The sequence below is a fragment of the Citrus clementina genome, unplaced genomic scaffold, assembly GCF_000493195.1.
Source record: "Citrus clementina cultivar Clemenules unplaced genomic scaffold, Citrus_clementina_v1.0 scaffold_5, whole genome shotgun sequence".
NCBI lineage: Eukaryota > Viridiplantae > Streptophyta > Magnoliopsida > Sapindales > Rutaceae > Citrus > Citrus x clementina.
The window spans coordinates 42,390,824-42,529,848 of NW_006262201.1; the positions used below are offsets into that span (position 1 = coordinate 42,390,824).

The 139,025-nt window shown below is 35.0% G+C and overlaps 19 protein-coding genes and 1 pseudogene across 35 annotated transcripts in view; 6 read left to right on the forward strand and 14 right to left on the reverse strand.

Moving 5' to 3' along the window:
• Positions 1 to 3,377, forward strand: part of LOC18042626 (probable alpha-amylase 2) — a gene marked incomplete at its 5' end in the record, with an annotated part of 4,531 nt that extends 1,154 nt beyond the window's left edge. Inside the window, 8 exons of the mRNA XM_006435218.2 lie at positions 1 to 100; positions 720 to 865; positions 956 to 1,068; positions 1,511 to 1,599; positions 1,771 to 1,893; positions 2,386 to 2,421; positions 2,727 to 2,825; positions 2,954 to 3,377. The exon at positions 1 to 100 is cut by the window's left edge and continues 127 nt beyond it. Coding sequence (XP_006435281.2) covers positions 1 to 100; positions 720 to 865; positions 956 to 1,068; positions 1,511 to 1,599; positions 1,771 to 1,893; positions 2,386 to 2,421; positions 2,727 to 2,825; positions 2,954 to 3,145 — 898 coding nt within the window. The remainder of the gene's footprint in view (positions 101 to 719; positions 866 to 955; positions 1,069 to 1,510; positions 1,600 to 1,770; positions 1,894 to 2,385; positions 2,422 to 2,726; positions 2,826 to 2,953) is intronic.
• A 14,094-nt stretch (positions 3,378 to 17,471) lies between these two features.
• LOC18041354 (rop guanine nucleotide exchange factor 1) lies at positions 17,472 to 20,665 on the reverse strand. The gene is made up of 6 exons (XM_006435220.2): positions 20,605 to 20,665; positions 20,128 to 20,459; positions 19,561 to 19,677; positions 18,926 to 19,467; positions 18,318 to 18,671; positions 17,472 to 17,922 (listed from the first exon to the last, which is right to left on the reverse strand). Exons 2-6 carry the CDS (start codon positions 20,417 to 20,419, stop codon positions 17,572 to 17,574), a joined length of 1,656 nt encoding a protein of 551 aa, XP_006435283.1. The 5' UTR covers positions 20,420 to 20,459; positions 20,605 to 20,665; the 3' UTR covers positions 17,472 to 17,571.
• A 6,114-nt stretch (positions 20,666 to 26,779) lies between these two features.
• Positions 26,780 to 32,463, forward strand: LOC18041355 (prolyl endopeptidase). Its single transcript, XM_024183876.1, has 12 exons — positions 26,780 to 26,784; positions 26,956 to 27,174; positions 27,267 to 27,687; positions 27,859 to 27,929; positions 28,174 to 28,336; positions 29,290 to 29,883; positions 30,053 to 30,436; positions 31,194 to 31,269; positions 31,352 to 31,415; positions 31,840 to 31,975; positions 32,115 to 32,228; positions 32,315 to 32,463. Exons 1-12 carry the CDS (start codon positions 26,780 to 26,782, stop codon positions 32,378 to 32,380), a joined length of 2,313 nt encoding a protein of 770 aa, XP_024039644.1. The 3' UTR covers positions 32,381 to 32,463.
• A 2,782-nt stretch (positions 32,464 to 35,245) lies between these two features.
• On the reverse strand, positions 35,246 to 40,048 carry LOC18041356 (putative tRNA pseudouridine synthase Pus10). Of its 3 annotated transcripts, XM_006435224.2 has the most exons (14): positions 39,744 to 40,048; positions 39,110 to 39,562; positions 38,773 to 38,890; positions 38,480 to 38,640; positions 38,037 to 38,108; positions 37,705 to 37,773; positions 37,551 to 37,631; positions 37,350 to 37,469; positions 37,191 to 37,265; positions 37,003 to 37,083; positions 36,367 to 36,440; positions 36,190 to 36,250; positions 35,767 to 35,822; positions 35,246 to 35,503 (listed from the first exon to the last, which is right to left on the reverse strand). In XM_006435224.2, exons 1-14 carry the CDS (start codon positions 39,909 to 39,911, stop codon positions 35,419 to 35,421), a joined length of 1,674 nt encoding a protein of 557 aa, XP_006435287.1. In that variant the 5' UTR covers positions 39,912 to 40,048; the 3' UTR covers positions 35,246 to 35,418. The 3 variants fall into 3 exon arrangements, 2 of the variants coding, with proteins under 2 accessions (XP_006435287.1, XP_024040259.1); XR_002905481.1 differs by lacking the exons at positions 35,246 to 35,503; positions 35,767 to 35,822; positions 36,190 to 36,250 and having other exon boundaries at positions 36,380 to 36,440; positions 36,577 to 37,083; XM_024184491.1 differs by lacking the exons at positions 35,246 to 35,503; positions 35,767 to 35,822; positions 36,190 to 36,250 and having other exon boundaries at positions 36,393 to 36,440; positions 36,919 to 37,083.
• Positions 40,049 to 40,641: 593 nt separating this feature from the next.
• On the reverse strand, positions 40,642 to 44,044 carry LOC18040657 (enoyl-CoA hydratase 2, peroxisomal). Its single transcript, XM_006435226.2, has 11 exons — positions 43,637 to 44,044; positions 43,420 to 43,442; positions 43,169 to 43,274; positions 42,673 to 42,746; positions 42,402 to 42,474; positions 42,253 to 42,292; positions 41,801 to 41,873; positions 41,534 to 41,684; positions 41,263 to 41,333; positions 40,993 to 41,166; positions 40,642 to 40,886 (listed from the first exon to the last, which is right to left on the reverse strand). The coding sequence occupies exons 1-11, from the start codon at positions 43,691 to 43,693 to the stop codon at positions 40,799 to 40,801; spliced, it is 930 nt and encodes a 309-aa protein (XP_006435289.1). The 5' UTR covers positions 43,694 to 44,044; the 3' UTR covers positions 40,642 to 40,798.
• Positions 44,045 to 45,542: 1,498 nt separating this feature from the next.
• LOC18042004 (T-complex protein 1 subunit beta) lies at positions 45,543 to 50,718 on the reverse strand. Of its 2 annotated transcripts, none has more exons than XM_006435227.2 (12): positions 50,427 to 50,718; positions 50,047 to 50,103; positions 49,894 to 49,950; positions 49,570 to 49,635; positions 49,350 to 49,461; positions 48,973 to 49,101; positions 48,318 to 48,389; positions 47,934 to 48,049; positions 47,509 to 47,585; positions 46,760 to 47,245; positions 46,289 to 46,604; positions 45,543 to 46,057 (listed from the first exon to the last, which is right to left on the reverse strand). In XM_006435227.2, the coding sequence occupies exons 2-12, from the start codon at positions 50,050 to 50,052 to the stop codon at positions 45,911 to 45,913; spliced, it is 1,584 nt and encodes a 527-aa protein (XP_006435290.1). In that variant the 5' UTR covers positions 50,053 to 50,103; positions 50,427 to 50,718; the 3' UTR covers positions 45,543 to 45,910. The 2 variants fall into 2 exon arrangements, with proteins under 2 accessions (XP_006435290.1, XP_024040199.1); XM_024184431.1 differs by lacking the exon at positions 50,427 to 50,718 and adding an exon at positions 50,222 to 50,244.
• Positions 50,719 to 52,962: 2,244 nt separating this feature from the next.
• On the reverse strand, positions 52,963 to 57,637 carry LOC18042005 (L-ascorbate oxidase homolog). Its single transcript, XM_006435230.2, has 8 exons — positions 57,364 to 57,637; positions 57,116 to 57,225; positions 55,741 to 56,011; positions 54,708 to 54,807; positions 54,256 to 54,601; positions 53,799 to 54,164; positions 53,617 to 53,695; positions 52,963 to 53,513 (listed from the first exon to the last, which is right to left on the reverse strand). The coding sequence occupies exons 1-8, from the start codon at positions 57,505 to 57,507 to the stop codon at positions 53,301 to 53,303; spliced, it is 1,629 nt and encodes a 542-aa protein (XP_006435293.1). The 5' UTR covers positions 57,508 to 57,637; the 3' UTR covers positions 52,963 to 53,300.
• A 2,811-nt stretch (positions 57,638 to 60,448) lies between these two features.
• On the reverse strand, positions 60,449 to 63,000 carry LOC18040660. 2 transcript variants are annotated; one of them, XM_006435231.2, is made up of 2 exons: positions 62,552 to 63,000; positions 60,449 to 60,816 (listed from the first exon to the last, which is right to left on the reverse strand). In XM_006435231.2, the coding sequence occupies exon 1, from the start codon at positions 62,992 to 62,994 to the stop codon at positions 62,575 to 62,577; it is 420 nt and encodes a 139-aa protein (XP_006435294.2). In that variant the 5' UTR covers positions 62,995 to 63,000; the 3' UTR covers positions 60,449 to 60,816; positions 62,552 to 62,574. The 2 variants fall into 2 exon arrangements, with proteins under 2 accessions (XP_006435294.2, XP_024038691.1); XM_024182923.1 differs by lacking the exon at positions 60,449 to 60,816 and adding an exon at positions 62,243 to 62,255.
• A 751-nt stretch (positions 63,001 to 63,751) lies between these two features.
• LOC18042541 (cytoplasmic tRNA 2-thiolation protein 1) lies at positions 63,752 to 76,672 on the reverse strand. 9 transcript variants are annotated; one of them, XM_006435244.2, is made up of 20 exons: positions 76,429 to 76,672; positions 75,333 to 75,477; positions 74,972 to 75,089; positions 74,665 to 74,772; positions 74,433 to 74,551; positions 74,188 to 74,274; positions 73,485 to 73,670; positions 73,335 to 73,404; positions 73,105 to 73,259; positions 72,252 to 72,416; positions 72,080 to 72,151; positions 71,344 to 71,464; positions 71,034 to 71,276; positions 70,723 to 70,874; positions 70,419 to 70,640; positions 69,403 to 70,020; positions 68,848 to 69,003; positions 68,556 to 68,719; positions 68,159 to 68,271; positions 66,752 to 67,298 (listed from the first exon to the last, which is right to left on the reverse strand). In XM_006435244.2, exons 2-18 carry the CDS (start codon positions 75,459 to 75,461, stop codon positions 68,651 to 68,653), a joined length of 2,790 nt encoding a protein of 929 aa, XP_006435307.1. In that variant the 5' UTR covers positions 75,462 to 75,477; positions 76,429 to 76,672; the 3' UTR covers positions 66,752 to 67,298; positions 68,159 to 68,271; positions 68,556 to 68,650. The 9 variants fall into 9 exon arrangements, with proteins under 9 accessions (XP_024039713.1, XP_006435307.1, XP_024039711.1 ...); XM_024183943.1 differs by having other exon boundaries at positions 70,419 to 70,643; XM_006435246.2 differs by having other exon boundaries at positions 70,947 to 71,276.
• Positions 76,673 to 82,414: 5,742 nt separating this feature from the next.
• Positions 82,415 to 86,042, forward strand: LOC18040240 (alcohol dehydrogenase-like 7). 2 transcript variants are annotated; one of them, XM_024183947.1, is made up of 10 exons: positions 82,415 to 82,583; positions 82,715 to 82,851; positions 82,963 to 83,009; positions 83,279 to 83,604; positions 83,717 to 83,799; positions 83,903 to 83,978; positions 84,186 to 84,250; positions 85,068 to 85,163; positions 85,248 to 85,412; positions 85,706 to 85,846. In XM_024183947.1, the coding sequence occupies exons 1-10, from the start codon at positions 82,529 to 82,531 to the stop codon at positions 85,742 to 85,744; spliced, it is 1,089 nt and encodes a 362-aa protein (XP_024039715.1). In that variant the 5' UTR covers positions 82,415 to 82,528; the 3' UTR covers positions 85,745 to 85,846. The 2 variants fall into 2 exon arrangements, with proteins under 2 accessions (XP_024039715.1, XP_006435310.1); XM_006435247.2 differs by having other exon boundaries at positions 82,416 to 82,583; positions 85,728 to 86,042.
• A 1,025-nt stretch (positions 86,043 to 87,067) lies between these two features.
• On the forward strand, positions 87,068 to 89,582 carry LOC112098224 (annotated as a pseudogene).
• Positions 89,583 to 92,487: 2,905 nt separating this feature from the next.
• Positions 92,488 to 95,817, reverse strand: LOC18043072 (neutral ceramidase 2). The gene is made up of 9 exons (XM_024183877.1): positions 95,495 to 95,817; positions 95,192 to 95,400; positions 94,805 to 95,089; positions 94,279 to 94,567; positions 93,933 to 94,197; positions 93,694 to 93,819; positions 93,492 to 93,555; positions 93,149 to 93,318; positions 92,488 to 93,039 (listed from the first exon to the last, which is right to left on the reverse strand). The coding sequence occupies exons 1-9, from the start codon at positions 95,815 to 95,817 to the stop codon at positions 92,488 to 92,490; spliced, it is 2,283 nt and encodes a 760-aa protein (XP_024039645.1).
• A 1,620-nt stretch (positions 95,818 to 97,437) lies between these two features.
• On the reverse strand, positions 97,438 to 99,231 carry LOC18042192 (phosphoprotein ECPP44). Its single transcript, XM_006435250.2, has 2 exons — positions 98,300 to 99,231; positions 97,438 to 98,170 (listed from the first exon to the last, which is right to left on the reverse strand). Exons 1-2 carry the CDS (start codon positions 98,585 to 98,587, stop codon positions 97,754 to 97,756), a joined length of 705 nt encoding a protein of 234 aa, XP_006435313.1. The 5' UTR covers positions 98,588 to 99,231; the 3' UTR covers positions 97,438 to 97,753.
• Positions 99,232 to 100,005: 774 nt separating this feature from the next.
• Positions 100,006 to 102,914, reverse strand: LOC18042447 (lysine-specific histone demethylase 1 homolog 1). Its single transcript, XM_006435251.2, has one exon. The coding sequence runs from the start codon at positions 102,722 to 102,724 to the stop codon at positions 100,331 to 100,333; it is 2,394 nt and encodes a 797-aa protein (XP_006435314.1). The 5' UTR covers positions 102,725 to 102,914; the 3' UTR covers positions 100,006 to 100,330.
• Positions 102,915 to 102,982: 68 nt separating this feature from the next.
• Positions 102,983 to 104,926, forward strand: LOC18042448. Its single transcript, XM_006435252.2, has 2 exons — positions 102,983 to 103,300; positions 104,378 to 104,926. The coding sequence occupies exons 1-2, from the start codon at positions 103,188 to 103,190 to the stop codon at positions 104,583 to 104,585; spliced, it is 321 nt and encodes a 106-aa protein (XP_006435315.1). The 5' UTR covers positions 102,983 to 103,187; the 3' UTR covers positions 104,586 to 104,926.
• Positions 104,927 to 106,186: 1,260 nt separating this feature from the next.
• LOC18042449 (lysine histidine transporter-like 8) lies at positions 106,187 to 108,762 on the reverse strand. Its single transcript, XM_006435253.1, has 5 exons — positions 108,440 to 108,762; positions 108,163 to 108,296; positions 107,006 to 107,439; positions 106,767 to 106,898; positions 106,187 to 106,675 (listed from the first exon to the last, which is right to left on the reverse strand). The coding sequence occupies exons 1-5, from the start codon at positions 108,760 to 108,762 to the stop codon at positions 106,187 to 106,189; spliced, it is 1,512 nt and encodes a 503-aa protein (XP_006435316.1).
• A 684-nt stretch (positions 108,763 to 109,446) lies between these two features.
• Positions 109,447 to 110,169, reverse strand: LOC112098225. Its single transcript, XM_024183878.1, has one exon. The coding sequence runs from the start codon at positions 110,167 to 110,169 to the stop codon at positions 109,447 to 109,449; it is 723 nt and encodes a 240-aa protein (XP_024039646.1).
• Positions 110,170 to 119,434: 9,265 nt separating this feature from the next.
• On the reverse strand, positions 119,435 to 119,806 carry LOC18043080 (auxin-responsive protein SAUR64). The gene has a single exon (XM_006435254.2). The coding sequence runs from the start codon at positions 119,804 to 119,806 to the stop codon at positions 119,435 to 119,437; it is 372 nt and encodes a 123-aa protein (XP_006435317.2).
• Positions 119,807 to 123,744: 3,938 nt separating this feature from the next.
• LOC18043081 (4-coumarate--CoA ligase-like 5) lies at positions 123,745 to 127,360 on the reverse strand. Of its 2 annotated transcripts, XM_006435255.2 has the most exons (5): positions 126,007 to 127,359; positions 124,837 to 124,982; positions 124,570 to 124,637; positions 124,239 to 124,341; positions 123,745 to 124,149 (listed from the first exon to the last, which is right to left on the reverse strand). In XM_006435255.2, exons 1-5 carry the CDS (start codon positions 127,220 to 127,222, stop codon positions 124,036 to 124,038), a joined length of 1,647 nt encoding a protein of 548 aa, XP_006435318.1. In that variant the 5' UTR covers positions 127,223 to 127,359; the 3' UTR covers positions 123,745 to 124,035. The 2 variants fall into 2 exon arrangements, with proteins under 2 accessions (XP_006435318.1, XP_024039997.1); XM_024184229.1 differs by lacking the exon at positions 124,239 to 124,341 and having other exon boundaries at positions 126,007 to 127,360.
• Positions 127,361 to 138,580: 11,220 nt separating this feature from the next.
• LOC18043082 (cytokinin riboside 5'-monophosphate phosphoribohydrolase LOG5) overlaps positions 138,581 to 139,025 on the forward strand; it is a 1,573-nt gene continuing 1,128 nt past the window's right edge. For 2 of the 3 annotated variants that reach the window (XM_006435257.2, XM_024184408.1), the window contains exons 1-2: positions 138,581 to 138,763; positions 138,865 to 138,962. In XM_006435257.2, the coding sequence (XP_006435320.1) occupies positions 138,638 to 138,763; positions 138,865 to 138,962 (224 nt within the window). In that variant the 5' untranslated portion in view covers positions 138,581 to 138,637. The remainder of the gene's footprint in view (positions 138,764 to 138,864; positions 138,963 to 139,025) is intronic. The other variant, XM_024184409.1, reaches the window with a different exon arrangement.

The following is a 139,025-nucleotide window of genomic DNA, read 5'->3' on the forward strand; positions in this document are numbered from 1 at the left end:
TGTTGGTACTACCCAAGGGCATGGTGGAAAGTATAATCGTTATGATGGGATACCATTATCATGGGATGAACATGCAGTTACATCTTGTACCGGTGGTTTGGTGAGGATGCTATTAATTAAATAGTCAATTTATTATAGTAATCCTTTGATGCCACATATACTATGTTTGTAAGAGATAATTTGCCTGCTTATTGTTCTATAATTTAGAGAATATGCTAATTCACTTTCAGTAAATAACTTGAATAAATTTGCTGGAAGGTGCATTGTGATTGTCTTCCTTTTTATTTTAAATTTTAGTTCTTTCATTTTCAAAATGGAATTCTTTGTTGATGAGTGATATGATGCTGGTGCAGTAATAGCATTTTTGCTGAAATAGTGTCTTGTGTGGCCTTATAGATCTCCGTTGGGTCATTGTTGTTGATTAATATGATGGTAGGATTGTTTTAGCATGTTTCCTGAGATAATATCTTGTATGAGCTTAATAGTATTTATGTTGGGACTTCATCTTCTTCGGGGAGAGACATTGACTAAATTGTCTTTCTTGTCATTCTTTCTCTCTCTCAACCCTCTCCACCCTCCCTCCTCCTTTGCTTTAAGTCTGTGTGTTACAAGATTGAAGCTGAAATGCTCTTCTTGGTTGCATGTGAGGTTTATTGTGTACTTCATTTGATGAGTTGGCCTTAAACTTAATGGTTCTTTACCTCTGAATTAAATTCCAGGGTAATGGAAGCACTGGGGACAACTTTCATGGTGTTCCAAATATTGACCATACCCAACACTTTGTACGGAAAGACATTATAGCATGGCTGCGGTGGTTACGCAACACTGTGGGCTTTCAAGATTTTCGTTTTGATTTTGCAAGAGGGTAAGTTATTCTACACCTGTAAACTACAAAGGGTCTCTAATTGGTTCTATTTGTATCTTATTCTTTATGTTTTTGTCATGCTCTTACTAGTTACTCAGCAAAATATGTGAAAGAATACATTGAAGGAGCAAGGCCAATATTTTCTGTTGGGGAGTACTGGGACTCTTGCAACTACAACAGTCATGGCCTGGATTACAACCAAGGTATTCACCATCTATATTTGTCACGCACCAAATAAAGGAGGGTGCACTTCTTAAAACAAAGTAGGCTGAATTTTGAACTAAAAATCTAACATGCAACATGGATATTCAAAATGTTTATCAGTAAGAAATTGCTTTTACAGATTTTTGCGCAATGTAAAGTTGCACACCGGATTGGGGACTTGGAACTAACACTACTTCATGTGGTTTTCTCTGGGATAGAGAAGCAAAATCACTGAATAATTGTAAATTTGCTTAAATTATCTGAATTATTCAACTAGCTGCTCTCCTTTTTTTCAGTTTTGAAGGGCTAGCTGTGTTTCTCATACTATTATCTGAGTGATGTGATCCTGATGTCGAGCAATTGATGTTTCAATCTCATCTGCTTACTATGCTTTATTGGCATGCTTACGTCATTTCCATTTGGTCACAAACCAATTTGCAGATAGCCATAGACAAAGGATTATCAATTGGATCGATGGCACCGGACAGCTTTCAGCTGCATTTGACTTCACAACAAAAGGAATCCTCCAGGTATTTTCCAAGGACAGTATATGTTGAAACATGTAGCAAGCATTCCTGTGGTATTCCTACTTTTGTTCTAAGATCATATCTTGCCATGTTCACTGCTCCATGGTATTATGTTTTTTTCACAGAGATCTCAGTTTCTGTTAATATATATATTCATGATTTTATTAAATTTAGGAAGCTGTTAAGGGACAATTCTGGCGTCTGCGTGATGCTCAAGGGAAGCCTCCAGGTGTAATGGGATGGTGGCCTTCAAGGGCTGTCACATTCCTTGACAACCATGACACAGGCTCAACACAGGTACCACATGACTACAGACTCAAATGGTAACAGGATACTTTTCAGAGGCTGTGATTGTGTCTATGTGCGTAAACTGGATAGGTTATTGGATCATGTTTATTCGTGGAGTGTATTTCAGGGCAATTTGACCCATTATTTTTGTGGTCCCATGTTTTCCAGTTCATAAACATGGGACCGGCCGGCATGAATTTCCATCCTTAGTAAGTGAGGTGATGATTTTGGTGTGTTTAGTAGTTTCCTTTGGAGAAAGCGTACTGTTTCTTTGAACACTTTCTCTGAAGTCCAGATTGGATATTTACTGGTGCTGTTTGGTTGGACAGTTCTGGGCCCATTCCTGATTTGATTCCTTACAATCCTAACTTATGCTTAATATTATCTTTTAGCGTCTATGTATGTGTATGTTGTGGATCACGAATAATTGTGGATATCAATATTTTATCATATAATGGAAATACATTACCTACTTACTCAGTTGTTGCTTTATTTTGACAGGCCCATTGGCCATTCCCCTCAAATCATATTATGGAGGTATGTCATATTGAATTTTTCATGTCTTTTCTTATCCTAAGTTTAAATGATTTGCACACTAGGATTTGTCTTAAACTGTGGTCTGTATCCCATTTAAGATGACCATGATCCTATGATCATTCCATTGAGAGGATCATTTCTATTTTTCCATATCTTGTTGTGATCTTTATTCATTGCTGAAAATTATTTGTAACATAAATTCCTGCATGTACCAATTGCATATTTGAAATATTTTCTTCAGTGACCAGGGTCGCTCTTTTGTTTAGTTATTATCTCTGACTTCAGGACTCCGTGTTGTCCTGCAGGGTTACGCATACATACTCATGCATCCAGGCATACCATCAGTATTCTATGATCACTTCTATGATTGGGGTGACTCTATTCATAACCAAATTGTTAAACTGGTATGATGATCAATGGCTGAATTTGTGTTAGTTCAACTATACAATTGGTCTTTTGAGAAAAACTTCTTTTTACTAAAGGATCTTTTTTTTTTGAGAAGTTTTACTAAAGGATCTTAAATATGCTGCAGATGGATGTTCGAAGGCAGCAAGACATTCATAGCCGATCATCTATCAAAATTCTGGAGGCCCAATCAAATCTCTACTCTGCAATAATTGGGGACAAAGTCTGCATGAAAATTGGGGATGGTTCATGGTGCCCGGCTGGCAAAGAATGGACACTAGCAACCTCAGGTCATAAGTATGCAGTATGGCATAAATGATAATACTCGCTGGGCTACGTTATCTTCTCTTTACCCCGCTCGAGGTGCCAGGTCGGGGGGTGAATCTCCGTAGGTATTTATGATGCATAAATAAAGTCCCCGAGCTCCAATTTTTCTTCTGAGAATTGTTGTTACTTATTTCTACCGCATAGCCTAATATATACTTGATCTAGTATCAGCTGGCCTATTGCTTTGATTAAGTTTTGCAATTAAACTATGCCTTTGTTTGATATTTTGGTGCTCTAGCTTGGAACCCACAAACTTAGGTTATATTTGGTACGAAGGCATTGAAGTCATAAAAATGTTGATAAGATCAAGTTTACCAAACATTTTGTTACTGTAAATTATTTTAAAATGATGAAACTTGTGGTAAAACATGTTAATTAATTTGGGAAAAATTAATACTAAGGGAAAGAAATGTCTCTAATGGGTGAGTAACATGCTCCCTCTCCTATTTTTGGATAAAGGCTGATTTTAACATTGTAAAAAAAAGGAAAAATAATATATAGGAATAATATATAGGAAACATTTAGGAAAATGAAGTTCTAACTTTCAAAGGATTTTATAAAGTGCAGATCATATTTTTGACATGGGCAACGAACTCTTTTTTTTTTAACTAACTATAACAATTCGACTATAACTTATATTACATGAAGTTATTATTGATATTTACAATTAAATTATAATTCATATTTACATGAGAGATTATTGCGCATATTTTTTATCTTCACTAATATTCAAAAAATATTTACTGCACTTATATTAATAAAAAAAAATATTATTTTTACTCAATTATATATTATAATTGAAGAATAACTTAAAATTTACCGCAATATTTTTATGGGTACTTAGACTGCTGGCCCACCCAACAACTCGGCCACTAGCCGAGTTGTCGTGAAAATCTCTACTTAAATTAGAAAATGTATGCTAGAGAGTAGAGATAATTTGGGAAATTTACAAAAATGGCCATAAAAATTTTGCGTTTTTTAACTTTAACCCCCCAAAGTTTTTTCTATCATAACTAGCCAAATACCCTATATTTGGACTACATTACCCTCGTCACTTTCATCAAATTTACAAAGGCATGCCACTTGTTCAATTCCAGCAAAAGTAAATACAGATTTTCCTCAACAACTTAACAAACCTTCATCACTCTCAACAAACTTCATTATTCTCGATAAATCAATTGCATAATCGAATATATAATTATCAATGTGAGAGCTTCTTAAAATTAGTTTATGCTCTTATACAATGTAAACCTTTAATCTATTAATTTTATCAACTAAATTCGAAATCAAAGTGAGTTTTGTTGTAAATATTGTTATTTTTCATTTATAAAACAATGTGATTTGTTAAAGTACTTAGTTTGAGTTGAAAAATGAAGAAAAACCATTGAAAACACAGAAAAATCGGGCAAAAAACGAAGTTCAGAACAAGTGAGACATGCAAGTGGGACAGGTGCATGTCTCACATAAACGCACTGCATTTATGTGCGACAGGCACCTGTCCCACTGCCTGCCGCACATAAACTCACGGATTTTATGGAGTACATGATTTTGAATTTGATAAATCAAATCCAAAATCATGTACTCTATAAAATCCGTGGGTTTATATGCGGCAGGCAGTGGGACAGGTGCCTGTCGCACATAAACGCAGCACCTATCCCACTTGCCTGTCTCACCAAATTTCATTTATGTTTCGAAAGCCATAACTTGAGCTATATATGTCCGTTTTAGGCGTATAATATACCGTTTCGAAGCTTACGACGAGACAAATCAAATTCAAAATCATGTACTCCATAAAATCCGTGAGTTTATGTGCGGCAAGCAGTGGGACAGGTGCCTGTCGCACATAAATGCAGTGCGTTTATGTGAGACATGCACCTGTCCCACTTGCATGTCTCACTTGTTCTGAACTTCATTTTTTGCCCGATTTTTCTGTGTTTTCAATGGTTTTTCTTCATTTTTCAACTCAAACTAAGTACTTTAACAAATCACATTATTTTATAAATGAAAAATAACAATATTTACAACAAAACCCACTTTAATTTCGAATTTAGTTGATAAAATTAATAGATTAAAGGTTTACATTGTATAAGAGCATAAACTAATTTTAAGAAGCTCTCACATTGATAATTATATATTTGATTATGAAATTGATTTATCGAGAATGATGAAGTTTGTTGAGAGTGATGAAAGTTTGTTAAGTTGTTGAGGAAAATCCGTATTTACTTTTGCCGGAATTGAAAAAGTGGCATGGCTTTGTAAATTTAATGAAAGTGACGAGGGTAATGTAGTCCAAATATAGAGTATTTGGCTAATTATGATAGAAAAAACTTTGGAGGGTTAAAGTTGAAAAATGTAAAATTTTTATGGTCATTTTTGTAAATTTCCTAGATAATTTTCGGCAGAGCTGATTGGTGGGTTTAGTGGAAAAAGGGACCCAACCATTTTGGGAAGCCTTGAGATTGGCAATGAAGTTAATGATGGATTAACAGTTTAACACTAGCGTTTATTCTAAAAGGATTTAATTTGATCAGCCTATTCTATTATCTTTAATTTGATGGTGAGTAGGCAGGCTCGTAATAATGGTAATAATAATAATACACAGTTTGAACTTAGACGAGAGAGAGAGAGAGAGAGAGAGAGAGGAAGAGGTACAATCCACATGACAGTAGAGCTGGAAAGAGACTCTCCCATCACCATCATAAACAATCGTCGTCGCCCCCATCATTTGTGTTTTTGAAACTCAAAAGAAAGAAGTTGAAAAACTTTATCTTCAGTCTTCGTCCCTTCACTAAAACTATCACTGACATTTTCTTTTATATTATAATATATATATAGACACATACACACACACACACATATGTGCATCAAGATCTTGTCTCACTCACGTGACTCTCACTGTGTGAAAAAATTTGTCGTGTAATAAATTGAAAAATGAGATGACACCCATTTTCTTTTCTTTTCTTTTTTTTTCTTTTCGAACTCAATCATCATTCTTTTCTACCAATGGGTTTTTGGTCTAGTGGGAGAGCCCTTACACTTAGAATAATGAGTGCAAGAATTCGAGCCTCCATAAAAGTATTTATGGGGCTTATTTACAATCCTTCCTCAATTATCACATAATTGAGTGGAGTCAGTTTATTCCTCACGAAATGTGAGTAGAGTGGACAGCCCTCAAATATTTGAGAGGGTTTGAAGAATTTAGGCAGCGTTTCAGAGGAGTACTTGACACGACGAAGGTCTCAATTATAAAATCTATGTGTAAATATTAATTATAATACCTATATTCCTATATAAACAGTATTCAAAAAAAAAAAATCATCATTCTTTTCTTATACCAACTTCAATCATCACTGTTAACATTATCCGATCCTTCGATCTTTTTCTTTTGCTTTATTCCCAAAGTCCCATTCCCTTCTTGCCAGTTTCCATCCAACACTCTTTTTCTATATTAATTATAAGTGTCCCTGTCTGTAGCTAATCACTAATAGCTTGTTTGTTTTTTTTATGGTCAAAGCTTCCTCGGTTCTAATTTACTGATAGCTTGTGACTTTAACGCGCACCTCATATCTACGTTATTCAAGAAGCTTGACAACACACATACGCAGTAACTTAATTACTATAATACACAACAAGCATGTTTCTGTTTGTGATGGTTGCGTTTTTAATTGATGTTCAAAACACCACAACCACTGTATTAAGTAAATTAACAATTACTTTTCCTCAGGTAATTAATGTTTGTTATATATTTTTTCCACTTTATTTTAGATTAGCCAAAAATTCTAACTGGGTAAGAGAGTATTGAGGGAAACAATGTACACCACTTAATTTAATAGTTCAATGCATCCCCTCGACACAAAAAATGATCGCTAAATGAAATGGAGCACAAGAGGAACTCTGGTTGGTGCTCCTTTTTCTCTTTTATTTTATTTATTTATTTTGTGAAACATATTATTGCCGTTGAAATTCTAGAATTAATAAAGAGTAATGTTAGAACATACATCGTTGTAAAAGAAGTTTCCTTTTGGGGTTTGAATGCTCTTTTTATCTTTACCTTTGACAATATCAAAAATTTTAAATGAAAGCACGAAACCAATACAAAAATATTAATGATGAGGTGCATGAGATATAATCCGCATGCACAAAAAGTTAGGGTAGTAGTGTTGGCTAATGGCTATAGAGCCACAATCATGGATGCATGGCAGCATAAGTATGCGACTATTTATATATTTATATACATTCATTATAAATTATTAATTCTGGATTGGACTTTCTTAACATTTAAAATAATTATTAATTCTATTATATTATCATCGCATATGATGTAATAATTTCCTTAAACTTATTTTAAATCTAAATTTTGGGGTACTTTAATAAATTAAATTATTCTCTTATTATATATAGAGAGCGAGAGAGAGATGATTACACTTTTTTAATTTCTTTTGTCGTTGACGAGATTAAAGGATCACAATTGCAGAACTCACCAACGGTTCCCTTTGATCACAAATGGTAAATATCACTTTTTGTCACCGCCTGTCTGCCACTCTCGTCCAGAATTCATTTTGCTCTCAACAGAGACATCAATACAGTTCTAGTTATCAATAAAGTCAATGGGTGAACTTTCTCAATTCTCAAATTATACAAATATATACAAATATATAATTTTGAGTTGAGTAATTTTGCTTGTTACATAGTGTGCTATTTGCATTTTTTTTTTTTAGAAGGAAATAAATGATTTCATTAAAGCAAAGATGATAACACAGATTCGACTTCCACTGGTATTGGTTCCAGCCATACAACAGTTTCATTGTTCCTTAGAGCAAACTTAGCTAAAAAATGGGCATGAGTATTACATGATCTAGGAGTGTGATAGCAGCTGATATTCTGGAAATCCTTGCTAAGACTTTGAATTTCTGAAATTACCCACATAACCTCTGTCCTAGTGCCCTCTTTGTTGTTAATTAACTTCACCACTTCTTGACAATCTGACTCCACCGTTATGCATTGAAAAGCTGAACTTTTTGCCACCACTAACCCCCATTCAACAGCTTCAGCTTCTGCAGTCTTCACATCCCCGGTGAATAGAGTGGATTTCACAGCAGCCACTTTAACTTTGTGCTATTTGCATTTTCTTACGTCATGTGAATAATACTAAAAGTTCATAATAAAGCCGCTTTATGGGATACAATGAGAAAAGTTTATTATGAATTTTCAGAAATTTGTTGTTTAAAGTAATTAAAAGTGAACACTTTTCTTACTGGATTGCAAACGGATAGGATAGGTTTCACACTTTTTTTTTTGGTGAAAAATATTAAAAATTATCATTTTTTGATTGAATTATAAAAGATTTTTCTTATTAGGCTATAAACATCTTTTTTTTTTCACATTTCTATTTATGTCTGTTTTGTATCTTGGTATTTCACACCAAAACAAAAAAAAAATCCAATAAATCATCTCTAAAGAGGAATAATGATATATATATAACTTACAAAAAATAGCATAAAATGGGCACCCGTATCAGTATATATCACTATTCCTAACAGAGTTTACCTTGCAAAGTTAAAAGACCTTTTTTTTTTTTTTTTTTGGGGGTGGGGGAGGGGGGGTGGGTGCCGCTGGCAGTAATGTCTTGTTTGCTTGCTGCAAGCGCAAGAGAATATTGAAAATGGAGGTTTACTAAAACATTTTAGACCAGTTTCTCTGAATACGTAGAGACAGGCAAAGAACATAGATATTATGATTAAATTCGATACGACTGTAATTAATGGTCGAAAAGTCCCAACAACGGAAGTGATTGTGATTCTGTCTGATCAGATCAGGCTCAGAGCATGATCACCAGCAAGCATGCATCATGCCATATCTTTTGTATAAAGCAGAAATATTGCAATAAATTAATTTGGTTGCAGCAGTAAGTTAACTTTGAAACCATTACGACTTACGTGTGAGCAGATCCACTATAACGCCAATAGCTAGCACTAGCAATCATGAATACGTGGATTTCCATGCATCGAGCTGTACAATTAACAAAAAAGTCTCACCCACCTCACCTCTACGACATTTACCCGTTCAGGCCCATTCTTCATTAATCCTCATCCTTTGATTTTAAAGTTTCAACGACCAACCCACCACATCAAATTTCATTAATTAATGTTCTGCCTTATTTTACAATTTACTTATATTTATAATTAAAAAATCTTTCAATTTTTTTTTCTAGATAACTTTGTTACATCACCATTACAGCATATTAAATAATTTAATTTATAATGAAATTCATTTTTTTTTTCATTTTACATACACCGAGTTTCTCATGTCCGGACACTAGATTAAGAATTTTGTGCCAACATAATTAAAAGATAAAATAACACAGATTGTTAGGTAATAAAAGACAAATAATAAAGCATTCAAATCTGCATATTGTTTGTCTTTTAACTCTATCCACACGAAATTCATATTTTAGTGTTTATATATGAAAAGCCATGTATATGTATGTATATGAAAGAGTTTCTAATTAGATATCTCCAATCATATGAATGAATATAAACTCTAATGTAATATATTTTATTTTTAATATATTAAAATATGTGTTTTTTTAACTTTTTATGATTTTAATATACATACATATTAAAGTCAGTGATCATTAATTGCAAAGTTATATGTATGCACACTTTTTTTCTTTTAAATGCAGAAGGATAGACAAAATCTAAATTAAATTTTTTTAATTCCTACATGTATCAGGATTTGAACTCAAAAGATCGGTAAAATAAACCTACTCAAAAATTATTTGGTGGATCGAGCCCCTCTAATAGGGATTTATTTGGCTCCCCACTTTGAAGGTAGAATCGATTTTCCTCAAGTATTAAATGAGGGTCATTGTTCAAGCTGTGGCACATTAGAATTTGAAGAAGAGTCTCATTATTTATTAAATTGTAAATTTCAATAGAGTTTTTATTATAATATATCAATATTTAAAAAAAAAAATTTCAATCATAAAAAATATTAATAGTTTATCACCTTCCTAATATATAAGTAGTCCGAATTGTGTGCCTTCGTTGAGCGTATACTTCATACAAAATTGGAATGTAATGATCTTAAAATGAAAATGAAATATAAATGTTGGATAAATATTGGTAGTTGTTTTCGTGTCATTTATTCTCAATTAGCAGTGGAAAAACACTGACCCCACCAGTGCACTCACAAAAGCATTTTTCCAAAAGGCGGCAAAGTGTAGACCGTAGAAGGAGAACAAAAGTTGACACTTGGAAGGTGCACAGAGGACGGGGGAACAAAGCGCATGAACTTTTTCAGAAAGCTAAGACTTAGGCATTAACAAAAAGAATTGCAAAAGCTACTTATGCTTCTTATGTCAAATTTTAGATATGACATTACCTTACAGTTGCATATTTTCTAATTTCTAAATGGGTATTTTGGTAGCAGTTCAACACATAACCCTAGATATCCTGAAATCTCCTTTTTGGCCGACCAGCCTAGCTTCATGCAAAATCTATCTTATGACAGAATCAAATATCAAACTGCAAAAGCAATAATACTGTATTTTAATTGTATAGATTGAAGCCATTAATAGTTTCAATCTTCCCCTCTGAAAATTGCATATTTACTGGCCGGTTACCACTTTTAATTTTTACTGTCCCAATGATTCAATCATGGCTGGATCTGACAGTACTCAGCATGACAACTGGTATGAACCTCAAAGGACAAATAAATTAGAGACAGAGTTTAATGAGAGATGGAGGAATAAGTCAACATCAGACTGTGAATTCTCTTCATTGTGGGATCTTGATTGATCTCATCTCCCACTCTGTGTTGTTTGCAAAACTTAATTTAGAACTGTAACATTAATTGTGCTTGGTTGGCGGTAGCTTTCAAGCAATAAATAGTGAGCGTATTATGACTTCCGAGTTGGTTTCATAAATACCCACCAGTAGCTGGTGAATGATTCAACATTACAACAAAAATTATTAAAAAAAAAATTTGACAAAAAAGAGGCACACACACACACATGAAAGAGAGTCTCAGGGTTGTGGGAGTTATGAGTGCGACGCATCAGTGGACAAAAGGGAAGTTTTGAATTCATCTTTCTCTCTTATACTTGAATTAGAATTGAGAATTTATTTTGTATTGGGATAAGAGTTTTTCAAATGGGAGTCTATTGATCAAAAGTGTATTATGTGAAGTCTAATAATTGAAGAATATTGACCTATGTTTTACCTTTCTAATCTCACTCTCAACATGCCAATTAGGTCAAAAGGAACATGCTTTGAAAATGTTGAAGCATCTTAAACTATACAGGAGCGGAGGTTACCTAGGATTCCACACTTAGTGGCGAAATCGTAGGACCCATTAATGGGAAGTTGGCTCCTCTCATTTCTCCGCACTAAAAACTTTAATTTACAAGTCACAAATTGGCTCATATGGGCAAAATCAGTTTGAAGTCACAATCTCCTCCATCTTCATCTGCTGCTCGTCTTATTTACTCAATTCTGTTTCTATCGGATTATTTGCTACCCGATAATTGTACCATAGTTTCAGAATAGTACTAAACTGGTGATAAAAACGAACAATAACAAACTGATCATACTACGATTGTTTTGAGGGAAGTTTCCCGTCACTTCAATATTTATTATTTACTGCTCCGTGCTCAATTATTTCTTTTTCAAAAGTGTCAGTTGTTATCTAAATAAACAACGGGATAGGTAAAAAAAAAAAAAAGTAAAGGGAATGAATGAAACTTATACTACCGAAAATTGCTAAAAGGCTAGCTCGTTTCAATAATATACAGTGAGATAAATTAATAAAACATTTTTATATTTTTGTTATTGCCGATTTCAACTCTCATGAGTGCTCATGCAAAACACAACTTAATTAACACGGACCAGAAGGAGGAAAAGGACCAAAATCAAATTTGATCAATTGATAATGGTCATTTGTCACGTCACCAAGAAGAATTATCTTCTTATTAATGGATAATCGTTACCGCCCCATTGATTATATCGTGGTTGAAAAATAGGGTTGGACTGTGTTGAAAGCAAATACTAATTTCACGGTCATTAAAAACCCGCTAAACAATCGATCCAATTCCATTTAATTCCCTGGCTCAATCTAACGGGTAACACAACTCATCAGCAAGACAGCAACCTAACTCAACGATCGAGATGGATGCATGTTGACTGCTCGGCCCCCCAGTCATCCATTTGTCTCACACAATTCACAAATGACATAAAATAAATTACGAAGCAGTAGCAGCATTAAAAAAAAAAATAGAAAACTGAAAATTAAGATCCAAAAGCAAAACTTGCTTTGATTCACCGAGAGAGAGAGAGAGAGGGCGTGTGACTTTTGTGGGGGTGTGGGTGGTATAATTTCGTGAGAAACGAGGGAGTGAGAACTGAAAAGGAATTGGTTTTTATTGTGATGATGAAACACAAGAAAAGACTGAAGAGAGGAGGAGGTGGTGGGTTTGCATCAGAAACGAGGACGAGGGGGGGCAAGACGAAACGAAAAGAAAGAATAAGCACACTGCGTCTGCGCCTGTATCTGTGATGAATCATGATCTCCCCCCTCCTCCCCTCTTTTTGATGAGTTTCCTTCCTGCCTTGTAAATAATAATAATAATAATAATAATAATAATACGTAATATATTTATTTATATGTGCATAATATATAACCTCTAAAACCTTCCCTTAATTACATCTATGCTCCCACCACTCACCACCCCCCCTCTCTCTTTCTCTTTCTTATTTACTGACTGTTCCCTTCTTCTTCTTCTTCTTCTTCTTCGATCGATCTTCACTTCTTAAAAATATATACAAGCGTTGCACATGTGCCTTCTCTACAATGGTTAATTTGTACATATATACAAGGCCAGGCTTTTCATGTTCATGTGGGTTTAACAAAGTGCTTCTTACAGAGTTTATTGGCATTCTGTCCACCTCCGTTCCCCATCGATTGAATCTGAAAGCCTTTTTCTTTTCTTGTTTTTGTGCTTCTCTCTTTCATGCTCATGGAGGTGGGCATACTGCCAACTGAGCTCTGTTGGCTTCTCTTTGTAAAACCCTCGTGATTTATCCATCCAGGCTCAAGCTTTGCTTTGCGACAAACGTCAAGGTAAAAGATCACGCATATCCCATGATTAATTCTTCTTCTTTTTTCTTTATACTTTTCTCTCTCTTATTTTCTTTGTGATGCATCATCATGCATATCCACTGTCAGTTTCTCTTCTATTATCGTGTCTTCTTATTTATATATCTACTTGATAACCCCCAACTTTACCATTTGTTTTTTCAGGAGAAATAGGGTTTATTAAGAGCAAACAAAACTCTTTTTTTTAAAAAAAAATCACTACTTTCATCTTTCATCTTTTTATTTGCAGGATTATAAAGTAATCGGCAGCAAGAAGCACGCCTTTTATTATTTTCATTTGGTAACTTGTGGATTATATGTGATTATGCTAGCTAATTGGGAACCCTAGCCTCTTATTACTTAATCAATTTTATGATTGTTATACTTTTAATTAGATTTTTTTTTGGAAATTTCTGATCTAGGGTTTCATCATTTACTTCTCTTTTCTAGGGTTGTTAATCGTAAAGATCGGTGGGGTTTGAGATGTTAATGGAGTTATTAGATTAGATTCGTAGCGCTTTCTGCAGAGGGAAAAAGGAATTTGTTAAAGAGGGTAGATTAATGTGAAAAAACATTTTACCGGAGCTCATGAGACCTAAATGATATCTCCAACCTGCTGAGTGGTAATCAAGATAATCATCAGTTCACAATTAAAAGGCGAAGATTTTTGTGTTCATGGCTTCATGCATGACTGCCACCATTTTTTAACTGTCAGTCATTTATGATTTAATTAATTTAATTGTTATTTTAGGGCAGCCGTAGCTCCACTTCCAGCCTTAATACTGAATGTATGAATAAAACGTTTCGTTTCTATTCTTCTAATACACCCCAAAAGCTCCAACACTAGTCGTCATCATCATCCACGTAGGCTCATCATTGAACCCTGACACTGCTATTTTATTAATGAGGAAACGATTTCCTCTCCACTCGCCTTCATATCGCATGCCCCCCCTAATCTCCAGTCAAATTTCTAGGCTAGTGTATTTGACTTGCTCGTGGTGGCAAACTGACAATGGACAATTTTTTTTTTTTTTTTTTCGCGTGGGTTAAGTTAGGTTTCTTCATTAGGGCGGCCAAAATGGGTCTCAACTTTCAAGCCTTCGTCCGTTTGGAATCTCTTATTCGCTTTGAGTAATCAATCAAATACTGACTTTGCTGTGTGAAATTGAAAATGGCAATAATAGTGTACGCATGTATATTGGGGGTCCTTTTCATTTTAGTTCTGTTTTCTTTTTGAGTAAATAATTTTGTCTCTTGTTCAAAGAGTCAATGGGATGCAGTTTATAGGTCAACATCTCAAAATTAAATTGACTCTTAACTATGACCATGAGGTTGTGTGGATCATGTTATCTTGGCTTTTAGCATATTCTTTTCGTGAATTGTGAAAGAAATTGTTAGTCATATGTTGTATTTTGTTGATTTTTTTGCTGTTGTTAATTCCATTTCCCTCTCTTAACGAGGACTTATATAAGGAGAGAAAAACAAATTGCAATATTAAATGCCTTAACGTATCATCGGAAGATGTGAATTTATATGTGAGTGTCAATTTGATTAACTGAACAAAAACAAATTGAGTTGGAGTAGGTTTTTTTTTTTGGTTTGCAAATTTTTTATATTTTTACTGGGAGTTATTTGTTTGTTATTTGGCCATTCCACTTGCTCATCATCCTATTTATATTTTGTTTGACAGCCATTACCGGTGAAGGCTTTTTCTCAATTGATTTCTACTGTAGTGCATGTTGTGAGTCATGTTATATGATTATCTCCTTGAAATTTCTGGAGAAGTGAAAGGAAGAACGTAAGTGTGTATTAATTGAATTATTTGTAACATATATATTGTGTATAAATTGAACAATATATATGTGAAGTGCACACTTTGTAAAAACCTAAGAAAAAATTATATGCACTCACCAATTAACTCCACAACGGGCAAAGTTTGGGGATAAACTTGTCATTAATGTAAAATTTAAGAGTAATTTTGTTAGTTGTTCTGACTTTTATGGGGTTGGAGAGGATCCACTTCCATTTTTCAGAATCTAAACTTGGGAGGACGAAGGCCTAAGAAGATGGAGAGAATACTTGTGCAGTGAATACATTGTTTATTAAGTTGAGAGAACACACAAAATACTTTCCTGGGTGCAAGAGAATCAAGGAGATCTCGCAGAGTTCGGAGCAATTCAGGTTGGATATGATCTCTCTAAAGTTAATATGAGCTCTAGAAAGGTTTTTATGGAGGATGATGACTTTGTCCCTATCCCACGAAGTTTTCTTGAAACATTTTAGGTGGCTGGTGAAGTCTGAAGAGATATTATTTTATCCAAAATTATTTTGGGAAAGGCCCAAAGGCTCAAAACATTTGGGTTTGAGAGCGGAGATTTTATCGCGTCGGAACCCAAAATATTCTTATAGAGTCGGACCGACGATCGTACGGCCTTTTTTTTTACCAATTCGTTATCGGTGATTGCACAGTCGCTCGCCGCCGACTGCACAGCCAACTTCACGGCTCGCCGTTTGCTTTGTTGGTATTCTTGCTTTTGTGCTAATAAAGAGAGGTTTATGTTGGGTGGGTCAGAAAATGATGGAAATGAATTAGCTTTTTTAACCAAAAAAAAAAAAAAAATTGTAAGAAATTGTGCAAGATTTGATTAAATAGAAGGAAATTTTATTCAGATTTTTCTCTTTCTAGTGATTTGATGTTTCATGTGATTTCTTACATCCATTACAAAGTTCACATGTTGCTCCAACCACTAGGTTTCACTCCACGCTTTCTCAATTATTTGGACACCCTTCCAGTGACGGGATATAATGTTGATTCTGTGAAACTAGTGCTTGCACGTTGAATGAAACATTGAAACTGGTGCAGATTTGGACAGCAACAAGAAAATTATATTAAGAAATATTTCTTGCATTTTTTTTTTAATTTGATTTGCAAAGAATCGTGATGTTCATTTTGATAATTTGACCATGTAGCAAGTGAGATGCCAGATTTGAGCTTTAAGCTGGCGGTTGTCTCTCAGGTAAGCAAAGCTGTTACCTTTACATATGTTAATGACAGACATCTTTTATCACCATCTAAATCACGATAATTAATGCCATGTTTGCATATACGCACTTACAATTGTAAATTCCGTACTATATGCAGACCAAGATATCTTGATCAATTGGTGAAACAATTTCTGAATCCAAGTCCATCATCGTTACAGTTAGATCATTCTTGGTGTTCATTTGACTGGTGTAACCATTTCTTCTTGGCGGGAATCCAGCGGTAACAAATTCTATTGTTAGCTCAAGAAGTTAACAGTGCTCGTGGGCATTATAGGAACTAAATTCTTGAACAGGAATTATCTTGTTTGATTTGCAATGACTAATGAATGGCTTGAGTGAGGAGAGGATTCCTGGGCCGGCCTGCATTCGAATATGACCCCTAACCAAGAAAAAGTGTCCTGCTCATCCTGAACAATAATAATTATATAGTTATTTGAAAAAAAAAATTAAAAGTAAATTAGCACTCCTCGCTTAATGGCATTCGTCGCTTTCCCATAAAATGATAAACAAGTGTGTAAAGAGTGAGGTCATGGTGCTAAATCTCCTTTCGGCTAAAGTACCAATTTGTTGTCAATGGGCTCGTAGCCATTGTCACAACCAGTGCATGAATTCGAATCACAACAATAATTAGAATAATTTCCTTCCATATGAAATTAGATAGGAGAAAAATTATCTTATATGTAGTAGAATAAATATCCTTCAAAAAAAGTATCGATTTGCCTAAGAAAGAAGAAAAACAAGCCCGGTTGCTTTATGAACTTGGAACTGATGAATCACTCATTCATCCTGGTTGTTTGACCAAAATAATAATAATAATAATAAATCATTCGTCCTGGTGTTGTTGTTTCTAAAGACCCTATCGCCTATGGAGTCTCATGAATCAGCAACACGGATGTATGACCAACTCGTGTTTAATAAATAAATAAATAAAAGTTATGACCAACTTTCAAATAAATAGCACAATTGAAGAAAGAAAATGCCAGAAAGCAAACTGAACCTCAGAAGAGCTTCCATTACGCCTCACCTGAAGGTTCTGGAAATAACAGAAATAACTCTATAATTAAGCAAGTCAGTAAATAAAAATTTTGACTATCTCAATAATTATGAAGGAATATAAACAAGATTCTTTCTACTGCTCTTCTATGTCAAAATCAATTTCCAAATGCATTTTCGTACCAGAAGGAACAAGTAATATCAGTCTAATTCAGAAGTGCTACTATGTTTGCTCTTCCAATATAATTAGAAAGTCAGTTTTTCTAATGCCCCATCAATCCGAGCTCGTAGATCACTCTGATCGAGCAAAGAATGTGCCCTGCCCCTGGGGCTTCTAACCAAAGAGTAAAATGATGGAATTCTAAAAGGAGAGGTAGACGAGCTCCGTTGAAGAGAGAAGGGGCTAGGTAATATTCGTTTTTGTTTGGGAATAGTTCCATTGAACCTTGTTTGGTCATATAGAGATGCAGTCTCGGCTGCTGCACGTTGTTTAGTGGCATCATCCACATATAGGAGATCATCAATCCTAGCCATTATGTTGAAGGCCAAGCTTTCCATCACCCTAGAGTAGCTCTCAAGGATTGACTGCCCCACATCCTGCAAAGCGAAGGGATTTAAAATTTTCTTTTCTCATTTATGAATGCAATAACAAGCAAAAACATAGTTTCCTCCCATCTCACTTGCACATGTATAAGCTCTTTCTCAATGATATTTGTATTTATTATTTTTTGGTTGGTAAAGTAACCTTACTCTAAATGCCAAGTCTTGCACCAGTCCAAGGCATCAAAGGGCGTAGATTCATACTTCAATTACTTCACAAATATAAATAGTTCCATTCAGAATTCCCTAAAAGATTAAATAGACACATAGTTCCCCCACTTCTTAATACATATCAAATGAAATGGAGTTTTAGTAGTGTAGAATGTGATGATCCTTATTGACAGAAAGAGGAGTGCAAAAGCTAAATTGCACAAGTTGGTCATGTGACATACCTTGTTATATTGAATCTTGTTCATGTCCAAAGCAGTCTGTGGGAGGCTTGGGAATCTTAACTTCAAGTTCTGTAAGATGGTATCAGCCCGGTGTGCTAGAAGCTTACTTCTTTCTATGTCACTAACAAAGCCTTTGACCTTACCACCCCATGATGACCTCCCCGACTTTGTGCGAATTATACGCTTATTCTGGTACTTCTGCCTCCAAATGTGCACAGCTGCCTCAATCCTGTTTGCTATTTCCAGAGTGGTGTATTCTGATGACAAGTCTAAGTAAGCAAGAAGAGACTCTGGAGAGAACTGATCAGCAGTTATGTAATTATACATTATCTCACCCAAACATTCTTTTCCGCTCTGAAAGATTGGTGGAAACAACGAAAACATATATTAGATGGAATATTAAATGAACATACAGTTACACATCATTTTAGATGGTGAAATAGGGGGTAAAAAAATCCTGCTACTCTAGTGGGAAATCACATGTTTTGTTAGATTTGAATAAAATTGTTTGGATTGAGCAATCACAAAATTAAAGACCAGTGCAAGCCAAAATACTGAAGGATATTTGCCTTCCCATGTAACAGAAGTACAAAACAAAATTCTCATACCTTGGGCAAGCTCTCCAAGTAAGCATTTGGGATTTCCATCTCGGCCAACACATTACTATTGATTGCCATGGCAGCCTTAAGGATCTGACTCGTACACTCCCTAGCCTGTTGCAATCTCTCCCTCATATTCTCAGACAAACCATTTGGGGGAACCATAGGGAATGGGAGCCACCACTTCTCTTCTGGACCAGCAAAAGGCCTACTAGAGGACGAACATGAAGGAAACGTTTTAGTATCATCACCACCACCACCAACTATCAGCCCACGATCAACATAACAAAACTCAGCTTCGCGAAACCCTTCAAGAATGTTAACCAGCATAGTATCAAGCTTCTTGAGTGCTGGAAGGTTTACATAAAGGTCAGACCGCGGCCTAGTCACCATGACTTCAAATGTCCCACCACCTGGAAATTCTTGCAATGATGGAATAAGTTCCACTATAGAATCACTTACACATAAAAGCCACTCCATCTCTCGCTGCCACATCATCTTCTTCCGTAATGCTAGTGGCTCTAACTTCCATAGTTCCCCAAATACAGAAGCTGCAAAAATTTCCCAATATAAATAATTGGCCTATGCAACGCAGAGCATGAAAGCAACAAGATCAAACAATATGAATATACAATACAACTAACCAGAAAGATTTGTAATGGCATTGGAGATTGCAAGAGCGGTGCAGACTCCCTTCCCTCCTCCTGACATATCTTCTCCAAGAAGAAGCTTAGCAAAACGCTCCTTCATTAATTCGATTTCTGAAACGATACGAATACAAATCAAAGTACAGTCAAGTAACACCGCCAAAAGAATAAAAAGGAAAATTAGAGGACTTTCACTCTGAGATCAATTGATAAATAGAACAGAAAATCTGTATCTAGTGTCCTGTTTGGCAGGTGCAGAAATGGAGGCGAAGAACGGACTGATTCTTTTTCTTTTTGGTTTTTTTTTTTTTAACGAACAGACTCAACTTTAATACCAGAATACCAGAAAATCTGAGCCATTACAATAATATTCAGCAACCAAAGAGAGAGCAGGAGGTCATAACGGCAATGAATAACAGATCCAAATTTTCAAAAGAACAAATTTCTAAAATGTACCAAAACACGGAACGCATAAGCCATTGCCGTTAAATTAAATATTCACCGAACTTGTTGACGTCAAGTTAATTAACAGAAAAACAACGTGACAATGAACAGAACACTAACCGGATAAGTCAGAATCTGGTATTTTCTCCGTATCGTTAACCGAAACGACGACGTGTCTACCCCCAACCACCGGCAACATAATAGGAACTTCCTCTGAGGAGCCTGAACTGTCATCAAAGTCAGGTTCCACGAGCGATGAAGAGGTCAAGAAAGTGGAAGCGCTGTCAAAATGCCGATTCGAAAAGCTGCCGCTACTGGAACTTTCCGACTCACTGACGTCAGCGCTCAAGCTGTAACTCTCGAATCGCTCGCTCATTTCTTCCAACCCGTCCTCCGATGAAACGCTTGCCATTGTTAAAGATCAAATTATAGCTGCTACAGCCAGCTTGCTTCTAACAAAAATATCATTACATATAATGAGATTTGAGTAAAGAGAGGTAAAAAATTAAAGTGAATAAAAGCTCTTTACGACTGATGAGTGCATGAGTCTCTGTGCTCTCTCTTTCATATTCATATTGATTCCAAAATTGCCGTTACCTTTGTGTAACAGCAGTCCCTACCAAAAGAGACAAAGCAGTTTTTTTACTCTTTTTTTTTTTCTCTCTCTCTCTCTATCAATTGCGCGCGTTATTTGCCGCATCGGCAAAATGAGAGCGTGAAGAAAACGTTCTGATCGTTTGTGTAACAGCCTTTTTTTTCATAAAATAAAGAAGAAAAAAGAAGAAACACAGGTCCCCCTAAGCCTCTGTGCTATGCAGCTGCTCGCTCGCTCTGAGCTACTTTATAGACGCAATTTAAGCTGCAGATCAGCTTAGGTGAGAGTCTTAATCATCAGTAAGCATATTCATATTTGAAATGTCCGTAATGGGTATTATTGCGCAGCTACTAACTGGCATTGGATGATTCCATTATTGCGAGAACATAAATGGTTATCTCTACTGCAACTTTTAGAAGGTGAAGTATTGAATTGTTTGATGTCAGACTTAATTTTTTTTTGTTATTGAAAGTCTTAAACACAGACTTCCTGGCTATAAGGAATGGGGTATAATAATATATCTTTTTCTTCTTTTATAGAATTGTTGTTGGAGTTTAAATTGAAAATATAAAAAATGAGCATTTTATAAGAGTTATTCACGGATGTTGGAAGTTACTATCTATATACGATGCTTGAATATAAAATTATACACAACAAACAGAATGAGGACACTTGTACATAAAATAAAATAATGAAGTGAATGGAGTCACGTATGATTTTATATGTAATTTTACATGCCAATAGATTATTCTTCATTGCATACTGTAATAACAATTTATTGGGCTTGGGTTTCGGATTGAAATTGACAGCAGCCTAGAGTTGAGGGACCAAATAACGCATGATTGGCTGACACACTGGGTATTAGTGTGTGTGTGTGTTGTATCACTTGTATATGCGTGTGTGTGTGTGTGTGTGTGTGTGTATGAGCAGCCACTGGTGGCCTTTGGGCTTTAAATCCAAAGGCCGACGGCCTCTCTCCCAGAGATTGTTACAATCCGGGATTGGAACACATACAAACGTACATACATATACCTACACACACACATATTCAATGAAGGATCTTAAATTTTTCGATTTAGAAAAACTATTAAACCACGTAGTTTAAAGTATAATGACATTATACCATTAAATCGTATGGTTTAATAGTTTTTTCAAACTTTAATAAAGTTCAAGATTTCAATTTTTATGAGTTTCGATTTGGGTTGCAATCTGTTCAATTTTAAGAATTCAACCCAAACGGGTTCAAAAGTTAGTTTGATTTGGTTTAGTTTAAGTTCAAATTCAATTTGGTTTAATTTAGTTCAGATTCAAAATCAATTTGGTTTCAAATTATAATTTCGAGATAAAATTTGGTTTGGGTAAGCTTTAAGGGAAATTGAGACTTTTTTTTAATATTTAAATGTAACTCAATCGAGTTAGACATTCTGTTCACTTTTATTTTTGAACAGAGTCCAAATTCAGTTGGTTTTCAATTCTCAATCCAATTGATTTTTAGGGTCAAACCAAACATTGAAATAAATTTTGAATTATGTTTAGTTCGATTTGATCTGAATCGAATCCCCATCCCTTTGTTATGAAGTCTATTGAAAGCAAGGTGAATTTGAGCTTTTTTTTTTTGGGAAATATTACTCATAAAATAAGTATTATAAGTAGTGATCTAATTCACTCAGTTTTCAATAATCTATTAATAAATATTTGAGACAAAGAATGTACCATCAATTTATAGTCTTAGTTCTCAAATTTAATACTTAAAAATATCAAAATGATATTTGTTCATTTTATTATTTTATTTTATTTTTTTGCTATTTTCTCACACAACTTCCTACAAAATATTTGTTGTCAATTTTTTCTATAATTATTGTACTTTTGATTATTTTTTAGGAAACAATTATAATATATACAGTAAAATATCTCTATAGTCATAATATTGGGACCAAACTAATTTTATTATTATGAAGAGATTATAACTTAGTAGAGATGTACCTGGAAAAATTATTATTTTGACTTAGTTTTCCTTAGTGCAAGTGATATAGAGGCAAAGTATGCAATACATTGATAATCAATTAATAGAGCATGTCAAATATAATGTACAAATGATGATAAAAGAGATAGATAGAGTTTCAAAAAATTAGTATATATATTTATTATGAAGTGTTGGGGTCATACAAAGTTATCTTGAAAGTCTAAAGAATAAATTATTATCTCAAACAATGTTATAAAAACCTTTAATGTGAATAGTATACATTCGTTGCAAATGTAATGATAATTGTCACTATATAGAGGCAAGTTTCTTAAGACGAGATATAGCAAAATTATAACTCATTACACTGTGTAGTTTATTATTATTTATAACTGACTCAAATTAGGATCAAATTTTTTTATAATTATATGGAAGTTATTTCTGTATAGAATATCACTATCAAGAGGTTTTACTATAGTGTAGGTAGCTATCGTGCTTAAATTCATAATACCAAATAGATTGTCTTTGTAAGCTTTATGTAGTCTTCATAAATAGGTTTAATGTACAATTATCAATTTTTTTTAAAGAAATCATAATTGTCTACTTGAAAAAAGTGGAGTTAACGATTAATATTAAGCGATAATAATTACATTAAAAGACACAACTGAAGGGTTGTTTGTTTTTTTTTTTGAAGTATGAATTTTAATTATTTTTAGACATTTAAATTTTTAATTTACTCTATAACTTATATATGATTATAAGATGTTTATGTTTGAATGAAAAAAGTTAAATATTCCAACTTTTATCTAAATGGAAAAATATTTTATTCAATTTTTATTATTCTTTTTAATTAATACCCATATTAAATACATTTATTTCATACTCTATAAAATATCCTTTTTATTATTTTTTATTTATCATTTTCTTTGTTTAGTGATATTAAACTATTATTTTTTATTATGAATGAAAATTTTAAATAAAACAGGATTTTAAATAAGTATTTTTATAATAGGCCCATCTCTTTGTATTTATAATCATTATTTTTTCATAGATTTAAATATTATTTGAAAATTAATTTTAATTCAAATGATTAAACAATTCTTGGTTGGCTTAAGCAAGTATCAAACAAAATACATATTATATATAAAAATAGCATTATAAATATCATATATTTATGCCAAAAATTACATGTGCTAAATGTGTGTGTGTGTGTTCATGCATTGTTAAGGTACATGTTATCAAAATTTTTAACTAATCAAATAATTTATTTATAACTTGTCATATTTTTAATAAATAAATATAAGTATTGTTAATATTTATAAGATTATATATGTCAAAATATCCTATTTAAGATGTTTTTTTATAAAAAAAATTAACACTTATATTCATATATTTAAAAAATATATATATATCATTCATATATATGCATTTGGATATATTTAGACTTCAGTTAAACTCAGACTCATTCAAATTTTAAATAAAAAATAAACACCATCTTAGTTTTTGATAAACTTATATTGCATTTTTTACTAGTTACATTGTAATAGTAACGTTTTTCTTTAGGTTGAGAAATTTTCTTGCATGACTGGAAGTTTAAATTTACACATTTTATAGCACAATCCAAAAATCTACCGAAGATAGCTAAAGAATCTACTCCATACAAAAAAAAAAAATATTTACTCCCATTAATATGATAATTTATTTAAATTTTCCATGTTATCTCGAGATTAAGTTCATGAATTTTTCATGGAAGAACGATTGAAAATGTTTGTCATTACAAAAGTTGATTGTTTAGCACATGTCTCTTAGGGTACTTTGGTCATTTTATATTATTAGGATAAACTAGTCAAATAAAACTTGTCTTAAAGCAACATTAATGGTTAAAGATACTTGAGAAAAAATAAAATTATTAGTGAATAAATAATAAATTTTAAATTGTAAAATATTAAATATTAGTTTAAATAACAAATATCAAAATATTTATACAAATAATATAAATATTAGTTAATATAAAATATTTAATATAATTTAGACTTAACTACAACCAAAAGTACACTATCCTACAAGGCTATAACTCACAAATCACACTCTAAATCACTCTCCCATAGTCTTGCTCATCGTTTTCGAATTATTCGCGCAATAGCAAGCACCCAACTCGTCTTCATCTCATCATAACCGTGTAGCACATTGCGTTGTCAGTAGCCTAGCTCATATCAACGTCAACTAGCAGCCACACATGCGGCTTTGTTGCGCCATAGTTAGTGATCAACATGTATCATTACTCATTGACAACAATCACGTTAATATTATATAAAAATCACATTATTTGAATTTTGTTTTGAAAATCATTATTTCAATATTATATATACCAAAAGTTTGAAGGAGTGGAATGAAATAAGGCCCATTGATGATTATTCTCATTTTATTTTATATATTTTTAGGTTAATATAATTAAATTAAGTTCGAAAACTAAAAAGATATCAGTTATTCGGGAATCGAGGACTCTCAGGAATCCCCTGTTATTATTCGGGGAGGAGATGTGGATCCCCTCAAGTGGTTATGATGGGGATGGGGACACATACATAATATCGGGACGGGTACGAGGCTATTGGTCCTCTCCCCTCCCCATTGCCATCCCCCCTGTCACCTGGGTTCCTACAAAAATTTTGATAAAACCTCTCTATAGTAATACTCTACATAAGAATAGTCTCCATATGGTTACAAAAAATTCTAATCTCAATTTGCAATAGTTATAAATAAGAATAAACTCCATATTGAAGTAAGTTATAATTTTTCTAGTTCCCGTCTTACGAAACTTGCTTCCACATAATAATAATTATCTATCTATTACAAAAAAAATGTGTTCTGTTACATTAAAAGAATTTGTCTCCGCTCAATATAGTAAGATAAATGAGAGAAACTTTAAAGAGAATGCAAAAGATTAGGGTCTTTTAAGATAAATTTACATATTTTAAACACTACATAAAAACGTATACTAGTTTTTTAAAACTATATATATATATATATATATATATATATATATATATATATATATATATACATATCTGTTGTGAATGTCTATACATTGGATTTGACATGCCAATAATTAAATACCATTACAAAACATATTGATTGTATATTTTAAATAGTGTAGGCTTACTATAATAATGTTCTGAAATTTAAGGTAGGTTTAGAAAATAATAGGGTGAAAATATCCCCTATGATTTTGAAATATTTCCAAACTTCAAAGGGTTTATTTCTTTTACTACTCAATCACCTAATTCAAACTAGCTTCCTGCCATGCAGCTCACCTGTTTTAATAAATAGTTGGTAACTGGAAGAGTGTGTGACAATCAAAATTATGCATCTAATGTATGTGATTATTGATGTGCTAGTAATTTATATATTTTCTTAATTTAATTTTATGTTAAATTATATTTTATTATATTAATTTATCTTAATTTTATATTTTATTATTTTAGGTATAATCTAAGATTAAAAAGGAATTAAATCAGAGCATTTAAAAAGAAATTTGTTTGAAGGAATAAAAAGGAAAAAAATAAAGAAATTTAATGGAAACAAATCAAAGAAGATTTAATTAAATTAATCATCATGCATGCAATCACGTGGAAAGAATTGGAGAATTAATTGACAAGTAAATATGGAGAGCATGTGCACAACTTTTGGAAGAGAATCTTAATTAAGTAATTCAAATTCCTTATGAGCTTGGAATTAAAAAAGCATTATAAAAAGGGTACGAGCGAAAGTCGAGAGGGAAAAAAAAAAGGAATTAGAGAAAAGCTAAAGTAGCTCCACAAGAAGAATCAAGGAGAAGTACACTTTTTTTTTTCTATTAATTCTTGAATCTGTTAAGCCGGATTAATATTTTACTTTTTATTATATTATTTGTGCTGACTAATATATTTATTAATTTATGCAATAAATATAAAGAATTTGAAACTCCTTTGACTTATTATTTAAGTTAAAGACAAAATTTGAAAATATCAAAATGAGGATTTTATGGTGTTAATAGCCGAAAGAAAAATTGATTTCTTAGTTTAAGAAATATATTACAACATTTTATGCCATAATGTGGATCATTTTTCAAGCAGCTTAATTTATATGACGAGAAAATACAAGGGATTTTGATACTTTTATCATAAATTTAGAAACCTCACCTTTGTTCACTCTGACAAATACACGAAGAGAGTCAATAAATGGCGTAGCGTAAAAGAGGGTCCAAAAATAACAATATCTTAAAAATGACGACATTTCTTCCACAAAAAATGAGGACACCTCAACACTGACAGTGAGAGAACGTCGTCTTTGTCCCCCACGCCTATTGTGGTAATTTCCTTATGCGCTCATCTCAAATACACGCCAGTTAATAAAGTCTCCTTTCGGTTTGCCTCTCAAACGAAGAAAGCCAAAGCAAAGGCAAACGCGTTACTTGTTTGAACCTCATTCATTCTCGCAGTTATCGTTCTCAAAGTTCTGCGAGCATGGCCTCACTTTCTGGCATAGACGAAAGCTTGCAATATCCGGTCGCTCGTAGAGACGAGTCCGTTGTTGATGATTATCACGGCGTTAAGATCGTCGATCCTTATAGATGGTAAATGAATATATTATTCAAAATCAGCTTTGACTTTTGACCGAAATTCATTTTTTTTCTTTTTTTCTTTTTTTTTTGGTTTTTGGGGGCAGGCTTGAGGATCCAGATGCGGAAGAGGTCAAAGATTTTGTGCAAAAGCAAGTGGAATTAACAGATTCGGTGCTGAAAAATTGTGACGTGAGGGACAAGCTTCGCGAGAAGATAACAAAGCTGTTTGATAGTCCACGATACGACGCGCCGTTTAAGCGGGGGAATAAGTATTTTTATTTTCATAATACGGGGCTGCAACCACAAAGCGTGCTTTATGTGCAGGATAGCTTGGATGCAAAAGCGAAGGTGTTGCTGGATCCGAATACCCTTAGTGACGATGGAACGGCGGCGTTAATTAAAGTTTCGGTCAGTGAGGATGCTAAGTACTTGGCGTACGCACTTAGTTACAGTGGAAGTGATTGGGCGACTATCAAATTAATGCGCATTGAGGATCAAATTGTTGAAGCTGATGCTTTGTCTTGGGTCTGTTTCTGTTTCTCCCATTCCTTTGGTTATTTTTTTCATTTGACAATATCATTGCTGAATGTACCTACGTACAAGCTTTTCTTATATTTGCGCGGCATATTCTTTTTCTTTTATTTATTTTCACTCGTCAAATCAACTATTTATTCCTTTTGGAGTGTTGTATCACAGTTTAAATTTTCAAGTATTGCTTGGACCCATGATAGCAAAGGATTTTTCTACAGCCGTTACCCAGCTCCCAAGTAAGTGAACTTCACCATTTGGGTTGGCTCAGTAGAATTTGAATTCTTGAATCTGTATTTTAGCTGTAAATTCAACAAACGTTATGGATAATTTATGAATTTTAAACTTTTTTGATTGTGAAATTAAATAAATAGATAAAATATACTTCGCCTGGGTTATTGTATTTGTTTTATGCGTTTATTAATTTTTTTTTTTTAATCCTTAAGTATGAAAATTGTTTTATTCTCTTGTATTATTCTTTAGAGAGGGCAAAGATATGGATGCTGGAACAGAGACTGACTCGAACCTATATCACGAATTTTACTATCATTTTCTGGGCACCAAACAATCGGAAGATATTTTATGCTGGAAAGACCCCGAACATCCCAAGTATATTTTTTCTGGCCATGTTACAGAAGACGGGCAGGTGATTACCTCTTCATAGGTTTAATCTCTTTGCCTATTTTGGATCAAAATGTTGTGTTTGAGTGGTGCCCGTGTTCTTTATTTCTTTTTCTTTTCATTTTTGTTTTCATGGTATGATTGTGCCCTTGTCTGTTCACCTGAAATAGTTAACGCAAAGCTTCATCAATGAAATACCCAAATTTTGGCAAACTAGATATCAAAGGGCACTAAATGGGATATAATGAAGAATAATATAACCTCTCTTCTATAAGATTTTTAAAAGTTAATACTCTTTAAAACGAGGTTCATTTGTAATTACTACAGGTCTGGTGGCAATTTAAATTTTAAATACCCATGTTATTCTGTTAAATAAATTATTTACTAGGGATGGCAATTGGTTGGGTTAGATTCAGGTTTGAACGATCATAAAAATAAAAAATCCTACTCTAAAAATTCCCGGTCATTTGAATTAGGCCCGACCAATTAGGGTTAGGGTCGAGTTGGGCTTTTGTCCAAGCCCGAACTTCATAATTTTTTAAATTTTTTTATATTTAAGTAATTTAATATTTTAAAAAATAGCATAACCTCCCATATATATATATATATTAAAATTTAATATAAATAATAAAATACATATAATTTAAAATCATGTTTTATAAAATTATACAAATAATTTTTTTTTTAAATTTAAAATTCCGATTAGGTAAAGTCAAGTCAGGTAGAGCCCGAACCCTAATCCGAATTTAATTGGACCTTAATTTTTAGACATAAACCCGACCCAAAACCTTTAAAGTCGGGTCAAAGCTCGAAAAATTTCAAGTTGTCAATTGAGCCAAAATTTAGGCCAGTTATTTTTGTCATTCCTAAAAGCAACTAATACTAAAGTTAATTATATGGGGAATTTATTATAATGCATGACAAGTTTTTGTGGAACTCTTGTTGTAATTTAACTTCACATTTAATTCTGTTCTGCAGTATCTTGTCATGTGTATAGAAGAGAACTGTGATCCAGTCAATAAAGTATACTATTGTGACTTGTCTGCACTGCCAGAAGGTTTGGAAGGTTTTAAGAAAAGAGATGGCTTGCTCCCATTTGTTAAGCTAATTGATGGATTCGATGCACAATATGAAGTCATTGCAAATGACGACACCGTATTTACCTTCCTCACCAATAAGGATGCCCCAAAGTATAAAATAATCCGCGTAGATCTCAAGGAGCCAAATGATTGGTTTGAAGTTATCCCAGAGGCTGAAAGAGATGTGCTTGAGTCAGCAACTGCTGTTAATCTTAATCAAATGATTGTGAGTTACTTGAGTGACGTGAAGTATGTTCTTCAGATAAGGGATTTGAAAAATGGTTCCCTGTTGCATCAATTACCAATTGAGATCGGCTCAGTTAATGCGATATCTGCACGTCGTGAAGACAGTGTGGTTTTTATTAGTTTTACTAGTTTCCTTATTCCTGGCATCGTATATCAATGCAATTTAAAAACTGAGACTCCGGAAATGAAGATATTCCGGGAGACTATTATACCTGGATTTGATCGCTCCGAGTTCCATGTTCATCAGGTAGGCGATTGTCGTTTGTTTGTTAACACTGGATGATGCTAGCTTTCTGATTTTATTGTTCAATCTGTCTCAAGTTGTCTTGTTATTTGCTTTATTTTCGTGGGCTTCATTCTTTTTTTTTGCCAAACTGCATTTTGTTCGGTGTTTGATTTGGGTTTCTCATTTCTAGGTTTTTGTGCCTAGCAAGGACGGTAGTACTAAGATACCAATGTTCATTGTATCCAAAAAGAATATTAAATTGGATGGATCGCACCCATGTTTATTGTATGGATATGGTGGATTTAACATCAGTGTGACACCTTCATTCAGTGTCAGTCGTACTATTCTCATGAGGCATCTTGGTGCGGTCTTCTGCATTGCCAACATCCGAGGTGGTGGAGAGTATGGAGAGGAGTGGCATAAAGGAGGTGCACTTGCAAAAAAGCAGAATTGCTTTGACGACTTTATTTCTGCATCCGAGTATCTAATATCTGCTGGTTATACCCAGTCCAGAAAGTTGTGTATTGAAGGGGGGAGCAATGGCGGGCTTCTTGTTGGGGCTTGCATAAATCAGGTGGACTATTTAAGTGGCTTTGTAATTTTCAGTTTTCTCTTATTATTATCGTATTGAATTCATAAAATTAGGAGTGGGCACGGGTCGGGTTGCTCAACCCAACCCAACCCACATATAGAACGGATTGAAATTTTTCAACCCAACCCGACCTAACCTGTAGTTTTGCGGGTTGGGTTGATTGGGTTAGATTTTTAAAAAAAATTATTTTTACGGTATAATTAAATAGTGAACAAAAATAAATAAATAAATTAAAAAAACTAAAAAATACAAATATTAAAATCTTTAGAACAAATCTAACATTTCAAAGTTTTTATATTTATATTTTTTAATTTTTATATGAAATATCAAAATTTATATAATAATTTTTATATACATACGGATTGACCGGTTGGATTAGGTTGATTGGATTGAGTTTTTGACAAAATTTATTGTTATAGTCTAATTAAATAATGAACAAAAATAAATAAATAAATTAGATAAACAAAAAAAATGTAAATATTAAAATCCTTAAAACAAATCTAACATTTCAAAATTTTTATATTTATATTTTTTTAATTTTTATATAAAATATCAAAATTCATATAATAATTTATATATATATATACACATGTTGACAAGTTGGGTTGGGTTAAAAATTTTTAACCCAACCCAACCCGCAAAAAATCACACGAGTTGGGTCGGGTTCACGGGTTGTGCGGGTTGATGCCCACCCCTACATAAAATAGCATTGGTAATTTTTGTTTCCCTTCTGTTGCAGAGACCTGATCTTTTTGGTTGTGCTCTGGCTCATGTTGGTGTAATGGACATGCTTCGGTACCACAAGTTTACCATAGGTTAGTTTAAATCTTTTTAGCTTAGCAATAGACAAGTTTAACTATTTTAACCATATGTACTCATGAAGGTTTTTCTTTGTAGGTCATGCATGGGTTTCCGATTTTGGTTGTTCAGAGGAAGAGGAAGAGTTCTATTGGCTAATCAAGTGAGTAAAACCTTGTTCTCTGTCTAAAAATGTTGTGTATTCGTGATAGGCTTTTATGTACTTCAGTCCAAAGTTATAAATCTATGACATATTAGACATTTTACACACACGATCTAGCAATTGAAAAACCTTTTTCCCTTGGAAAACTTAAAACTGTGTAGAAATGGTTAACTTTGGTCAATTTCTCAGAATGTTCAGCCATTTCCTCTTCTTCGTCTCTTATGGGGTCAAGAACTTTTGCTGCTTTGATTTTAGAATATTATTTTTGTCAGCCTTACATAACACCTTATGTCGTTTGATCACTTATCAACGTCAACATAAAATGTGCTCTCTTGTTTCTTGAAAACTGATTAGTGTCTGACTTACTTTCCGCTTCTCCTTTTTTGTAAGCTATTAGTTTATATGCTCATTTTATTTTCTGTAGGTACTCCCCACTACATAATGTGAGAAGACCATGGGAACAGAACCCTGATAAACCTTTTCAGTACCCATCTACCCTACTGTTGACAGCCGATCATGATGATCGTGTTGTGCCTTTGCACTCGTTGAAGTTATTGGCGGTGAGTCCTTACATATTGTTTTGTTGTCTTATATTTTTTGCATTTATTTCTTCCTCTGCAAAGCCTATGCCTACGCATGGTTAGCTTGTGATAATCATGTGAGACTATTTTATGTTTCATGCGTTCTATTTATTCTCAGACTATGCAATATGTTTTATGCACGAGCTTGGAGAATAGCCCTCAGACCAATCCAATAATTGGTCGCATTGAGCGCAAGGCTGGACATGGAGTTGGACTTCCAACACAGAAAATGGTAAATTTAATCTTCTTTTTACTCAGTTTTTGTGTAATTGATTCCTTATTTACTATTTTGCCTTGGCCTTCCATATATTACTGCAGATTGATGAAGCTGCTGATCGCTATGGCTTCATGGCAAAAATGTTAGGAGCTTCTTGGGTTGAGTAACTGACGTAGATCTCACAGAATGAAAATGTTGGTGGTAGGAAAAGTTTTGGAACCAGAGTTATTACTCTCGTTTCTTTTTTTTTTTTTTTTAACGAATATGATGGAACTTTTTTTTATAAATGAGTAATGGTAGACATATTTGATTTTGTTTCAAATTTTATTTTGAATGACGTAGCATGTAATTTGTTTGTCATCCATTAAGTTGTTGATAAATAAATTAATTGTATTATCTTACTAATCGATTAACAAATGCCATATCATTTGAAATAGATTTTTAGGACAAAAGTTTGGGATATATAAAATTACTTATAAATAAAAAGTCCTAAATCCAATATTTAGGACAACACTTAAGAATTAAGATTGAACCAATTAAAAAAAAATTACTGATGTCTCTACAGGTATAATAAAAAACAAATAAAACATAGAAGCATAACATTATTGGTAATGTGAACTCAAATGATTTCCAAATGAAAACACGAAACATAAACTAATTTTTGAGTGGCAAAGAGAGTAGTAGTATCAATATTATCCAATCATTTGCTTATTTCGGCAAAATATCTCAGAAACATTAGCACAAACTCTTATGAAATCGATTAACAAAAATTAACAGATATTCCACCAAGCTAAGGTAAAAGACACTCCAGGCGGCCAGTGATAAAATCAATGTACCGTCACAGGTAATGAACCAACTGCATGTAGTGATATATCTAACAAATACAACAATCCATCGATGACACAAGAGGATCAATAAATTGAGTGTGCTGTAACGTGCAAAGATTAAGGAGAAAAGTTTACCACAGGTTAGTCCAGGAGGATATAATTAAGAATTTTGTTCAGTTACTACACGTTTAAAATATATTATAATTTTAAACATTCACATAACAATAAATAGCATCCCAACTATAATATTTATTGATGATATTTATATTCTTCAACGAGTTTTCAAGTTTTTAAAATGATACATGATAGTTTTATCATCAATGGATGGTTTAGATAGCATACACTTAGTGTTGGCAATATAGCAACAAAAGTCATGGATGGGTGAGATTTGGTGACATATCTATAGTTTGCTTTTGTTACTTGTTGGTTTTTCTGTGATGATGAAATTATAATATCTAAGTTTAGGGTATGTTTATGTTAGTTGTTTATTTTAATCTCTATCAATAAAATAAAATTGAAAAGAAAAATGTCATTTCTAATTTTTTTTTTTTTTGTGAATTAGTACTTATTAGGGTGGGTAATACATTTTGTAAAATTAAAATAAGTAATTAAATTCTAAAGATATGGGCTTTTAGATATGGGGCAAGGTGAAACTTTTCAGAATCAGCTAGGAAATTTTCGTAGTTTCAATACCTAGAAAGAGCACTTTTCCAATGCCCTACCCCGGTCCTGTACTGAAAAATCTGGAATTATAACTATATATAGTTATGCATTTATTAGTGAGATTTACTTTGGAGGTCATAACTCATACGTGGGTTTTTTATTTTTGTTGTTCCATTCTCATCGGGAATGATTCTTCTCTTTTGTTCGATTTCATCAGGGGTCGACGAAGTTGAGATTAAGGAAGAATACCAGCTTCAACTTATGTTATGTTTACCCAGGACGGTGCAGCAGGGAGACAAGGGATGGTGTCCATGATAATTGCGGACCCAGTGGCAAAAGACAGAGGTGCAGGAAGAGTTTCCATTGGCCAATCAAGTAAGTAAACCTTGTTCTATGTCTAAAAGTGAAACAGGAAGCCAAGCTCAGTATTTTGTATGGTGGAGCTGGGTTATTGGCCTACTCGCTTTAGCATCAACTCTCCCTCTCACACTGTCAAGCAGAAAACGTTCTGCTTCTCCATCGGTATTATATTCTAAGCATAGATGCATGTACCTCACAGTTGATGATTATTTGGTATTGGGTTATTATGCTCATTTTACCACATTTATTTCCCTAGATACTCACCATTGCATATTGTGAAAGTCGGAAACAGCACCCTAATAAGCCTTGCCGTCAACCATCCACCACGCTGTCAACGGCTGATCCGACATGACCGAGGTGTGCCTTTGTGCTTGTTGAAGTTATTGTCGGCGAGTCGTTAATATGAATTATAGTTTCAATGACATTTCTTGTTTTCTTTGATTAATTTCAGAGCAAAGCATATGCCTATGTTGCGGTTAGCTTACTGTGAATCAATGAATGACTATTTTGTGCTCTTCACGATTTATTCTGATTCCTTTGCAGTGATTTTTGTTAACTTTTGTTGCATGTCAGTGAAATTGACCGCCGATCGCTCGCGGGTTCCATTTATTCTCAGACTATGCAATATGTTTCGTGGAGAATAGCCAGACCAACACAATAATTGGTCGCATCGATTGTAAGTCTGTACATGGATCAGGAAGCTCAACAAAGAAACTAGTAATGCTTAATTTTATCGTCACTCAGTTTTTTGTGTCGACTGTAGTAGATGCCTTACCGTCGACTGCAGATAGATGAATGGGCTGATCGCTATTGCTCATGGCAAAAGATGTTGGGTGCTTCCTGGATCGAGTAGATGATTTACAACTCAATATACAAATAAACAAAGGGTTATTTCCACCTAACCCCCAAATCTTTCAACATTTTCCACGGTGCACCCAAACTTTTCGACGTTTTCCACCGCACACCCAATTCCGTTAATTTGACCGTTATTTTAACGGAGCTATTTAAAAGTTAATGAAATATCTGAAATACCCCTTATCTTGAATTAAAAAAGAATAAAATGAGATAAAATATTAACCCAATAATTAATATTTACATTAAAAATTCTTAATTAAAAGTAATTAATAATAATACCATCAATTAACTTATCAAATAAATTTAATTTATCATTGTCAAATAATATTTAGGGCATGATCTTCCAAATTTGCCCTTTGACAGTTAGAATAAACGGTCAAATTAACACATAAGAAATGACCGTGTTTCAGATTGCCTTGTTCAAGTGAAACACATAAGAAATTACCATAGTTCAGATACCAAGGCAATCTGAAACTGATTCTGAAGAACTGCACACAACCTCATTCAGTTAGGAAACAGTTCATTTTTACATCTGTAACATCAAGTTGCAGGATCTCTGCTCTGCAGCCTAGAATTGATCCAATGCTGCAGAAGAACAGAAAAAAAAATTCAAAATAAATTAAAGAAAAATGATATTCGGCCATGACAGAAACGATGGCACTGTAGTATGAAAAATGCCGTAAGTTTCTGTGTACTGGTGCTGTAACATGAACAGTATCCTATTTTCTATCTTGGTGGTCTTGATTGTGTCCAAATATCAGTACTCTAAACAAAATGCCAGCGCACGATAACAAAAATGAACCGGAACAAGGATTTTTGTCATAACACTATTTAAACATGTTTTGTACCTTGGATTGGTGCGCCCAAGATCCCCATGAACAAATTCCTTGATATATGTTCCAGCCTGCAATTTCCATCCCATCATTACTATTTCGTGGTAAAATGTAGGCCAAGGGCTCAGAGGTAGAAAATTTCACTCAGGTAATCAAAGCAAGAAAATAACTTTTATTTTCCCCTTTTTCCCCCTGGGCGCTAGGGAGGCAAGCAAATTGGTAAAAATAATATCTGAAGAGTGTAAACCCTCATTTCCTTTTGATAAGATTCTAAAGGCCAAATGTGGCTCAGCTGCTACTCATTACTCACACCAACCATACAGCAGAATGCATATAGTCAAAAGGCTTTCTGGTCTACACTTCTACTCAAGCTCCATAGGATTGCACTGCAAATAACAATTTCATGTGTGATAAACAGTTCAGAGATGAAAATATTACCTGGGTACACATGTGCAAAAGGAAATACTGAGAGCTTCCAGCAATCTTTTCAATTTTCATCCTAAAGTTAGAAGAAAGAAATTGGAAATAAGCAGAGATAGGCTATGAAACATGTTAAATGATTGCGGAACTATACAAAGACTATGCTACATAATAGGTAATTGGAGAGACTCAAACCAATTTATAATCTTTTCACGTTCTAATGGACTTCGACGGTGAAGCACCCTGATTGGAGTTTTCTGCAAAATTTGCTGCATGAGACAGAGAACAAGAAAATGATTGAGAACTTTGTATCAATGGAATGATATGCTACTGGTTCAATTTCATTTACGCTTTGAAAAGTAAAATAAAATGGGAAATTCAAGGGTATTTCAATAAATTGCAAACTTCTTTGGGCTCTGGTCATGGCAGTAATCATGTTCTTTTTTGTTCATCCAAAATCTTGGTGTGGAACCTAACACAATGCACACATGAGGGACAGAAACATGTTTTGTGCTAACTTTCAGCAAAATCAGAGCAAGCAGTACATCAACTAGAATGTGAAATATCAGCAAATTTACAGTATGGACAATCGGCGCTACTTTGTAGTTTCGACCTGTGTGAACCTAACTGGACCAACCACTTAGATAAACTGGTGTAGCTTGGATTCTACTTCATTGCAGAAGAAGAGCAAGACGAGAACAGGAATTGCATAGCCAAAAAGACATAATGTAGAATATATTAGCATACGATTAGAAGATATCATGTTGCACTCCCTGCCCACTGTTTAGATAGCAAATGAAAGTAACAAATGAAACTTGCATAACATCTCACTGTTTCCTTGAGAGAAGATATGGTCTGAAAGTCTTCATCCTGAAGCGGGCGAGAGATCCACACTAATGCAGCATATTGCTTCTGCATAACAATAGGCCTAATCCAGGTCATCACTTCCAAATAAATTCACACTCCCAAGCAACAATAGCAGGATGAACTACTATGTTCGATTAATTAGCAAAAGTAACCTGCTTCTCTGCTTCTCCTTCACGCATCAAGGTCCAACCCTGACTGCCTACTATTTTAAGATTCTTTACTCTAACCTGCAGTGTTGAATGAAGTTAACCATAATCATCTACAAATCAGGAGAGAAAAATGCACCACATTAAATTTTACATCTGACTTACTAATTTATTTTCCAAGCTATTTATCTTAGATTCTATTTCTTTCACAAGCAACTCAGATGGTACTTCACGTGCATTTTGTATCTCAAACAGAAAAGGCCTACCTGAGCCTAACATCCGAACCTGGAAAAAGAAATTAATTTTTATGAGGAAATTATTTGCTGATCTCAAACAAATATTGAACATAAAGCATATCTTCATTACATCTATATCTTCTCTACCAGCAGCATGAAACTTGTAACTGTCACCCCGACACATAGGAAGAATGTTACCACCTATAATCTCCTGAGGAGTAAGCATATGAAAGTTAGTTCATGAACCTCATTTGCAATGTTAACGCCATCAGCAGAGGAAATACCTCAATAGATGCTTCTCCCATTCTTTCCTCATCAATAATCCAGCGTGTTTGACTCACATTTCTCGAGTACTGCAATATACATGAAAAAAGAAAGAAAAACATTAAGATAAAAGAAAAGGTTAAATTGCAAAGTGCAAAGTTACGTGTTAGAATCCTCTCTGATTTAAACTTGATCTAGAAAAGTTCCTTTGCCAGGTTAATATAGCTTCAACTTATTCTCAGTGTTGTAAACAAAGCAATTTCATGAAGAATATCCTTTATCCCCATATTCATGAACTACATACAAGCCCCTCCAAACTTGAGAAGATCTGGTTCCTCCAAACTTGACATACCTTCAGATATCTTCCACCAAAGTAGATAGGAGTCCGGAAGCAAAGACACTCCAAGCGGCAAGGTTCATTGACCTACGAAGAAATCCAAACCAGATAAAATGCACTACCACGTCAAAGATAATGAACAACGAAATGTCTGTTACAACAAACAAAAGCAATAATCAATCAAAAACATAAAACCAATCCATTTTTTCGAATTGTAAAGAAAGTCCTAGAAAATGTAAGTCATTTATCTATTAATTACAAAGTAGCTGCTGCCACATAAGTCAATCGAACTTTCTTTCCAAGTCAGCCGGAAAGAGCAACATTTTCCAATTTTCTCTTTAATCCAGTAGAACTAATTATGAGTTCACAACTGCAAATTCTAAAATGATTCAAAACATAGCAAACAGACCAAACATTTTCCAAGCGAAAACTATTGGTTGAAAAAAAGTAAAAACCACCTTTTTTAAGGGGAATTCATGGGTCTCAGAAGGTTCATTATCTTGCAAACCATTAGAGGACTTTTCATCAACTGGAATCACTTCTGTTGTAGAAACAACAGAATTTTCAACACCTGTAATAGCTGACTTATCTTTGACAGTGTCCAAGCAGTTCTTAGCATCTGTATCAATCAATGAAGATTTACAAATTTAGTGCCATATAAAATTTCATTTTTTTCTAATAAAATGTAAATGTAAAATGTTTATTTCCAATAGCAATGTCATTAGTCTCTGCATAAATAAATATGACTTGCCTACTTTCCTTCTTTTGCAGCCCTCAATTTTCTCTACAAAGTTCTGGATTCTTATTGACGCCTCAACACGACTGTATGTCAAACGAATGTGGAAAGTACTTATACCACATTTAACATCCTGCAAAACTTTCATACAATGAAGGATTAACAGGAAACAAGTATTTTAAATGTCTGCACTGTTCTAAACAACAGAAAATTCCAGTCTATGGCAAAAGAAATTCCTTGTTCCTTAGGAATACCATGGAAGAACTCATTACTTATTGTAAATAGATGTAAGGATTTTCACAGGTGACATTACCTAATGCAGAACCAATTGAAAGAAAACATATTTAATTACCAGCAATGTCTCAAGAGGATTTGTTAAAGCAAATTTTAAAGCATCCTTTGTAGAACTGCATTCAGAAATTGATCTATCTTTGAACCACGCTTCAGATCTATATTTTCTTTTCACATACAAACTAAGCTTATTTTCATTCTCGAGGATTGTTGGCGGCATAGAAACTTCAAGAGAAAAGCTATCAATCTGATGTCCTTCTTTCTTTACTAGTTCGGCAATTGCAACCGCAAAATCACAAGCACTCTCATTTTCCACCACCCTCTCTTTATCACCACAGTAAGTAAATTGTAAGATACCCAAGCAACTTCTGCAAATGTTTGGCTCAACACTGCTAATATTTTGGTGTAAGTCTGCTTGTTCTCCTAGAACATGACATAATAGTGATTTGACCGAGAGTGAGGAACAAATAGGAACTTGCATTCCAAATAGGCGAAAAATGCATCTCAGGCACACCTGCAATATAGAAAATTAGGTTAATCATAAAGAAACTAAACCCTAAGCAACTAATTTTCAATTTTCTAATCAAACTATTAATAGTGCTGTAAAATGACTGACTAACAAAACTAATGTGACAGGTTTATAAAAAAAATTCTTTAACAATTGAAAGATGATAAAGACGAAGATAAGCACGAACCTCTTTGGACAATAAGTCCTTTACGGCGTCAGTAGGCAAGAACTGAACGGCGTCGTTCAGAAGCTTCTCGTTTTTGTCTTCGTCGGTAGGGTTACGCTCCACGTCGGCGGAGGTAGCATGCGACTCCGAGGCGCTGTTAGTGGGCGCGTCTTCGGTTTCGTTCGCCATTTGAAACTGTTCGTCGATTAAAAATGGCGGCAGTCTCAGTTAACTCCTTAGTTTAGTTCAGTGAGTTGCAGCCTTCAGTAACAGGCAGTTTCCACCGTAGCCGGACCCAACTCAAATAATAGGAAATAATTAAAGAATACAATCACGACAAAACCATGGTTTAAAAAAAAAAAAAGATTATTTTAAGAGAAATCACAGATTTAACTTAAATAATTTTATTTTTCTCATAAAAAAATTCTCAAAATTTACTAAAAGAATTAAAAATTTTATCACGATTTTGTTTCATTTGTCCTAGACCAGTAACTGTAAGTTGCGGATAATATCTGTTAAGTTCTCCGTTAAAATAAAAAATATTTTTGAAATTTAACTTCGCTGCGAAGCTTATGTCATAAGCCTAATGATAAGAAATTTAATGAATATATACTTTTTCCTTAAAATAATTTTTATTTGAATATAATTATCTCGGAAATGAATTTTCCTTAAAACAATTTTGGAAATACACTAAGATAACAGCCGTCTTAGTTAACTTAATTTTAACACATTAATATCTTGTTGAATTGTTCACGCTATTTTTTTTTTTAAAATTAAGTTTTCTTCATGACAATAAAATCTCAATTTGAAAACAATTGGCTTGGAATTGGAAACGCACTCACACGTCTAAGGAGGAGATTGATTGATTAGCATCGAGCTAAATGGAAAAAGAAGAAAAATCATGTGTACTAGTAATATCTAAAAATTAAGGTATTTCCATTAATTTATTCATGTAAAATGCGACAGCTTTGAATGCCTTAACCAATATACTGTTCTCTTCCAACAATAACTAGCATCAATTATTTAGACCATATGAAAAGAGAGAGTAAAAACATGTAATACAACAACAAATGAAATTACAGCGATGAAGCTAAACGATGAACATCTACAAAGCCAGAGAGCACACTTCGATTTCGCTCTTTTACCTTTACCTGATAAATGACCCTGCAGGTTAAAACAAAAAAAAACTCAGAAGTGTACTCAGCACACACATAAAAAGTTAAATGTAAAGTTATTACTCTTGTTAATCCAAAGAGAAACGAAAATACACCTCAAGCCTTGAAGCCACATTTCCGTGACCAAAGTTTCACCAGGGTACACATGTAAAAGGAATCGGCTGAATATATTCTTGACCATGTTTGGATCCCCTCTACAAATAAATTTGATGATTGCCCTAACTGCAAACCCCATTGTACACAGCCCATGCAATATTGGCCGAGAGAAACTTCAACACAGAATGTAACACCATTAGAAATGCCAAGTCTAATAGTGAAAGTAGTAATTAACTAATTCAGTTTTGTAATTATGATTGAGTACTGACCCAGCAGCTTTTGCAACCATAGGATCTGAATGAAGAGGATTATAATCACCAGATAGCCTATACACCAATGCCTGCAGATGGTATAGCAAAGCTTCAACCAGAGAATCTCATATGGAAAGTTCATTAGTTTACTCATGCACCACCCAAGAGAAAGTTCTTATAACACATGAATATTAAGAATTAGATTATACATACTCTCATCAATTCAACACAAGAGTTCAAATATAAAAAACTTTGAATTCCAGCAATAATGAAATTTGATGCTACATGCCTGAGATGGTTGGGTATAATCCTCAAATACTGCAAAAGGTTGACTTTTAGGGATTTTCACAACTGAAACAGGGATAGTTTGATATTTTGAGTAGGAAAATGGTTGAGATGAATTTGAAAAGCCGCCAGCACCCCGCAGAAAGGCAGTCATCCTGCAGAATATTATCCTTCCCGAGTCAATAGAATGGCAGGACCTTTTTCTTCATTCTTTCAATAAAAAGCATATGACATGACAACATTAGAATGGGATGTTTCAGGAAGGACTCACCGATTCATGCATAACAGTTCACCAGATTCTGCATTGTAACTTTTGGTTTCAATCTCAAGGATAGCAGCTTTACCTGTAAATAAATCAACACAGGAAATAGAGAAACATCAAAATAATTGCACAAAATATATCACAACCATTCTCCCTCACCCAGCAGGATAAAAGATGATAGCCCCAAAAAATCAGTCATTTTTAAGCTTTACGCATACATACATTTCACAAGAAGATAAAAAAACATTTCAGATCAAATCCATATAGAAGATTTGAGATTTTGGGGTTGCAATGAATTTTTCTTCAAAAGAAAAGAGCAGTACAACCAACTCATCAGTACTGATTGTACATGTAGACGGACTCAAAGACCACTAAAACATTTACCACACGGTAACTGGGGCACCCCTAATTTAAGCTCCCTTTATTTAAGTAAAAAACTCTGTTAACACAAGTTGTTTTACCCTTATCATGCAATCCGGCAATACATGCTTCATTTCGTATCTGCATCAATAATATCATAAATTAGTTCATTTAGTGTACCTCAACACAACAAAACAGAGAAGTATGAGAATGGAAACAATTAAAAAGTGCTCCTGATGAAAGGGCATACAGAAGCGCTAGAAGGAAATGGCTTATACAGTTCCATGTATTGTTGTCCATGCAGCAAAAGTCGTGGATCATGTCTGTTATGTTGCAACAACATAAACCAGAAATGCAATTAGTTTTTCATTCAGTATGTAAGAATGAAATGAATATAACAAACCAATGAGTTTATTAAGAAAACAGTTTGATTTCTTTCTTTTGAAGTATTTGATAAAACTTATAAATGATACAGAAAATGGGATAAGTTAAAATAGCAACAAAAAATCAAGTAAGCTTACTGCAGTCCTGGAAGATCTATGGCACCACTTGGCTCCAATTCAAATGAAAACAAAGCAGAAAATGTGGGCAAGACCTACAAAGTGGAAAGCATGACAATGGATCAAAATCCCCACAATAAACTGTAATGTCTATTAGCTAGCATTCCAACAACGTAATGCTATTTAGTCATTCATATTCAGATAATTAGTTTATTACTGTAATCAAGATCAAGATCAAGATGCTTTCCTCCCACATTGGCCTGACCAGAAAAAACAAAACCAAGATGATACATGCATATAATGTTGTCAACAATAGGAAATCCATCATTTTACTTTATTTTCTTTAGCCTTTACTCAAACTCCTGAACAAAAACTAAATCCCTCCCAAGGTTGCTGTTAGTGGGACGGTAATCCAATACATTATTTGACTACAGGCAACTTTAGTACTTTATTAAACTAGTAGTACCCTCTAAATACAAAACTGACCAAATTAATCATAAGCTTGATAATTCAATACCTGGATGAACTGCTGCCCATTTTCATGATACACATATTTGAGCTCATCAGCATCCACAGCATCCCGTCCACACGCTCCAACACCCAAGGCATAGATCGCAGCATCTCTGTTCGCAAAACAAACTTATTTCTATCATGCATTACCCTCATATGCGTATGAGTATAATATGGCACCAGAGCCAATGAATGGTTAGTAACAGTGAATACATTCCATGGACCACAGGAAAAGGTCAACCGTGGAGGAATTCTTACCTTTCAGTGTAAGTGAATGTCTTCTGCTAGTGCAATCCATTGCGTCCAATGATGTATATATATTTGTGCAACAAAGGATAAGGAAAAAAGGGGGAAAAAGAATTAGTTAGAAACAGACGTTCTAAATTAATACGCAAGTGTAAAAAATGATTGGTTAAAAAAGAAAAATGCTATAAGTTGAAGAAGAAGAAGAATTAAAAATTGGAAGAAGAAATACCTCGGGGAGTTTTTGAGAGAGGAGGAGCTCTGGATTGATACCTGAACTTTTCGCCATGGAAGCCCCTCTTAAGATTGAAAGTGGCTTTTCAATTTCTGCTCAAAAGCGTTTTCAAAAGTGAATTCACTATGTGCTTTTGATTCTGAAATAAATAGCATTTAAAGGATTTTGATACTGCGATAAGTAGTTAAAAGAAATATTGGCCGGGATAAGATTGAAATGGAAATATTGACAAAGTTGAATTTTCTCGCAGGGATGCGATGGCGATGACGCTGACGCAACGGATCACTGTAAATGACAAAGTCTTGCTGAAGTGGGTCCGTTAGCCATACTTCCCATTCACGCACGGCACGTCTGTTAGCGGCCTAGTCTTGCGTGTGCATACCATGTACACGTTGTATTTAGAATGGAATTAACACGAGAGAGGCAGAGGCAGAGGCAGATGGTAAAATTATAAAAGTAAATAGAAGGTAGCAAATTACGTCATCCCTCTCAGGATTTTTCATTTGTGCGGTGAGAATGGGAGAGATTGAAACGGTTTGTTAAGGATAATCCACGTATTAAAATTTTTCAATAATAGTCGTAACGGGATTCTAATAACTATAAAAGTCGGTAGCCGGACTTAAATCTACGCCCCAAACTTTCAAGCCGCAGATTCTACCTTCGTATTTACAAAGGCGTATTGGAATTTGGAAGGCTAACATATCGATAAAATGTCTTGGTTAAGATAGAGATACTCAACGGCCTGTCCTGGGTTAACACTGAGCGGAGCGGACATACTTCAATGTTCGCATTTATCCGTTAAAACCTTGCAAAGTAGTGAATATAAATTAAAAGGTCACATGGCAAAATAGCAAATAAATGCAAAGACAACTTACATAAAACCTTTCATTAAAATAGTGTAGAATTCATCTTCATAGATTTTACGTCGATGTCTACTATAATATGAAAAGAAAATAACATGTTATTTTGCATCAAAATCCAGACTATGAGTCGTAAATAGTATACGCCGATGCATACTATTTACACTTGTCGTTTATATAAATAAAGTGGATGTCAAGTCGTCTCTGAATATGCTAAAAAAATGACGTTTAGTTTTGGAATTTATTGACAAACCACATATCATCTGGGACCTGTTTTGCCAAAGTTAATGGTAATTTTTTTTTCATTTTTTTTTTGTAAAGTGCAAGATTTTTGTAAGGAAAAAAAAAAGAAACATTTCCAGGTAAATTTACTACCTCTGATTTTATTTTGAATTAGCTAATAGCCTTTGAGTTTTCTAATTTTAGTTTTATAAACGGTCTCTCTAATTACCATTAACTTTAATTTTCTATTTTTCTTTCTTATAAAGATTATTGTTGTAAAATCTAGTTTAGATACAATAAGTCGTTTATTTTTCAACAACACACCAATATCTTAAATTTTTAATTTGCAAGCAGGCAACAGATGACAAGTCGGCTTTAGGAGAAAATCCAAACAACCTGCCCTCCTGTCATTATAGGGAAAGACGACGTGTCGTCCCTTTTATTAATGTAAATGACAGGCACAAATGGTAAGCGCAGAGCCAGTGCGCACCATTTCCCACTCATCACGGCTTTTTATAAAAAAACGACGTGTCATTTGCATCGATTTTCGTCAGACGTGTTGTCATCTTTGTGTTTCATTCATCAGCTACACTTCATCCACTAGGATGAATTCCACATGATTTTAAAATATAGTAAGAGGTCGTTTGTTTTTTTTTAAATTAAATAAATGCAAACACGACTTTACATAAAACCTTTCAAGTCCTATAAATAATTAAATACCATTTATCCGTTTTCTGTAGTTACCATCTGCATTTTATCCGTTGGTTTCCTAAAGACAGTAACCCAGATCTTGAAAATGGCAAACGAGGAATAAGCAAAGCTCCCCATCAAAAAGTTCCACTTAAGGAATAGATAATACAGTGGTTCCGGGACACTGCAATTTATGGTAACGTAGGGAACTAGGGATAACATCAATCGATCACTGACGAGAGTTCCCGAGCCAACACCAAAACTACAGATCCATTACATTAGTTGCGGACAGCTAAAACACTTTCACCAGCCACAAACACAGCCGCCTACATTGCTTTTTAAACAAAACTAAAAGCAAACCAACAAAATTTAATGTTTAGCAAAATAAACACATTGAAATCCAACATTAAGAATACAGTACTTGTTTGTAAGAAGATGCCCAAATAGTTTGTTACTACCAAAAATGTTTCCACCAACCAAACAATCTGACATGATATCTTTACATCCTATCTTCTCTTCTCCTTGGCGCACAAGTGATAATTTCATCAACTCTGAGAATCATCTCGGCAGCCTCAGTTGCTGAAAGCAGTACAGCCTGCTTAACTTTGAATGATTCAGAAATCCCCAACTCAGCCATATCTCCTACCTGCCATTATTTAAAACAGCAACAACCACGGTAAGGGTTATAGACTAGAAATGTTTTTCATGCACATCCTCTGTTAGAAAAATTACAGGGAGGTGATAAACTAAAAAAAGAAAAAAAAAACATTGCAGTGTCTATATTTCCGCCAAGGGAGTACTATGAGATTACTATGGCAGAAATAGCACTCGAAACCCAGAGCAAACAACATTCGAATTCCTCAATTTCAGAACTTACAGATCCAGAGATAACGTCAATGCCTGCAGGGCATCCTTCCTTCTGGTGCTCTGCACGGAGCTGAGCTATCAACTCAGCACTGTCTAGACCAGCATTGTCAGCAATGGTTGTTGGAATGGCAACAAGTGCCCGTGAGAAAGCCTCAATGGCATGGGACTTTTTCCCAGGAGTCTTACGTGCCAGCTCATCCACTTCCTTGGCCATAACCATCTCAGGCCATCCACCTCCAAACAAAACCCTGCTGTCATTGACTGTCTGAGACAGCACACACAAGGCATCATGCAGAGACCGCTCAGCCTCGTCAAGCACATGATGGCTGCCAAAAAAAATGAACATAATAAAATAAGACATTAAAGAAAAAGTCAGCACATAATACTCACAAGCAATTAGGCCCTAGATATATCCAAAAAAGCATATATGCCAAAAGCTAGATCAAACGAACACTATAAAAAAGAATGTAACATAAAGTACCTTGCACCTCTCAACACTATGGTACAAGCCTGACCCATTTCAACACCAGAAAAGTGGATCAACTTGTCCTCGCCAATCATAATTTCCTCAATAAGCTTGCAGTGCCCAAGCTTAACTGACTCTGGATTATCAAAGGTTGATGCAATTTCACCACCAGTTACTAAAGCCAGACGCTCTATACCATCAAAATCAGCATGCTCAATTGCAAGTATACCCGCATCTGCAAAGAGTTCCTCTGGAAAATTGTAAATCAACTGCCTATTAACGAAGCAGTTAATCCCATGAGCTATTATCTTTTGCACCTTTTCTCTCATTTTTTGCTTCTCTGCACCTTCTATCTCAGCGGCCTTTGACATTGAATCAACACGAACACGTGCCCCATAAATCTTCACTTTATCTGTATCCATTGCAGTATTTGCCACCAGTATTTTTGCATTCTCTATACGTTTTGGTTGTCCAATGCCAATTTTCTTGTCAAGAATGAATCTGAAAAAGTTCCATAAGTAAAATTCATAAAATCAACCAGATGTCAGACAGAGAGATATATCCAATGAACAAAATTACACAAAAGCATATACATCGTGTAAGTTATCTAAACTATTCCTTCCAACAGATTCTGCTTCAGTTGATATCTCAGATACTTTTAAGCACAATTATGCACATTTCTACATGGTGTGCAAACCTAATATAACAAATTGGATATTCGGCACAATCAATAACACTATAACAAGATAGTTTTTGTGCCCCACCCCTCATCTAGAAAGGAATCCTTCAGTGATCCTCCAGGCTTCTTGATAATTTGGATGGACTCTAAATTTGTGCTGCCCTGCAATTCGTAAGATCATGGTCAGAAGAAATCCAGAAAGAAAACATAAAAATCAAACATAACATGCAGAATAGTAAAGGGGCTGTCCAGAGAATGTAAGACAACATTTTAAAATCCTATCTGAAAATTATGACAGTGTTCCTATTCTCCAAAATGTAGAATAGTAAAGGGGCTGTCCAGAGAATGTAATACAACATTTTAAATACTGATCTGCATGAATCAAGTATCTCCAAGTGATAGTTTAATATGTTTGAGTGTTTCTCAGTGTAGCTTATCATGAAAAGTGTGTCAGACATGAGCATGTGTTTCAATTGATTCTTAAACTACTTGATATATAAAACGTATTACCTTAAGCCTCATAACAGCATCCACAGCCAGTTGACCAAAATGTTCTTTATCCTGTGAGAGAATTTTTGAACTCAAAGTAGTCATCGCAATCTTCATCAAGTCTGACTTGAATGTTTCTGCATTATTCAGTAATGTCATGAATTAATCACAAATAGTAGTTCAAAAAAATTAATAACGATAATAATAAAGAATTCAAGGTCATCATGGTAATTTGAGGTATTCATAGTATTTTGACCACAAATTACAACCAAAAAATCTCATTCATGTCCAATTATCATCTAAAGAAATGTGTATTGACAAGTTGTCGGGAAGAATGGAAACAGAGGAATTATGTCAAATAAAAAGCTTTAGACAATGCTTCACATGGGTAAACAAATCAATCACCTGCATTCTCTTTGTTATCCACAACCTTTTGCAACAAAGCATCGCGAGCGCATTCAGCTGCCATCCGGAAACCTAAACAACAAAAGAATCATCAGCAGAAATGCTATTATCATCTGCATTTCAGATGGCATAATAATAAAATTATAAGGAAAATACAAAAAAAGAAATCTTCAATACCCATGCACACTGCATTACTAATTTTGTGAGGGATAGATTTCTGATATACAAAACATAAAGGAAAATTGATCATACACAAATATATATCTTTTTGTTTACCATATTATAAGGGATGCTAGACAAGATTTTCTACTACCATTCACATCTGTCCTTAAAATTATACAAAACAACAATGCATAGAAACAGAATTGCTACTAAAAATATTGCCTGCTCCATGAAATGATCAAGAAATATCACTGTTAAACCACAATAAGCAAACTTAGAATGGTAGCACAAGGTATAATATTTCCATAAAGATGAGACTTGCAATACAGTAAAACAACCACAAAAGCAAATATTTGAAATATAATTTCAAATATTGGATCACAATACCACATGAAATAAAAAAAGCTCTCATAAGTAACTTCTATTACAAGACCAAAAAAATTAAAAAAAAAAAGAAGAAGTATCAATGCACTAGCAGAAGCCTAGAGGAAACCTGATATTATGGTCATTGGGTGAATCTTAGCAGCCACCAGCTTCTCTGCCTCCCTCAGAAGCTCCCCAGCCAAAACAACAACTGAAGTTGTCCCATCACCAACTTCATCATCCTGAACCTTAGAGATGTCTGACCCTTGATTAAGGATCATAAAGCAAAGGAAGAAGGAATAATCTTTTTTCTATGGGTTATGTGTAACTATTCTACTGGCGTGGCTAATTGCACCACTTAAAGAGTTATTCCTGAAAAAATGCTTACACAGTTTTTTCTTTTTCTTTTTTTCCAGGAAAACAAAATAAACATCAGCCCACCATTACAACAAATCAACAGTAATACATTAACCCACCATTGCAGCAAATCAACAGTAATAAGGATACCAACAAGGACTTTAGCAGCTGGATTATCAATGTGTAGGGACTTAAGTATAGTGGCCCCGTCATTCGTAACAGTGACTTCACGTCCTCTGCCGGTTGACTGTAGAATTTTATCCTACATGGATGATTTACAGCAACCAGATAGTTAATAGAAAGGTAGGATAAAGGCTACTACTGAAGTATTTTAATCTTGAGCAATATTCATGGTAGCAAGTGACCTTACCATTCCCTTTGGCCCTAAGGTTGTCTTAACCAAGTCAGCAATTGCCATTGCACCAACAAATGATGCCTACAAAAATAAATAAATAAACAAACATGATTATTCCACAAAAGCATAAGGAAAAACAATTTAGGAGTTAACGCATTCCAACAAATTAAAAAGGAAAAAAAGAATCCCCACAATGTCCTCTAAATGAAAAAAAAAATTTGTTTTCTAGACAATATTATCCAGGAATATGTTATCAAATGAATATTGTATGTACGCCTCCAGTCATGCTTAAGAAACACAAATATACATCATCCAATATCCCAGTAGCCAAGTACTCACCATTCTGGCACGCTCTCCTTTCTCTTCGTTAGCTTCATCTCTAAAAATTCTCTCTACCTGAGAAAACAATCACCAGCCACGTTTGAAAGAGAGCCAAAAAGGAAAAAAAGGTAAACATAAAACAATCACAAACTGCTATGCTGTGAAACATACCCCCATCGAAGAAAATGTAAATGAAGGCAACTAAAACCTGGATGCTAAAATGAAACCCTGAAAAAGGCAATCGAGAAGTTAACATATATTTGCCAATAAACACGTAATCGGATCTTAAATGCTCCATAAATAAACCCTAATATTTCGTAATAATTATTGAAACATATTCGCTCACATTTACTTGTAGTCAACTACAAAATGGGTAGAGAATGCTAACAAATAACAACATTATTCAACAGTTTTTTGCATTTCCCCATTTTCCCGGGAGACAAACAGAAGTACGAGTTCAACAAGTACTGATACCGTGCAATAAAAAAATGAAACTGAAACCCTAACTTAAACAAAACCCTAGAAAGTTAAAGATAGAGTAAGTAAGCTGCCTGATCTTAAACCGGTGATGTTCGACCCTGCTAGGTTTTGATACTCGGATCCCGCCGAAACTGAAGAGTGTTGTGTTTTAGGCTTCGCTTTTCTACCAGTTGTTTTTTGATTCAGTGTGGCAGTGTGTATTTTTATCCATAGAATCTACCTCTGTTACACGCGCAAAAGATTGACTTTGTCAGTCAAACGTCAATAACTAAAAGACCGGAGTAGCTGTCGTAGGATTAAGTGGCCACGGGAAGGAGAAGGGAGCAATAATAATGGATGGGCTAATGCGCATAGAATCTTGTGGATTATTTTATAATTCCCTTTAATTTGTTTGCCGAAGTTTCCCGAATTTATTGAAAAATTTTATGCAGGCTCTGAAGCGAATTTACTTACATACCACTACTTAGCAAATATTAGGGCTTGTTTCGATGAATTTTTTAAAAGCAGTTATTTTAATAAATTAAATTTTAATAATAATTAAGAAATTATTTTTTATAAACAGTCTATTAGATTAACCACCATGACTTTTTAAGTTTATATTATAACTTTAACATTTTAATAAAAGATAATTATGTTTTTTTTTCATAAATCCTGCTATATAAATAAATAAAATTTAAACTTATGTCTATTTTAATCTTTATATAATAAAGTAACACTTTTATAATAAAAAATATAAATACATATACTATTTTTTTAAACCCCCGTCAACTGCAATAACACGATTTATGAAATACTAAACTATTTTTTTAATTAACATTTTATTTCATTTACACAACAGAAACAACTTATTTTATCGACCTGCATATAAATCTCCATTTTCCTCATCATTTTTATCATATATTACAAATTAAAGAGTTTAAAGACTATTTTTAGATGGGAGAGTACATCTTGTTTTGACTGGATTTTGCGTTTTGATAAGATTTGGTCAAATACAATAAATTTATAAATTTGGGATTTGGTGCCCAGTATAGTCGAGGTGTGCTGCTTGCGTTGATCTTTGATGAAACTTAGAGGAATGAGGAGCAACGGTGAGTAGAGAGGTAATGTTTGGGAGTTTGACCACCTTGCAACAAAATGAGAAATAGTGGTTAGAAATAGAACTTGTGGTGGCTGGCGATTATACAGCAATGCTCATGTTAGTTTTTGGTTCATTTGGATGTTAAGAATTTGCCAACCCTCAACAATGAAGTCCGCTCGAGGTTGAAGACAAGCCTTGGCAACTTTTTTACATGCAAGCGTTACTTAGTTAGAGAGAGAAAACCTAAGGGTTTATACTTTATATATGGAGTGCGCCTAGAATATTATTGTCACCATCTTTGTTGACGTTACTTCACTGAGATTTTTTCCTCTTTAAGTAGGGATATTATAGCCCATTTAAGGGCAAAAGTTAAAAACTTTGGTTATAGGAGCCTGAGTGAATAATATATATATCGTTCAGAGATTTTTTTTAATTTTTATTATAATTTAGGAGATATCATATATATTTTTAAAAAAAATTAAAATTTTTACTGAGTATAACCCACTCTAGTCTCCATTAAAATCCGCCCTTAAGCCCATTTATACTATATAGCTACTTGAACCCTTGGAGCTTGCTTTGAGAATAAGTTTGCTCGTTATTCATGTAATTTGTTCACACGTACCTCTGAGAGAGTAGTCCTGAAGTTGTCGACATGGCACATACTTACTACTTACTTTTGGTTGTTTACGTACTCATTAGTTTTCCTTTTTAGCTAAATAAATAACATTCTCTTTAGGTGATAATAACCTCTCACGTGATTCTGACTAAATTAATTTTCCTGCCACTTTGCGCTTATAACCGAAGCAATATTACCCTCATTGCATTCCTTATTATACCTTTCACTCGTCTATAGCATCCTTGGGGTGGCTCAGCTCCCCTTCATATTTAACTGTTCATTACTTATACTGACACGTGTCATCCGCATATTGGTCATTTATTTTTCCGCAAACACATCTATCCAAAAAAAAACGTTGTCGTATGCCATACATATGTTCATTCAATAAAAACTAGACTAAACAAATTTATTTTCAAATAATCAGAAATAGCAGTAGTTAAAATTAAAATTAAAATTAAAAACATGTCATATCATAATTCGAGGGATGGTTCTATTAAAATTATACTGCGTAATACGTTTTCTTTGGATGAGTACTTTTCATGAAGTGGCCCAAACTAATGCTGACAGAAAGAAAGTTTTTTCATAGTTATTTTGATTAATCATAATCTTTTCATTTTATTTATTTATTTTTTTCAAAAGAAGTTTTCAATGTTCAATTAAAAACCCTCGTATCACTCCTTTCAAGAAGGGAAAAAAACAAAAAAAAAAAAACTATCATTTACTAGTGCATGCCTGATTAGAAACAGGCTGCAAAGCCTACTAGAGGTTCTGACCCAGGCCCAAACATTTACTTTGAGATGGCCCGCAGCCTTAATGAAGAGATTCACAGGTGAGTTTGATGAACAGTAAAAAACAGCTGACCACAAACGAAGGGAAGATATTACACCAACACTACCGAAAAAAAAAATAAAAAACCTGATAAACACAACATTCTTCGTAGTTTGATTTGCTTTACATTCCATTACTAAAAGGCTGAGCCAATTATCAAATTGATAAATGAGAATCAACATAATTTTAAATAATACTAACAGTAATGCTATAACAGCTACCGCTGTAACAACGGAAATACAACCTTCAATAGAAAAGAATGAGACCTCGAGCTGGGGTCAATTTCAAGTTCCACTTGTACACACTCCTCGCATAAATAAGCAAAGCAACATTAAACTAATCGAATATAAGATTAGAAATCAAAATTCTACTCGAATCCACAAATTGCGTACCCAACGGTGGATCATTTTATTAAATAATAATTTAGAGGGGCCTCGTGTGTCTGCCAGCTGCTTTGCCGCAAAGACGTGCATTCTTTGGGATGGGATATTCATCCCTGAGTGAAGTTGATGCTGTGTAAACTCGCAAGTAAAATTGTTGTCCAAGGTACTGTCGTGCCCAAGACTCAGACCTCAAGTTCCACATACCTACGTTATCCAGTGCTATATAAATCGCAGACCATGACTTGGGATACACCTGCACTCATCATAAAACAAAAGTTATCAATTACGTTCTTGATTCTAACTAGGTTAATGATTTTGATTTTGCAATCCACATTCTGAGCTAAATTAGTGTTAACCTGAACGGTTACACGGGCAACTGCATCACGGAGATTGTACTGGTTTCTACTAGCAGATGTCCATTGGCCTCCATCCATACTGCATTTCAAGATTTTATGATTAAGAGACAACTAGGACTGAGTTGGTCCTAACTCCTAAATGCAATTTTGGATGTGGAACCCTAAGATTATAATGTGCTTACCCGACAACCCAAAATTGGTAGCCATTAAGGTGATAGCTCTGGATAATGTCTTCATCATTTTGGAACACAATTTCAATAAAAGCTCTGTAGTCAGCCCCCATAACTGCTGTGTCTTGGTAAATCCCTCCACCGGTAGGATTATCAGAAATGCTTCCGATGCGGAAAACTCCTCCAATCTTGAAGTAGTCAGCAAGCTTTAGGGGAGTGTCAGCTGGAATAAAGGACACGCTGTTGATTGCATATCTCTGCTTGCCATTAACTTGCCCAGCAGAACTTGAAAGCCTGATAGTTTTGGTAGTGTTTATGAGACCATAGTGGTATGAACCCTGTGGGTTAGGCCTTGGTCCACTTGCTGTGAGATTAGACCTGAAATATATAATTATCACTAAATTAGTGCACATCATAAACATTTTAGTGGCACAATTTTGAATCACTGATAACAGGAAATAATAAATACCTGATAGAGCGTGCTTGGTTTAGTGACCAGTCAATTTGGACAGTTGGTCCACCTGGGATGGGGCCTGAAACTGGACCTGCAGAGTTACTGTAATGAAGAATGCCGGTGGTGGTGAGGACAGTGGAGGTGAAGCGAGAGGAAACAACAATGTAATAGTCCCGTGCAGGTTGATCAGCAGTAACCAAAACGGAGTATGATTGTCCGACATGAACATCAAGTGATGAGTAGGTAGTCTGGAGGGTATGTGTTCCCTCAACTTCTACCAACTTCATCTTATGGTTTTGAATGCGGAAATTGAGTGAGTTTTGCAATCCAACATTTGATATTCTGAGCCTGTAAGTTTTTCCTGTAATGGACATGGATAATGTAGGCGTAATGCATGAATGATGGTAGGAGTGTACAAAAATGATAACAATCGGCAAAGACTAGATTTAGATTGATTGAGAGCTAACCTTGTTCAACATTAAAAGCAGCACCGCTCCCCCGGCCATTGATAAGAATTCCATCGGGGAGAGGTAGCTTCTTGCCCTTATCAAGATGTGCCCTCAAGTCCTGCGAAAACATACATCAATTCATCATCCTTCAATCACAAAAAGTCGATTCAAACAGCAAAACAATTACTAAATAATTTTGAACTAGTTGGCATTTTTCACTCCAACCATCTCATTCTATGAACTTTCATGAAACAACACTTCGTGGACCCAAGTAACAAGTCAGATAAATGGGTCAAGGTTGACCATTCCACTTTTTCTTTTTTTTTTCCTGATGCATGTGGTTCAGGGGATTCGATGATGATGGAATATGGGCTGACACCTCGGCGAATAGTATAATACACATTTGGGCCAATAAATATGGCCATATCAACCCATGTGCAGACATTAAATCAAATCAGTAATACATTAAGCAATAAGCGTCCATACCAATTGAGCAATCTAATAAATGTAGATCTAATTGGCTCGTACCCAAAAGTCAAAAATTTAACCTGATACTTGCAGACTGCAGCATTATACAATACTCAATTTAAGATTTAATATCTAAACTGTTCACTGGAGTCACATTGCCAAAACTTACACTTGGCTCCATGATTAGAGAAAACAATTTTACTAAGGACAGACTGTTGATTTTGGATGTGGCTTCTTTTACTCGAGTCTCTCAACCTATCATCTATCTCAATAGTCACAAACAGACAAAAAAGAGGGGTCAAAGACCCAGCTCAAATGCAGAAAAGTTGCATGTCATAAATAGTCAAAAGCTCACCTTTGTCACCGACAACCAAAAAGCGGGAAAAAAAAAATCCCTTGCCAAATTGACCAACTTAAAATATTTTAAACCCCGCAAAATTTAAACACCATGCTCTAACATTAGTAAAGACCCTTTAATACAAGAAACCTAAAACATTAGAACAAATCAACATGTTGTTATTTAAAAAAAAAAAAAAGCAACATGTTAATCTTTGGTATAAATGTGGGAATGGTATATTATTACCGTGTGATTGGACTTGTACCAATCTCCGATAAGAACAGTGTAATCGCCGGCAGGATCTGGGAAGGGAACGGGAATGCGCGGTCGGCTAAGGATCCTTATTCCTCCAAACCCACCGGCTGCTTTGTGGAATGCAAGGGAAGGGAAATAGTAAAAGCTACCAATTTGATCCTTCACTTGAAGAATGTATGTAAAGTTCTTCCCAGGAGGAATAGGGCAAGTCGTTCCATATACACCATCTTCAAATGAATTCCTCCTGTTTTGAATTCCATTCCTATTCTTGCCGCAGAAAAAAAAATGAACAAATTACAATAATTTCTATTACATTTGAAAAAGCAATCAAATTTAATCTCTCAATGCGCCAATTCACAATTTCTGAAAATGTAAATTTTGTACTCTAGACGGACAAATGGAGTTCGTGACATTCGTTAATTAAATTTATGCACTGACAATGACCAACCCAGAATTTAGGACAATTTGGTAATGTTAGTAAAAAGAATTAAAATTTATTTTTAAAATACTGTAAGTTTAAAAAATAATTATATATATTTAATAAATAATAATGTTAAACTAATATAAGATGAAATAATTTTATCAAAATTAATATTTTAAAAAATTATTCAATATTAAAATTAATTTTTAATTTTTAAAAATTCTTTGGCACCTTCCAAAATAATTCCAAACCGATCGAATATGGATTTTGAATAACATTATTTTATGACTCAAAGGTCAAGTTTCCAGCTTTACTTAGCTGCTTCATAAAACTAGTAGAGTGGAAGACAGCTGCTAACCGAAAATGGACAAGCGGACAAGGCTAGTGGGTCTAAATTAGGTAAGCTTACAACACAAATTCAATGTTTCCAATCAATTAACCCCGTTAATTGCTCCTCTTTTGTAATGGGAAAGTCGTTTTTCTATTTTCAATAGAACCAACCTTTTTTTTTAAAAAAAAAAAAATTCAATAGAAACAATTTAGTTATGAATGATAACGAAATCTCAAAGTGTTGGGCGGTTAGTAACAGTAGGTAGGTAATACATGACAATATCAATAAGAAATTCTACCGCAAGATACTGTAAGAACGTGCAATTCTAAAAGACAACGATATAAATCAGATCCAATTAGCCAGATCTACGTTCACATGATCTTGTGGGCTGTCTGAGAAAATTACTAAAATATACCCACATGACATGGCGTTGAAATGAATGGAGAATGAGTACGGTGGACTTATCGTTTTGCGGAGGGCGGCGTTGTGCGTGGAATTTTTTTTTTTAAATTTTATTTTTAAAAGGTACAGTGATGCAGCGGAAGGAGAGTGAAGGATCACGGGAGAAAATTAAGACTTAAAAAGAGAAAAAGAGAATAATTAAGAGATGTTACCAGGAAAGAAGAAAAGGCTCGTCTAAGCTGTTGAACACATTGATAATAAGATTGTCATTTGTAACTGAGTGAATATCGGGGCCGGGGAATTGCCAGTTTATCAAAATGCCCTAAAAAAAAAAAAAAGGAAAAACAAAACACCATTTTGATTAATCATTAATTATATCAAACACAAACCAGATCGACATTTTAAAGAAATCGATATAAATGAGTCATATGCGTGCATGTATGTAAATGCAGGGACGAACCCGTTGGCGAACGCCGAGCGGATAGATGTCGCCGTAAGTGACATTCCAGTTGAAGAATCTGTAAGGATCCTCAGCACTGACAATGGCGAAAAGGGAACAAAACAAGGAGCAAATTGAAGCAGCGACAGCTAAGTTTAGCGGCATTTTGGGGGGAAGGCAGAAGGCTAAGTCAAGTCTTGTTTGCTTTTGTGACCTTTCAGATTAGTGCGATGAATTGGGGGGGGGGGGGGAGAGAGTTTTTTTTTTTTCCAAAAGAAAAATTGAAAAATAAAAGAGGAAAGAAAGAAGTTAAGAGGTGAGTAGTGAATGATGAATGATGAGGAATGGCACGTATTTAAGTGCGGCGCAGAGGATATGTGTGAGTGTAGAGGCAACTCAGCAAATGAGAAAAAAAAAAAAGCGAGGGAAAATTGGAAAGAGAGACTTGAGAGAGAGAGAGAGAGAGAGAGAGATAAGAATTATAAAAAGGAAAATGAAAAGAAAATGGTTGAGTGTCGGTGGTCGGGCCCGACAAGAGCTTAACCCTTACTGTTTAGTTTAGGCTGTTTGTTTTGTGTGTATGAGTGTTCTTGTCTCCCACATGGGTTTATTGTTGCTACCTTGCGACTGTGTGGCGTATGTGCATTGTGCCTTTTTTTTTTTTTTTTTTTTTTTTTTAAACATAACAAATAATAAGGACGAAGAAAATGAAAAGAGATTGCACGTGACGAGTTTTACAAACAACACGTAGGTCCCATTCAAATAATTAACCGGGAGTGTTTCAAAAATCAAATTTCTTAATGCACTTTTATTAGGTTAGCGTAGTTGTTTGAATATGGAACCAAATCATTGCTTTCATGCTTTGTTCTTAAGCCTTTAGGGCACTTTTCGGTTGTGGATCCCCTCAGAAATTACTTACAGGTGCCCGAAACTCAAACTCTAGAAGTATCAGACCTGGAGTCTTAAGGTTATTGATCGCACGATCCGGCAATCGAGATATCTTCTAATAGTACTGCATAGATAATACCAAAGTTTATTTAAGGAGATTTTGATAAATTTCTTTTAGCTGCTTTGCGATGCGAGGTTCAGAATATGCTAACATGCAGCTGCAATCGGTTTGTATGTTTAATTCGATTTCATCTGCGGTGACCTTTGTGGCCCCACAAGATCAACTGTAGGATTAAAACGGATTGTTCTCAGATTTTCTTTATGGTCCCTGAGTGAAGTAGGTTCGCTCACCGGTTTATATTATTTCGCTGTAAAAGTGTAAATCTCATTTATTTCAGAAAGGGTTATCTCGTTCTCATCTATGGTTTCAACACCCAGATATAATGCATAAAAAAAGTTGTAACGAAATCAGATGTGTCTTCGTCATTTTTGGCAGTGATTTGTCACGATCACTTGCAGATTAGGGAGGACGGACCGACTTATTTTGACGCCATTACTCTACACTAGGAATTTAAAAGAACGGAAAAATAAATAACCTAAAATAAATAATGAGTAGATGAAGAGCCATACTCACGCATTACAATGTACTGAAAAAGCACATGAATTGGTTCGTGACTTTTGCTGTGATCCACAACGCAAAAGGGTGGCCACATGTGTGCACAATATTCCCCATTCCAGTAAAACATATATATATATATATATATATATATATATATATATATATATATTTTAGGAACTTGGTAGTTTTTGTTTATATGGACAAAAATATGCACAGTAAAAGTCTGCACTTTCACTGGGCAGTGAAAGTGTCACAACATTCGGCCAAGTGTCGCAACATTGGCATATTTGTTAAGCAGATCCACTATTCCACTCTAAGTGGTGGAATTGAGATTTCAGCTGGTGAGAGCCCTTCATCGTGCAAAAGTTATAAACTTGAGTTACCATAGTAATATAAGATCAGTAAAATTTTGAGGACCAACAATGAGAATTATGATGAAGAAATCATAATTTTGAAGATGTTATAATGTTAAAAAAACTGTTAACTTAACGAGCACCAAATGATATTAAACATGCATGGAAATTAGTAAGAATTTTCAAATCTCAGTTTCTCACTTCCTTTATTATTATTTTTCCCTCTGCGGGGCCCACCAAATTCCGCCTCTCACGCACAGACGCACTGGAGAGAGAAAACGAATAAACTTTTTTCTAAAAGATTTTGTTTTTAATTTTTTTTATCTTTACCACAGGCTTATGCCAATCTGGTGGGCTTAAGTCAATGTTCCTGTCGCGTGGAATCATCAACGCTAAACCTTGGGTTAAGGAGTTCAAATTTCCAATCAATGTTTCTCAGGTCTCGTACTTTCACCTAATGAAAAATTACACCTTTAGAGCAAGAAGATTAGGCGCCCCCCACACCCCAAAAAAAAAAAAAAGAAAAAAGAAAAAAACCGCAGCCCATTAAATCATTAATCATCGCATGTCTCACATTTTAGTTTTGGCAATTGCGAACATCCTTATTGAGAGCTTTGATGACCTGGAACCAACCACAAACGCTCATTGATGAATACATCAAATCGTACACACGAGACAAATTTCCCTATGGGCCAATCCAGCCAACACACGATGAGAAGAGACGAGACGTCAATTCTGCTCCACAAGGCTTCGATTTAAACAAATTAATTAAACGAATGAATGTTACTTGGCGGTGGGAGCGGCAAAAATACCCTTCCGGTCGCCGGGCCGATCTTGGACAATATTTGATAAATCTAAAATCCAGCCCGAAACCGAATTTTATTAAAATATATTATAAAATATATATTATTTTAAATATTTATATTTATTTGACTTATTTATTACCCATATATAAAATTTTAAACACTTAAAGTTTATATTTTCATGTCAAATTTTATTAAAATAAATTTAAAATCTATAAAACTACTAAAAAAATACACATAATATTAAAAAAAAAATCCAGTACATAGATTAAAACCCAACCCGGACATCTAAAAATTGCATCCAGGCCAGGTCCAGGCATTGCAATACCCGGACCAGACCCGAGTTTTGCCACCCCTACTTGGCGGTGGCCTGGCACAAGAGGCGTCCCTACGTTGGACAATGAGTCTATAAAGCACGCGCTAGAGTTGCACAGTTATATAGAATAGATTTGGGGCCATCTAAATTACCAAATTTTAAAGATATTAAGGTGTCAAAAACCACCGTTGTAATATCTACAACGCAGCATTTCGATGAGAGACCAGACCCACCATTCAAATGATTCAATTAAGCGAATAGAAATTGGGTTTTTTCAAATGCAAAACTAAAAACTAAACAAGCCGAATGATCATATGGTAGGCTGACACACAGTTACTACGGCCCATCAACCGTAGCCACCAGGCATGCTGCGCTCAAACCGTACAAGCAGGGCAGAAGACCAGTAAATAATCTTACAATCAAATTTAGATAGCTACAAAGGATGATAATGATGATGATGATAATAATACCCACGGTCTACAACGAGAAGCAACCCTGCAGAAATTAGTAAGTCAATGAAAGTGCGATCACCGAGTAGCCACGAGTCTATGAAAGCTTTAGCCCTAGTATTTCTATCCCATCTTCCATCCACAATCACATATCAACCATAACCAAGATTCAATTAGACAAAATATGTTGGGGGCTAACAGTTGACTTAAGGATAACGACGCATAAACAAAATACAGACACCAAAAGTTGATCTGAATCCCAAAGACTGCTCACACGCTTTTACCACATAAATCTTTATCTTACAGACAACTAAAGAACATACATCACATGCTTAGTACCCTAAACTACTCGTGTTTTAAACTTATACACAGTATACAATTATGAAAGTGATCAAAAACTTGCATACGTCATATAATGGGGATGAGATGACCAAGAAAAGTCAGTAGGTGAATTATTTTGTGAGGGCAGTTACTTTCGATCCTTTATCCTTTTTCCGTAATTCCTATGTCAATGATGTGCATGAGGTTGATTTCCAACTCCCATGCACCATTTAGATTGGTTACTTGGTTTGATTATTCAAGGCTACAATACAAGGTGGAGATGAAGACACAAACGACAAATCCAACAGCTGAGAAAGTCAATTTTCCATGTCACCCTAAGTATTGATTAGGCATTGATTTTCATCTCATTATAGTCTGGCCATTGGGTAATAAGAAGCACAGAAATACAAATCTAGGCTAGACATACGATGTGGAAGTTTTACTTGACCAAATCAAAACGTACTTACATTTCCCATTTACAGGCTTTGATCACCCTACTCATAAACTAACAAAGTGTTTTGCAGTAATATGTCTAGTGTCAAAGCAATGCAGACATGGTTCCACAAGTTTGGGATAATAAAGACAAACATCCATTATTATTTATTAAATAAATAAAGAAAAAAAGAAACAGAAATCCACATCACAAACAAAATCAATAAGAAACTAAAATCCAAGATTGACCATAGCAAGAAGTGATCGACTCAGCAAACCAATTCAACCATTTTCTGTTCCCAGGTTGTTGTCCATAAATAAAAATTTAAAATAAAGGTGGAGCAAAGTTTTGGAGAGGTACCAATGCCTCAAACTAAAATCTTATTATGAGGGAAAGAAAAAGCAAAGTACTGCAGACAAATTTTTTCCATGTTTGGTTGGAAAGAAATGATATGGGAAAAGTACAAAATAACTCCCAACTCAGAAAACCCAATCATTGCATAAATATGAGCTAAAGTGAGAGAGAGGAGTAAAGAGTTAATCCATTGAGCTGAGAAAATCAACTTACATGTTTACTCTAGCCTTACATTATGGTAAAGGATCAAATTAATATATAATGGCTTTCCTTGTATCTCTTTTAAATGGAACTCCATAAAAGTCAAAAAGCTCTGTAACCAAACGAACTACCCATCTGACCTCTCACGACCAAACAATTCACAGCCACTTTCCTTTCTGAAAAAAGTCCTAGCCCCAAAGTAGACAACAGACATGATAATCATGTATATTACACGCATAATAAAACCATAAACAAATTCCAAACTCTAAAGATGAAATGATTAATTGAAACTAGAATCTCGAAATACTCAAAGCGCCAAATTTTGTATCAATTTAGTCCATATCAGAATCAACCAAGTCAATAAGCTTTTATTATCAAAGGGAAAAAGAAAAATTCTTCATTTCTTCTATTATTAATCCAAAGACAAATAACAACTTGTAAATATCAAATACACAAAAAGCTAAAAACTCACCCAAATGTTGGGTCTGCTCGAAATCAACTTTCCTCGCCAAAAAGATGGCGGAGACGAGAAGCGAAAAGGCCAGTGGGTTCAAGAGAGGCTTCATGGAGGAGGCTATGCTTGATGTTGTTCATGCGATTAGTTAAGGATTCTTGCTCTTCTTTAAGAGCTGACGTGTCCTCTTGGAGGTCGTGGATGCGGTACTTTTGGCCCAATGATCTGACGCTCAACAACAGTATCCCGGTCATAGCGAATAATTGAATGAAGCTGTGTTTGTGTTTCTTGGCATTTGCTATAAACCCTAATGACCTTTTCGGGTTTTGGGCGGTGCTGCCGGCTGAGCTCGGTGTTGATGATGACGCCATATTTGCGAATTGTGAATCGTGAGTGAGGGAGAGCCACCACTCAAGCGATAAGTGCTTTTGGCACCCGGTTTGACGTGGCACTTTGTGCATTTGCGACGCGTTTTTAGATTTTGTACACGTGTTAGGATCAGTCCATAAAAAAAAGTCAGAAGTAATTACTTTCCATCAATTCCAGCGCATAAAACTTATGCGACTAATTGGCGTGTTTGGTCGGAGGATTAAAAGTAGGAATTGGATTTTTTTAAAAAAATTCATCTTTATCTCATGTTTAGTTCTCTTAAGGATATTGAGATTTAGTTATCTTGAGCCCACAAACTAATCTTAATTTTATAAAGAAAATTATCCCAAGAGGAGTCATGGGATTAGTTAGTATTGGATTATATTAATAACTCAATTAAACATAATAATTTATAAATATTAAAATTATAGTAATATGTGATAAATATAATAAAAAATATTAATTTAAATAATAAATTATACTAAAAATCATTATTAATTTCACATTAAATTAAAATTCTATTTTAATTTATTTAATTATTAAATTTTTTATAATTCCAAATTTACATTATAAATTAATTATTAAACAAGTATTCAAAATGATAAATTTTTATAAAATAATAGATTATTGAATAAAAATAATATAAATATCATATACATATTTAACAAAATAAAAATTATTTAAATTATGATTTATATTTCATTACTGTCATTGAGGTTGATTTGTATAATTAATAATACAAAATTTTAGTTTATAATAATATTATAATATAAAACACGATTATTTATACTCTAATTCAATATTGCACCAAACACAACATAATATTATATATAATTCAATATTATTCAATCCAATCTAATCTAATTCAATTCAATCCAATCCGGCATACCAAATGAGCCCTAAAAGTAATGAAGTAGCATCGTGTAAATGATTAATTGTTACATTACATGCATACAAAATTTACAAACTAAATAGCAACAGGTAAAAAAAAAAGGGGAGTTTACAAACTAACTAAAAAATGCTTGTTTGCTCCACACCACTGCATTCTATGAATCAACCGCATAAAATTTCAATGCGTCACACGTTCTCCATATCAAAAATCCAGAGTGCCACATTGTTTGCTCTCAATGTTCTTCGTTCCCTTATTTTGTTTCATATCCTTTGTCCTTTCATTGTTCTGGCCTCGACTCCGCACAATTCCCATCTTAGGTAAGCCTCGATTCAGTCCTTCCAGCAAAACACAAGCTTTACACCATTTCTGTGGAATAAGAATCAATAGGAAGGTAAGGAACATACGCATTATTACAATGACAATTTCAAAGCTGGAAATGGGTGCTTTCGGTTTGCTATTGAGTATAGCAAGTCTCACCTGGCTAGAAATGTATCCACAGCGTTCACAGGTGCCCTGCTCTGGCATTTTTGTTGAGGTGGAAATTCTGAAGTTCTCACCTGACTTGATGATATCAAGTATGGCCCTAGGTCTGCATTAACAATCCATAAAGTGGTAGAGAAATTTTACATATCGTACATGACGGTTCAGCAGGGAAATGAGTGAGAAAAGAAAAAGCATCATTCTGTCTCAAAGAAGTCACCTTAATCTCTCCAAATCTTTAATGAACTCACGAGCAAAACCACGATAAGCATTTGGAGAATAAATGCCTGCAATTGCAATAACAGCACTGTGAATTTTATTTGCAGACACCAGAACTAAATTAGTTACCTAGAAAAGAAAAGCCCATCTATCGTGTAAGTGTGATGATAGATGCTTTAAGCATCACCAAAATATATCAAGGAAACAAGCAGACACCAACATTTGAAGAAAAATGTAACTGGAGCAAAGAGCAAAAAAGATAACCTATAGCAAATGAAAATCACTGACAAAGGGATTGGACGAGAATGAGAAACGAACACTTACATTCAGTCGAGAAGTAGTCCAGCCTCTTGAAGTATGCATACGTAAACATCTATTAAGGTCTCACAACTAAATAATATGAATAATAATAATAATAATAATACATAGACAATTTAATACTTCCATGATAACAAATCATTAACAATTACAAGGATATATTACAATCTCCTTCTCATAAGTGTACTTAAAAGGTTTGCATCTTGGAATCGGTCCATCTTCACCAGTTGTTATCAATGTACATCTACTCAATCTACACGGTACAGCATGAATTTAGCTTCCTGAAAAAAGTGTGAGATAAAACTGAAAGAAAAACCTTACTCAACAATTCATTACCTAGCAATATCACCTCGCAATATGTTCAATAGAACAGTTTCTGCAATATCATCTGCATTATGTCCCGTTGCAATCTTGTCTACTTTCAACAATGAAGCACCTCGATCAAGGGCCTAAAAGAAACTCAACAGCTCAATCTATCTTATCCCATAGATTACAGAAAGGCTTTAGAAGTTGCAAAACAGCCGCACCTTAGTATATTTCTAAGAAAAATTCTCATACACACATAGAAAGGGAAACATATGAATGCACAACAAAACCTCTGAGGCTCTGCTACAAAAAATTATGCATTTTTTACCTAAAGACTGACTACATTGAGTGACTGGATTTGGATTGCCCAAGAATCCACAGTTCATATGAGCAGTGCTGCTGTTGGACCCTTTTTCTACAATTGTCTCATCAGCCAAAGTGCTTTAGCAACAAAATTAATGGGTATAAAGCAGGCATATGCTAGATTTCTAGAAAGACGACAGATCGAATGATAATAATTTCCTTTTTAAAAAGAACGAAATGTAATCTTCAGAATCAATATGCAATAATGAAGATGTAGGTAACTACATATTTTTCAGCTCCAAAAACTTGTTGGAAACAGAAAGGAATCTGCGGATGATACAAGAACAAGCATTAATTTACATGATTATAAGGAATATTAATCCTCCTATACCCTCCTATACCTGGCGACGAAAAACACCACAAAAGGTGCAATTATTCTTTAAACCGATCACCTTCACTATCTCATCCATTGTCCATCCATATAAATCCTTGTATGAAACAATCTTCAGTGGCAGACCATACTGCAGAGGGGAAAGAATGTAGGAATAAACAAACACAAGGATGAAAAAACGAATACAAATGTAATAGCGGTTGACTAAAATAATCTGTTAAATTTTGCATTTCCGTCCATATACAATTTACTCTTTAACAAGTAAGAAATTGAATTTTACAACAATAAGAACAAGTAGAAATCAGTTTAGTCAAATTAAAAGAAAAAAGAAAATTTAAGTTAAAAAGAGAGAGACAGGGAGAGGGAGGAAATTGCATACCTGAATTTCATTTCTTTTGACAGTTTGAAGTGAATCATCCCTGTATCCTGAAATGCCTTCATCAATTGATAGGAGGAAAAGATCAAGGCCATAGTTGTGACGCCGGTTCAGCTCTGACAACACAAAAGCAAGGACAGTGGAATCTGCAACAAACAAAACATGTACGAGCACCAACGAAATTAAAATAGCTATAGCAAAAAACATACGAAAGTAAGATGACAACAGCATGAAAAAGCAATAACCTTTTCCACCAGAGGCGCCGATGGCAATACGCTCACCAGCCTTGAATAGCTGATTGCCCACAATGACTTGGTGGATCTCCTCCTCAAATACCTCATAGAAACACTCCCTACATATCTATTTTACATAATAGCAAACACGCCACGAGTAAAGCTAGTGTTATTAATTGACGCACAGAGAATTTAGGGGGAAAAAAAAGGGTTACCTGTTCTAGGGTTTTAGGTCGTTTGAGGGCAGCCTTTCTCTGGTTACAGGTGGAACAAAGGCGGCCACCGGCCTTCTTGGACTTCGACTCGGCGACCTCCATTGACGGTTAATGGCCCACTAAGTAAACTATGAAGAGACAAGCTAACAGACTTACAAGAGATCAAGTTTGGGTTATGAGGGAAAAATTGAAGATTTGAGTTTGCTTTTGCAGTGCGGCAACAGCTTCTCGGAATGGAACTGTTATGAAAGCAGCGGTCCGACCGGCACCCTCACCCCTCCAAAGTCTCTAGACCTTCTCATTCCCTAAACTTCTTTTATTACCATAATATCCTTAACTAAATTACAATTAAGGACAATCAATTGGACAAATAGACGAAACCTATTTTCTCTATTCAACTACCGTGTTTCACTCGAACATCGCGATTTTGTCAAATAATTACACAATATTTCGGTCGATAACTCAATACATAGTAATTGTATTTTACATGCCCAATAATATAAATTCACAAGATACTCTCAAACATAAAAGCCGCGACAAGAATCTTAAGAGTTGGGGGGGGGGGGGCGCAAAAAGAAAACAGAGATTGCATTGGGAAGTTTTCAAGATCTGCAAATGCCTCCTTGCCCTTACGTCACTGAGTAATTCCCTTGGGGTTTCTCACTGTAAAACATCGGAATTTTGTCAACTTATTCACAGACAATTTTAAATTATTTATAGGGTATCATGCGGTCCCGAATTCACGATCTATCTAAATGCTTTTTAGTAACAGTATAAAAATAACACATTAATTCAATGAGATGCGCGAAGAGAGCGAAAAAGGCAAAATATTTGTTTTCTAAAGAGAGATTAATTGACTTCAATAGAGAAGTTTAGTAATGGCTATGAAATGAGTTATATGCAAAAGACAAATGATTTTTTTTAATTAAGGATATTATTGAGATTTCTGAAGATTTATACAGTAAAATACGATTTTGTAATTTAATAGAGAGTTTGTAAAGTAAAAATAGGTTTAATGAGTAATCTTATGAGTTTAAATAAGCACACTCAACTTCATTTTCTAACTTACAAATCTATCCGCTAATTAATTACACTACAAGAAAAAAAAAATAATTCAAATTAAACAGATTAGCCTCAGTACACTCTTTGGTATTACATAAACCGATATGTTCCAATATAATGATGGACTGAATTCAATATTGTTACCGCCTTTTTGTTATTGTGGTTAGAAATTTTATGCTACAACATTAAATAAAATATTGCGTAAACACTAAACACATACGACTCCAGGTTGAAAGTTGAGTTGGCACTATAAACATTCAATAATTTCTTTATTATTTTTATCAAATCATTAATATTTTTTTTATGCTTAAAAGCTGCAGGCAAATTAAACCTTTCTGAAAAAGACAAACGATTATAGTATTATACTCCTATAGAAGATTTTTTTTGCTCCAATTTCCCTTGAGAACAATAACATATCGTTCTCATTTATAACATAGTTATTGTCATCTTTTAAGACCAACCTTGAGATCCCTTCCGAGCTCGATCACGGTTGTAAACAAACGCAAGGTTAATAAAGGGTTCCATTCCATCGAGGCCGTTGAGCTTGAGCTGTAAGCAATATTTGTCTGTCTACCTGAAATTGGGATCGAAGTTCACTGATTTCAAGGCTCTAGCTATGGCCAATGGAGGTGGTGTAACTAAGGAATATGCCCCCTAAAACCAATTTTGATCAAATCATAATGCTACAGTAGGAGAAACAGTAACCCCCCAACAAAAAAAAAAAATTCGACTGAAATATTTTAAAAGTTATGAAATGTATGAAACTATTGATAATTTATACAAAATGTAACAGAAAATGTGTGTGGATACATACACGCAGATTCGCACTGGAAACATTAAGATCAACTTTTAACTCACCATGCCCAAACCTAACTTGTACAAGGTCTTTCTGTGAACCGGCAGAAGCACCGTCTATGACACATTGAAACTATTGCTTACATGCAGGTAAGAAGTTAGCAGTCACGCCCTGAGTCACCCTTAAGTCGTTGGTATATGTCACTCCGTAAAATCTCCGCATATTCCTGCAATATTAAACCCCCCAAAAAGAGAGAAATCTTAAGATCTGAACAATATAATAATCATCAAGCTTCAAAAGTAGAACATAATTGCTGTTAGGGAGCATCACAAACCACAGTGGCATGGTACTTACCTCTGCAAGATCCTCATCACTGCATAACTCACTTACAAGATCTTCGCGGCCGCTTCCATTGCAATGAAGCTGGCCAGCATTTTGGACAACGGCTCGGAAGACCTCTCCAGGTGGATCCAAGTGCTCAATCCTCTGAACCACTTGTTGGATTCCTATCTGGAAGACAATTAAATAAATCAGGAAATAGTTACTAACACTGATTGATAAAGCAAAGTCCTTATCAACACATATGGTAATAAGGCAATAAAAGTAATCAGTAATACAGTTTCCTTCCAGCATCTATATGCATATGCCCAAGAAATTTCTCGTATGTTACAGGATATAAAACAATAGAGTTTCATCAACACTCGTATAACTACACCCGGGTATCGCAAATTGAATAACACAAGAACGGTTAAACACAAAGGAAACAGCCTTTTGAGTTAGTAGCCCGAATCGATTTTAGCAGAGTCAAAAATCAAAACCATCCTGTAAAACATGAGATTTTAACACTTAATTCAGTTTACTAACTTCCCAGGTTCTTTACTATTTTGTCTTTTCAGAACGTGTACAAACCTGAATTGGATCATCAGGGTTGTCCACCCCACTTGACCTCCTCTCACTACACTGAGGTGTGCCAGAAAGGGGTTGAGGCGTAGATCCACGACCTAGAGCTTGAGAAACAACAGGCATCATCTGTTGGACCATTCTTGACAAGTCAATACCACCAGCCCAACCACCCCCTAACCCTGAAAACATGTTTCCCACATCCTGGGTGTCAATCTGCTGAGCAATTTGATTCACAGTATTCAAGACTTGCGGGCTCTGAGTGAGCTGCTGCAACATATTTCTCAATACATCCGGAGAACCAATCCCAGTTTGCTGTGAAAACCCTGACAATAGACCATTCAACTCAGTGCTACGTAGAACTTCAGATATAGCACTTGCAGTGTCAACTTGGCTGTCGATGTCTTGCCCTCCTGACTGTTTACTCTCTGTGACCCTCTCAACTACAGGTAATTGACCAAAGGATAGCTCATTTGCATCTATCCCATTCCTTACGGAGCTGGAAGATGCAAGAGTTTGCAAGAGATGCTGGCCAACAGATGTAGAGTTCAAGTTTTGATCAAGAGGAGCATTGCTCATTCCACCATCACTACTCTTGACCGGGGTCTTTGGCTGCCTTGGCCGCCTCTGATCACATAAAAAACAAGGGAGTTGCAAGCAATCAGATAGCAGAAGACATCAAAGGAGAACACATCAGAGAAAATTGATTAATATACTGAAACAGAAGGGTTAGCACACAAAGTGCCATAGAGAAAGACTTTGGAGAAAAAATAATTACTAAAATGGAGTGCTTAACAGTATCAATGTAATACTTGGGTAAGTAAACAAAGAGCCATCTGACAATCATGAAGATCTAGCCTGCGAAAAATTCCATGCACATATTTGAGTAGGAATCTTTTTTTTTCCCTTCTTTTTTTTTTCTTTTTAAGGATCTTGTCAGAAGACTTGGATCTAACAGCAACTTCAAAGTACCACAATATGAAGGATATTTCGAATATTTTTTAAAACGAACAAAATTATCATACCTTCCGTTCTAAACCCCCCAGCCCCAATCCAAGTGGAGCAGCTTTGGAACCCTCCTGCAGATCTTGCTTCTCAATAGATCCAAGAGCATTTCCTGAATTGTCTTCTGACTCTCCACTTGATGAACTCTGAGCACCTCCACTAGAAGATGATGGTGCATCTTTAGAACTCAAGACGCTCCCCATACCTTCATTAGTCCTTACATGATCTCCTTCAGGTAGTGCCTGCTACATTATCAGCAGTGGTCAAAGGAAATCACAAAATTATTCCAATTTGCATCATCCAAGGTTTTTATACAAAGCAAACCTTCTGACTTTCACTTTCCGGTGTGTTCCCGGATAAAGAGACCCTAAGTTCACCAACTCTGTTAACTGGTGTGCTACTGGGCTGTTCATTGCCAGCATAACTTCCTACCATAGATCCATCAGATAAATTCTGCCCCGCTGACATCACTTCAGCTACATACAGAAAGAGCAGTATTTGTCAACCGTGCAGTCATTAGTACATGAATTAGTATCAAAGGTACCTACCTGATGGAACCTGGTTTTCTCCTTGCATGTTACCAACAAAGTTCCTGATTTGTGAATTCACTTGATCAACAACAGAGGATAGCAAACCTGAGTTGGCAGATAGCTGAGGTACGGATAAGCCTGGACCAGGTTGGGCTACAGTGGAAATTGCAGCAGCAGTAGGACGTGATGGTACAGCTGCTGCAATGATATTTCTCACAGGTAGGACCCTCACTGAACCAGAACCAGCCAACTCTGTAGAACCAGTAGCATTCCTGCGTTCTCCCTGCACTCCATCCCCATTACTTGCCCTGGTACCAATTGTTGAAAGAACAGGTGCCAGTGCAGTGCCTAATAACACGTACACCATCAGATCCATAAAAGTATAAGCAGCACGTTATGCATAAAATTTACCTACCAGCATGTATATGAATATTTATGTTCCTTGGGGCATGTCCAACACCAACTGGGCCAATATTCATGGGATTTGATGAAGGAACTGAACCGCCAAACAAAGAGCTGGTTTGGATAGGAAATGGCTGTAAATAAAGGAAAGCCATGAATAAATAGGTACATTATAACCAGCTTTTTTTAATCATTTCAAATCCTAAGATTGTAGCTAGTAAATCGTAAAAGAGCTCAGCATTTAAATTGTCAGAGAGATACAGTGACAGAAACACACAATTGAAGCAACATAATCCAAGGAATAAACTATCTCCTATGCAATTCCAAAACCATCATATTCACTGCAGTCAGCAAATTTCACTACTACTCACACTCTCATTTTCTCTCTTTAAGCTCTATACTCTTTAGCAAAGGTTTTCATTACCTTTTTCCAGCCAAATACAGCACTCTGTATCCCCTCCCTGTCTACATGAAAGGAGTATAATTTTATACTGCAGTAAGCGTATTATGTACTGTTCCTCCACAATGCATAATTATTAAAATCTGTCAGCTGGTAACAGATTTTGCCAGTACGTACAACATATTTACTGTCCTAGGAACAGCTAACTTAACACATTACTGTTACAAACCACCAACATCATGTTTATCCAACCATTCACCACGGCACAGGAAGACCCACTTATACCCTCAAATCTTATTCTACATGTGTGATATATACCAAAACATATGATACATAATTATTGACTAACCTGAACCATTATTGGATTAGGTCCTGATGGAGATATATAAACAGCAGGCCCAGCATTGACAGAAAATTCCACCTGCAAGTTGCAGTGGAAAAAAAAAGGTGAATATGTACTCAAAAATGTGAACATGTAATCACAAAAAGAGCCAATATGCAGAGGATAGACTAGAACATACAGGAGACTGCCCCATACGGAGTGTCAAAATTACACGACCAAGCTCTAACAGAAGAGAACCCAAGTGTTGCATTGCAAATCCTATTTGCACAGATTCTGCCTGAATTTGACCCCTGATATTAGGATCTGAAGAAGCACCCTCTTGCTCCAAACGTCCTGCGATATGCTACATTATAAATAACACTTAATCAGATTACTAGAGTTATCCCTCCAAGAAAATAATAATAATAATGATGATGATAACTAAAGAAAGAAGCAAAGTTGGTCCATTTTCAGCAACTTTATCTCAAAAACTTTTCTTTCATAAGATATGAGTGATTATAAAATATTGCTTTGATATTGGTAAAGTGCATGCTTTAGCTTCAATAAGTGATTAAATCTTGATTCCAAATACTACAAATATGCACTGACAACTATGTGCGATGCATTTCAGAAAAAATGAAAAAAGAAAAAAAAATTGTGGTGATTAGCGAAATAACTTTCTATAATTTAAAATGTGCAATTACAATGAACAAAATCAGCAAAAGATTCATAAGTTCATCTGATCAACCAGCAAAAGTAGAAAGAAAAGTCAAACCCAATAACATTAAGGAAATAACTGATCAATACAACAGTATAGAAAACAGACTCTATAAACACAGATGTAACAAAGGGATTGAAAATGCAAACTCAGCTCTGACTAGCTTTACAGAAAGATATATGCTTTCCGTTCCAAGATAAATTTTAATGAAAATAATCCACTAATATATGCTAATGGAAACCAGGCACAAACACATCTCAGTTTCAAACAAAGATAAGGATCCACCAATGCAAAGACAAAAAGTGAAAAGAAGTGTTCCAAGAATAGTATTTACAGAGAGTGCAGCCACAGTGTGACCACTGAGAAGCCTTTGTGCACGTTGCAGGACAATGTTCAAAGCTTCAGGAGTTGGCAAACCCCGTTCGTTGGATGGTAATTCAGGTCGTGGTACTTCTTCATTACTAGTTGATGATGTATTTGGCTGATACCCTATACATCACAGAAACAGTTAGTTGGAAGTTATATCAAGCACAGAAGCACAAGACAATGCTTTAGCACAATCACCATTTTGGGACAGTGTCTGCTCCATGTGGTTCATAAACTCTGAAATTGTATTTAAAGAATCAGGAATTGGCTGAAACCAATAAAGAAATGATATTAGTAAATAATAAAGGCATATAACAAGTAAACATGCACAAATAGATATTTCCATACCACATTAAGTGAAGGAAATGGCACAGCTCCTGCTGTCTGAGGAATTTGCACAACAGGAGGTGACGATAATTGACCAGGATATGGCTGTCTGGACTGTGCTTGATTTCCCACTTGGCTTTGATTCCCAACATGCCCACCACTGCCAGCTGTCTCATTTCCTTGTTGAGGCTGAGCATGAATATTTGACTGCAAATAATAACACGATCATTTGAATACACTAAACACATACACAGGTATTTCCGATTGCAGCAAAGAACTACACAAATCAGGAAAATGATTTAAATGGCTACTTACACGGATGACAGACACCATAATGAATAGGTTCAACATGATAGCCACAAATGGAGCTACACAGCCAAATTTGTCTATAAAACTGTGAAAATATGTTCATGTGAATGAATGCATTGCTCAAAACATTCGATTGGATAAAAGAATGTGACAACCACAAATGGAGCTACACAGTCAAATTTGTATGTAAACAGTGAAAATATGTTCATGCGAACGAATGCATTGCTCAAAATATTTGATTGGATAAAAGAATAGCATAATTAAGGAAAAATGTCTCCGGCTGCCACTTCCATTTAAAAAAATAAAAGAAAACCCATCCCATGAGCGAGAAAGTAAATTATTTAGAAGGGAAGGTTGAAAGATGCTCCATCACGCTAGCACAAAGACATAAAAAAAATTAAAAATGCAAACTTACCAAAGTTGAAAACTGTATGCCACTATTACTGCCAGTAGCTGGGGTCTGACCACCAATTCCAAGGGAATTGATAAGTGCCCCAATAACCTACAAGTCAACCAATAAGGGGTTAACAACTTGTGGAAACAACAAAATACAAATCCTTCCATCCTTCCTTCTCTTCCTGCAACAGCAGTTAAAAAACCTGATACAAAAATATATTAAAGCCCACCAAGTTAAGAAAAAAGTAATATTTTCAGACACACCCGAGTGAGGTCTGGAGCAATGCCTTCACCTTGATCCCCAACATTGAAGGTCCCAAGAAGTACACTGTGAGAAACTTGCCCCATACGACCACGAGGGGCATTAGCATTGGCTTCGCTACCTGCCAAATTAGGACAGAAACCATGACTAACCGACTTAGAAATGATCAACATTGCTGTAAGAAAATGCTTGGAATTACGAACTGCCGGAGAATTCTAATTGGAGAATCAGTACCTCCAGTAACATTGTTCCCATTTGTCTCTCCAGAGCTCGCATCAGATGAAGGCTGTGATTGAGCTGGCTGCCTAATTACCAAATGCAGTGTATGCCCATTCTCAACATCTAAAAACAGTCAAGGAATTCACGGAATTGCAGTGATAGAAAAATCCACTTAGATGGCTAAATGAGCCATAAGATAGTGATAAAATACTGGTGTAATAAAACATCAATACAGCAAGTGAAACTAAGAATATATGGCAAACAAATCGCAGCCCAGAAACTCTTTAACGCAAAAATAAAGATCGCATCAATGGGGAGATACGGTATTCAGAAAGGAGATGTTCATCCTTTAACACCTTTCCCCTGAATATCAATCGTTGCTGGCCAACTGGGACACCAATATCATTGGCTATCTTCTCCTTGAATAATGTAACTGGGATCTGAATCAGAATGACATTATTTGGAAATGAATCCAGTGAAGTTCAAATTTTCCAAAGAAACGAAATCGATTAGCACAATGAATTTGTGAATTTCAACAATTTGGAGGTCCCATTCATGATATGCAAATTGTATGAACAAAAACTGTTATTTCGGTCATCAATAAGAATGAAAATGCCAACCAAAATAACCGAATAACGATTACAGTGAATTGAAACAAGAAGCATGATCAAGACTTTGCTCACATTTTTGTCAACTTGGAAACTATAAACCTGGGATTCTAAAGTCTTGACATTGATCTCTACAATTGCATCTGAACTTTTGCCAGAAACATTGCCTGTGCTGGAACTCTCATTGGGATATTGATCCGCCATGATAAGCAGCAGCAACCTGAGTGCAAAATCAGTTACTGTACAAATTCAAACTCTGACATACAAGCAATCGCATATCACAAATGCAAAATGGTACTTGTCATTTTCTAAGTTTGTTGCAATCTGAAGTTTACAGAATATCTATCTATCTGCACTGGCGTTAGTAGCTGATGCACCGGCATGCAATTATTCAGATAACGAATGCGACAAAGGACATTTAATGCTTAAAATGAAAAGATGCTATGCAGCACTTTGAAAAGTTTTAAATGTCAGCATCATACATTTTTATGTATATGGATGTTCTTTCTCGTCTTAAGTTGCAATAACATGAAAGAGATACTACAAAACAGACACATTGCAACCAATGCACTTACTTAACGCTAGAATACACAAAATAAGAGCCATCCTATACCTCCATAAAATCATAACGAATATAATACACTCTCTCTGAAATATACCTTCCTATCAAAATCTAACCTAATGCCGCATCTAAAGGCAAACAAGATCCCAATTCTATCAAATTGCAAGAAGGAAGATGACATAGTTTTCAAAGCAAGAAATTATGCATGGTGAGTTTATAAAACCCTAATGCTGATCAAATCCTGAATGCATACAATAAAAATCCACAAAAAAAAAAACACTTCTTCAACCATTACTCAGCTTTTATTATAAAAAAGATGCTGGAGATCGCAATCAATCATAACATCAAGGCGAAGAGAAATAAAAATATTAAATAAATAAAAAGTTAATCCTTCGATACAAAAGCACTAAGATAAAACAAAAATTAGATACTAAAATTGCTAAACAGAACGAGTTCCGCTATCTGCTTAGGGCGTGCAAGAATAAAATCGTGACACGTTTAATCCGTATATATAGCCCTCCCCCCCCCCCCCCCCCCAACAAAAAAAAAAACAGATACAAAGTATTCAAGAGCGATAAGAGCAGGAAAAATGGAAAACACGAGAGGAACCTTTAGTTGCAGAAATCTGAAATTAAATTAGAGTGCAAAGACGACGGGAAAAATACGGCGGCGCCGATTTGAGTGTTATTTATTTATTTTTCGTTGGTTGGGGAAGGGGGGTTATTTTTGAAGAAAGGCTTGGCTCGGGTCTCTTAACGAATGCGGAATGCCTTTGGGAGTAAGAAAAGAAGTCTTCTTTGGTCTAGATAGTAGACAGAGAACACGGGTGATAGGTAGGGATGGCAAAAATCCCCACGGGGATGGGTACCCTCGGGGATTTTTCCCATTCGGGGAGGGTATGGGGATAATTTTATACCTAATTTTTTTTTCGGGGAGGGGACGGGGAAAATTTTTTACCCAACTTTTTATTCGGGGAGGGGACGGGGATGAGGTGGAATTCCCATCACCTACCCATTTCCCCATTTTAATTTTTAATTTTATTTTTATTTTTAAAATTACTAATAAATAAATAACAAAATTATAAATATTGTTAAAAATAATAAATATCAAAATAGTTGTATGTTGGGAAAGTGGTCACCCTTTGCCGGGAATTAGTTGAAGAGTATTAATTGAAGTTTTCACCAACTGTTTATTGCTTTGATTATACTGGTAGTAGTTCTTCTACTAGATCTACAGGGGATTCTTATAAGAAAGCAACCAAATGGATGACAGGTTTTAATGATTATGTAAACAATGGAGATTGTGCAGTTGTTGCAGATGAATTAGATTCATATTTGGATGAGAAAGTTATATCTCGGATGGAAGATTTTAATATTTTGAGTTGGTGGAAGACAAATGCTAATAGGTATCCTACATTAGCTCGAATTGCTAGAGATATTTTGGCAATTCCAATTACAACAGTTGCTTCTGAATCAGCTTTTAACACTAGTGGTAGAGTTGTGAGCTCATACCATAACAAACTTCATCCAAGCACATTGGAGGACTTAATGTGCTGTCAAAGTTGGTTACGAGCTTACAATAGCGGTATGAGTTTATTTTAATATGATTAATTTAAAATCGAAAATAAAAAATGTATTAGACTATTAATTATTCGGGGACCGGGGACCCTCGGGGATCCCCTGTTATTATTCGGGGAGGGGATGGGGATTCTCTCAAGCAATTTTGACGGGGACGGGGAGGGGACGGGGACATATGCAAAACATTGGGGATGGGTATGGGGAGATTGGTCCCCTCCCCTCCCCTCCCCATTGCCATCCCTAGTGATAGGGCGGTGCCGCGGTACGTGACCCGAGTTGACCGGGTTTTAGCTGCTTTAATGAACTGTGCAATCGATTATACCACGAGGTACGTTTGGCAAGAAGAATCTAGAAAAAAGAAGCTGAGCGTAAGGCTGTGCGGGGGAAATTCATTCTACGGTGCCGTTTTGTTGATGGTCTTGGTTTTCAGGTTGGATGCAAGAAAGTTCAATATGGGCCTCGACAATTCAATAAGACCTGCCCATTCCTAGATGGACTTACATTATTGCCACCCCTCTAAATGCCGCTTAAAATCCATTTTCTTTATTAATCTCATTAAAACGTTTAAAAATAATACAACGTGTTTTTACTAGTTACGTTAAAAAAAAAAAAAAAAATCAATTGAAACTTATTCGTGTAAATCAACGCCATTCTTTAGTATCCTCTTGTTCACATTCCTCAACCAATTTTCTTTTTTTGTTTGTTTTAAGCATTATTGGCATAATTCAGTGTACTGGCAACCATGTGCAGGGCTTGTAGATTATTTCAATTGGATCGATTTTTGACGAGGCAGCAATGATGGTGGCTCGACTTGGGTGTGGTCGGCTCGTGAGTGTAGTCGCCTAGTCGGCTTGATGGGGAACGTGCATATTAGGCCAGTTTTGTGGGGGCTGGTGGCGTGAAAGATTTGCGTCTCCCGTCAAAGGTGGGATTGGTTAGATCGGCTTGATGTGGAGGAGTGGCGGTTCGATTTTGTAGGGGCTGTTGGTGTGGCGGTAGTGTGGCAGTTGAATGGTAGTTGTTTTTGTATAGTGGCGGTGGGTTAGAGTGTGGAATAGTTTTCCGGTTAAAGCACGTGGCGGTGGTTTGGATGGGAGTAGACGGCGTCATTGTTGTTTAGTGAGTGTCCGCCACCGTCAGCCAAATAAGCCATAAAAGCCAATCAAGGTGTTTGGTGCAGTTTGGCCGCGAAACAGAAAATTTTTTACTTGTCGGTGAGGGTTTAATTAGTAATTATATCCCCTTTAAAAAATATTAGTAACTATATCCGATAAGTAATTTTAATAAAAATTAAAAGAGTGTGGCTATCAAGGATGAGTGTCTCAATACTCATTCTTGATATTTTACATACGTCCTTGTTCATAATTATTTGAAGGAGTTTTTGTCCCCTTCATGAATAATATTCACGAGGTTTCTGATTTTTAAATAATTAATACGTTTTTAATTTTTTATTTTAATTTAATTATATTAAAATAAAAAATTTAAATAAAAGTTGAGATAAGACGGTTGTTGTCGAAAATCAGAAATTATGTTGTACAATTTTACTTTAATTTTTATTTTATTAAATAAAAAATTAAAATATTTAATAAATATTATAATAAAAAATTGGGCCAATAGGATCATGTCTAGTATTTTTAATGCTCTGAATAAAAATTTAAACTACAACCATTCAATTAGGTCTAAAAATTTAATAATATAAATATTTTGATATTTATTTTTTAAACCAATATTTAATATTGTACAATTTAAATTTTATTATTTATTCACTAATAATTTTAAAAAATAAAACTCAAATTAAAAAGAAAAAAGAAAAAATATGGATGGGATGGGATTCACTTCATCGCCGTCCCTTCTCTTAATAAGAAGTTGGGTAAAAACTGGCTCCAGTCATTTTCCTTAATAAGAAATTAGATATAAAATTATTCTTATATGATCTCCAAATGGGAAAAATCTCCAACGATCCCCATTTCCATAGGAATTTCTGCCAGTGCCATTCCTAAGAGCTATTTGAATTCATTAAATTCTTCTTTACACTTATTTACTTAATAAATCTACTATTAAAATCTTAAAATTAAATTTTTACCGTATAAACTTCTTAATATCACACAAATAGTCCTAATAATTATATATTATTGCTGCATATTATTTTACTCTTGAGGTCCACTGAGCCCCTTTCATGTTTATCTCTTACTCTTCGTTGTCATTTTCTCAATTTCTTTGTATTTATGATTTTATGTTGCAGATCTAGTATATTGAAAAACCATCTCTTTGTTTTGAAATTTGTTTAATTTTATGACCCAAATATTAGGACCCAAATACATAATCATTCATCTAAAATCTCAATCAGATAGGGCATCTTGCATCCTTGTTCTATGGAGGTGTGCTATCAGAACTCACTCTTACAAAATATTGCTATTGCAACTGCAGCAATCTAAAATCATTCATGTATCACGGTGAAAAAAAAAAATTATAAAAAAAATATTTTATTTAAAGTTGAGGAGATGGTTACGGCTTATGGAGGGTGCAATCATTTATGGTGTGTTTACTTCATGGTAATAGGAATGTGTTGGAATGAGAATGTGTTGGGAATGAGAAATAGAAATGAGATTTCATTATTTACTTGACAAAATAAATGAGAATAAGAATGTGCTGGAATGTTATTGATGTGTTTACTTAACAAAATAAACGATGATGAAGAATGATAATGAGAATCAAATTACCAAAATACTCATAGTATTAATAATTAATAAAAATAATTAATTTATCATTATTAACAAATATTATCATTATTGTTGTTGTTGTTGTTGTTATTATTAATAATAAAATATTATTACTATTTTTATTAATATTATCATTATTAACATTTATTATCATTATTAAATTTTATTAACTTTATTATTTTAGTTATTATTAATTATTGTTATTATTATTTTTATTAATATTATCATTATTAATATTTATTATTATTATTATTAAATTTTATTAACTTTATTATTTTAGTTATTATTAATTACTGTTAATATTATTTTTATTAATATTATCATTATTAACATTTATTATTATTATTATGTTTTATTAACTTTATTATTTTAGTTATTATTAATTATTGTTATTATTATTTTTATTAATATTATCATTATTAACATTTATTATTATTATTATTTTAATTAATATCATTTTTATAATAATATTTATACATGTATGTACATAATAAAAATTACATTGTTATTATTATTATTATTATTAAATTTTGTTAACTTTATTATTTTAGTTATTATTAATTATTTTTATTTTAATAATAATAATAATAATAACACCAACAATAATAATAATGATAAATTAATTATTTTTATTAATTATTATTTTATCATTATTTTTATTGTTAATAATGATAATATTAATAAAAATAAAAATAAAAATAATTAATAATAACTAAAATAATAAAGTTAATAAAATTTAATAATGATAATAATAATAATAATAATTATTATTATTATTATTATTAATGACATTTAAAATAATAAAATTATTTGTAATTTGAACAAAGGTAATTTACGAAATATGAAAAAATTAGAAAGATATAAAAATAAATTTATGTTTCATTCTCATTCCCAACCCCCCCATGAGAATGAGTTTCTCATTCTTTATTTCTAAATTATGTGGGATCCACATAATTTATTCTCATTCCCAAATTTAATTTTGTCAAGTTAACATAACTTTGATTCCAATTCCTCTATTCTCATTCCTTATTCCAAGAAGTAAACACACCGTTAGATAATTAACTTATTTATCATTTTTAATAGTTTTACATTAGACTATGTTTTGGAATATAATTTTTTATTAAAAAATGGATCTAACAAGAATTTCTATGGATCAAATAATATCACCCAAGTGAAAGTTATAGAATAACTAATGGGGTAATGGAGTTTTACGAGGCATGTGGAGGGTTGCATATAGCCATATAGGCCTAGTCTTGCATAAGTTTGTGTTGGATTAGCTTTCCAAAGATAAAGACAATATTTGGTATAACAACAGTTAGGTGGGGCTATCTGAACCTATTAATTTCTTCTATAAATTTATCTAAAAAATATATATTTGTTATTAAATCTTAATATTTTGAAATTTCAAAGTTAACCCCCCACTAATTTCGTCCTTTTTCAATCTCATTGCAACCAAATTTTTCCTAGCACGGTTGTCTATAAATAAAATATAAATAAAACTCTCTTAACTTTAGATAGAAATTAAAATGGAGATATTTGTTAATTTATATTATTTCTTGAGATAGAAATTAGGAGGTGTTAGTTTTTCTTTATGAAAATTTAGATGAAAAAATGATTTATTCTTTATGGTATATGAAGATTGCTCGCAAATGTTGAGTTTTGTTCCTTATTGTTCTTGATAGATTATAACAATATCTATTTGAATTTTGACCAGTTTGTCTTATCTCTCAAAACATCTGCAATCTATCACTAAAAAAAAGCGTAAAAATTGGTGAGAAATGTAAAGAACTATACAAAAAGAAAATAAAGTTAGTTATAGTATAGAAAGAGAAAATGTGGTCAGTTAGATAATTTCATCAAAAAATTATTAACGGTTTCAAATAACCTTATCAAAACACCTTATCCATATAGCCTTAAGAGTGTATAAAAAGAAAATTAATGGTTTCAAATAACCCTATCAAAGCACCTTATCCGTATAGCCTTATCATTGTGTCAGTAGAGTTTAGCCACAAATGAGTTATTCTTGCTAAATTCATCAAATTTAAGAATAATTTAATATTATGAGAAAAAATAATAATAATGCAACATAAGTTCATCCTAAAGTGATTAATTTATTAATATTAAAGTGATTAATTGATATAAGTTTGAAAATAAAAATAATGCAGAAAATATGTTAAAATCTTATAATAATTAGATATAAATGAGATGAATGAGATGTCATGCAAGATAATTTCTTTGAGTGTTTTTTTATGTTTAATTTTTTTTTTAAAAAGACTCTTCAGTCTTCACAATATATTAAAGGACTCACCAATGATGCCGAGTCAGTTGGTCTCAGTTACTGCACCAGCCACCCTCTACTCACTCACTTTTCTTACAGGAAAAAGCCAAAACAACTCTTAAACTCTCTCCGGCATGGACATTGAGAAACCGTCGAATAAAACCGCCGGGAAACCAATTCAATGCAGAGGTGGGTAGCATTTATTTATCATACTGCACAAATCTTCTATTATCATTAAATTAAAGTCATCAATAATTCGCCTTGAGCATGAAATGAATTATAATCGTTGACTTTCGCGTCCACGTCGTAAAAATCTGTAGCCGCAATCGCTACAGCTCCAGGAGAGCCTCTGGTTATAGACGAGGTTATCGTCGACCCTCCAAATTCCCACGAAGTTCGGGTTCGGATAATCTGTACTAGTCTCTGTCACAGTGACGTCACCTTCTGGAAAATGAAGGTCTCTTATCAAAGTCAAACCCTTTTGTATTATCTTTAGTTTTATTTTTTTCTTTAAAAAAATTATTTAATTTATTTGCTTGTTATTATCGTTGTTTTATTTTTCTTGAAGGATTTTCCAGCCGTGTTTCCAAGAATTCTCGGTCACGAGGCTATCGGGTAAGAATTATATTCTATCTTTTATACCTTTGTAATTTTCTTTTTCCTTGCATGACGGATATGTCTGATGAAAAACTCAATCTTGGCTGATCATGTGAATGTGGCTTCATTAAGCTAGTCATTAATTGTTTTGCTTAATCTATCCCAATCTATTTTTAGTGCTAATGTTGACGCTGGGTTTTCCATGGGGCCAACTTGGTTGTTCACGATGAATTGAGAGTGTTTGGCCCTTGGCTGACATGGTCTAAATAATTAACATTGTGTTGCAGAGTTGTGGAGAGTGTTGGGGAGAATGTAGATGGAGTGGTTGAAGGAGACGTTGTCATCCCGCACTTTCTGGCAGATTGTACAGAATGTGTAGGTTGTAGATCAAAGAAGGGCAACCTATGTTCAGCATTTCCTTTCAAGATCTCTCCTTGGATGCCAAGGGATCAGACAAGCAGATTCAAAGACCTCAGAGGAGAGACTATACACCATTTTGTCTCTGTTTCAAGTTTTTCTGAGTATACTGTTCTAGATATTGCCCATGTAGTCAAAGTTGATCCTACAGTCCCTCCAAATAGGGCTTGCCTTCTAAGCTGTGGAGTATCAACAGGTACCAGCCACTGATTTTGAGGCTATTAATTGTCTTGATTATATGCAATACAAGATCTCTGTTTTCCACTGGCTTCAGTTCTCTCAGATCAACTGGAATTTGGATTTTATAGGCGTGGGAGCTGCTTGGAGAACAGCAAATGTAGAGGTTGGATCAACTGTTGTTATATTTGGGCTTGGTTCAATTGGATTAGCGGTATGATATTGTAGAAAATCGGTTGAGTGTTATACACTTCCTGTTTGAACTTTCGTATATGGTATACTGCTGAAATAGGTTCATAGATATCTTTTGGTATCAGGTTGCAGAGGGAGCGAGATTATGTGGTGCTACAAGGATTATAGGCGTGGATGTGATCTCGGAAAAATTTGAAATTGGTGAGTGAAGTTTATATGTTGTACGGGCTTAGGTTTGACAGGGAATAATCTCCTCATGTCATCACAAATAAATAATTGTTTGTGTGGACACATCATTATGAATCAACTATTCGAAGTATTTGATAGATACTAAGTTAAACAATTCTGTTTTATAGGCTAATTGAAACTATGATTTCTGTGATTTCTGATTGATGTTTATCCACACAGGAAAAAGGTTTGGAGTTACAGAGTTTGTGAATTCTAAAAACTGTGGGGATAAATCTGTAAGCCAGGTCTTGCTCTCAATCTATGATCTTCCTCTTCTTACTATTTCTGTTAGTTTCTAATTTTGAGGTAGAGGATGCCATGTCATGGCAGTTTACATCCTTTTGGTGATTTCAGCTTATGTCTGAAGTGGTTTTTCCATTAGGTTGTTTTATCGTTTAAAGAACAAGCATTTGCATCTTTGGGGTGTCAACAAACTTGGATCTTTTGTGTTGAACCTAAGCATCACAGAGTAGTTAGTAGTTACTATATAATTGAACAAGTTTGGACCTAAGATACCACTCTTTTGAACCTTTGAGAGCTTATGACTCCATAAACTCTACATAGGATGACAATGAAGCATAAATAGTGCATTTTGTGAAATCTTCTTTATTTATTGATTCAGTTGATGAGATAGCCTGTGACTGCTATCTCATATTTCCTTTTGATTTTATGCCTTCTCCCTGTGATACTGCAGTTTAAGTTGTTAATTCTTATTACACTGCAATGTAGAGGGATAAATCTTATACCTCTGCAATGAGATGCTATGAATTAACCTACACTGCATTGCAGTGTTAAGAAGGATTAACCTACACTCCTTTTAAGATAATCAGTTACAGGATAATGTATTAACCTTCTCTGCAAAGCATTGTTGCAAGGATAATCATAAATCCATAAATACTATTCAATATTATATTCTAGGTATGGGAGATGGAAACTGTTTAAAGCAAACAATCTATATGCAGCACATTATGAAGAGTAATCTCTCTCTTCTTTTTTTTTAATTTGATAGATTAATCTTTAACTACTATTTCACTTAGTTTTTTCTTTAATCAATTTGAGCAGATAATCATTGACATGACTGATGGGGGTGCTGATTACTGCTTTGAATGTGTTGGTTTGGCATCCTTGGTGCAAGAAGCATATGCTTGTTGCCGAAAGGTCTGCTTCTAAGTCTCTCACTCTCTCACCATAGTGTTGTACAAGCAGAATTAATTTGATTAAACATAAGCTCAATGTGACTAGGGTTGGGGGAAAACAATTGTGTTGGGAGTGGACCAGCCGGGGTCACAGTTGAGCCTGAGCTCTTTTGAGGTCCTTCACAGTGGAAAAATTCTGATGGGATCATTGTTTGGAGGTCTCAAAGCTAAATCTGATATTCCTATTCTTTTGAAACGTTACATGGATAAGGTAATTTAACCATTAATATAATGCTTATTTACACACACACACACTTTTGCGTAGCCTAGCTTCCCAAAGATCTTATGTTATGGTAGGTTATATAATGCTCATTACTTTTGCATATTCTTGCCTTGCCTAGCTCACAAAAGAATCTTAAGTTCTAACTCTATGGCAATAAATTAATAATGGTAGTTTTATAATGTGGTTCTAGACTTCTGTATGCTCTCTTCTAGGCTTCACGATTATAGACTAAATCGTATGGTGACATATTATTGCCAGCACATCTTTGATAATACTAGTAGTGGTCTTATGTTCCTTTTTCAGGAACTAGAGCTGGATAAGTTTGTCACTCATGAGATGAAGTTTGAAGAAATCAATAGCGCGTTTGATTTACTTATGAAAGGAAAGTGTCTCCGTTGTGTGATATGGATGGGCGAATAAGATTTCTTGCATTATTTTCTTGTATGTACTTTCTCCAATAATTACCTCTCATATCTAAGCAAATTGACCAACCATTTGTGATGGACCATGTGTATATGATACAAGATTCGTTGGTTGAATAAGTGACTTCTGAAAAATTTTAAATTTGAAGAATCTTTTTTACCTTATGACCAAGAGCAATTTAATTATGTTAGGGCTTACCAGCTTTGTATCTAGAGATAGAATGCGTTTGGTATCAAGCAGAATTATATGCCTCTTTTCTTATAATGGATTCGTATTCTGGGTAAAACTGCGCTATTTTATTGACCTTACAGAAAGTATATCATTGATCAGTTTCCTCGATCCTCAACCTCTCAGCATTTGAATTGGAAGAATCGCTGGCTGCACTAATATCATCTGGATACCTGTTAGGGAGCTTTTCTGTTAGTCCATTTAACAAGTAGCAATGAACGATTTAAGTCACACGACAAATTGCTTCTAGCACATTTATTTGGGAGCACTTGGCTAGGTATCGTTAACGGGAACATCAAATTGAATTTATTACGTGAAAAACTTTTTTCTTTCATTATCATAATAATTGCGATAATATTGATCGACCCAAAAATAGAAAATAGTTAATGGGAACATCAAGTAGAATTTATTACGTGAAAAACTTTTTTCTTTCATTATCGTAATAATTGCCATAATATTCACCGACCCAAAAATAAACAAATAGGTGAGTGACATATTTGAGTTTCAATTTGAATCATAATATTATGTATCATTCATCTATCGTATGATAAATATAAAATAACTTAATATCTTATTTTATTATTTAATAAATAAATATTACATTAATTGAAATTTAAGTTAACACTCAAATGTTAGAATTCTTAACATTACCTTATTAGAAATAAGCATATAATCTATTGATATCATACGGTAAATTTTAAATTTCAAAACCGGAAGTTTTAAATGGAATGAATGCACCACGTCATGAAATATAAATATGTGTTCAAAATAATTCATTATATGGAAATTTGCAAACTATAAGATTGTGTTAGGTGGACATTAGAATGATACAGAATGCTGATTTAAATGGAAACTATAAAAACCCACCACGTCACCAGATCTGATGAATAATTTGTAGCGGATAAAACCTTTAAATGGAAACTTGCAAGTGATAGCCATTCCCGCTTTCACTTTCTCGCAATGCTCTCAATATCATTGTTCAGTTCAGTGGCATGGATATTGATATCGAGAAGAAACCGTCGAGTAAAATCGCCGGGAAACCAATTCGATTACAGAGGCAGTGATTGCAAACAAATATAAAGATAATAATTAATATTTTCATTTTCTCAAAAGTCATCCGTATTTCTCGTCCTGGTCTTGAAAATCTGCGGCCGCAATTGCTAGAGCGGCAGGGGGCAGGAGAGCCTCTTGATGTATAGAAGAGGTTATTGTGGACGCTCCAAAAACACACGAAGTTCGACTACGGATCACCTGTACGAGCGACATCACATTCTGGAAAATGAAGGTCTCTAATATATATCTTACAACGATTATCTTCAATTTGCTGAAATAAATTTAAGCTTTATGCTATGATCTTACAAATCCGTTCAACACGTCATACGGGAGAAAGGCAGGATTTTACCTTGGTTGGCCATGAAATGGACTCGCTGCTCAGCTTGTTTATGGCCCGTAAATTCAGCCTTCTGTTCTTCTAATTTGTAGCAAGCCTTGGCTTCAATCGCAGCTGCAAAATCAAGCTACTCATTCACTGTACATACACGCACGGTGGGAGAGAGAGGAGAAAAGATGCACTGTACTTTTTCCTTAATATCAATCTTGAACAGTGAATTCCCTTAAATATTGTGGGGGCGTTCATGTGTTGATACAAAATTGTTCATCTCATTACAAACTAAAATAATATAATTAAAGGTTATATTTATTTATAATATGCGATTATAAAGGATGTAATAAAATTAGACTTGTAAACACAATATATAATCACTTTATAAATGAGTGTATAAAAATTACTCCTTATTATTTGACATCAGTCATATATTAATTTGATAGAATAAAAAACAATTAGAATAATTTATACTAGTCCACAATATGTTATAAATAAATCCAAGATAATTATGTCACATTTTATTTATATTATTTTATTTTGTTGTTAATATATACTGTATATTGGTTTTATCTTTCTTCATGGAATTTTGGTTGTTTTTCCAAAAATTCTATGGTCACAAGGCTATCAAGTAAGAAATAATATATTGTCGAGTGTTCTACCTTTCAACCTACCATTTTTATGAAAAAAATAGAATTATCAAGTAAAAGTTTATAATTTACACTGAATATGAGTCTTAAATAATAATTTTGATAAAAATAATAAAAATATCATAGGTTTTTCATTATATAAATAGTGGATCAAATCAACTTAACTTTCAGGTTATAACTGCTAATGTTTACCGATAACTTTAATGTTATATCTTTTAACCTATAATTATCTAATCTCAACAAATAAAGGTCATAGTGAACCGCGTTATTTAAGATATTGCAACTATCCATATTAATTAAGTAGAAATTAAATTGAATTAGTATCACTATCACTATCTATTGTCAGTGCTAATAACGCAAGAAATTTAATATTAGCTGCTAGAATCATGATAACGAGAGAGTTTGCCAGGGGACGAATAATTAACAATAATAGTACGTATGCAGAATTGTGAAGAGTGTTAGGGAGAATGAGGACGAAATAGGAGAGGGAGATATTGTCATCCCACACTTTGTAGCAGATTCGACCGAACGTGTAGACTGTAGATCAAAGAAGAGCAACCTATGTTCATCATTCCCCTTCGAGATCTCTTCTTGGAGGATGCCGAGAGATAGGACAAACAGGTTCAAAGACCTAAGTGGAGAGACCGGACACCATTTTCTGTCTCTTTGAAGTTTTTCCAGGGTACCCTGCTGTAGACGTTGCCCATCTACTCAAAGTTGATTCTACTGTCCTCCAAATAGGGCACGCCTTCTAAGCTTTGATGTGTCAACAAGAAGCAGTCATTCAGTTTGTTCTGTATCACTTGCTTTTTAATTTGGTTGAATTCGACAATTCCAACAACTCCTATTTCGATTTTTACAGGCTTGGAAAACAGCATATGTGGAGGCTGGATCAACCGCTATTATAGTTGGCCTTATCTTGTACGGTACACATTAATTTGTTTGGTTGAGTAAGTGTTATGTGATATAATTGCTAACATATATATGCTCATAGTCATAGATATAGATAATACATTTTTGTTATAATATAGAGGTTGCAAAGGTTGCAAGACTGTGCGGTGGCACAAGGATTACAGGTGTGGATGTGAATCAAGAGAAATTTGAAATTGGTGAGTGAGATTCTAATGATATACAGTATGTGGCATTGGTTTGTCAGGGGATAATGGACACAACATCGTGAGATCAACCATTCCAAGCTTTTGATGTGTGGGCACCAGTTCTATTTTTATAGGCCACCGGAAACCATGAATTCTGATTGATATTCATCCACCTCAAAAAAAAAAAAAAAAAGAAAAAAAAAAAGCTCGGAGTAACAGAGTTTGTAAATTCTAAAAACAGTGGGGATAAATCGGTAGGTGACGTCTTGCCCTCTCAATCGATTATCATACTCTCTGGCTGTAATATTTTAATTCTATAATGACTAAGGGCGTAGCCAGCATAGGACCAGGTGGGGCACATGCCCCACCTGGCTTTTAAAATTTTTTTTTTATTGGTTTTCTGAAAAAAAAATCTATATTTTATTTATTATTTATAAAAATACCTCAGGTGAATTGCGAAACTTTGAAAATGCCACATGTAATTTTAAAAAAAATTTATGTTGCCCCTAACTTAAATGCCTAATTCTAAATAATTTGATTAACTATTATAATTTCATAAAAAATAATAAAGACAAACAAGAGAACCATTTATCAAATGAAATCCATTAAAAAATCAATTAAAATAAGTGAAATCTAAACTTTACTCTTTTTTTTTTTTTCGTCTCTTCGGGTGGACTCCATAGCAGTCATCACCATGTGCGTGGATTTCTTCTCACTTTTCTTCTTACTTCAAGAGTTAAACATTCATTTTAATGAGGTAAACACTGAATTACTTTGTTGCTTGGCTTGTTTATGTCCAAAAGATTCATTTGCAGCTTTTAATAAAAAAAAGTTATTGCGCCTTGCTCAACTTTATCTAAGAGATTTTTCTCCAATTGATCTCATGGCACTAGATATTCAACTTGATGTTTACATAATGGATATGCAATCTAGTGTTGAGTTTTCAGGATTAAATGGGATTAGCAATCTTGCACAAAAAATGGTTAAGACTAACAAGCACAAGATGTTTTTATTCGTCAATTTATCAGTCACATTATCATTACTTTTACCAATTGCCACTGCCACTGTTGAAAAAGTTTTTTCAACTATAAATTATGTGAAGAATCGACAACGCAATTGAAGGAAAGATAAATGGTTGAATGAATGATAATCTGGCAGTATACATTGAAAAAGATGTATTTGATTGCATCGATAATGAAATTATTTTACAACATTTTCAACACATGAAATCCCATCAAAGAATTATCGATTAGAACAATTGTAATAAATAAATTTATTATTAATTTATATTATAGTTGTGATTGTATTTACTGTTATCTAAATTTTCAAAATTTATTATCAATTTATATTATATTGCGATTCTATATGTTGTAATATAATTTTCAAAATTATACTACATTTTTAGTGTGCCCCCAGATCAATTAAATTCCTGGCTACGTACCTATGACTAACTACTAAGCTTTAATATTTACTCGGTCGTGTCTTTATGACCAATTTGAGCAGGTAATCATGGAGACGAGTAATGGGGTTGCTGATTGCTGCTCTGAATGCGTTGGTTTAGCATCCTTGATGCAAGAAGCATATGTGGATCGTTGCTCCAACGGCTTAAAGACACTTCTGGAGAAATATCGCTTATGTTGTTTCCCTCGGTCGACCAAGCTGGCGTGTTATCTTCTGCTTTCTCAGAGAATTCCCAACAATCATCACCAGCATCCAAAGCTGCTGAATCTGCTTCTACACATGAATAGATAGGTATCCACACAAAAGGAACTTATGAACAGAAAAATCTATTGTACACTTTCATTCTACAGTAGCGCAATTTCAAGAATATCCTTAGTAGAATGCTAAATCAAATTAAGCTAGTAGAAAGTAAAGCTTCAAACTAATTGACATAATTAATTAATTAATTACAAAGAGCCCCATTTGTTGTTTCATTTATCAAATGAATTTGAATCCATTGCCGGTCTCTTATATATAATTTTTAGTGCGAAAAAAAAAAAAAAAATAGAATTCGCAAACCAGAAGGTGAGCTGAAAAAATGACGGCAAAAAGCAGTAAACTGAGCAAAGACATTAGCAGCGTCAAGATAATCGCCAACTTCAATCCAAACCGAAACCGCCGCGCTGCGAGCAAAACCCAAAACCTCTCGAGGCCGAAACAAATCGGAACGACGCCGTTCTTCCAAGCTCGACAAAACATTTTTGCCGGACAACTTCAGGGCGTGATTCAGCAAGTCGTCGTTCGTGCACTTGCGGACGAGGGATTTGAAATTGGGCTCGAAAGAAACCACTTCCGATTCGATGAAATATCGACAGCGAGGGCAGTTTTGAGAATTAATATTATTATTGTTGTTGTTGTTCGAGGAGAAGGAGACTAAGATGCCGAGAGAGTCTTGCCTGATAACAACACCCGGCCACCATTGCTGAGGATACACTATTCTTGACCACACTATCTCTCCCCTCTCAATTTTTGAATTTCGCTCCTCCTTCTCCATTTTAATAACAGCCATCAGCTTCCCTTTTACGATTCCATTCTCTTGCGCAGATTGATGTCCAGAGAAGTTTGGGGGGCCACTCACCAGTTTCATCAATAAAAAGTTATTTTCTTATTATTGTTGATCACCATATTATTTCTATATATTTTGGTTATATCATCTTCATTGTACGTATGATGTGTCTCTTATATTTCCAAAATTTAATGTGAAAAAAATATTAATCGGCCAATATGTTTTTATTATGATGGTGGGATCGATTAGATTTATGAAGATTAATTTTTTTTTTTTCAATCGTGCGGCATTTTCCTACTAAGGTTTTAGATTTTTATTAGGTTTGGTATGCCAATGCCATTATGCATATGACTAGATTGAGATAGTCTAATATTTAGTATTGTCTCGTATTTAGTGTATAGTTAGTAATATGGATGGACAAATTAATAAATTTATCAGCCTGCCTAATCATTAGTAATTGTATTAAGTCATGCATTAGCATACAAGATGCCTAATTTAATACAAGTGAGGTTTGCCGTTGGGCAGCTTCATATTATTTAATTTTCTTGTACAAGAAAGTAGAATAATCACCCATGCGGAAGCCCATGCGTGTTCTATGTATTATGGTAGCTAGCTTTATATTGTGACTCTACGCAGTCCTCAATTTATATTAATCATCCAGTGCTGCCAAAATATTAAATACAAATGATGTTTGGCGTTCGGCAGCTTCATATTATTTAATTTTCTTATTCAAGAAAGTAGAACAGTCAGTCACCCATGTATGTATATATAAAATCTCCTATGAGACTGTAAACGCACTAGATGCACCCGTGAAGTAGTGATTTGTAGAATTAACTGCTTTCTTAGATGACCCAAAATGCCGTAGCCGATAAACTCCGGGGATAGCCTTCGTCGGCACTTCCCATTCAATGGTTGCTAAGCCATGGAAACTAGTATTCTCCAAACTCCACTTGAAATACAGGGAGAAATCGTCATCGTCATAAACCGGAATCCATCGCTTCCCCTGAAGCATTTCAACCACAGCATATGTTCCTTCTGTTAACAGATCATACCTAGGGTTGGCACTCCAAAATGTGGCACTTGGTCTATCGCCCTTGTTAAATGAACCGTCTTTTGGTTGATTGATATCTTCCTTTATGTCACCAAACATTTTGCCTGCCGGAGGCGAGTCTCCGGTTGGGTTTAGTGAAAGGCTGAGTTGCACGGATGAAAGATCCGGTGGCGAAGGACCCTTCGTGGTTTTTTCTCCTTTTGCCATTGCTTGTGCTAATTTTTTGAATTCTTGAATGTATGCTGGCAATGTGTGGGGTCCGTAAAGCGTTGACGCAGCCTGCAGCACATATCATTTTGGCATCGATCGATGTGATTAGAATAGAATTTCTTCCGTCAAATCCTAAAAGATTTTTCTTATTTAATTTATTTTAATTTGGAATAAGTACCTCATATCGTTGATGTGCGTATTCTTCGAATGTTGCAATGTATTGTGAATAAGCGTTTGTAAGTCCTGCTATTACGATGTGGGTGTCATTATCAAATTCCCCATTTCCATTATTTATTAGAGTGTCCTTAACTGCTTCCCGTAATCTTCGACCCGCCATTGTTGTAAACTCTGCACTTTCAAATAGTTAAATCTTGCCCCACAACAGAATATTAATCACAGTTTCTTTGAAGCTAAACTATACTTGTTATTAAAAGAAAAAGTTTAACCCATTTACTAAAAGCAAAGCTATACATACACCATTTTGATAAATAGAGAAGGAATTTGCGTATAACTGAGCTAACCTCCCGGTACAGAAAGTATGATAAGCTTTCCCAACCTCAGAATTTGAATTGGGAGAACCGCTGGCTGCATTGATATCAGAAATATGATTATCAGAAAATGTTCTTTTAAGCTGCCAAATTGCTGTCTAATAACTTTATTTTCTTTTGGCTCGGAGTTTCCAAGATTAGCAAATTCATGCACAAGAAAAATTCAGCACGTTACCGCCCATGCATAAGGTTCAAACATTTCGCCGGAGGATAGCAGAACAGCCTTTGGCTTTTGACATTCCTCCTGATACTGGCTTGGCTTTTTCAATACGTCCCTCAACTGTTTCCACAGCTTATTGATCTAAAAACATTAAATAACGAGACAAAAAAATCACGGGTTTAAATACCTTGTTCATTTAACCAAAAAGAAAAAGATCTATTGACAATCAAATGCCTGAATCGGTGAGCCCTGACCTCTGTATCACCTTGTTGAAAACCAAACACACCAGGTCCATCTGTAGTTCCGGCGGCGAACCCTGGGCCTAGGGCTGCAGGGCAAGTCTTGACTGTGTTGTTTCCTGTTCCATCCAATCCAACCTCAATATTTGTGAAGTTTATGTAGACATGACGATAATCAATCTTTCCGCTCAATTGATCGGTTGCAGAATTGAATAAATCAACAGCCTTTTGGAATTGCCTTTCTCCTATTATCTTTGTGCTTAATATTTCGTCTGGATACCTGTTAAAATAGTTACAGATTAGTTTAACATGTTGAGCAAAAAATTCATTAGTTTCTTTGAATGAATTGATATATTAGTACCCAGGTCCACGGCCTATGCAGAGCTGGTCATCGCCATGACATGATGAGTGATTGAAGTCACAAGGCTTTCCACTATCAATGCAAAATGCTCCTAGCACATTTGGGGTCACATCTCCAACATTTGATTGGCAAAACGCTCCCACAAATAGCGATCCATCGTTCTTCCTCACTTTGAATCCTTGGCTTGTTGTTTTTCCACATTGCTGTCCTCCAGTGGCCTTGATTGTTTTCGATTTCTCCATCAATTTGCCAATATCTATTTCAAATGAATACTGCACATGAGTTAAATCTCGCAGTGATCATGGAATCCTAATTTGAACAAAAATGAAATCAAGATTTTTCTTGCAACATGGACATCTATTCATCTAGTTGGAAGCTGCCGTTTCAGCTACAAATTTTGAATGCCCAAGGTGTTTGATATGTATTGTTAACAATAACCGAATGGGTTAAAAGTTACAGCACCCTATCCCGACCCGAACGGCTCTTCTGTGTTAAAACAACTTACCCGATGAGGTAGAAAACTTACTGGTTGTTATGGAGGAAGATTCGTTTTTGGAACTGAACCAGTCTTCAAAGAACCTGGCAGCAGCGCCCTTGTTGTCTCCGCTGATGAGCAAATTGTCTCTGGACATAGAGGTGCCGTGTGTAGCATACCAATTGAAGGCTCCTATGCTCTTCCCGCTTGCTGCATCAACAAATTTCAGAAGGGTCATTTCTTTGTCAACGTTTTCTGGGTATCGAGCCCTCTCCTCCGCTGGATTAAGCAGATATGCACTTGGACTCCTGTTTATTCCAGCATTTTCTACGTCCCCTGAAGCATAAACAAGACAAATGACATGGAAATCATTTTGTTAATTTGCTTAAGGATATCGATTCAATGCATGCGCAAACACCTTCAAAACTGAACACTGACCTTTTCTAATGAAAATTGAACCAGGCTTTAAATTGTTGTGAGCCTGAACAATGCTCTGGACAATTGCGGAAACAATGGCATCAAACGATTGTTGGACAAATCCTAGAGACGTGATAGAGTAAATCAAGTACTGCAAGTAACCCCCAGGTCCGGCATGAGTATGGATTCCACTGATTGCTATGTTCTCTTCAGTATACAAATTTCCAAACCTTCGAAACGAGTAGCATTATATGAGATCACCAATTAAGCAAATTCTGACATCTTAAGGTGCTTTTTAAGTTTCGCTTGGCTTATTTACTGTACCTTGTTTTAAGTTTCTCTAGCAATTTAATAGTAACAAGTTGTGAAGCCATGCCGGCATCAAGATTCACAAAAGCAAATCTTGTTCCGTTGGAACTCTCGGCCACAATGAAAGTTCTAGCTCTAAGACGGAAATGAATCCCTGCAGTATTTTGGAAAAGATTGGCATAACCCATCATGTTTGTTCCAGCAGCGGGACCTGTCATGTCATAGCTCCCTACTCCGACCAAATACTGACCATCTGCACTTCTTATTAGAGCAAAACCAAAAACGATAGCAATAATAAGTGACAGAAAATACAAGTGTTGGTTTATTTTGCTACCCATAATTTCTTTGTGGGACCTGGATTGTAAAATCCGGTAGTCATGAAGTTGTTGTATATAAAGATACGGAGTATGGAATTTCTTGGACTTGTTGACACAAAACGTTTCTTAGTATGTCGTGATTAGATTCTTCGTCTTATTGTCAACGCCTAACTTGAAAAATAGATTGTTCGCTTACTTTGTCTAAGATGTCCCGAGGTTGAGTTGGCACCAAAGAATCTCTTCTTGGGTTGCTCCGCACGCGGAGAGTGACGAGGCCCGTTCTTGTCTATCATCGGGTATTTATTATTCTGTTTACATGCTTTATCTGAATCATATAATATGATCATAGTGCTTTACATTCAATTCAATGTTTTATTGCTAATGTACAAAATTGATGGGTTTCGCAATTAGGTAATATGCTATTGGATCATCTCAATAGCGAATTAATGGACATGGGACTAGTCCAGATTCCAATTTGTACTCCTTAATGGGTCTCGTTATCTAGTGCCAACATACTATTACTTCTGCTCAGCATGCATCAAAAAACTAATAAATTCTGTCGTGTATTTATTTGGGTTGAAATCTGCCAAATAATTACAGCCGGTTCCTTCTAAAAAAAAAAAGAAAGAAAGCTGGTTGCTATATATATTAAGTGAATAAATATTGTCATCATCTACCCGTTGATTGTATCACCTTCTTCCTACAATTATAGACTTTTTGAACGCAATGACTTAGAACCACCCAACTCGCGTTAATCATTTAGTCATGGACAATTACATGGGTTTAATTTAAAACCGATTGGGCGATAATTTGTTACCTAATGTCAGAAATAGCAAAACGACAAGGAATTAGACCTCAAAAACAGAAAAAGAAAAATCATATATCGTCCGCACAAAACTTAAGAAAGAAGTTTTTGGGGACAGCTCACGATTTGGACTTATAACTTCTGTTCTTCTCATTTAAATATGCAGATGAAATGATAGATGAATCGTCTTTTCAAAATTAGAGCCTGATTCAAATTATTCCACTTATAACGAAGACGCTAGAGATCTAAAGAGTTACACGTCCAGAGTCTGCATGGACCCGCTATTACACCTGGCCATATTCATCGTTCATCAGTCGAGTGGCCTTTCAATTAAGATTCTCAAAAATTTAAGGCCGTCTATTTATTTTCACTTCATAACTGTGTCACTCATTTAATAAAATTTAATATTTTCTCTCTATAATTTTTAACATAATTTTACAAAATCAATAGTTTTACATGCTTAATTTTTTAATCAATTTTATTTTTAAATATAAATAAATGATATTTAAGATAAGAAAATATAAGACAAATCTATTGATTAAGATATATAAACAATATAAGATAATTAATTATGTCAAAAATAAATAATCATATTTGAAATTCAAAACTTAATTCTAGTACAGTGATTAATAAGATTAACATGAACCAACTTATCCAGTAATTGTATAAATTTAATCATCAAAACTCAGATCTATGAATCGTGTCAGATTTTGCAACGTCAGACTGATGAGTATTCTGGGCTCTTCCCAGGGTCCACGTCTACAAAGGTCCACAATTTACGTGCATGATGTCGACTTATCCGCAATCAGTGTTTTTCATAACTTTAATAATTCATTAACAAAAGAAAGCACCGGGCGGGGGGGGGCTTTATAGCAATCAAAGCATCATTACAATTTACAAGCACGCAGGTGGTACCCAGCGTTCACACCAAAGTTTACCAAAACTCATACAGCAATGAAACTATTTCACGTTATTCATCCAAGTACATAAACAGCACTTATACATTAAGCATAAAATCAAATGGTAATAAAGGCAAATTAAAAAAAAAAAAAAAAAGCATTACAAAGGAGAAAGAACTGAACAAACCGCACAAACAGGAGACCGGCAAAAACAGTAATTGTATCAAACACATTACAAATTTAATCTTCTTAATTAATGGGCAGCAGTTTCTTTGTCCTTATCCTTTTCGTCCTCAGACTTTGGGTGGTAGCCAGGGAGCTTCTCCTTGAGTTTCTCCAATATGCCCTTCTTCTCCTTGGCCTCTGCCTCAGGAGCCTCGACTGATGTGGGGTGCTCAGCAGCAGCAGGAGAAGGGACCTGATGATCTTCAGGTTTCTTTTGCTGTCCTGGTAGTTTCTCCTTGATCTTGTTGAGAAATCCTTTCTTTTCTTCAGGATGGGCTTCTTCCTGGTGGTGGGGAGCATGGACATCATCAAGTTTCTCGACAGGGACTGTCGTGTCCTCTTCTTTCTCACCTGATATTTTCTCCTTGAGCTTCTCCTTCAGTCCCTTCTTTTCCTTCTTCTTCTTCTTCTTTTCCTCATCATCGCCCTCCTCCTCATCGCTTGACTGCACACACACACACACAGACACCAAAAAAACAATTTAAAATACGATACTTAGGATCATTCGTTCAGATTGTTTTTATTTTTTTATCATAAATTAAGATGATTAACAAATGAAGAAACAGAAACTTACAGAGCTAGAGCTGCTGGTGGATCGGTGAAGTTTGTCTAAGAAACCGGGCTTCTTCTCTTCCTCTTTCTCCTCCTTCCTGTGTTCCTCTACCTTTGGCTGAGGCTCAGAGACATGAACTTTCTCAAACTCGGTGGCGATCACCCCCTGATCGTGATGTTGAGGTTTCTCCTCTTCTTTCTTCCCCAAGAAATCAAGCATCCCGCGATCCTTGGTCTCCACTGCACCTTCCGTCCCAACACTCGGCTCGTACTCATGGCTCTTCTGCTGCTTCTTGATCTCTTCAGCCATACTTGTCAATTATCACTCACAAACAACAATTTTTAACAACAGATCAACGGACAAGAACACAGAGATATGTGGTATGTGCAATAAAGTAAGTTTTCGAGCTTCTTTAAGGAATTTTTGCTTACTTAAGACACAGAGTACGTGTGCTTTTATAGTGTCACACCACGCGGATCTGACGCGATTAAGAGAATATAAAAGCCCATTTGGATTAGCCAATCACAACTAGCTCCAGTGACCGACGTGTACCTTAAGACAAAGCAGAAAACAACCAATCCACTCTCTCGAATAACTTAAAAACCATTATTCGCTTTGTTTTATTGACAGCTGTCTATCGCTGAACGTGTCGAATCCTTAAGGCGAGTGGAGCGGCTTGAAAAGAGGAGAACGGCGATTTAACGGACAAAAGAAGAAAGTAGAAAAATGGAGAGGGAGACACGCTGTACCGTAATGGTGGTGCTGGGATACGACCGAAAGAAGAGGTGCCACGTGTAAGAAGAACGTGAATGGTTGTCCTCGGTGGGACCCGAAAGTGTCGGTCTTTGAGAGGATAAATTAGCGAAAGGTCGGTGTGGAGGCCCAGCTAATACTTTCAGGTGGGGGCCACGTGGCAGTTGCGTCTATGTGAAGAAGTGTAGGAGTTTCGAGATTTGCGCGACTGCTTACTGGTTGGTGTTCTACTTTCCTGGGCAAATTCATTTTATAACTGGGCTGAGTTAAGTTGATGCTTTCAAACGTTGCACCTTACCAAGGAGCGTTTGCTTTGGGGTTGCTTGCGGACATTTGGCCGGTTAAGATGTCGCTAATTCCTTTCTAAAGTAGAAAAAATTATTTTCACAATAGTACCATTTTGTGTGGCCTTTTGTGCCCGTATTTGAACGCTAGCACGTGACTGGTTCTAATTGTCTGCTACTGTGAAACTAGGTAAATCATTCATTTTATATTGGGGAATAACTTAATCATCTAGTAGATAGCGAATGTCATTAGTAGCCAATTCGTAATGAGCTACGTAAAGGCAGGCGGGTGTGAGTTTCTCATTTATTTTTCTTTAGTGTATGGGGTAACTGTCAGAGCCAGAGGGAGCTTTATTCATATTCGACAAAAGTATTCTGACACTGTTGAAGAGTCGTTCCCTACTTCCCTTACTCCCCCACTGAAGGAGGGCCACGGAATTACACCGCCCACATCCCAAGTTCTGACGAACTACTCTTGAGACATGGGGAAGTTTGGGTTAGACTAGTTATGTCTAAAGCCCATTTTGTGCCTAGTTTAGTATCATGGTTTTCGGAGTTGGGTTTGCATTCGTTTTCAAGTCTGTTTGTACTTGCGTTGGCGGAGACATTTTAGGGGGGAGAAGAGTTTCTGTTATGCATGCAATTCAAGGGGGGGTTTTGAACGAATAAAGTTAAGAGGATACAAAGGAATTTTGAAAGTGGAAACCTCACTTGAGGAGATTATTAGGATGGTCAAATTGAAAGCAGCTTCATTTCATGACTTACAGTTACAACAATGATGTAGTTAATTAAAAAGACAAATACTTGCAATGAAATCAAATCACGTTCAAAATTCAAATCCAATATCTCTAGTCCTGTGAATCTGCAAGTATCCACAAAATTGAATTTTGGCTTTCTCCATCTTAAATTTAATGAATCAAGAGAGGAAAAAATGTGGGAAGCTAGAGAGTCAACTACTTCTACCTATTTCTCAAAGCAAATGAAAAATCTTATCTTTTCCGTGCCCAGAGTCTTTTCAAACCCCGTCATTTAGGCTGAATCTAGTTGCTTTAATTCTTGTAATAAGAGACTCCGTAGCATTACATACACCTCTCCTCGCAACCAACTTCACCCTGAAGTTATCATGTAACATTTTCATCCTGTTACCATCACCATCTAACTCACGCAGCTGAACGGCCTGCTTCCTTGTTACCAAACCATAGAGACAGAGATGACCAGAATCAAAATTTTCACCTTGGAATTTGACCCTTAACAAGGCATCAGATTCTAGATCAATAGACTTTGGATCAAACAACGCAGAGAAGCTCCCAAACGTCAGGTCAGGGGTCTCAAACAACTTATCCAAATTACCATTGTCCTCACTCTCATTATATGCTTTATTAGTTAGAGCCAATGACCTCCTTTTGGCCACTCTAAGTATGCTAGCAGCCTCTCTCATCCCACTTAAAAAGGCTCCATGCATTGTCGCCGGATATTGTTTATTAGTTGCTTCCCCTGCAAAGAAAACTCTCCCATCCCCTACAGTCTCCGCAAGAATATCATAATCATCACCCGAAGAACCAACGGCAACATAAGAGTAAGACCCATATGAGAATCGATCCTTCCCCCAACGAGTACAGATTGCCTGAACTGGATCTGGAACAACAATTCCTTTTGGATGGTAAATACCTCTCAGTATCTCTAATACTTTATTCACAGACTCTACCGGTGACATTTCCTCAAACTTAATCGCAGCATCCCCAGCAACAAGAGCCACGAGAAGTGGACCTCCTGATACAGAAGAATAGCTATAAAATAAAAAGAACTCACCTCTCATACTTGAATCTTCTGTCAAATGCCCAAATGTATCAATCTCTCCACCCCAAAAATTATGTGGAAACAACATTGCAACTTTATTAAGCAATCCATATCCTAATCTCTGAATTGCATCTTTCTTCCGCTGAGGAAGCTCAGGTACAAACTCAATTGTTCCCTTCTTAAGCACACCTAATGGTACTGTACAAAGAACCATGTCCCCGCGAAACTCCTGCCCACCAGCATAAACCATAACCCCATCAACACCGTATCTAATACTCTGCACAGTCCGTTGATAAAATATTGGAAGATCCTCAGCAAGTGCTCTAACAAACCGTTCATTGCCTCCAGGAATAAAGCAATGATCACCACCCATCTCATATGGATCATCCTGATCCCAATAAGCCATTGACAAATTAGACATCAAGGAAGCATTTGCATACTCCAAATTTGCTAAATGCCAATTCAAGAGCATTCTCTCTTGCAAATCCTCAGCAACTTTATAAACATTTCTAAAAGCTTCAAGTGCAACGCCTAATGGAACATCTACAGATTTAAATTCCTCAATCATATCATGTCTAAGCTTGCAAACTCTATCCAACAATTTATTAAACGATACCTCTACTCCAGAATCAATATCAGCATCAATTGCTTTACCATTAGGTAAATACAAAGGACAAATATCTCTCACCTTATGAAGTGGCAATTCTAACTGTCTAGCAAGAACACCAAGAGGGTTCCCATTTATTCCAGTGAGGACGCTCCCACCAACATCAGCTGCAGCCACCACTCCATCACACTTCATCTTGCGTGTCTTGACACGTCCACCGGGACGTTCCCTGCCTTCCAAAACGACTACTTTAAACCCCATTGAAATCAACTGTCTCGCCGCAACTAACCCCGCAAGACCAGCACCTACGATCACCACATTACCCCTCTCCACTCTACCAAATGACCCCAATTTCACTTCTTTAATAGGCGGCGCTAGCCCGAAATTGATGTACCCATGTTCTAGTAAAAAATCATACGCTGAGTCAACTAGGGTTTTGTGCTCGGAACGAATTGACTCGAGCGCCTGCTCACGCGTCAACCAGACAGAAACATTCGATCTCCAGAGTGATAGAATGTGATTTCTCACGACAATGTAATTAGCTTGCTCGGTACCTCCAATTTTGGAAACTACATTCGCTTCGATTTCTTCTTCAGTAAGTGAATCAACTGGAAAACCAACTGAGATTGCAATTAGGGCTTCGGTGTCGACTTCTTTAGCAAGGCAGGAGAATCTGGGGCGTCGGTTCCTCGCCAAGGATGGATTGCCGTTGATTTCGGTGAAGAAGCGCTTTCTACGGCGTCGTTTCCTCGGGGGCGGGCCCGGCTCGGCAGGGTTAGGGTTTTGGGGCTGTTGGTCTTCTGGAATTGGATCAGAAGAGTCGTCTAGCGAGTCCGAAACGGGAGCCTCGAGTGCAGTATTTGTTTCCGTGGCGTTCTGGAGCTCATCAGTTTCCGCCTGGGTTTCGATTTGACTGGGAGAGAGCGTTGCATCGGTCTCCGGCGAAGACTCGTCGGAAACGACATCGTCGTTTGCGTTATCGGAGGGTTCTTGCGGTGTTTCCATTTTGGGTTTATCATAAAGTCCTTCGGCTTAAAAAATTGCCCGAAAAGACTATAACCCCAAGTAAAAGAGTGCGCTAATTTTTGTAAGGGAGTTTGCTGTTTTTTGCTTTTTTGAGTCACGATTGGGTTAGGGCCTTAAAACGTAGCCCAATTCTGACGAGCCAAGTTCAACCCGTCAAAGCTGCCGGCTCTGTTTTAGAAAGCAAGCTTAATTAAACAAGGTTTAAAATTTAAAAAGGCTATAAATTTTGAGATTCAACAAACTTAAAAGAAAAAGGACAAAATTATCGTGGGAGAGGGTGCACGCAAATGAAGCCAGTGCCTAAACCAATTGAACGGTGATGCTCTCTCTTCTGTCCTTGTATCAGTGCATCGTTCAATTCGTCTTTTGGCTCTGCGAAATCTCCACTCGCAAACGATTCGTAAAGCAAATTCTTGACTGACAAACAAAGGTGAAGGCAGCGATGATAACGCGATCAAATCTGGCAGAACAATTGAGGGAATATCAAAATCGATCGAAGCACGAATGGGCCTCTGTCTCTTTCTTCTCTTCCACTTCTAATATCTCTTCTTCTAGGTATTTTAATTTTCCTCTTAATTTGGCATTTATTTTATAATTTTACGGCTATGAACATTTGCTTTGATATTTTCTTTGTCGTTTGATTGTGCGATTAAATTATCGTTGTTTTAATTCAAACACTTGTTACAAATTTAGCATTTAGCTGGATTGATTGATTTAGAGAATTTTCATTAGTTTTAATTCGAATCCTTAAATGTAGGTTAGCCAAAAAGTTGGTAATAAATAATTTTTTGATGCTAAAAAAAAGGTAAATTATTGGATTGCTTATTCCACGCAATGGTTATGGTTAACATATGAAAGTGCAAGAAATCTGTTGGTGCAAAACTTGATGTGGTGTTTGTGATGCGATTAGATAAATTCCGTGCTTTCTAATTTGTGCAATCTTAAGATGCCTTTTCACAGTGCCACTTAAAATAATGTATTCATATTTTCAAATTCCCTTTAGTTTTTGTGACTTCCAACTATAACTTTTGAATTCTTTGCTGTGTGATAAGATTTTGAAAGAAAATAGTTTTTGCCTGATTTTTTCTTGCTGCCTCAAAAATGGCATTTAATTATGGCTGAGGAAATGATGATTGTATGGATGTGTGGAGGTAAAGAGAAGATAAGAATATATCTAGAAAATGAGGCAAATTTAAGAATATTCTCTGTGGGTGATTGGTCAATGGTTAGGGATTTGAGGAGGCGACAGTGGGATAAAGAGGTTGAACTTTTGTTTTAGTTCGAAATGATTTTACTGCTGATAACCGTTGAACTAGCACGGATCAGGTGTTTATTTCTTGCTTTTGTTAGGTCAAGCTTCTGCCACATAAAATAGGATATGTTGTTTTATTTCAGAGGATTGAAATTGTATTGTGAAGGGGTGTGAGTAATCATTGGCTTTATATCACGTTGGTAACTATATGGGCATGCTCGATTTTATTTCTGTTCAAATATATTTTTTTCATCTCATCTACAGCTTTGTTTAGGGAGCTCTAATTTAAACTTTGCATTTATTGTTTTCGCTTTGGTGTTTCTTGGTAAGAACGCTTATAATAGTGGTTGTGTCTTTTTCCCCGCTTGCTGTGGATGCAGGGTGGACGTTGTGATATTCGTAATATGGGAACTCGTCATTCTGGCTTTCCTGGTCTTTTCAGCAGTTTCATTATACTTTAGGCATATGCGACTCGCTATTATCTTAGTAAGCATCACAATGCTACTGCTTTTATGCATGAAAGTTACAAAACAAGTGAGATTGGCTAGGAAGAAGAAACGAAGGATGCTTCTTCCATTGTCTATGTAGAACAATACAAGTTGAAAAGTTTTTTCAAGTACCCAACTTTTGTTCTGTAAATCATGAAAGTTATTGGTCCGTGCATTTGGTCTGAGCTTGCATTGGTTTATTTGATTGTGTTGTTGCACCCAGAGCACATTGATTGAAGAATGACTGACATGATCACTTCAACAGTTGGTTATCAAAGTAATGTGCATTTATCACTCAAAATGTAAAGTTGGGATGTCTCATAAATGAAGACGGTCTGTAGAAGATGTCTTTCTCACTAGTACATTACCATATAAACAGTGGCTTTGAGAAATCTGTCAAAATTTGATTATTTATGAAATTGCCAAAAGATGATTTTCCTTTTTGTGATATCTTATAATTTATGAGTTGCTGAATGGATTGTCTTGAGTTCATTTTGCCATAAGTAATAAAATTGGATATATTTTGGTCACATTTCTTGTTTCTGAAGCAAGGAAATATTAGGAGATAACGTCAGGAAATGGAGTGGTCGTTTGCTAATTTGTTGCTTCGATCATAACTGTAGGCTGAACTTCACTGGGGACTTTAGTAATCAACTAAAGTCCCAGAGCAAGCATGTTCCCTCTGGCTGTTGCTTCTATTGAGTAGGGATGGCAAAAATTCCCACAGGGACGGGTATTTTCGGGGATTTTCCCCATTCGGGGAGGGTATGTGGATAATTTCATACCCAATTTCTTATTCGGGGAAGGGATGGAGAAATTTTTTTACCCAATTTCTTATTCGGGGAGGGGACGGGGATGAGGTGGAATCCCCATCTCCTACCCATTTTTCCGTTTTAATTTTTAATTTAATTTTTATTTTTTAAATTATTAGTAAATAAATAATAAAATTTGAATTTTAAAATTATAAGTATTGGTAAAAATAAAAAATATCAAAATATTCATATTATTAAACTTTTAGGCCTAATTAACTAATTAAAGTTCTAAATTTTTATTTAGGACATTAAAAAGACCGGACAGATTCTATTAGTCCAAAATTTTTGTTTTAATTTTAATATTCATTAAATATTTTAAACTTAAATTTATTTTTTATTTATCTTAAATCTATTTTTATTTATTTTTAGATGTTATAATTGCTCACAGCAAATCACAATTTTAATATATAATCTAATATAATATTTGCTCTTGATTTGCTTCGACTTAACTATTGTGCTATAAAATGAATAGTCCACATTTATAAAGTGCCAATGCCACCATTGAAAAGTTAATTTTGAATATAAATTTGATTTTATTTGTAAAAATTTTGTATTAGGCTATTAATTTATTCATGATAGTTTGTATCCCTTACATGCTGAGTTACTTACTAATTTAATGTATGTGACTTTTGTAATGGATATTAATGTAAGATATATTTTGAACTTTATTTTTATTTGAATTTTTTATTTTAATATGATTAACTTAAAATCGAAAACAAACAAAATGTATTAGTTATTCAGGGATCTCCTGTTATTATTCGGGGAGGTGATGATGATTCTCTTAAATAATTTTGACGGGGATGGGGAGGGAACGAGGACATACGCAAAATATCGGGAATGGATACGGGGAGATTGGTCCCCTCCCCTCCCCTCCCCATTGCCATCCCTACTATTGAGCCTTGAAGAAGTGAAATTCAATTCCCATGGTAGCTAAACTCCATGTTGCTCCAATAACCGCTAGAATGCTGAGAACCATTCCTAAAATTCCTAATGCCCAATTGAGACCCCAAATTGCACTATATGTGGTGGGCTTTCTAATGTGGATCCACATGAAGCATGGATACGCTAAGGTTATGGGTAATGCAATCCCTCCAATCAACGCAGCCAAGTTGCGCAAGAATGGAAGTGCCGCTGATATAAAGAATTCGACGCTTCCAAAGAAGACTCTAATACCCGAGCGGAGCCACCATGGACATGGTTTGTTATATTTGCTAGTATATTTGAATTCCAAATTATCAAACACCGGCATAGCAAAAATCTGAAATGAGCTGAGACTGCTAATCACAACAAATAAGCTTGTCAATCCCAGAAGCACTTTTGATGTGTCATGATTATGGTATTTGTGCAAGGCATCAAACATCCCTTCATTTCCAGGCATCTGGCAGTAAGCATCATATATATCATTAGCCTTAAAGAAACAAAAGAAAAGTAAACAGAGACAACAGAGACGGTATTGGCTTTGCTCTCACCAAATTTCCATATGCGGAATAGCCGCCTATTGCAAGAGGAAACAAACACATCGCAATAATCAAATATGCGAACTTCACTCCTCTCCACATCGGGATACGCGAAGGTTTCTTTGCAGTAGAAGGCATGGTCCCCTGTAACAATATCGTCATAATTATAATTTTTCAAAATTCATCAGTTTCAATATATATTTTTAATTGAATATATTGCCATTTCTTTGAATGAAAAGGTTGAACTTTACTTGTACTTCGAGCACAAGATTATGGCCTCTGAAAGCGAAGGCGATTATCCCAAGTGAATTGAGAATACTGAAAATGGTAGCCACGTCTGATATCTCCTTCACCGGCTCGTAGGAGACACCCACGGGCCTATCTTTAATGACGGACACAACCCAAATGATTGTACAGTAGCTAACGGCAGTGATTGCTCCGATCAGGGAAACCCCAGCGATTGAATTTAAGTTGGGAAGTTGAGCCAAAACAACTGCTGCGCAAATGAACACCAAGTACCACTCTACAGTTGTTAAACGAGTAACGTTGCATGTCTCACTAGCACCACACACGATTTCGAAAAATGTCTTCAACGTGCCACCTCCTATCATGACCAAGATCACACACGTGCCACCTGATAGATACATGATTGGGAAAAGAGCAAGCAGCTTCCCTCGTTTTTCACCTAAAAATCTCGCAATCATGCGTTAATTATTAATTGGCCTTTTGTGTTTCATTAAACGGAAGTGCAGGTAAGCCAGTATTGTATTCAAGCTGATTATTTAGGACATATATAAGGTACTTTGCAAGCAGCTTCCCTTGTTTGTTATGGTGTTGATAGGGAAATGATGAAGAAGTTGGGTTTGGCTTATTCTTCGGGATCCGAAGAAATTGATTATCAATTAAGGTGAATACTGATGGAGTAACTGTAAAGGTAATCCAGGTCTTTTCAGCTGGTGGAGAGATTTTCCGTGATCCTATCTTGCCGGTTTTGGTTGATCATGATGAGGGTTCACTCGCGTTACTGCTTTTAAGCTTTATGTGCTTTTTTCAGTCTCAAGTTACGACTAAGCCGTATTCATCTGTCTTCAACAAAGAAAAATGATATAGCCTGAAGGAATGGTGTTAAAGTATTAATTAATTATTTTGTCTTTTTTTTTGGGTTTAATTTTTCTATTTAACTATTACAGCTCTCCAACGAATCACACACCGTCTTATGAGGCTTACTCTCTCTCTCTCTCTCTCTATATATATATAGCTTTGACTGTCGTTTACCAAATTTGTATTTTTTTTATTTATGAGAATTTGTATTTTTTTTAAAAAACAAAAAAGAATTGCACGTAAGTCATGATCAACACCAAATTAAAGCCTGTTATGTACTTCTTGTACCATATAGGACGCTGCTTACCAAAAGCTGCCATTGAAAGACGGAGGTATCTGCTGTAGCGTGTCCCAGATTCCGATTCATGCAGCTGAATCAGTAACCATAAAGTGTACAGCTGCCATATGAAAACCAATAAGAGACATATAATTCCCCAGGTCCTGCAAAATATGATTATGATTAGGTTCATTTTACATTACAAGTTCTACAACAAAATAGATTAAAAATGAAAAAAAGAACGAAAAGAAAAACTAAAAACCTAATTATGATTATGATCATGATCACAGACAAATTTATTATTTACCAGCCGAGAGTAGTGAAGGCTAGAGGAAGAACGAGGGCCTGAACACCGATTCCTGAACTGAGAGTGTGAAACGCTGAGTAGTACGCATTGCCATTCCTGGATTCAGTGATGGGAAGCCAAGCGTCTTGAGGGTCAAGTTTGGTGAATTGACCAACCTCTTCTAAGTAACCATGCACACTTGTAATCGCCTTCTTCATAGGGCTGACAATTGGTGTCATTAAACGCGAAGCCAACGGGCTTCTTGGTGTTCTAGGGGCTGAATCAGGCAACGGTGATGGAGGAGCTGAAATGGCTGTACTTGCTGGGCTCGAAATCTCACCCATCTCTAACAAATTACTTATTCTAGCTCGCTCTTATCTTTTGATATATGTGTGTGTGTGTGTGTGTGTGTAAGTGGAGCTATATTAATTCTTTGACTATATTGCTACTCGGGGAGCCACTTTTACTTTTGATTTAAGGAGTAGTATACGATTTGTTTAATAACTGTGGACGCTGATCAGTAGGTTAAATAAAAATTAATTATTGAATTAAGTGGAAACTTTGACTCGACGACCCCACGTTTGGCTGCTGTCGTCGTGAGAAATGGCACCAGTGAATGAGTGGCCGACTCTTTTTTGAAGCTCGCCTCTTTTCCATCATGCCGCAGCCGCCACACACGTCACCTTGCCTTCATCAGCATCTCCTTTTCTCTCTAGCTACCTATCTTTAATTATGGACTGTTTAATTTGCATGTATATTGTATTTTATGTTGTATTTTCTCTGTTTTCATGCACGTAGTTTGTTTGACTGGACAATCAGGAGACGCTGTATCGCGCTAAAACCACTTTTTTTTTTAATAATGAAAATAATTTTTTTTTTAAAAAGAAAGTATTCCTTTCATTGCCTTAAGAAGAGAACAAATACAAGATTTCAACTGGAAATTCATCCAGCCATATACAAGATTCCGACTTTCTAAGAGCTAACTTAGCTAGGTCATGAGCTAAATTATTACAAGTCCTCCCTACATGCTAAGCTTTGAAATTCTGGAAACTCTTCTTGGCTTCTAGAATGTCAAAGATCACCCAAAAAAGCTTTGTTGAGGTGCTTTGCTTGCTGTTTATTAGCTCTACCACCCTCTTCGAGTCAGATTCTAAAATGATTGAAGATGCCCCTGCCTTAATAGCTTCTTGAATTCCCCACAGAGCAGCCTTTGCTTCATACATCTCCACATCTCCAAAGCTTTTGACAGTGTTTACTGCTGCCGCAACCACTTCGCCTCTGTAATTCCTGATCACAGCCCCCAAACCAGCAAGATTATTTTGCTCATCTATTGCGGCATCCACGTTAACTTTGACCCAATCTTCACTAGGAGGACTCCATTGGTTTTGCTGCATGCTTGTCAATTCCAGTGAGAAATTGTGCTCTGGTTGCTTTATTCGTTTGACAGAATCAGCTATAGACATTGCTTTGGCTATCAGTCGTGATGGATCTTCACACTTCCCATTAAACAGCCAGTTGTTCCGAGCATTCCAAATGACCCACAAAAAGGATGCAACTAGCTCACTATTTAGATTGCTATGATGTTGGTATGAGTGGTGAAGCAAAGTAATAACATCAGGGAAATTTTCAACTTTCAAATCAATTCCCAGGGAGGAGTATCTCCACACTTTCCTCGCAAATTTACAGAACAATAAGGCATGAGTTGTGCTCTCTATCTCATTATTGCAGATTGGACAAGTTGCCTCTTGCATCACTCTTTTATTCCTTAAATTTTCTGTTGTGGGAAGAAGATTCTTTGCCGCTCTCCAAAGGAAGATCTTTACTTTTTCGGGGACCATAAATTTCTAAGAAGATTCTTTGCCGCTCTCCAAAGGAAGATCTTTACTTTTTCAGGGACCATAAATTTCTAAATGATATTCCATTGACTGGGGTTTTGATTTGAGCAGCTGGGAATGTCCTGGTGCCTTTACTTTAAAGCTAGCTGGTAGCCACTTCTAACTAAATAGTTCCCTCGCTTATCATAATGTCAAATTAGAGTATCTCTATTTTGCTGTCTAGGGAGAGGATATGAACAATTATTTCAGCATCATCTTTACCACAATGTTGATAGATTAGCTCTTCCTTCCAGCAATTGTTGTCATCTATAAGCTCCGCCACAGATGCTTCCTTTAGCAAATTTGGGGGTGATATGGGTTTGAAAGTTGTTGGTCTAGGAATCCAGCTGCCATTAAGGATATTTATCTGTTGCCCATTACCGACTCTCCACCTGCAGCCATTCTTCAACACTTCTCTTCCCCAAAGAATGATTCTCCAAATGTAAGATGGTTTAGAACCCAAATTTGCCTATATGAAAGATGAATACTTAAAATATCTTGCCTTTAGGAGTCTGGCCACTAGAGAACCTGGATTTTGGATGATCCTCTAGCCTTGTTTGGCCACGAGGGCCTGGTTGAAACATGAGAGATCTTTGAACCCCAAACCTCCTCTGATTTTTGCTTGGCACAGATTCTCCCACCTAAACCAGTGGATGTTTTTTTTTCTCCTTCGATGAGCCCCACCAGAACTTGGCTATTTCCTTTTGCATATCGGCACACAATCTTTGAGGAAGCTTGAAAACACTCATAACATAAGTGGGAACCGCTTGCGCCACTACTTTAATAAGGATCTCTTTACCTCCACATGAGAAAAAATTTTGCTGCCAGTCCGAAATCTTGCTGAGCACCCTGAGCTTTATCTCGTTGAAGAAACCCTTTGTCATTTTCCCTATCATTGATGGAAGTCCAAGATATTTTTCGTGCTTAGAGACGACATTAAGCTGAAAAATATGTTTTATTGCTGCTACATGCTCCGGCTTTGTGTTGCTACTGAAAAACATTGATGATTTTTCCATGTTAAAAATTTGACCCGAAGCCCTCTCATAGCATTCAAACACCTTCTTTAGATTTCTACATTCGTCAGCCGTTGCTCTAGCAAACATTAGACTGTCATCCGCGAACATGAGATGGGAAATAGACAAGTCTTTGCCGAAATTTAACCCATAGATAAGCTTTTAATGCTCGGTCTGTCTAATCAGATTGGAAAAAGCTTCAGCACACATAATAAACAGGTATGGAGACAATGGGTAGCCTTGTCTAAAGCCTCTTTGCGGATAAAATAATCCTTTTGCTACCCCATTTACAATAACAGAAGAAGAAACTATAGTAATGCAATTCATGATTAGATCAACCCATCTCCGCAAAAACCTCATTCTCAGCATAATTTGTTCCAGAAAAGGCCATTTCACTCTATCATAAGCTTTGCTGACATTTAGTTTAAGAGCCACCAGCCCATGTTTTTTCCCCTTACTATGTCTTATCTTATGCAAGCATTCATAGCCTATAATAGTGTTATCCAAGATTAATTTATTCGGGATAAATGCACTTTGGGTTGGAACTATGATGTAGTAAAGGATGTGTTTGAGTCTATTTGCAATTGTTTTGGCAACTATTTGGTAAATAAAATTGCAAAGGCTTATGGGTCGGAAATCGGTTACTCTCGAAGGTTTTGACACCTTAAGGATTAATGCAATATGTGTATGATTTAAAAGGGCAATGTCACCTCCATTGTTTAGGATATGAAGACATGTATTTATAACTCCATATCTGACTAAATGCCAATGCTTCTGGTAAAAAGCCGCAGGCAGCCCATCTGGTCCCGGCGCCTTTGTAGGACTCATTTGAGATATGGTTGTGTAAATTTCCTCTACTGAGAATGAGCTGTCCAACTGTTGATTCATTTCATCCGTGATTGTTGGGGCTAACTCGCCAAGGGCAGCTAAGATGTGGTCAGAATTAAAATTGGATGTGGTGAATAGCTCGGCAAAATAATCACAAAATTGTTTGTCCACTTTTTCCTCATCTTCCACCCAACTGTTCTGCTTGTTCATAATTCCCCAAATTCTGTTTTTTTACTTCCTTGACGAAGCTTTTGCATGAAAGTATTTGGTGTTTCTATCTCCTTCCTTCAGCCATTCAACTCTTGACCTTTGTCTCTAATAAATCTCCCCATCCATCCACAAATTCTCAATTCGCTTATCTAAACTCACTATCTCATTGTCTTCTTCATAATGCACTTGATTAAGCTTCATCTCCACCAGCCTTTTCTTCAGCTGCTCCACTTTTTTCTTTCTATCACCAAAATGTTGCCTATTCTATAACAATAGCCGAGCCATTGAGTCTTTTGTTGCTTTGTTAAAGCATTGAACCAGATCATTTTTATCCCAACAAGCCTTCGTTTCCCACTCTTCTTGAACAATATGCTTACAATCTTCATAAGGGCTCCACATGTCCTCATAATGTAGCCTACATATCATTCTTCGCTGAAAATTCACTCCCCTGATTCTGGTTTGCACTTTCAGCATAATTGGGGTGTGGTCCGAGCACCATGTATCTAGGTTATAAGCAACCAGTTCAGACAAACCAGTTTCCCACTCCTTCAACCCAAAAAATCTATCTAATTTTTTTTTAACAAAATTTGGACCAAATCATCTATTTGACCACGTAAAAAGGTACCCTCTACACTCAATGTCAGCCAACTTGCACTCCCTCATTGCATCTCTAAACTCAGCCACCATACTTAAGTTTCTATCATTCCCACCCATTTTTTCATTGGGGTTTAAGATTTCATTAAAATCTCCAAAACAAATCCACGGGTAAGTGAATAGACCTGCAAGCCTTTTAAGGAGTGTCCACGTATGTCTTTTTTGCCCCGCCTCTGGATGCCCGTAGATACCCATGCACCTCTATTGTTTTCCATCTACCCCTCTGACAATAGCATCAATGTGATGGTTACTATAGGAGGCAATCTCCAAGTCCAAGTCTTCATTCCAAAGCATTGCCAAACCACCCCCATGCCGCTTCTACCTATAGCAAAACAATTATCTAACCCCAGCCTCTTCCCCATATTCATCATGTGGCCATACTCCAATTTCGTTTCACACAGAAAAAGAATTCGAGGCTGATGTTTTTGGAGAATGTCTTTTAATTCATGGAATGTTCAGGTATTCCCCAAACCTCGAACATTCCAACTTAAGATACTCATTGCTTTCGGCGGGGCTGACAACCAGCCTCCGCCAATAATTCCTCCATAATTGGTTCAGGCACCTCCATAAGTTCCATAGTTGTTACTTCCTAGCTGAGTTTGAGAGTTTTTGAGAGAGGCTTAGTTGGGCTAACAACCAAGACTTTTTTCACAGGGCTTGCTGTTTTGACTTTTTTCTTTTTCGGACTAGGCCACATCACCTCGCTGCATAATCGTTTTGATACCAAAGTCCCAGCTTTACTAGGTTTTTTGTTTGTATCACAGGCTTGACTTTTCCATCTTTTCCATTTGGGCCTCGATTTTTTTGCCTTTAGCCCATCGTCTACAACTTCTTCCTCTGAGCTCATTTGGGTTGAGTGCGTTTCATTTGCTCGTTTTTCTTCTTTGCCCGCCAAGATTTCATTCCCCTTTCCATTTCCTCCAATTTTTCCTTTTTCTAGCAAATATCTCTCTTGTATGTCCTGCATTCCTGTTACATCAGAAATTTTAGCTGCACCGTGCAGCTTTTTGTCATTGGATTGCATCAGCTTTTTTTTGCTTCCTTCAAAATTGTCAGCAGTCACAGCACCCTTATCCATGTGTCCCTCCCTTATTAGCCCTCCTTCCATATCCATGCTTTCTTTATTCAATGTGGATCCGAATTGATGACCCACGTTTAAGTTGGGTGAACCCGAGTTTGGGATTTCTGCACTATCCGATTCTGGAACTTCTTCTCTAGATTTTTCGTGCTTCCTACTCCATTTCTCCCTTGCTTTGTTTAGCTTGGTTCTGTCTGCTAATGATACTGCTTTTAACCATGGTCTGAACGGTAAATTTTCTTTCTGCTGGCCTTTATACTCCATACATTCTCTGAACTGGTGTCCAATGCATCCACAACAAAAGCAGAAGTCAGGTAATCATTCATACACCACAGGCAAATGGATGTCCTCTTCATCTTCTTGCTTTAGGACTATAAGTTTCTTCAAAGGTTTTGTAATATTCACTGAAACTCGGATACGTACAAATTCCCCAAAGCATTCACCCTATGCATCCATGCCTATATCCTCCACCTTTCCAACCCTCGACCCCAGCTCTCGGATTATGCTAGTATCCATGCACATCAATGGCACATTATGGATTTGAATCCAGAAAGAGACATGAGAAAAAGATTATTTTTTGATACTACCAATACCCTTTGGTTCTTGGAGAACCATCAAGGCTCTATCAAAGTGCCACGGTCCTCCATTTAAGACTCTTTTTATCAGCTTCTGAGAGAAACTTAAAAACGAATATGTTGCTACCTAAGCTTTCTACCTTGAAATCATGAACAGTACGCCAAGCTTGGTCCAAAGCTGTTTTGAGTCCTTCACGATTTACCCCTCTCGCTAGAAGAATTTTTCCAACAAGACAACCAGCAACTACTTTGGAACCCTTTTCTTTCATCTGGCCCGCAAAAATAAATTTGTCTGTTTCCTCTCCTTCAAGTGTTATGGCTTGACACTTCCGTATTAACTCTTCCGTTTCCATCTCCAAGCCACTAGCCCACGATATTTATTGTAGTATTTTGGATTTTGCTTTGAAAAACCCTCACCAACCCCTCCTGACCTTCCGAGGAGGATTTTCAAAAAGCAAAAAATAATTAAAAGCTTCACCCACCCCTTTGGAATAAGACAAAGGAAGAGGAAGACAAAAGAATCACCAAACACTCCTTATGAGTGATACTCAAGGCCATGAAGGCCTGATGTAGCTACCATTCTACCTTTCCTCATTTCTGAGAAAAGAAAGGAGAGTCTTACATCCGAATCTTTTAACTTATTCTTTACTTTATATAAGGGATTCCATAATGAAAACATATTAAAGTTAAATATTTGCTATGAATATACGGACCTAAAATGATTCTCCTCTGATATAAGTTCTTACGATTAAATTAAAATTAAAATACGAGCGAGTGTTTTATATTGTTTATATACTTCGAATTATACATAACTTGAAGTTCAGGCTCCAGAGTTCACTGGAAGTTAAGTGTTAGATCATCAGTCGGGACTTAGGAAAAAAATTATAAAAATCAGAAAATTTGATCAGTCTAGTTGGGCTCAAAACTACAAACATACTCTTTCGATACTGCCAGCAAAAAAAAAAATTGATAGTCATTAATAAAACCCCTTCGTGCGCTGTGGGAAAAGGCGCCTTGTCAACTTTCCTCGTTACTTATTTCCTAACTTTATTTCAATCTTGTCCAAATTGCTTTTGTTTGAAAATTTCTCTGTGATTTGTCTGCGGATCATGATGTTTATTTAATTTATCACCATGCCCATGAAGTTCCAATAATATATATATATATATATATATATATATATATATATGATTCAACGGATATGAAAAAGAAACTTGATGGCCATGGGGAGCAAAACCACTTCATGGATAAGGACGTGGCCATTTCAGTCGTAGCTTGCTATTGCACATGCAAAACAATACTTTAACCTGCCATGAAATTAAGCTTTCTTTCACCTCTTTCAGTGGTGGCTCTGAGATCACCACAACTTTAATTTGTTTATATGCATGTGAAAGTTGCTTTGGATATTTTTCTCTTTTTTAATTTTTCTACTTTTGGTAGAGACGACTTCTTTTTATCTTTTTCTTTTGGTCAAGACATGCACCCGTTTTTCATATGTTTGGGATCAATCATTCAGAGTATGGCAAAGACTTTAAAGATGAAAGTCGACTGAAAAATTATAATCAGATAGATGATGTAAATTATTTTTATTTTCAAACGGTAAATGAACAAAACTTACTTCTTCTTTGGTGAAATTAACCATTATTTCCTTCATTAGCTTTTACAACTCAATAGAACACTGTGACATTAATAATACCCAACGTTTCTTCTTTTTGTTTTTTTCCCAAAAAAATTAGTGCTATACATATACCATATACATGAATGCATATTAAATTTTTTTTTTTTTTTGTCTTAACCACGAGGTATCGTGGGGAGGGCTCCAACTGTGGGAGGCACCTTTAAGCCCGTACCACAACCCAGACTAAAAGTCTCCGCTCGAACCTGGAGGCACATGTTCTCCCAATAAAGACGACTTCCTTGCGACTCGAATTGGGGAGCAAACTCAGTCAAGCCACTTAAGGGAGACTCCATTACCAATAGAGTCAACATTTTGTTGGTTGCATATTAAATAATTTAACGTAGCAAATAAAAAATGTCATATGGTCACTGATTAGGTGAATGGCATGCTTAATCATTTGCACAAATTCAAGTCCATGTGAATCTTTTGCTTCAATATGTTTTGTAAGCTAACTACAACATTTTCATTTTTTGCAGTGGCCAGAATACACACATATTAAAAAAAATGACCTTAGTATAAATTAAATTAAGCTGAAAAAGGAAATTAATATGCCGATTCCTAAGATTAACAAAAATATTGAATTTTTTATTATTTTTATTTTGATAAAAAAATTTGAAATAAGGGATTTCTTATTTTAATAAAATAGAAAATAAATTTAAAAAAAACACACACACAAATACATTAAAATATAAAATAAATTAAAATTCAGTGTTGAATTGAGATTTTACTCAATAATATATTTCCATCTGTCACAAAGATACATTAGAATTATTGTTTGTTTCCTTTTTTTTTAATTTTTTGACCTTGACCAATAACACATCGTTTTGGAATAAATCTTTTGCTCCAAAAGGGCAAAAACTCCTGCGTTTGCTTTCCGAAGACTCCGCGTGTTTGCTTTCCGCCTCGACTCTTCCTCCTTCATCTTAGGCACTTACTTCCATGGGCGGATCTAGCATGTGAGCCCCACTGGCCAAAAAATAATTGTAAAAATAAAAAAGAAAAATATTTTTATTTTCTAATTATACCTCATTAAATTTATTAAAATAGTCACTATAAATTATAAACCCCATAAAATTTAAACTTTAACTTTTAAGAATTATAAAAACTTATATTTTAATTAAAAATAATGATAGCCCTCCACCCAAAATATTTTCTATTTTCAAAAATAAGATTAATTCTTACATTTTCTATAATAATAGTAAAGAGAACGTTTTCAGTAATGAAACTCATTAATAATCATCTTTGGAATTGGATGAAATAAATGATAGTTTGGTTGTTTATATAAGAAATAATAAATTTAATAATATTGATGACAAGTCTATTGCATAATATTTTTAAAATATGAAATTTCGTAGAGAATAATTATAAATGTATTAATAAATATTTTATATATTCAAAATTTTAATTTTTTATATTTTACTATTATCTAATTTAGCCCCCGGTAAATTATTCTTCTAGATCCGCCACTGCTTACTTCCACCAACATCACATCAATTGAAGAAATTTCAACAGCAGCAAAATTCAGTTTGATTTTTTTCAGATTTTGTTATTAATTTATATTCTGTCTATTGCTCTTTGTTGTCATTGTTTAATGCTAGAATTATCCCTCTTTTTAAAAACTCTTTTCCATATGAAATTGCTTTTTTTTTTTTTGGTTTTATCATTTCTTCTATGAGGAATTTCGCCAAACAGGTGGCCGACATGAAATACATCTAGATTTGTTTTAGTGTAATTGAAAATTAACACCTCAAAAATTGATCATGAAATCGACACAAAATTTACAGAAGCTGAAATGGATCATCACATTGAAGATTTGGACAAAAATAAAGAACGTGAATAGGTAAAGATGAAGTTTTGGAACATACCGTCAACAACCAAATGATTCCACCCCAAAGAAGAAAATGACATACAAAAAACATTAAAGGAGTAGAACTTAGTTGCACACTTGACCAAGTTGTTTTTAAGAATTTTTTTATTTAACCTTTGCTATCCATGTTCATATATATATATATATATATATATATATATATATATATATATATATATATATATATATATATATAATAAGAAAATTCTCATTTTAATAAAATAAAAACACCACTAATAAATAAAAATAACAGATTTCAATATACTAACAGGTAAAAAATATATTTTTTAATGTATTAAAACCTGTGCTTTTTTGGTATTTTAGTGGACGTCTTCATTTTAACCAAATGACAGTACTCTCACTAGAGCTGGCAAAACGAGTTATCGGATCGTGTTCGTGTCGTGTCGTGTCAAATTTAGATTAACCCAAACCCAACCCATTTAATAATCGTGTCAAAATATTGTGACACAAACCCGACACAGAAAAATAATCGGGTTACCTAATAACCTGCTTAATAGCTATATATTAAACAAAAGTTACATCAAATATTTACACATTGTCATAAATACGTATATACATTCATACATACATAATATATCAATATTATAAAATATACATATCTAACAAAATATTACACATTTACACTACTGAAGTTTTAATTATATATATATGTAAATAATATTGTATATGAATATTATAAAATATACACGTCTACTAATATTTTACACACTTACACTATTGAAGTTCTAAATGTATTTAAAATTTTATAAATAAAACATTGTGTTTATGTTTATCCTTTCAAAGAATAAAATTAAAAGAGAAAATCATCTCTAATATTTGAGTTTTAACGACAAGAACCTGCAAATTATTTTAAAATATAAAATATAATCGGGTCATTGATCGGGTAAATAGGTCAAGAATTTTAACCCTAACCCGACACAGAAAAAAATCGTGTCGACCCGGATCTGACTCATTTAATAATCGTGTAAAATTTAACAACTCATACCCATTTATTTGTGTCGGGTAATCGGGTCGTGTCAAATTTTGCTAGTTCTAACTCTCGCAAAAAAATGACTCTATATATATAGTGATAAACGAGAAGAAATAATCATAATAAATACTAGCACGAAGCGAAACACAATCATGTCCCTAATAATGCTATTTGTTACAAGAATCAAATTACAAGAATCAAATTACAAATATATATATTAACAGTTTTAAATAGAAGAGTGAACAGTATCAGCTGAAGTTGTGGATGGTTATTGGGGAAGGACTTATCAGCCGATAAGAAGCAGCAGCAGAGCATTTACTAGAGACCATAAATACAAGCAATGCCTTGAGAAAATTTTTAGACGCAGGATTCTGAACAATATAGATCACATACTCCAAAAACGCTGCGTTGCATGGCAAAATTATTGGCCCATCAGTGGGTAACCCAAACTCTTCCTCAGACATCTCAAATAATTCTCTGAAAATGTTTGTATGCAAATATGCCAGAGGAATCACAAAGCGTCTCAAATCGGTTGAGTACACAACAAAATGGCCCTTGTTAGCTTGCTTACAATTGCTGATTCCGGGCAATGCAATCGATCTTCGACCAACGCCGGCCATTTTTCGCCACTTCATAGCAATGACAGTGAGTTTTTTCAAGCCAATCATGGAGGTTTTGTAATGAAAATAATCAAATTAAAAGAGAATATAGAAGCATTGAAGACTCTTGTGATGGCTTTGGAAATTTATACATGTGTTCGAGTAAAAGAGTTGACACAAGTTTCATCCGAAACCATGTGCTGCTTGGACAGCGGAGATGGTTTTAGATGTGGGCTTGTTTTGGAATTTTTTGAGGATCTAAGATCGAAAACGTTAGTGGGACATAACAAGCCACAAGGATAATGATATGCGGCCTCTTCTAACAATAATAATTGTGACGATAAACGAAAAATATTTTATTTTTTTAATCATTAGGGTGAATACTTTCTGTTGATGTTTCCAGGGCTTGGGGTTAGCGTTAGAAATACCGTTCATCTTTATGAATTTTGCTCAAACTGTTACGTTTCAACATTGTTGTTATTATTATTTTTCAAAAAAAAAAAATAGTTATTATGGAGCCACTATGACTTGGCACAACGGTGGGTGCGTGCTGGGCACAAGTTGGAATCTTCATTGGGATTCAAACAATGTGGGTGAAGATAAATTTTTTCTCAAAATATTAGTGGTAGTAGAGTAGATTGTAACTAATTAAAAAAATATTATCATTTTAATATTTATATATATATTAAAACTAAATAAAGATAACTAATTTTAGATCATATTTAAAAATGAGTGGTACTAAGTAGAGAGAAAATTGAGAAAAATTAGTTCTCTCTCTACGCACCCACTCTCTCTATCATTTTCTTCATTATTTCTCTCAACATTCTCTTTACATAGCATTTTAAAAATAGGAGAATGTCTGCACATACCTCTAAAATAATATATGCGCAAAAAGATCATGCTTTTGGCAGAGCTGCGCCAGTAATGAAATGAAAATATATCTAAACACACACTAACGAAAACAGGCTTCGTGAGTAGCGATTAATTTTTCGGATTTTTCGCAGTGGGTGATGAATTCGCAGCGAGTCCAGACAGATTTGCATAAAAATGATATATTGGTTAGTCGTGTGAGAAAGAAACCAACAAAAAGTTGGGTTGCACATGCATGGATAGTTGCAAGTTGCAACTCCTATTTCCAGTTAGAAGTTGAAAACTGTTAACTCTAGGCTCTAGCTACTCCTGATTGGCGCAGTTATCATCTACCTAGTGTTTTAATATTTTGTTGCCCCCTGTCACATAATTGTGAAAAACGGAATAAGTGCACGAGTGAATTATATACTTTCTAGAACAAATAAACTGTATACATATACAAGATTTTTTCTGATGATGTTATGAACTTTTTATCTGGTAAATTAATAGTCCGTACACTCCTATAATTGGTAACTAATAGACAAAGAAAGAAGTAAAACTTGATCATACGCACCAAAAGATTTAGCTAATTAAGTCTCATGCGATATACTTTCGTTTGAATATGAGCAAGTTCCCATGCATTGTAATGGTGAAGACACCGGAACATGATTCTCTCCTGATCTTACCATTACTAAGCTTTTAATGATCTTTTGCCATGTGTCTTTTAGTGGTAGTGTAAGGGTAAAATTTAACTTCTTTTACTTTTTTATTTATTAACAACCAATCAGTGATTGAGTTATTTGCTTAGGTCATGATCAGATTATGAGAGAATCCTGATCTGAAGACACCATGTACGTAAGAGAGAGATAAGAAAAAAAGAAACGGGGAGGTTTACATGTGCATGCAGAAAGACAGACCATATAGAGCTAATTATGGATATATATCATTTTTGGTATCATCTGGTACATAAAGATACAGAAGGGGAAAAGACCAACTGCGCAAGATCCATGGGATAAAATTGAACTCATTGTTTGCCAATGGGGTAGTGCTTTATATAGCACCAACTTAACATATAAGTTCACTAATGAATGTGAAAAAATAAGACTTCACAATGACATTATAAAATAATGGCACGTCATTTGTTACATTATGTAGGTATAATTTTCTATCACAAATTTATAAATATAATGTTATTAATGATAACATTATATATATCAACTTGGAAAAGAACTATATTATATTATATTATATATATCAACTTCTACTTGTTGAAGTACACTATTTGCCTTTCAAATTTTAAGTATTGTTTGTGCGATCAATGGCTAAGTTTCTTGCTCATTGCCTAAGATTTAATATTACTAATAAGTAATAAAGACATTATCATGCAATAATAAGATAAAAGCAGAAGTATCAAGCTACATATTCAAGTTCTCCATATCTTTGGATTCTGATTAATTTGGATTCTGTCTCTCAACATTAATTTAGGGTTGTACATAGAAAGCAAAATCTCGAGCGAGTGAAATTTTGTCGGGGTATAAAATATGGGACACAAGCCATGTGGATCACCACCTTCACTACGTGGTTACGGAAATGGGCATGTTCGGTTAAGACAATAATAAGCAATCCTTTAGAGTTGGTTGGTGATCCACACACTGAATAAAGAATTAGACATCCAAGAAGAAGCTAATTAATCAACATTTTACGATATATATGTTTCTCTTTAACAAAACGACATGGCACCCATGAAAAAAAATAGGCAGATGGAGGTCGGAAAAAGTCTCTTACCTGTAACACTAGCTATTGTATATATAATATGTACACACGGGCGAGTTTTTCATAAATAGCGTGAACAAATTGGAATCCGTATTTGGAGCCATAACACGAAATAATAAAGCTGAGAAGGTCGATCTCCAGGTGAAAGTTTCACATTAAAATTGGCTACTATATAAATTTACGTATAAATCATCTCGCTCGGACTCAAATTAATCCGCCCACATATATTAGTAGAAAATATTTGTTAAGTAAATATATGCACCAAATATTTTATGTTTTCATCCGTTGTGCTTTAAGAATTAAGTAAAACTGTAAAAGCATAACTTCTCTATAGCGTAAAGTTGTACATAAAGGATCCACCGAAGAAGAAGAAGACTTCTCTAGCAAATTATACATAAGCGTAAAACACATCATGTAAGAAGCAAGTTGCAAATTTTTATTTAATTAACCTCACATGTATGTCTCGAACCCCACTTGCACGAATCATGATTTAGAAATTAGAACTAAGATCTTCTCCAGCAATGTTGCTATTCTGTTCAGCTAGTTATTTACTTTTTGATCATTGATTTGAATAATTTCAGGAAGTGAGAAAGTTAATTCAACCACGTCTATGGATCGACCAATACATCATCTATTTGCTAAGCAAAAATCCTTCCGTAGATGTGGAGGAATCTCTAGTCTCCGTGACTACTTGCAAGGGAGCTTCATTGTCTACTTTCTTTCCTCTCTCTTATGCTAAAGTCAAGGTGACCGTCAAAATGTAGTTTCATAAGGATAATGAGTCTGCGTCTCACCGAGGCTTGTGCATAACATCACAACTAGTACAGGATTTGTTTTTTCTCCTATTTTTTGCTACAAGGAGTTTTAGGATCCGTAAATAAGGACTGGGCAACTTTGAATTTTGATGATTCCAATTCGATTTTGGATTGTTCGGATTAGGAAAAAAAATATCATCAAATTCAAAATTAGATGATATTTAAGATGAATTCAAGCTTGGATCAATTCGAATGAATTCAGATTTGGATGATATTTCAGATTTCATTTAAGTTAGTAGTTCAATTCAATCGGATTCTTTCGGATCAATCTGGATTCGATCCGATTCAAAACAAATCGGATCAGATGGCACAAACTATATCCAATCCGATATCAGGCAATATTCAAATCTGATCCGAACTGGATCGGATCGGATCTATATGAATCCGATGCCGAGCCCCACCAGAAATTAGATGCGCTTATGTATAATTTTTTGCGCAATTACAAATATGACGAATTCCTCTAATCTAGATAACTTTCTTATCATATTTTATAGTTTGAAAGTGCAATTCAAAACATGTCAGCACAATTATATAGATTTCCAATTCTCAAACCCGAGCATGCCGGAGTTCCAAATTGTCTAAAACATGATCCCTCCTACAAATGCACAAATGTGGCCCCTGTTTATTCATATAGATCATTACAAGAAAAACAAAACATCTAAATTTCAGTGACAAGGCAAAATATATATAAACCAGCATAACGGATTTTAGTACAGCATAATTTTGCTACAGGCATAAACAAGATGTTGAATGAGAAATAGAACCACTACTTCTCTGTTTGAGGCCCTCTCTTTGGGCAAAAGCCCCAGGCATTCAAAGTTTGGATGTCGCAAGCTTGATGAGATCCTTCCTGAGAATCTTGCCTGATGGATTCTTGGGTATTGAAGCTACAAATGCCACTCTCCGAACCCTCTTGTATGGGGCAACCTGAAAATTTAAACAAAACTGCTAAATTAACTGTTCCATAACTAATTCAAAAGCCTTTAAATATTTCCGACCAATACGATCTAACACACCTGTCTTGCTACAAAATCCATGACTTCATTCTCTGATAATCGACTTCCAGCTTCCCGTACCACATATGCCATGGGATATTGCCCAGCCTCCTTGTCAGGAAATCTGAGAAACCATATACCAAACTAAATCTCCATTTTATTTTATTTCTTTTAACAAAAAAGATCATAAATCTGTTTGCAGGAGTAAGTTTCCGGAGAGACTTTTTTTTCCCAATCCAACACCCCCCCCTCCCCCCAACATTTCAGTAACACAAATCATTAAAGAGGCGCTTATTTTTATAAAAAGGTGAGTTACCATGCCCTCTATATACGAACAGGAAAAAAGACTTACGGTACGACAGCAGCATCAGAAACTTTTGGATGAGTTAGTAGCAAAGCCTCTAGTTCTGCTGGAGGGACCTGTCACATTGAGATCCAAAACTATGAGAGGATGTGCATTAAGCTAATACTTCTTTCTTTCAGAGCATGAACCAAAATGCTTAGCTACATTGCATGCAAATCAACATCACAGTGTCATACTTGCAGCTCATAATTAAAAAAAAAAAAAATTGACAAATAAGGTTATGTTAAAAAATTGAATACACAATGTTTCATTCACCTGATAACCTTTGTACTTGATCAGCTCCTTTAATCGATCAACAATAAAAATGAAGCCATCATCATCAATGTAGCAGAGATCTCCAGTTCTTAACCATCCTTCAGAATCAAGAGTTGATGTTGTAGCTTCTGGATTACTGAAATAACCTGCAACAATATTCCAAGCAAGTATTTATAAAACGAAATTTGTCCAACAATCACAAGCCACTCAAACATGTGAAGTCTATTTGCTGATTTTTTTTTTTTAAAAAAAAGGTGGAAGGGTGGGCAAAGCCCAAATAATTTTTTTAACCTTGGCCTCTCCTGGAATTCGAGCTTCGGTGGCCACACCCCCCCCCCCCCCCAACAAAAAAAGAAAAAACTTGAAAACCATTGGGTCAGCCCCTGGGGGCTGATATTTACAATTAAAGAGGTTCATTTCACAAATTAGTTCAAAAGCTGCAGGCATTCGTTGACAAGTTAATACAATATCTTTTCTCTTCTTGGATGAAACATCCGATATATCCAATAACAGTAAAACAGTATAATTGCTATAACTCGTCCAATTATACAAATCACCTAGCATTAGCCATCATAAACAAAACGGATTGAGTAGTGCATTGAGTTCTTAAAACCAACAAAACGAAAGCAGCTCAATGCCTCAATCAACTTATAGTAGAAATCTCTTCATTGGTTAGCATTAGTAATCCTTGATTATTTTGTTTAGTGGTTATTTTTTTGCTACACTAGTTGGACCAGGGAGAAGACAAAAATATCCACTTGTGAAGTTGCACAATTGCAAAAGCCGAAACTCAGCTTGCAAATACAGCATTTGACCAATAATGGGAACTCTTGATTACTCATTTAACTACAAGACAGCAACGTCGTTAATTATTTATTACTTCATTTTTCCTTTTTTTTTTTTCATTTTTAATACACGACATCGTTAATTCAAATAATGGAGCTTGTCTTACAGCGAGACGCACCAGCACTATCATTATTTTATGGTCAAAGATAGTGTAATGTATGATTAAATTATTCTAGCACAAATTTAGAGAGACGAATATCACCTACAAGATACGAACTTATGTGTCGTGTGAATAGTTGAAACTTGAAATATAAATAATAAAACAAAATCACGCGGATCACGTGATTTTGCCATTTTGAAAAATGGGATTCCAGCTCACACTACCTTTCATGATGGATGGACCCTTAAGCCAAAGCTCACCAGTCTGATTCACCAACAACGCCTTGCCACTGTCTGGGTCCACAATCTTCGCCTCCATGCTCGGCGACAGCATTCCCGCCGTACCATACTTTCGACTCTCCTCCAACGAATCCGTTGACGCTCCAATGCCCGTTGACTCGGTCAAACCATAACCCTGAAGAATCCTCACCTTTGGATATTTCTGAACGAATCCTTCTATCACTTCCCTACTCAGCGGGGCCCCACCGGATAAAACCGATTGCAGCGAACTCAAATCGTACTTTGACCGTATCTGATCTGCGCCGCTAATCAAAGCCACGAGTATTGGCGGCACCAGAGGCAAGTACGTGGCCCGGTATTTTGAAATCGATGATAACATTTCGTGCATGTCGAATTTTGAGAGAACCACGATCGTTGATCCTGATGCCAAGAGGCCCGTGGCGAACGCTGCTAAGCCGTAGATGTGAAACATAGGAACAGTGCAGATGAAAGTTTGCTCGCCGTCCTCTAACTTAAATCTCCCCAAAACGGTCTGCACCATTGCTATCAGATTACGGTGTGACGATACGACACCTTTACTAGCGCCTGTTGTGCCAGACGAGTAGAGGAGTGTTGCGACGTCGTCTTGGTTGATTCGATCTCTAACAAGGGTCCCGCTTGGCTCCTTTCGCATCATCTGCGGTAAAGTAGTTACAGTTTTGATGCCTTCAGTTGAAGTGGTCTTCTCATCGTCAAGGAGTACGATTGGAAGCGTTGAACCGGCGAGTTTTGGGACGAGTTGGCTAATGGTGAAGGCGAGGACAGGTTTCGAATCAGCGATTTGCTTGGCGATTTCTTGTTTGGTGTTGAGAGGATTAGTCGTGGTGATAATGGCACCGAGTGACATGACAGCGAGACAGACGACTGGAAAGAAAATTGAATTAGGGGAAAGGAGGAGGATGACATGACCTTTTCTGATTCCCATATCGGAGAGGCACGTGGAGACCGAATCAACCGCTCGCCAGAGCTCGGAGAAGGTGAGGTGGCGGCCCGTGGCCGCGTCGATGAAGGCGGTTCTGCCATGATGGGCCCGCGAGGAGATGAATGTCGTCACGTCTAGAGACTCGTTTGGTGGGAGTGAAACTGGCTTGCGTTTGCTGTAGAAGATGGAATTTGATTTGCAGAATCCACTTCTTGAATCGATTCTAGTGTTTGATGCCATCGTAGCCGATCGAACGCCTCTCCTGTTTCGTCTCCCTGATCAAAGGTTTTCGTTTGTATAACGTGGACTTTGATTTGAGCTAAGGCTGCGTTTGGTGTAATTTAAAATGGAAAGTTTTAATAAAATATTTGAGCTGTTTAATTTTTTATAAAATTATTCTAGTGCATACTTTTTTTAATATAAAATGAAATAATTATAAAATAAATTAAGAGTATTTTATTAGATAAATTTTATAAATAAATATTCATACCATAAGTTATATCAAACATACAGTAGGAGTGACCTAACTTTGACCAAAAAATACTAAATAGAACCGTGCATAACTCGTGTTCATTTCTTATGAATAGAACCGTGCATAAATCGTGTTGATATATTATGGCCGTTGGATCAATGGTTGGAGACGTTTTATGAGAAAATCGTAGCCGTCAGATATAGTGCACGTGTGTTAAATTTTTATTTTTATATTTCTGTTTTCATAATGAGTTTGCGCACGTGTGAGATTTGCTGTCTTAAAATCTACTTTACATGTGTACCGTGCAATACATGATGTTGTCATTCTTACTTCGTGCCACTTTCTCGAAGCCACTTATAAAGGCACCTGCACTTTTTTTAATCATAATCCTTTTTATTTAGACTAATTAATCATAACATATTTGCATCCAATCATAATATCTAATTGCCAACGATCCCCATAATTTTTGTTTAATAATTATAATTTTTTTCCATCAATTATATTTTAAAAGTTACAGCATCTTATAAAAATAGAATAATAATTTTTATCAAAATTATTAAAAATATAATGATTTTTTTATCATAAAAATAAAAAATTATATCAACATAATTTTTAAATTATAACAATTAGTGTTTATCAAATACCTTATTTTAGGACGGTGTTTTGACAAACGAAGATTATCTGACAATCACTTTTTAAATAATCTACTGTGGATGTTTGGTAAGTGAAAATCAGAAGTGTAATGTTCAATGTGCAATGACAAAAATGGGTTTGTTGACTTATTTATAATTTATTTAGAGTATTTTTATTTAAATCATTTTTTATTTACTGCTTATTTTTTATAGCATATTTATTTTCTTTATTATTTATTTAAATAATTTTTTCATTAACTATTTCATTTTGCAATTGATTCAACTTATAAATATTTTTCACTAAAAAATTTATTATGTATAGTACATAATGTACACAAAAATTTAATATATTATTATTAAATTAATTGATAAAATTTTTATATTAAAAAATTAAATAAATTAAATGCAAAAAAATATAAATAACTGAGTAAGTAAATTCATGGAAAAATATTTAGATGACAAAAAACCTTTACATAAATTTAGATGACAAAATTTTTTTATATAAACCCTTATGTACTTATAATCATAATCAAAATAATTCATAAAAATGTAACACTGTAGATACGTATGTGTACAACAAAAATATGTTTGATGACGCTTCTGAGTGCAATCACAAGGTAGAAACATGGTTTTTTTTTTTACAGAAAAAGCTTCATTTATTTCACAGTAATCAATCCACCCAAGACCAAGATGAATATAAGAAATAATTTTTGGGGTCGAGCAGTTGTAAACCATTCTAAAGCCTGCCATTAAAAAATTGTTTCAGCACTAAGTACATAAATCCACCCAAGACAAATACAATGGACTATGGAAATTAAAATTTAAAGAATGAAATGTGTGTAAATCATTTGGTATGAAATTTTTTTATTTTAATTAAAATCTTCGGTTGGAATCTTAAGAATACAATTGCGTTAAATATTAATTTTATTAAATTAATCGATATACAACGTGGTCTTCGAATAATAAAATTTATTTAACTGTAAATTATATTAAATATAACTTAAAAAATTTAAAATAATATAATCTTGGGTGATTTTTTTTTTTTTTTTGTCAGGTATGAATTTCAGAATCATCTTAAAATAATTGACATGCATGGCATGGGAAAAATGACTTTGTTATCGATGTAAGTAGTGTGGCGAGTCAATGTGCACCACATAAATTAAGTGTTCTAAATTATTATTGGAAAGAAAAGGAGAGCGTGCAAGCGAGCGACACTTATTGGTAATATGATTACGTGAATGCCCTTGTTTTCATAGATACTTTTTTTTTTTCTTTCTTTTTCTAGGTATACCAAAAAGAGAGAAAAAAATGTTTATATATCTACTTTTAAATACATTGGGAGATGAGATATGTGGGTCTCATAAAAAAATCACGTGACTATTTTTTTTTTTTATAAGATAAGAACTCTGTCTATTCTATTTTTTAAAGTGAAGAGTGTTTATTATCTTTTTCGTATTTATTGTTTAAAAACAGGCAAAGGAAGATTGTTCCGAAAATAGCCGGGACGTCCTACCCAGAACGGGATTAAGTTCTTTTTGTAATTTTTAAAATTTTCAATTTAAATTTAAATTTTTAATAAACAATTAAATTTTAATTTGAGTTATTTCGATTAGGAGAAACTTGTGTGGAACAGACACGTCATTTCACAATATTGAGAGTGTATCCAGCTTTGTTACAGAGCAAAAGGATGGTAGTAAATAAGAAGAAATCGATTTCTAAGACTCTCTTTAACAAGAGTCTTACCGGGTAATTTTCGGTTTCCTCCCCTGAGGTTTAAGGTCCTTCGACTTTGATAGATTGTATGAGTGTATCTCTACTTTATATCCCTGCCGTTAGTATAAAGTTTAGTATATGTTTAGTATGTGAGGTCAAATACGTAATTGCGTGTTAAATTAATTAAATATTAAAATGAGTTTGAATTTTCGCACCTTGAAAACTGGAATGTCTTGAAACACTCTAATGCACACTCGGTAATAACAAAAGCATGCTAATTAATATACATTTTTTTTTCACCAAAACCTAAACAATGCTTGTCATTTCTTTTTTGCACAGAAACCAAAACAGTGCTCTTATCTTCCATCTCTGCAAATCAAACCCTCAAGCCCCATGGGATTCGTCAGTCTTCACCGAAATTGACCAATTCAGCCTCCACCGTCTCCTAATCTTCCTCGGCAGACCGCTTCTCCCTTCAATCTACGACGATTAGGAGCAGCCCCTCATCCACGAGCCGAAACGCCGTGTTTTGCACTTCAAGTACGACTTCTCCTCTCTCTACGACTGGACCAAGGTCATTTTTAGCGTCGTCGTCGCTTCGCCTGTCGACGTTGGGTGCAGTTTGCTTACTGCCGTTTACCATGTATTTGGTGTGGAGCCTCTTTGCTAATCGTCATGATTCTCGCAATTCCCATGAGGAATTCAGTGATGTTGACGATCATGGTGATGATCTGAGCCCTAAGAATATGAGATACAAGAAGACTGCAGATAAGGAAGCTGTGTGATGTGGTATATCTAAATAATTAATTAAGATTAATATTTGTGTAATTATGTATTGTGTTCTTATTTTCATTTGATGATTTCACTGCATCTGTAATCTGGATTATGATCATTATCATTCGAACAAACTTTTACTTTGTGGTATGTACTTACAAGCTGTTATATCTCTGAATCTCTCTATATTTTCAGTTTAGTTAATAAGTTTGAGATTTAAAAAAAAAAAAAGAAATTCGGCTCCAGTTGGTTATTAAAATAGTTTTATTGATGCAAGGGTGTTTTAGTCATTTAGTCAGTCAATTAACAGTCAAATAAACGTTATACTAACGGTAGGGGTGTAAAGTGGAGATACACTCGTACAATCTATCAAAGTGGAAGGACCCCAAAACTCAGGGAAGAAAACCGAAAATTATCCGAGTCTTACCATTTAGCCAGTTCAATGGATTCCATCAGAGGACCACAAATTAAATAATTAAAATTATATATAAAAAAAATATTAGGACCTTACCGTGAGACCCACTGGACCTGCTGGCAAGTCCTTTATGGCGGGTGGATCACCTCTTCCCAAGCTGATATGAGCAGCTAAAATTTCGTTAACCACATTATGAAGTATTATCGAAAGAATCAACTTATAGTTTCCACAGTCATTTTTTTCTAAGAGATGAATGCAGCCCTAAATTTGTAATAGCGAGTCGCTTATTGAGTAAAAATAATGTTTGGTTAAAAAAATTTTAATTCAATTTAGGGGCTTCATTCTTGTAACTGTTTGCGAGCAATATTTTTTCCTTTATTTCTCTTAGAAGAGGCTTGGCCGATATAATTAAAGGGAAAATTAACAGTTGGATCCGCCCGTCTACAGGTAAAAACTTTGTACAGTGAATAATTATAAAATAAAGTAAATTTCTAACATTGAAAAAAGTTTCTCACAAGAGAACTTGATGGCAGCTGCAGTTATGTCTCTTTTTCCTTACGAAATAATGATTGTCAATTGAGAACACAATGGCGGAAAACGAACAAGAAATTTCGAATTAGAAAATATGGATAATACAGAGTTTTCCTATGCTACTTACCATGTAGCTAGAACGAATACAGCCAAGGGAGATAATCTGGGGTACTAAAGATTTTCAGCAACAAAATTGGGAAGAAGGCAACCATGCTTTAAGGGACCAGGTTTGGATTGAGTAAACATTGCCATTCAGCAATCGATGTATGATTTCACATTTCCATGTGAAAGATGGTATAATTCAAAGTCAGAAAATGACCAGGGCAAACAACACCGGTCAGGCAACAATCAGAGAACAATTGCCTGCATTTTAGCAACTTTATACCGGTCAGCAACATAATCATATGACCTAATCCTCTAGTTTGAATATTGCCATAGAAATGAGAGTTGAGTGTCAAGAGTTCCCCAGTTTGGGTCTATTTCACAAACAACAGATACTTAACAAATTTGTTGAACCAATGAATTTACTGTACTTCAAAAAAGACATTTTTGGAGAGAATAATAAAAGTATTAAGATTGTAAAAAAAAATTAAGAGTGAGAAAATTTCTGCAAATTAAAAGATTTATGAATGAAAAGAGCTTATATTTACAAAAATAGATATTTTTGACAATAATTAGAAAACAAATTTTAAGAAGATTTTGGAGGGATGTCAATAGTCTTACTCAAATAGGAATTGTTTGTATGGGTTGTTAAGTAAATAAAAGCACCAGGTCAGTCATGCTACTATTTCCACCTCGGCATGAATCACCTCAGCCAAATGGTACGAGCAGAGCAGGGGCAACATGAGCCGAGCCGAGACGAATACGGACCAGAGGTATATACCGAGCCGGTACCCGTACCCCAAAAAGCGGAAGCACGATCTCACAGAATCGCGGCAGTTGCGCTTTCCCAGAACCGTTGCGGGAGATGCGAGATCCCACGTTTGCCCATGATGCAACAGTTAGAGTCCCATGAGGGGCTGCCACTGCCCAAAAAAGGTGAGATGAAGGGCAAACGGGAACGTGGGGACAGCGGCTATAAAAGAAGAAGAAATTGACGAAGAAGGGGACAGAAAAACTGAAAAGGGGGAAAACGCTGCCAAATTGCAACCACGCCATTTCCTTACAAATTTCTAACAAACACCTTAAATCCAAATTACACTGTTTTCCCGTAAACACCTTGTGCTAACTTAGGCATCAGAGGGTTTACGCCGGCAAAACCACCGGCGTCTCTGATCCGTTTTCAGTGAACGCAGGTCTAGTGAGAGAAAGGAGGGTGATTCCAGCCTTAGCGGTTCGTGCAGCAGTTGATAACTTAAACGTTGATGAAAGAATCTGGTCGGTTTAAGGACGAGCAGATTTCGGCATCAACATGGGTAACAAGGAAATTATGTGACATGCAGATCTTTTGTGCGCCACTTGGTTTCTTTCCAATTTAATTTCAGCATATTTTCATAAATCGTTCATTACTTGAGTATGACCTCAAAAATAAATTTGGATATAAAAAAATTAAGTTTGATTTGATCTTAAATTTTGATAGAATACTAATGTCGTTGAAATCTATCTTCATGGAAGGATATTCTATATAGGTTTCTTTCAAACGTAGGTAATTATCTTAGAAAAAAAAATCAGTTAGTTCTCTTAATACTTAATCTAATTTCATTTAGTAATTAGTTTCTTAAAAATATAATACCCCGTTTATTCCCCAAAAAAAATACATTTTGGTAAAAAATAAATAATAATAAATGCGGCATATTTGTAATTTTAACTTACAAAATATATTTATTTTATAATTTAGTCCCTGTAAGTTTAACAATTGATATCTTACCCCAGATATACAATTTTTTTACTTTGACCCCTTGAAATTTGCGCGTATGACTTTTGGCCCCTTAGAATAATAGAACACGATTTGGGTATGCTTTCGTGCATAAAATTAATTATGGGAAAATCAAAAGAGTAAATATATTTCATTCTTATTCTATAACTGATTTTTGATCTTACTTTTAGTAGTAGTTGAGACAAAACGGTTGAAGCAACTGGGAGACAGCTATGTTATCCCCGGGTTAACACGTAGCCGGTTTTTTGTGTAACGTCCGTTAGATACAAAGGAATGTAATCCACGGCTCTAGTTGGAAAAACGGATGGTGCAATGATTGTTTCAGATAGGATTATACGAGAGCTTTACCAATTTTGAGAATTGAGAAATCTTTTCGGCTGGGCGGGGGCTGGACGTGTATGAGGAGAGTTTGAGGGGATCGCGTGGAGCGCAAACTGCTGGCCGTGAGGATGATTAGCTTTTGCTGATGGGAAGATTAGGGCTGTGGTTTCTGACGACTGCAAGTGATTTTATGTTGAGAGTTTGTGAACTCAAACTGCATAATTTTCTCATGCAGTTACATGATTAAGTTGCAGTTTTGTGTTGTTTAGAGAAGAATGTTTTGTTTCTGTCTGACTATTAACGAAGGACAAAAGTAATCTCAAGCTCTTAACCTGGTGAGTTTTAATAGGGACTAGGAACCGAGATTTTGAAACATGCTCTCCCACTTACCCTGAAGCAACCATTTTTGGAAGAGTTCCTATGAAACGTTATTAAATAAAATTTATTGAGGATAGGACCCTGGAAGAAATTTTCTGGATTGCTTTTCAAACAGTTAAGTTGCTCCTCCTGTAATCGATGTTGTTACAGCCATTAACTACTTTCTTGCTACATGTATAATCTCTTGTTTGTTTCCATAGTCTTCACCTATAATTTACAGGATTGATCGGTTGACAAAGGCTCACACGTGCCTGTTTTTCGGCCTTTGGATTATATAGCTATCAATCCAATGGATGCTTAGCTAAAACACAACCCTGGGTTTGTTACCCAGCCACGCGACTTAACATAACAAAATGATGATAAACCGATTACTATAAATTAGGCAATAATTGCGCCCTTTTCACATTTTTTCTACTCTTGAATTTTCTAAATCCCATGAAAGTGGGGAACTGAGTATCGATGTGATCGTGTGAATGTTTTAGCCTTTTTTTCCTTGAAAAGGGAATAGCAACTTCGGATATTGAAGTTGATATTATCTTGCGTGGCCCTTTTAAGAGTCTAATAGGTCCACTGCATTGGAGAAAATTTACTCTTTTGGATAAATATTATCGGCTCGCATATCACGCCAACCTTATGCCTAAAATAGTCAACTTCGTCTTACTTCATTCTCCATGTGCCTATGACATGTCACGTATGAACCATCGTTATATCAACCCAAAAAAAAAAAAAAGTCACTGGCTGTTCCTTTTCTCCAATAGGGAATAAACTAATGAAAGAAATGCGTGTTGGCTTGCGTTAAGGTTGAAATTATTATATTTCATTAGACAAGAAGACTACTACTATTAATTTGTATATGAAAATTAATGCAAGTAAACCTTATTTAACATGAATTACATAATTATAAACTGTTAGATACTAAAAACTTAGACCATTCATATTTGTTTTGCGGTCGGACGGTCTTTGAGACGCTTTTGAGACTGCTCAAACAAACAAATCTGCAAGAGAGAAAATAATGAGGAGTGCCGGCCGGAGTTGTTATGGATAAAAATTCTCCGATGAGTGAGTGAGAGATCGATAGCTTCAACAATAACAACTGTTAAAGTGAAAAGAAATATAGAGAATATGCTCTGGTTGTGTCTTTTCCAAAAATACCTCTTATCTTGTGGGCACATTAACAGTGGTCATTATGGAGTGAAAGTCATATTAAGATTGCATTGTCGTTGTGCCACGTTGTATTTGATTATGAGGACATGCTCTCCTCCCAAGTAATTGTCTAGTTGCTGTGCAACTCAGTGTTGGTTTAGTAGTCGAATGAGGTGGACTATGAATAGGAAGAAAGTGGGTTTAGAATCCCAAAAACCCATCAAAACTCTTACTATTATTGAGTCAGATCCTCGCTTCAACTTAATTTATCTAATCTTTTCTGTGTGTATAAATAATATTTATGTTATGCGATCAGTATTTTTTAAAAAATTAATAATTATATTTTGGTATTTATTCAGGTGAAAAAGTAGGCGAGAATTCTGATTCACTATTATTTGATTGTATAATTGGCAAATCAAATGGACTTAACAAAAGGTCGTTTTCTTCTCAAAAGTATTTTCACAGAAAAGTTGTGCACGTAAAAACCACTTCGAGGGAGTCTATTGCTAACAGGAATTATGGTGACTAGATGACCACGTGCGAAGACATTTTTCTTGCCATCAGTCAATAGAATAGCAACACTTCGACACCCTTGATTGATCAAAAAGAAAAATAAATAAATAAATGAGAGAAAGAATATGATCACAATTCACAGAGTTCAAGTCGCATCAGATATTGTACTTTTTGATCGTTTCTATTATTTTTTTTGACTGATATATTCAACTTAGGGTGGGTACAAACATGGAACATTCATCGAATATGTTAGTGGTTAAGGTGGAAAAATATAATCTTTTTATAACTGGCATTGAACTTGGAAAAGAATTGAAATGGGGTCCAAACGAAGTTGCCTACCTTTGAGTTCAAAACCGTTGGAAAGCATATATAAATTAAAAATTAAACTGTCATTATAAAGGTAGGTCATATAGTATATTTTAATTTTGTAATTTAAGACGGAAAAGTCTTCACATTTTTTTTTTAATTTCTTCAACTCACCATTAAAAAGAAAAGATTCTGAATGATAACTATTCTGCCTAATATTATTGAATTCCTCAAAACCCTATCCAGATAATACGGGAATTAAGTGTTACAGTCCTGATATAATAAGTCCCTTGTACTGTACGTCATGTATCAACCGCAAGGCATCACTTGCGGTTATGGTAAAGAAAAGATAATCCCATTATTATATGTTATTATGCTGCGGCACAAAAATAATTAATGGCCATTGAATCCACTCAACAAAAGCGTGTTAAAAACTTATTACAGTGCGGACCATATTAATAATTGTGTGCTTCATGACCTAGACTATATTTTGAGCAGAAAAAAACTTGAAAATGCTAATGAATAGATATGATGTTCAAATTTTAACTACATATTTTGAAGGGACTAGAATCTTCTTCTTCTTCTTCTTCCTTTTTTTTTTGCCTTGCCTTCATAATGTAATGATAAAAATTGGCTTGATTGTAAATATAATGAAAAAACGAAATACAGAACTTAAACTTAACCACTCATAAACAATCAGAGGCAAAGAGAACAAAAAAGACAAAGAGAGTGGATCCTTATCCATTTTGAAGGATGGCTTTATGTACGTGTTAGTGAATATTACTGGCAAAGTTTTAGTGCCCGCTAATTCTTTTAGACGTTAACAAGTGATAGAGCTTTGTAATAGAACCAGAACAGTTCCCCATTTCAAGTGTGAAAGCTGAAAGCCTGAAACTTTTAGTCTGCTTGTACTGTGTTTCCACTAGCAGCATGCGAATGGACTTCTATGATTGCATGTACATGTATACAAAAGCTATACAAATACACTTCCCCATTTCAAGTGTAATAGCTGAAACTCTTAGTCACGTTTATAACAGTGATTTCAAACTCTTTCTTGACATATGAATAGTGGTCGTTTTGAAAAATTTATAACTAATGATTATCAATGAAATTTGTTATGGAGTAAAAAGAATGGTCTAAAATAATTTGGGTGTATATAACTCATTGACCAGTATACTAATTGGGAAAAGAGGAAGGATGGATTTTTTTTTTTTTTTTTGAAGCCTCAGAGTAACGAGGGAAACTTTATTAATAAAAGAAAAAGAAAAGTACACCTAATTAGAGGAAGACATAACAACCCTTCTCCATATGGAGAAGGCTAAGCTACTGTTTAGTTTTTTTTTTAATCTCAAATCTAAATGAGTCTAAATTTTTTCCAAGTTTGAAATGAATTTGAATATGAACATTTAAATAATATGTTTGTTTTTCTTTTTTTTTATTAATACCTGAATATAAGCGGCATCTTATTTGTTTTTATAAATAAAAAATGTTAAACATAGTTATTTACCATTTATATCCTTATAAATCAAAACAAAAAAAGGATTAGATTTTTAATTTAAGAAATAAATATATTTTGTAGAGATATTTTTAAAACACAATATTTACTTCTGATTCAAACCTTTTTGTTTATTTAGATAAAAGTCACAAATGCTTACTTTTTCTATTCAAATGTAAATATTTAAAAATTAGGCTATATAAGTTACAAAAACAAACAAACAAATAATTTTTTTTAAAATTTAAAAATAATAAAATTTCAAACTTCAGACATTTAACAACAATCCCTAAGTGCAAGCTAATGAAGAACAAATTCAAAAACAACAGTTATGCATGCTTGCAAGATACAAGAAACTGAAAAGCTATGCAAACCTATAGTTAGGGAACCCATTAGCATATTTTGAATAAAGATTGAATAATGCTAATTTTTTTTATTTACAATATTGATTAATGTATAGTTCATAGATCCTGTATAGAAATTAAAAAAAAATTATCTAATATCAAGGATTGATTAAAAGTATTACACCAAAATATCAAATGACTAAAGAGACTATCTAAAAAATATAATCGATATATCTTCTTAGAATGATCGTCTAGGTCAAATATTATTTGGCGTCTACACAAGGGGGAAAAAAATAAAGTGATCCAAAATAATTTGACTTATATATTGTAGATAATTGATTCAAATTTTATTTACATGGGTATTAAGTTATTTACTATATAATATTTGCAAATAGTGCAGCGTGGAAATAAACTAGGGGATGTGATAACTGATGAATAATGACCAAGAGATTACACAAGCCAATACGGTAAGAAGTAGAAGAAGCTGTCGGTGAATTAATGTAAAGCAAAAAAAAAACTCCGGAGTTTTAAGTCTACGTGGGATAACAGGATTCCACGGATGCTCAAGATTATCATCGTTAGCATCTATTGGCCCATTGGATTGGGGTTTCAGTAGTCCTGCCCCTATATATAGTTTCATTGTATATTCCCTTTATGTAGTGGCTTCTCTTTTTTGAAACATCTTAAAACAAAAAAAAAAAGGACACAACAAAAAGTGCGGAAAAAAAGTGAGTGAGAGAAATCAATGGAGGAGAATAAAGCAGCAGCAAAGGCGATGTCTAGATTCAAAAGGGTATGTGTTTTTTGCGGGAGCAGTACTGGCAAGAGAAATTGTTATCGTGATGCTGCCCTTGACCTCGGCCAAGAACTGGTGTCGTTCAATTTTATTTTTTTCAGTCGTTAATTTTCCTTAATTGGTAGCTTGAACATGTACTCATCAAGCTTTAAGCCTCTTTTAATTTGTTTGTGAAGGTCTCTAAGAAATTGGATCTTGTTTACGGGGGAGGCAGTGTTGGCTTGATGGGTTTAGTTTCTCACGTTGTTCATCGTGGTGGTGGTCATGTTTTAGGGTACGTACGCTCTCAACTCTTCAAAATTTAATCACTCGTTCATTGTAGCTTCTACCCTTTTTG

What these genes read in the sequence shown, in the direction of transcription:
- LOC18041354 (XM_006435220.2), bottom strand. Translation starts at nt 20,419, where the DNA reads ATGGCAAGCGTTTCATCGGAGGACGGGTTGGAAGAAATGAGCGAGCGA. An exon ending in ACCAGATTCTGACTTATCCG is followed by an intron (nt 19,678 to 20,127) that starts GTTAGTGTTCTG and finishes GTATCGTTTCAG; the next exon opens with AAATCGAATTAATGAAGGAG. An exon ending in ACAAGATTCAATATAACAAG is followed by an intron (nt 17,923 to 18,317) that starts GTATGTCACATG and finishes TTCGCTTTGCAG; the next exon opens with GATGTGGGGCAGTCAATCCT.
- LOC18041355 (XM_024183876.1), top strand. An exon ending in ATGTTACAGAAGACGGGCAG is followed by an intron (nt 28,337 to 29,289) that starts GTGATTACCTCT and finishes TCTGTTCTGCAG; the next exon opens with TATCTTGTCATGTGTATAGA. An exon ending in TTGGGGCTTGCATAAATCAG is followed by an intron (nt 30,437 to 31,193) that starts GTGGACTATTTA and finishes CTTCTGTTGCAG; the next exon opens with AGACCTGATCTTTTTGGTTG.
- LOC18041356 (XM_006435224.2), bottom strand. Translation starts at nt 39,911, where the DNA reads ATGGCGAACGAAACCGAAGACGCGCCCACTAACAGCGCCTCGGAGTCG. An exon ending in TTGGTGGAAGATATCTGAAG is followed by an intron (nt 37,774 to 38,036) that starts GTATGTCAAGTT and finishes TGTATATTGCAG; the next exon opens with TACTCGAGAAATGTGAGTCA. An exon ending in AAGGAGAAGCAGAGAAGCAG is followed by an intron (nt 37,084 to 37,190) that starts GTTACTTTTGCT and finishes ATTGTTATGCAG; the next exon opens with AAGCAATATGCTGCATTAGT.
- LOC18040657 (XM_006435226.2), bottom strand. Translation starts at nt 43,693, where the DNA reads ATGGCGAAAAGTTCAGGTATCAATCCAGAGCTCCTCCTCTCTCAAAAA. An exon ending in ACATTCACTTACACTGAAAG is followed by an intron (nt 43,275 to 43,419) that starts GTAAGAATTCCT and finishes TTTTGCGAACAG; the next exon opens with AGATGCTGCGATCTATGCCT. An exon ending in TGCCGGATTGCATGATAAGG is followed by an intron (nt 41,874 to 42,252) that starts GTAAAACAACTT and finishes ATTTATTTACAG; the next exon opens with GTAAAGCTGCTATCCTTGAG.
- LOC18042004 (XM_006435227.2), bottom strand. An exon ending in CCTTAGGGCCAAAGGGAATG is followed by an intron (nt 49,462 to 49,569) that starts GTAAGGTCACTT and finishes TCATCCATGTAG; the next exon opens with GATAAAATTCTACAGTCAAC. An exon ending in ATAGTGTTGAGAGGTGCAAG is followed by an intron (nt 46,605 to 46,759) that starts GTACTTTATGTT and finishes TTTTTTTGGCAG; the next exon opens with CCATCATGTGCTTGACGAGG.
- LOC18042005 (XM_006435230.2), bottom strand. Translation starts at nt 57,507, where the DNA reads ATGCCGCTAAACTTAGCTGTCGCTGCTTCAATTTGCTCCTTGTTTTGT. An exon ending in GAGCCTTTTCTTCTTTCCTG is followed by an intron (nt 56,012 to 57,115) that starts GTAACATCTCTT and finishes CGGCAAGAATAG; the next exon opens with GAATGGAATTCAAAACAGGA. An exon ending in AACCAAGCACGCTCTATCAG is followed by an intron (nt 54,165 to 54,255) that starts GTATTTATTATT and finishes TATATATTTCAG; the next exon opens with GTCTAATCTCACAGCAAGTG.
- LOC18040660 (XM_006435231.2), bottom strand. Translation starts at nt 62,994, where the DNA reads ATGCACAAAGTGCCACGTCAAACCGGGTGCCAAAAGCACTTATCGCTT.
- LOC18042541 (XM_024183942.1), bottom strand. Translation starts at nt 75,461, where the DNA reads ATGGCGGATCAATATCCCAATGAGAGTTCCAGCACAGGCAATGTTTCT. An exon ending in ACACTGTGGCTGCACTCTCT is followed by an intron (nt 72,417 to 73,104) that starts GTAAATACTATT and finishes TTTATAATGTAG; the next exon opens with CATATCGCAGGACGTTTGGA. An exon ending in CTAATCCAATAATGGTTCAG is followed by an intron (nt 71,465 to 72,079) that starts GTTAGTCAATAA and finishes CTTTATTTACAG; the next exon opens with CCATTTCCTATCCAAACCAG.
- LOC18040240 (XM_006435247.2), top strand. Translation starts at nt 82,529, where the DNA reads ATGGACATTGAGAAACCGTCGAATAAAACCGCCGGGAAACCAATTCAA. An exon ending in GAAACCAATTCAATGCAGAG is followed by an intron (nt 82,584 to 82,714) that starts GTGGGTAGCATT and finishes AAAAATCTGTAG; the next exon opens with CCGCAATCGCTACAGCTCCA. An exon ending in TTGGTTCAATTGGATTAGCG is followed by an intron (nt 83,800 to 83,902) that starts GTATGATATTGT and finishes TTTTGGTATCAG; the next exon opens with GTTGCAGAGGGAGCGAGATT.
- LOC18043072 (XM_024183877.1), bottom strand. Translation starts at nt 95,817, where the DNA reads ATGGGTAGCAAAATAAACCAACACTTGTATTTTCTGTCACTTATTATT. An exon ending in ATCTTCCTCCATAACAACCA is followed by an intron (nt 94,568 to 94,804) that starts GTAAGTTTTCTA and finishes GATCACTGCGAG; the next exon opens with ATTTAACTCATGTGCAGTAT. An exon ending in TTCAACAAGGTGATACAGAG is followed by an intron (nt 93,820 to 93,932) that starts GTCAGGGCTCAC and finishes TAATGTTTTTAG; the next exon opens with ATCAATAAGCTGTGGAAACA.
- LOC18042192 (XM_006435250.2), bottom strand. Translation starts at nt 98,587, where the DNA reads ATGGCTGAAGAGATCAAGAAGCAGCAGAAGAGCCATGAGTACGAGCCG. An exon ending in CCACCAGCAGCTCTAGCTCT is followed by an intron (nt 98,171 to 98,299) that starts GTAAGTTTCTGT and finishes GTGTGTGTGCAG; the next exon opens with TCAAGCGATGAGGAGGAGGG.
- LOC18042447 (XM_006435251.2), bottom strand. Translation starts at nt 102,724, where the DNA reads ATGGAAACACCGCAAGAACCCTCCGATAACGCAAACGACGATGTCGTT.
- LOC18042448 (XM_006435252.2), top strand. Translation starts at nt 103,188, where the DNA reads ATGATAACGCGATCAAATCTGGCAGAACAATTGAGGGAATATCAAAAT. An exon ending in TCTAATATCTCTTCTTCTAG is followed by an intron (nt 103,301 to 104,377) that starts GTATTTTAATTT and finishes CTGTGGATGCAG; the next exon opens with GGTGGACGTTGTGATATTCG.
- LOC18042449 (XM_006435253.1), bottom strand. Translation starts at nt 108,762, where the DNA reads ATGGGTGAGATTTCGAGCCCAGCAAGTACAGCCATTTCAGCTCCTCCA. An exon ending in GCCTTCACTACTCTCGGCTG is followed by an intron (nt 108,297 to 108,439) that starts GTAAATAATAAA and finishes CATATTTTGCAG; the next exon opens with GACCTGGGGAATTATATGTC. An exon ending in ATCTTGTGCTCGAAGTACAA is followed by an intron (nt 106,899 to 107,005) that starts GTAAAGTTCAAC and finishes ATATTGTTACAG; the next exon opens with GGGACCATGCCTTCTACTGC.
- LOC112098225 (XM_024183878.1), bottom strand. Translation starts at nt 110,169, where the DNA reads ATGCAAGAGGCAACTTGTCCAATCTGCAATAATGAGATAGAGAGCACA.
- LOC18043080 (XM_006435254.2), bottom strand. Translation starts at nt 119,806, where the DNA reads ATGGCCGGCGTTGGTCGAAGATCGATTGCATTGCCCGGAATCAGCAAT.
- LOC18043081 (XM_006435255.2), bottom strand. Translation starts at nt 127,222, where the DNA reads ATGGCATCAAACACTAGAATCGATTCAAGAAGTGGATTCTGCAAATCA. An exon ending in TCAAGTACAAAGGTTATCAG is followed by an intron (nt 124,638 to 124,836) that starts GTGAATGAAACA and finishes TCAATGTGACAG; the next exon opens with GTCCCTCCAGCAGAACTAGA. An exon ending in TGGATTTTGTAGCAAGACAG is followed by an intron (nt 124,150 to 124,238) that starts GTGTGTTAGATC and finishes TTAAATTTTCAG; the next exon opens with GTTGCCCCATACAAGAGGGT.